We start from the raw sequence: 109,991 nt of genomic DNA, 5'->3' as shown, positions 1-109,991 counted from the left end.
CCAAGGGGTATGAGAGATTATGTAATTTTACAATCTGGATCCACTCTTAGATTGGGTAATCACACTTTTGCAAATCTTTCCTCCCATCTCCCTGCACCTATCCCCTTAAATGTTTATTTTATGCCCAGATTGAATTTTTCATAGTTTGCACGAAGAAATCAGTTTGCACTAAGTGTTCCCTTATTAGTATTGCTCTTAGCAGAGGTGTCCCAAAAAGCTGGACAGTGTAGTTAATGAGTTTTTCGCACAAAAAAGTTGGATTTTTTTTGAAAAATAAAAAGTTGGAAAATTTAATTGTCCGGTCACTAGGCTTCAAATCCAGGCCCCAAAGCATGTCTCATCAGGAAAGTTCCTTTTCAACTAACCATGGTACAAGACTCCAACTGGCAATGGTTTGCAAATGCTATTAAGCAAACACTACCCAATCTCTGTTGTTTAATGGAGCTGGAGTTTTCTCATATGAGGACAGCATATCATAGGAGCCATGATATATAAGCAAGTATACTAATTTCTACAGACGACAAAATGATGCAAAATTTCCCACTCACTGTTCTTAAGATATTTAAGATTAATCAGCAGATTCCACATAATTCCTCTTCTGCTTTAAAAAACAGAAACATCAAGTGCAGGGGGTTGACTGTGTATTATGATAAGCGGGCCCGTCAACTAAAGCATTTATTGACAGCTAGCTTCTTCGCCCCCCCCCCCCCCCCCCCCCCCCCCCCCCGCTGGAGGGAAGAAGTCTCGAGCATTAAAAACTCAGGCGACGCCGCGGGCCGATCGGATGGAAGCTGCGGTGAAGGCGACGCATCTTCCGCGTGCCGCATTACGCTCGGCGGTAGTCCCAAGATTTGTGCCGCGCAAAGGCGTGGTTCCGGCTCCAGGGTGCTCGGCGCGGCCAAAGCTCTCGGCTCTTCGCCTTTCTTCGGTGGAGTCGCCCAACGGCCCAAGATCAAGGTTCCGGTGGGGTGGAGCGCACACCTGCTACCTTCAAGGCACCAAAAGGTACGAAAGATGAAGGATTTTATGCGGTATGGTTCTTGTGTTCCACCGAATTTGTTGTGGGAATTGAGGATTGCGACTTGCGAGTGTACTGTTGCAGTATGAGCATGGTAGCATTGAGCTGGTCCAAGAGATATGGACTTTGATGCTATCTTGTTTTATGCTGGGGCCCGCCCAACTTTTTGTTGGAACTTGGAAATGAGGATTCTGAGTGCAATGTGTCATATTTAGCATCCAGGAGGGAGCAGGAGCAATCCATGTGCATTGACGATTCATGCTGTTTGGGTTATTTGGGCCACTTTGCTGTGTGGGAGCCCTAGTGGTACTGGTTAGGCAGGATCATGCAAGTGGTTGGTTCATCGAAAGGAAGGGATGGCCTTCAGGATGTTAGATTCAGGAAGCGTCCGTCTTGAGACATGCTATTAATATACCAGTGGTGTTTCAGTACATTGCTAAATAATTCATCGTACATCATAACACAGAAAACTAAGTGCTTATGACTTATGAGGACAAAACAATTATGATGTACTTGCTTCTATTTGGATGTCGAAAATCTGATGACAATTTAAGATCTGATCAAACCAACCCGCACGAAGGACCATTCACCTTTTCCTTTCTTCTGTACATCTATTTACCTTAAATTGCTCTTTTTTTTCATGTCTCCAGCAAGTTGTGACTTGGAAAACGTTGTTTTATGTCTTTTGGACATGAGTCGTTGTAGAGATCCCAAGTGATAATATTTATATAGCTTGGTCATTACATTACAGATACCTCATAAACCTTTATGTGCATGCTTGGTTCTCAATGATGGTGAACAGCAAGAGGGGACACCTTTTTCATTTTTCTAACATAACAATGCTTGGTTCTTTGCAGAGAAAGTATTTGAACACTTCCTAGTGAGTTATGATGGAGATGGTTCTATCTGAGTTCACAAGACAAGTTATCGTCTCACTCGGCAATTTAGCCAGTAATGAAATCGCCAAAGTTTTGTGCGTCAGAAATGAGATCGGTAGATTGTCGAGAAAACTTGACAGTATGACAGCTATCATCAGGGATGCTGAGCAGACAATTGTGCAAAATGAAACTACTAGGGATTGGCTGAAGAGGTCACGGGAAATTATTTATGAGGCTGAAAACATAATTGACCGATGTAGGATTGAAAGGGAGAGGCTCCAAACATTACAACCACAGGTCAGGAAATGTCTTGATCCTTCATTGATTTTCGTTTTGTATCTTCAGGGTTGGATATTTGCATTATAGTTTTGTTTTTGGTATTCACTGGGAAGTCCTGAGATAGAAATTTTTGCTGAAGTTCAATGCTTATCCAAATAATTGTGCTTGTATACATTGTAACTGAATCTCCTAAGCTTTTAGAGTTCACCTAAGTGGTCACTGCTATCTTCTTTCCCCTTACATGTTCACAAGTGTGTAAAGCCTCAGCTCAGAGATATGGTTGAGGTAAGGGATATTGTTCAAAAAGATGTCAATCCTTATAGGAATTTTCCAACCGGCCACTACAACTTGTGGAAATTTGAAACAACTTTGATCAACACTTTGTCAAATTATAAGTATGTTTACTGTAAAACAATTATACAACAAGATTTATATTTAAAAGATCACATATATTAGTTCTTTTAGTAATAAGTGATCCATTCTATGAAGACCAAAACACGCCTTCTTGGAGGAGGGAGTATTTGGCTTTACTGCAGACAAGTAAATAAGAATCATATGCCATATACAAAGACAATATTTGACTAATCCTAGACTAATATCACTGTTCCACTGTTGCCACCTATTTGTCAATACACCAGCAAGTTAGCAAACCTTATTATCTATATAACTACAAGCCAGTGGCATACGAACTATTGTTAGAAGTTAATTATATTCTTGAGCAAGTGAAAGTCATATTGAATTTGACTACCTTGCAGAGCATACATGATCATTATAGTTGGATCATGATGTCTCTAGATTTCTAGGTGTTGCTTAGTTGTAAAGTTGAGGTTGTACAAGTAAATTAGGATTTTACTACTAGCTAGTAGTGTTTAGCTAACGGTAAGTTGTCATTGTGTATGAAGGTTTGTAAATCCTATAAAAGGACATGTACCCCCATAGTCTATGTAACCTATGTGAGTGAATAAAGAGCATATTTTCAGCTCCATCGGTTCCTCTCCATTGCATCATTCTTCCTTCCCAAACTAGTTAGTCAGGTCTAACAACTATGAGAATCGTTTGTACCTTTACTTTGTTTTTTCACAAATAGTATGTATTGCTGATATACGGCTAAATGAGTAATTTTTTTAGAGCTACATTTTTTTGAATTCATCCGCACATTTCATATTAATTTGGCAGTTCCAGTACAGAATTAATATCTTTTCCTTTCTGTATAGGAATGTAATCCTTCATCAGTTTTCAAGTGCTGCAGAGATGTTGGCATTGACTACATAATTGCAAGTGCTATACATGAACTAAATCAGAAACTCGAGAGCATTTATCAAGAGGGTGAGAGGCTCCATCTAAAGCCAGCGCTGGAAGATCAAATAAGATTATACCAAATAAGATTAGATCTTGACGTTGCTCCACATATAGAACCTGATATTGTGGGCAGAGAGGTGGAAAATGACTGTGACAGTCTCATCGAACTACTAAGGAGAGAAGACATTCCTAGTCGTCCTAATCGTCCTTTGTTTGCTATTATAGGAACAAATGGTGTTGGCAAGACTACTCTTGCTAGAAAGGTGTCGGTGTCCTGACCCGGCGGTCCGGATCCCAACTAGTAATGCTGCGTGTTTCCTCGTCCTAGATGTTGATGCAAGAGGCAACACAGTAACGCACGGGTTTATCCTGGTTCCGGCCGCGGGGCCGTACGTCCAGCAAGGGGGTGTGCGAGGGCACTGTATTATCTTGCACCGGAGGTGCCTGTAGTAGGGGGAACAGGCGAGGCGAGAGAGGGAGGGAAGCTCCCAAGTCTCTGCTAGAGGAGGAGTTGATTGAGGCGAGTGCCAATATCGGGTTCTCAGTGGTGCTGAGTGTTGCGTTCTATCGAGTGGTCTGGTTGCACGACGATGATCGTGAACGTCCAAGGTGACGATCCCTCTTAAAGGAAGCCCGCCTCCTCCTTTTATAGTCACAAGGAGGGACGGTGTACATGCGCAGGGGAACGTGGAAGTCGTCGTTTTCCCCCGAATCGCGGGGGTGCAGTGGTCGAGCACTGTGGAAAGTACACTGTGGGGCATGGTGTCGGGCGTGGCAGTCGTACTGGGTATCGTACTTGGTCTTGCGGAGATCGCGCCGGCGTCCTGCCAGCCCCAGCAGTCAGCGTGGTCGTCGCTGTAGGGTGTACAGTCTTCCAGATGCGGCGTGGTGTCGCTCCGTGGTCCTGCAGGTCAGGGTCTCGCATATATATGTGCGCCAGTGGTGATGGGGCGCGTGGCGGTCCCGGACCCCCCTGGATGGAGTGCCGGTGTGTGCACTAAGGAGATCCGGGAGTCACGTGGAGATCCCGAACCCCTCGAGGGGGGAGGTCCGGGCCTCCGGCTGCTAGTGCTGAGCGTCCCTCCTTGAGGGGCACGTGGCGACGCCGGACCCCTTCCCGAGCAGGGGGCGGGTCCGGGGCCATACGTGTGGTGAGGTGGAGTCCGGACAGCCGGAGTTGGCAGAATAGTAACGGGAGCTATGCCGAGCACGTCTCGTCCCGCGTCGCAGGTCCCACAGTGCTCCCACAACGTCCGGGATGGCGGAGCAGTGACCGGAGTTGGCGGACGGGACTCCGGTCACAGCCACTGTGGGGAATGACGGCCTGACGCCGTCTGTCCTGGGCGCTGTGGAAGAGTGGTTGGCATTTAATGCCTTCGTACGACGGGCGGTTGAGCGGAAGGGTCGTTTGTCCCTTAGGTCGCGTTACGAACGGCGAACGCCGCCACTCAGCTGCGTCCACCGCCGGCAGCACTGTCGGCGCCAAGCGTGCTGCGCCTCCGCCGTCGCGCCACCCCCGGGCGGCCGGCCCCGGCAGAACCACCGCCTCCAATCTTTGGCCGGCACTGCCATGGACGAGAATCCGCAGATAAAGAACACTGATTGGTTCGGCGGTGGTCTGACCATCACCGTGGCCACCCTTCTCTGCTCCACTTAGATAGCCCGTCCTCACCCCCATGGTGCCGACACTGTACCCATTGCTGAAGCTTGGCAATTAAACTGGGCTTGGATGAAATCCGCCGGGTAGAATCAGCCCGGAGAGGCGGAGAGGGCATCATCTTCCTGATCCATCTTTTGCCTCGCCTTAGGCTCTCATCAAATCAATCAGTCCGTGTTCTTCTTGATCCTGGTTTGGACCCTTTTGTCAGTGAACTGAAGAAAGCAATTTAACGCTGCACATTTGCATGTTCCTGTTAACAAAGGTTCTTGCTCAAGATCCTATTCTATCTTCATTGATACATACTGCTATACTAGATCTACTTGCAACATCATACTCATAGGTGACCCTATACTCTGCAAATCCCATTGTGTCAGTGTAAAACTACCAAACTATTCATGTAGAAGTACACAGCCTGCGACATTTTGCAACCAGAGGGCAAACTTATTCATTGCTATACACTACTTGACACCTCTAAATACCTGCTCGAATTAATAACTCCTACTTCCTTCCAACACCATTTCAAGGTTTCAAAATTGACTTGAAGAGGTGGGAAGATCAGCTAACATTAAGAGTAGGCCCAGCCAGCATGCCTTGAGCTGTTGCCGCAATCATCTCCTCGGAACCATTTGTCCGGAATCATCCTTCTCAAATATCCTTGAGATCCACTCGTCCCAGGCCCTGCGCCTACCGCTGTCTGATAGCAGCGGGGAGGCCTCATCAGCTTTGGAAGTAGGATTTTCGTCAAACGTACCATATGTCGATGGTACATTAACGTCAGCGACCCCCAGCGCAACCGCACGCCTCAGTGCTGCCTGCTGCTCCTCATCATGAGCCCTTGTCACGGTGATCTCATTACCCATCCTTTGAACTTCAGGTGCTTCCATGGTTTTCTCATTCTCCAGCAACAACTGAAATTGACAGAACTGTTAATTTGCATGCCGATTGCTTTTGTAATCTTTCATGCATATTTATCAAAAGAGCTGTGTGCGGTGCCACAGGCAACAAAATTGAAATATCCTCTCCTTTTGAGATTGCCAAAAGAAGTCGCCTTGAAACCTTTAGCTCAACTTATAGTGAAATAGTAATGGGCATCTGACAAAACTTACATCTAGTGCCCTTTGAGCTTCTCTTTCTATCCATATAATAGCATGGTCGGATGTTGCGTTGCAAGATAGAACAATGTGCTCAAATCTGCCATCCACTGGAACTGCTGTTCTTACAACAGGGGGGATTCTTCCACAGCTGCAGCAATCAGCAATTGCATCAAGAAAGATTCTTAACTAGCTGTATTGAACTACAAAACAAAAGAGGAGAAACTTGGACCTTTACTGTAGGTATACCTTGCTAATTAGACTATCTTTTTAGGAGAATACAGCTAATTGCACTATTTTAGCTAGGCAAGCTAATGAATCCTCCCTTTTTTGGCATTATTAGCATGAAAATTCAGGTAAAGAAAATTGACTAAAAATCAAATTGGAACATTTGACATTTTGAAGATGACATATGGGCATATAACGAAAAATATTAGAATCACAAGGCAAGTGAATACCTGAAAGGTTTCCTTTCAACAATGTGGTAAAGCCGGCCTGGTGCATAGAGGCGCCTTGGATCTCTCAACATCACACTTTCAGGTATACATGTGTCTATTAGACACCTTCCACATAAAAGACATGGCAAGCTGTACAAAGAGGACTACATCAGGTACCCTGAAAAGATGCGTGAATCATAAACCACCATAAAATGAGTTAACATGTTGATAATATACTAGAACTGAATCTTATTACCAGAAGAGTGACTTGAAGATGTCTTCCAAAGGGATGTCTGTGCGAGGCAAAAAATCATCCTGTTTCATCAGATAAGAATAATCAGATAAAATCTCTGATTTCAGCTGGGCTTCTGAATATAAGAATTAAAACACCATAGCAGAAATTGTCAATCACACCGAGGAACAGTTTCAGTATAAGCTTTGATATACAGCATCATTCGTTGTGGATTGAAGATGTACAATGAAAGGACAGAGGAGAATTTCTTTTAGATTTGAACTTTTTAATCAATGCCCAAACACTTCCAAAACAAGGTATATGTGTACGTGAGTACAATACTGTGGTAAATCTACCTGAAGAATAACTGCGTTAATGATATCTGCATAACGGACTGCCAAATTGAGGGACATGCACCGGGCAGGTGCCATTGCGAAACATCTTATCCTCTTCCTTTCTATGCCACCCAGCCGCTCCTTGTTGTGCACTGCCACCAAAGCCAGCATCGCCACGACACCAGAACCAAGAGAATGCCCAGCGAATGTGAGTGTGTAACCAGGATTCTTCTCCAAAAGGTCCCTCAGAACATCACATTCAGCATCAAACACCCATTCGGCAGCCTTGAGCAAGCCATTGTGCACATATCCACCATCAAACCTCCTCTGGCCAAGCTTATTATCCAGTAGCACAGCATAGTCACTCTCTTTAGCCATATTCATCCCCCGAACAGCAAGCACAACATCTGAATGCCGGTGATCAATGTACAGCAGGTACGTCGGGGCAGGGCCATGAGTGTGCTCATATGTCCTCCGGTGAACCACCCAGCGCGGCTCCATGCCGTAACCCCCTGGGGGAGCCCACTGGGGGTTCTCGAGGTCATCCTCATAGACCGAGAGGATTAGCCGACACAACCGTGGCACGGGCTCAAACTCTGCAGCTGATGCAACACCCCAGGTCTCACTGTCATAGCCTCCAGAGTGAAGGCAGCGCTGCCACGCCCACCGTGCACACGCAAGGCAATACACGCACTCGACGACCGGCAAGCAGCACGCTATTGACATCACATTAGTCGATCTTCAGAATCCTCTGATGCGATGCTGAATAATGGGCAGGCTGCAAAAAGGAGAAGAGGAAGAGGTTGGGTTATTCAGACACCGCAATAAATGCTTTGATGGTGTTGGGGCGGTGATAAACTGATAATATTGGGTTTCGGAAATTAGTAGTTGAGGCAACATTTTCACCACAAAAACGAAAGGGAAAAGCTGCATCTTTTAGGTGTTCCCAAGCGGAGATTCCAGAAACAAGTAAAGGGCGAATTCGCGACGAGCCGCCTCGAAGATCAAACATTATAAACTGTCTGGACAAACCTTTAGGCAGAAATGTCTCAGGAATTAAGCTATGCGTTTGATCGATTGAGCCAACTGCACAGGAGAGCGGAGGGCAAAGCAGGCAGCTAGCTGAAGGGGAAATAAAAACAAAAACCAGTACTGCTTGACCAGCCGACGCCCCGACTTTTCCCCTATTGCCAGAATCAAGAATAAATTTCCGGACTAACTTCACCCGGATTTCTAAGTCCAGGATCTTGGGCCATCAACGCAGTTAATTTATGGAACTGAAGATAGTAATTAACCGCAAGTGAAGCAGGGTATAGCGAGGCGAAGAAGATTCTCATCTCACCCTGAAGTTGAAGAAGCAGGGAGGGAGGCATCTGAAATGAAAGGGCGGAGCCGAGCGGCGAGGCAGGGGGTAGCGGCGGCGGCAATCAGCTTCTCCCAGCTACTTTTCTTCGCGTTCAGGTAAAGATGTGGGAGCTTGGAGGACCTGCGAGTCTGCGGCGGCAACAATACAAGTCGATCGGGAGAGAGAGAGGGAGAGAGGTCGGGTGGGTGCGAGAAGACCGAGGCACGTGGCTAGCAACCTCTTCTCTTGTTTTACCTACTACTACCTTTGATCTTTGAACTACACGTGTGGTTTTCAGTAACTACAGACATAAACGGATTGGATATGAACGGATACTATTAATATTATATTTATTTTTTATTTTTGTTCAAATATAGAGTCAGATACGAATAATATTAGTTTTGCCGTATGGATATTGACATCATAAAATGTAACTTTTGAGTATTCGGATATAGATCGATTACGAATATTAAATACTCATAATCGGATACAAATAGATAAAAACACTTCCAGACCGGACTGAATTCGAATACCCCAACTAAACTTTGCTCATTTCCGCCAATTGAATATTTGATGATCTTAAGAAAGGTCGACAGATGTCGAAACTCGAAAGCCAGACTGCGTGGATGTGCAGCATGGCTAGTCACAGCCGGGCCAAGAATACAGTGGGCCGGATCTCGCAGCTCGTGCTGGGCCGCCAAGAACGTTTCCCGTCCATTTTAGTTGGGCTGAGGTTCAGATGCATCGAAACAAAGACCAACATCCATTATTTGCTTATGGGAAAAGGCATGTAGCCTAGTGATTACAAAAAATCTCGGTAGCACCTCATGTTCTGGGTTCGACTCCCATGAAAGCAAATATTTATTTCAAGATTTAACGGTATTATGCATTAAGTGATAGGCGACATTCTCCTTAACAGCGAGGCGCATGTGGTAACTTCCCCAACCTCGAGGATTCCTTGACAGCGAGGCGCATGTGGTAACTTTCTCAATCTCGAGGATTTGACAGCTTTATTTTTGAAGATGCTCATAGGAGTAGAGTCTGCGTGCGTGTGTTGTGAATGTCTGAGCTGTACTATGTAATCTAAAGAAAATCTATTATTTGCTCTCCTCTCTCATCTCTCAAAAAAAAATCTATTATTTGCCCAGAGAGACTCCGTGTCTAATGGACTAAGTGGAGGCATTTTGTTATGGAGTTGTAAAGTTAGAGGTTTAGAGCTGAAGTACATGGAGTAGTTGTAGTTTTTTATAAAAATAAAGTCAAGCCCTAGCCCTTTTATTCTACCTGGGTTCCAGACAGATCACGAACTACAAGTTTGGTTAGAAACTACTCACAAAAATTGTACTATCTTGTTTTTTGTAGTTATTAGGTGCAAATAGTTTTAGTGAGCGTAAGATCTCACTGTGGATTATCCAGTGTACATGGCCCATCGGAAGGCCCAATTGGAGTGCTACTTCAACGGGTTAGTTGCCTCATACTAACAGACCACTTCCTTATTATTCTATTTATTCTCCAAGGTCCTAGCCTGGTGTAACATGATAAACATTTCCTAGCCCAAACTTTGAAGAAGAAGAAAAAATTCAAGGTAGACGATCATGGCAGGCACGAAGCTACATATACTATATCTCGCTTTGCTTAGAAGCTTGAGCTAATGGAGTGCATGTCTGCGTAGCTCCTTTCCCTTCCCAAACATGCTTGACAAGACTGTTCAGCCGGATAATATCCAACTGATCTACGCATTAGGTACATAATGATGATATGTACAACTGGATAGAAAAAGATTGGAATCGACCACTCAACTATCTTTTTGAGTGTACAATAACTAGTGGAATGCAGAAAATTAAAGGAAAACGCCTACACACAATACATGTGTAGTTGCTGATGAATGGTAGGCCCAGCCCTCACTGAGCTGGAAAAAGGAGAAGGGAAGAGGAGTGTCATTTATGCAAGAGGAAACAATGATCACATTGCTTACAAAATTAGCTATTGGTACCTAGTAGGAATGAATGCATTCAACATGACCCATGCTGCCCCTCCCTGCCCTAATTCAAACTCCCAAACGTACAATGTCCACTAGCGCTATGTGATGATAATTAACCCCGTGCATTTAAGCAGCCACTCTGTCATTACATATTTTTCTCTAGCCACACAACCTATGTTGTTCTTGAGAAATGGTAATTGATATTCTAAAAAGGAGAAAAAAAGATGAAAACAAATGCTATGTTTACATTCATATATTTACCTGAGAAGTGAGAAGAACAGAAGCAGAGAGAATGTATACTCTTGTGTTCAAGATCGAAACGACATGTCAGTGAGTCATGGTGTAAAGTTGCAACTGCAATTTCGGTTGAAATGCAACGTAACCAGTGCTAGTTTTTACCATTTTCGCGTACCTTCCTGAGTGTTTACGACGACAGTCATGAACTCGCACGACCTCACTCCAACCAACAACGCAATTAAAATGTCCTGATTGTGGGGGCAAATGGCTCACATGCCATACAATTAACATCTTTTAAACGCCCTATGGTCAGGCACGCCAGACTAAGCCTTGTTGTTGTTGCTGTCCAGTCTCCATAGAGCTGTAACAATCCTCATCCAAATCATCAAAAGGAAAACAAAGCCTTCTCCTCTTGGCGCTCGTCGCCATTCTTGTGCAACTCATCTCTCCTGCAGGTCGTCTGAACTAGGCTTTGGACGGGCAGCGCGACCAAGAACAGCGAGCGATGGGCGACGGTTCAGGGTTCCCCGGCTTCCACAGCCAGAGCTACGACCGGGAGTACTCGCGTCCGCTGTTCCGCGTCGCCTCGTTCTCCGGCAGCGGCGATGAGCAGGAGCGCCACGCGCCGTCACCTCGGGGGCGCAGCCAGAGCATGAGCCGGACAGCGTCGTCCAAGGTGGCAGCACCATCGCGCCTCTCGTCGTCGTCAGGGAGCAAGATGAGCATGAAGAAGCTGCAGCAAGTTGTCGATGAGAAGTCAATGGAGGATGAAGGCAATGGATCACTACCTGTTCTTCCTGATGTGAGGTTGAGGTGTTTTTCTTATAAAGCTTGATGGCTTCTGTTCAGAGATGGAGCTGATGAAGGAGAAGTACACCAAGCTGCTCCTTGGGGAGGACATGTCAGGGAGCGGCAAAGGTGTCTGCACTGCTGTAGCCATCTCCAATGCCATCACAAACCTCTATGGTATCTATCTGTAAAAATTCCAGATGGATTCATCCTTTAAACTCATGTTGATGCAGAATACAGTGTTCTAACTTCTTTGGATGTTCTTGGCTGCAGCAACTGTGTTCGGAACCTGCCACAGGTTGGAGCCACTGCCACCTGAGAAGAGATCAATGTGGAACAGGGAGATGGATTGCCTCCTCTCCATCTGCGAATACATTGTCGAATTCTCGCCGACTGTCCAGGCCATGCCAGATGGTAGCACCCACGACGTAAGCCATCAGATCATCCATCATCTCTAACCTTCTTGAAAAGCTTCATCTTAATTCTCATGGCTATGTCTGCTGAGATTCACGTTTCAATTCCAACAGGTTATGGCAACCTCACCAAGATCAGACATTCTGATGAACCTTCCCGCACTTGAGAAGCTAGAAACCATGCTCCTGGTTAGTCTCGATTCACATGATCCTGGAAGCTCCAAGCAATCGATTTCGGAATCAAAATATATGACTGAATTTCTTTCTTTTTTTTGCAGGGTATATTGGACAGCTTTGACAAGCGAGAGTTCTGGTATGCAGATCAGAGGAACCAATCCTTCAACGAAAGCAAGAAGTCATTCCAGCGCAGCGAGGACAAATGGTGGCTACCTGAGCCATGTGTGCCAGACTCTGGCCTGTCTGATCGCATGCACCGTGAACTGCAGCAGAAGAGAGACCAAGCGAGCCAGATCCACAAGATGGCCATGGAGATCAACAGCAGTATCCTATCTGAAATGCAAGTTCCATCGTCATACTTGGAGACTCTTCCAAAGGTACTATGTCAATTGCATAATCTGATCATCACAGACAGTGTCTCCAAACTCTCTCATTCTGCCAAGAAGCTCCATTTGCTCCCCCTTTTTTTTTTAACAGAAGCAGGCAGGTTAAACTGCTGGTCTGTACATTGATAGAGAAGATGAAATACAGAGAAAAAAAACTCACAAATACAACAGATCACCACCACACCAACCACCCATTTGCTCCCTTTTGATAGATGTTATGTTACTCCACAGAGTGGAAGGGTGGGCGTAGGCGATGCCATCTACCGGTATATGTCTACAGGGGATCAGTTCTCCCCAGAGCATCTCCTCAACTTCCTCAATTTGAGCTCAGAACATGAGGCGCTTGAGATTGCAGACCGCGTCGAAGCCGCTATGTATGTGTGGCGAAGAAAAGCAAGCACGACACACGTGGTGTCCAAATGGGAGAATGTTACCGAGCTGAATGCTGATGGAGACAAGAATCTGGTCCTTGCAAGTAGGGCGAGGAGCCTGCTCCTGTGCTTGAAGCAGAGGTTCCCAGGCCTGTCACAGACTACCCTGGATACAAGCAAGATTCAGTACAACAAGGTAATGGTTAATATAAGAAACATGCAAATTTCAGGTCGTTCAATGTTCATCTACATTTTTCTTCTTACCAGAAAAGCTCATTCACCACGAAATATACAAGTATACTAATTGATTCTTATGCAAAAAAAAACTACATGTACTAACTGTTTTGGTAACTACATGTGCTCCAGAACAGGGGAAAAAAAAACAGCACCATAAGTAACGTTCTTGTGTATTCATTTTACCTGCTTACAGGATATTGGACAGGCAATACTCGAGAGCTACTCAAGGGTGCTGGAAAGTTTGGCACATAATATAGTCTCATGGATAGATGATATTCTAATTGCCGATGAAAATGCAAAAAAAGGGCACAAAATCAGGATGCAGAAGCAGGTGTTCACCCAGATTTCCCCACAACGCTGAACATGCAAACTAACATACAAATACATACATATTATGTTGAATAGCTTCTTTGTGGTTTGCCTCATTACTTTTCCTGGAGTGGCGTGTGCAGATTTATCGTTTGAGATAAGGTGGTGTGGTAGATATAATGATGTATTGACAGCTTCATTACATATGTAGATCATAATGGAGATGAGAAAGGGTTGCAACCACAAAGTTGCAGTTTCATTCTGTTGTTGTTTCATGGTACAACGTATTCCCCATAGTCTACAGAATAATCATTTTTCTTCCCTTGCAAATGACACGCCCTGGTAGAGTTAAGAGTAAAGAGTATCAATAAATTATTCTTTATGAATTCAAGTCAGTTCTTTACAATCTATGTCCACCAGATTGATGCTAGCAACAAAAGTAAATAGTTGAGCAGCTCCACCATAAGAAAGCATTAATGGCACCTTCCAATTGTTCAGCAACAATATTTCAAGAATCAATTGATTTGAATATACAATTGCAGGATCTGATATATTCTCCAAGGGGTTCAAACAGAGTAGATTTCCTCCTAGTATGGGCTGGTACACATGCGATTCCTAGCTCTTCCAATGTTCCTCACCATTCGTGACTCCCACCTTCTCGAATCCCATGTTCCAACATAAATCAAAATTCAAATCCCCATTCCATCATCTCTCAAAAAAGGAAACCTCCCATCTTTTAGTCACCGAGTGTCCTTGCTAACCCCAACACAAGCAGTTTTTGTATTCTTATATACTGGCACAACTAAGGGGTAATTCCATCCATGTAAAATTTATTATATTTCATGGCACCCTTGTCTTCGTCGGAAAGTTACAATTTCATTTCTCCAAATTAATCTCTGAATATTTTCTTGTGACAGTGACAATTTTACATCCCAAAAACAAAGCAATTTGAATAGCATGGTAGGTATAGTGCACTGTTATCCGCTGCAATTGGTTGCCTGAAAGGATTTACCTGGATCTGGAAAAGAGATGATATATTGTGAAGCATTGTTTGATTGCTCAATAGCCACAATTGGAAATAAATGACAATGTAAAGGCATAACACATACTGGAATTTTGAGGGGTTGACCAGTTATGGAGCTTATGCAGCACGAAGCTAAATACGCAGCTTCTTCACAGAAGTCCGTAAAAATTGCAGGAATCCCAGTCTGCCTTATTATTTCCTTATGTGAAATGAAACACAAATGATAACGAGCACCAGTAAGTAGGCAAAACAATGCATGATATTATCTGACAAGCTTCTGTAGCATAATGAATTCTAAATATACTGTCAACGTATGATAATATATTGACATCACATGCTTTCATAAAGTACAAGTAATATGGGCGATGAAATTGCTGGATTGCAGATGCAAAATATATTAATCAATTGCGTAAAATAGCATTAGTAAAGTAGGAGAAAACTTTGTCACATGGAATCTCACAGCCAGTAACATTTAACCAAAAAGGATGTTGTCCTCAAGGAAAAAACACGAGGTCGCTACTTAAGATTTAAGAACAAGATACTTACAATAGTTGGCATCCAACTAGAATATGCAGCCACACCAGCGTTTGGGGCAACAATAAGATGAGGTTTTGAGTCCTACGAAGAGGGAAAGTATTAGCAAGTAGTCATTTCTGCATGAAGGGGAAAATATATTTCATCAGTAGGCGCCAATTGAATTACTCCGTATCTGGTAATCAAATCACTTTTGATCAGGCAGCGAGAGCAGGCTCATGGGTGGGTGGTGCTCTTTTCTTTTGTTCCTAGGGGCGTTAGTTTATCACTTCTATTTCATGATGAACAGATCTTTTATCTCTAAAATATCAACTGTGATTATAAATTATTGGATTTTATAGCAGAAATACAGCTGTTTTTTTTTGCAAGGAGAAGTACAACTGCTAGCAAATGAGTTCTACACATTCCAGTGATTATTGGAGAATTTAAGATACCAACACAATGCATAAGACATTCAAGCCATAACATAAGCAGAAAATTTTAAAGAACTTAGCACTTGTAGAACTAGCTTGGATCTAAAACTATGTGTAGCACCAGTCAATACAGATATGTGTATGATGCATATTGAAGTTTGTCTTGTTAGCAAGGTTTCTAGACTTACTTAACTAAGTACATGCTTTACTCTATAATATGATGGGGGAACTTATGTTTTCTTGTAACCCAAGCCTATACGGCCTATATAATGAAGGTCACAACCCCTCCTAGGGTGTGTGGTGACCTTCATTATATAGGCCGTATAGGCTTTGGGTTACAAGAAAACATAATACGAGCACATATACAACTCTATTTATCTAACAAACTTAACATTTTTTTTAGCAATAGGAGTAATTCTAGAGAGAACCTTCATTATATCACTGCATCTCTCATGATAGAAACCTTTCCACAGTTTGAGTCTCACAGCAGTGCAACTCGAGTCTTCAGAACCAACAGAAGATTTACAACAGCAGCTCTCATCAGAACAACGTGCATATCTGGAAATATTTACAACCTCACCATCCCTGTCAACAGGTATCATACCAGAACCAGGAAAAAGAACATGAACTCAAAATCAAATCATATTTATCGAACATATAGTAGTTAAATTAAAATGTGAATCTTAGCGGATAAAGCACAAAATAATCAAATAAAAAGATGATAGGGGAAAAGATACTGCAGCTGCATTAGCAACAACCAAACCACTTTTTTTAATATTTTAATTGAAAAATATAAAATGGTATAGATGTTGACAAAGTGGAAACGGTAGTGACAGAAAATTGTCAGGCAAACAACAAACAATGGATGCCAGGCAAACACCAAACTATGTATTAAGTTTCTCCTATAACATTGGACCATTGTATTGCTTACCTAGATTTTGGAACTTCTGGCCCCACAAGTTCAATGTGAATCTGCACACCTGGAAATAATGCACGTAGTTCCCCAAACGTTGCAAGCTGTAGTAGTTCCTTCTCAGGCCCTTTAGAGTTCAAGGTTGCAAGAGGGCATGAAGATAACAAAAATCAGTAGCTGCTATCATAATGAATTAGCTATGATGTGTTGTTAAGTGCATACATATCAGCCTCGTTCCTAACTCCTAAGCAATACAAATACAAGCTTCATCACCATGTATGTCCCAAGTTTCTAAGACAACATAACAACCTAAATTAACTTCCTCTTGTTTTACAGAAGAGAGGATAACAATAAGATTTATCTCATTGAACAGCCTCTAGAGTTTCAAATGTCTGCTGCAATATGCATAATAACAGTCTAAGAAGTTGTTCAAGAGAAACAGTCTAAGGAAGCTCAAACCAACCAATCAGTAAATTGTGACGTCCCAGCCCAGGACGAATTTGAGCCCATTAGTAGCACATGTGTGAGTGGCATGGCATGCCCAGTTGTCCCACCTTGCTAGTTGAGGGTGAGGTTTGTTAAGGGTATTATAGTCATAGCACCTAGTCTAGGGTTTGGGGGCATCCTCTTGTACTCTATATATGCCCAAAGGGCCTCTCTCAATACATCATACAGTTCACTCTCTTCTTCCTTTCTCCAATCGTAACATGGTATCACAGCCTTAGTTCGATCCGGTCCTCCACTCTCCGTCTCCGCTGCGCTGCCCCTGGGAGCATCGATCTGCTCCTAGGGGCAGCATCTCCTTCGACCCCCAAACCCAAATCGTAGATCGAGTCGAAGCAGCAGCAGACGTACCCATTTTTTTTCCCATGACGGGATCCGTCGCCTCCCGTCCGCTCCCGTCGCCGTCGGCATCATCTTCCATCCGCGCCGGATCAGCAGGTCGCGGATCCGGCTGCCGCACCGTCGTCCCGTCGCCGCTCCGCCTCCTTCGCCGGCGCATCGTCTCCGCCCCGTTGCGGCCCGTCCTGTCGCCGCTCCGTCTCCTCCGCCGGCCGTCCGTCTCAGATCCGCGGCGGCCCGTCGTCACCGTCTTCGCCGACTCCTCTCCGTCCCCGGCAACGGCGCGGCCCGTCGCGGCCATCGTCCGCTCCGTACCTCCTCCTCGTCCGCCCGTCGCGGCCCATCCTTGCCGCCGTCGTGGCTCCTTCTGCGCCGCGCATCGGCGCGCCGCCCGTCACGGTGTCCTGCTCTGCCCGTTGCAGAGCAGCAGGCCCCGCTTCGGCTCATCCCCGACCCACTCATCCTTGCGCACTGGAAGGGGGGGTGAGCGGCTGTCCGCCTCTGCTCTGCCATGCTGCTCTTCGCCGTTTGTCCGTTGCAGGGGGAGGAGCTCAGCCTGTACTCTGTTTCAGTAGCCAGAGGGAGCAGCCCGTGCCTGGTTCCTTTATTGCTGCTGAGGTCTGCTCATCTTCAGTGCCTTCGCATGGCCTCTGCACTTGCCCATCGCTGTCCACTTGCATCTCAGTCCACCTGAAATTCATCTTTTGCTTGTTGCTTGCTGCTGCTGGTACCTTCTATTCAAGTTTCATGTTTCGCTTGTTCATCCAAGTTCATCCATATGTTTTTCAGTTTGCCGTGTTGTGCCAGTATATCATCTCCATATTTTGTCGCTGCTGCTATCTGTCTGCTGCTACTAGTATCTACTGCTATATCAAGTGTTCTTGTCTCGTGTCCAGTTAGCATCTCAGTCATGCCAGTTCTAGTACTATCAATCCAAGTCCAATTTCATGCTCAAAATTCATAGAAGCTGTGCCAGTCCACATAATCTTTGTCAATCGACCAATTATCCTTCATATTATGGTTGGCTAAGTCACGTCGATTTAGCTAATCTTATCGTTCTTGATGCGACCTTGCCTCTTGGTCTCTTTCGTAGCCGTCTTGCTACACGTCATGACCAAAGGCCATATTTGTCGTCATCATGACATCGTCTCACTGCCTGCCGTTTTGCAGCAGTGCACTGCTTGCCGTCTTGCAGCAGTGGCTTATGCATCATCCATTTGGTTCGATTTGACGCATCTCACACATTGTCAAGTTGAAAGTCTCCAAAGCACGCTTCCCGTCGAAGAGTCGATGTACTGGTTTGTGAAGACTTGGTTGGTTCACCACTTGTGGAGGAGATCGTTCTACAAGACATGTTCAGGAGCTGCACGCTTCAACGACATCCTTGTTGTTTTAGGACTTTGGATGTATTAGTCATGTATTAGTGTTTTTCTTATTCTCTTTCAACTCATGTACTTAGTACCACTCTTCAAATGCAACGCCATTGTATTCACGTTGCATTTGAGGGGGGGTGTTAAGGGTATTATAGTCATAGCACCTAGTCTAGGGTTTGGGGGCATCCTCTTGTACTCTATATATGCCCAAAGGGCCTCTCTCAATACATCATACAGTTCACTCTCTTCTTCCTTTCTCCAATCGTAACAAGGTTCACCAACATATAAACCCAAGTGCCAAATGCATTCCAACCCCTGGGTTAACCTTTTTACGCGAAGCGAGAATGAAAGCGTAAGCGGAGTTAGTGCGAGTGCGTGTTTTACTCAACGTGCAAGTAGGACTGAGGCATAAATATAAGTGCATTCAGGCACGTTCATGTCTTGAATTGAATAACGCACTGTTTACTAGTCCGTGTTCAGTATTGTGGCCACTAATAGCAACCATGAACCAGCCAAAATATGCAGTGAGGATATGTAGTTCATTCAACAGAGACTTGCTTTTCCAGTGAAATTCTGTAGGAATGAAGAAGTTTGACTTTTCTAAAGGTTCTCTCAACAAATGCAGTAAAAATGATGTGTTTAACCGCACTTCAAAACTCTGCAAGTAATCATCCATAACCAGTCCTAGCATTAACATCCTAAGAGTTCACATGAAACAGGCTACTGCTGGGTTTACACATCCCTCTTTGGTTAGATACCATTCCATTAAATACTAATGCTTCTAAGTTCTAACTATTATCCTCCAGGTCAGTTTGAGAGTTTTGTTTTTCCTGACACTGATAGCATTCAACAAAAAAGGAGAAGAATCATCTACTGTTTCTGCTGCACATGCACACGAGTACTCCAACATAAAAGAAAAAATGACATTACCTAAATAGTGAATGCACAGGGTGTCCTGGCCATCATATTTTGAGGTTTGGAGGCGATAGAGTTGAAGGCAATGATATAGAGTAAGTGGCTGCAAAATTGAACCTCAGGCAATGATACAGAATTCAAGCAACGTCCATAACATGTTGCAATGTACATACCCAATGAAGTAAAACAGCAACAGGTGAATGCAAGGGAAGGGATCTCCACTGATAATAGTCTTCCCAGCTTGCCAGGACCGCAGGCACAGGATTTTCAGGCTCTGGTATTTAAAAAGCATGCAATAGTACAATGAGATAAAAATACTGCTAGCCAACAGTACAGATAGAGCCTAGAGATGCACCTGTACATGGGCAGAGGGAGCTTTGCAAGTTCCATTCAGCTGCTATGCTGTGTAATAGCAGAAACAGCATCAGAAATTGCAATAGTTGCTGAGTCTAACTGTTGTGGACTCATTTGTGGGCCGCACATATGAGAGAAGGAGGAAGAAAAATGTGTGAGAAGTGTTATGGGCCGATCTAGGCCCACGAGTACTGTAGCGCGTGCGTGAACAGTGCCGAATCCTATTTGATTAGGTTAATTTGGTTTATTAGGAAAGAGATAAGATAGATTGATTCGGTTAGGATATTGCTTAGGGGTCAAGTCAGTCGTCTCTATAAAAGAGACTATCTTGTATCAATGAAGGACAAGCAAGATTAGAACCAAATACTTCCCAGAGCCTCCAACGTGAGGGCAGGTAGCCTCTAATCCTGTTATCTACCATATCACTAACATAAGAGAAAAGATAAACTAAAATGATGAAATAATTTGTTTCATAACAATCAAACATGGAGATATTGACATACACGCGATAAATTTCTAAGACCGCAAGTCCTGATGAAGTGAAAAAGAGAGCAACATGCAGCCACAAATCAAGAATACTCAGATTCGATACATATGAAGATAAAACTGACAAAGTGATTAAACAAAAAAAATTGAGGTGGAAAGCAAGCATGTGCCCTGTGTTTTTGGCGTCAAAGCAAGATGAACAATGCATCATGTTTCTGGTTCAGAATTGATCACATAAAAAGCAGTTAAGCTGTGCATGTGAAAAATGAATTTAAGATATCTACAGAAAACTTCTAAACATATAAGGAGGAAAAGCTCCACAATCGCATTGAAAATTGTTGCTTTTAAACACTTGAAACAAGTACATAGATCATGGTAGTTCCCTCCTACTCAGACTATAATGATAGATACCACATTTTGTTTAAGTTGGCCATGGTGAAATGCAAAGGATATTATCAAAATAGGATGAATATCAAAATGCCTCCACCACAAAAAGAAAAATAAAATGGAAAAAAAGAAAACTAAAGCTGTCAAGTGCCTCAATTTGATTTTTGTAATAGATTTAAGAGGAAAGTAACCTTAAGTCTTTCGCAGAAGCAACATCTGAGCCACATATACATTCTGATTTCCAGAGCCCTTTCTCGTGAAGTTTGATCGTTTGCAAAAAGAAGAACCTTGTACTTGGTAATTCATGGTTCTAAAAAGGGTGCAACTTGTGAGAGAAGTTGAAACTCATCAAGCAAACATAAGTTTTTTAATCTGCATCAAATATCTGATTCATATTGTATACAATTAGCTTACATTAAAACAAAGTAGGAAAAAAAATATATAGCACATGCTGGTAAGTGCAGTTTAAGATGTGGTGCAATGAAATTTATAGTAAGTGTCACCATGTCATTTCCAGGGAGCTAAACTATCAATGCTTGAGAAAAGATCTTAATTGAAAGGAAAAAAGTAGACTACAGAGAGAGAAGTACCAGGGTAGGAGGTTCTAAGAATGTGAACGGAAACTGGCTCAGCAGATTGACACGCCTCATTTGCTCTGCAAATCTTTCACATTCTTCTTTGTGAACTCTCCAATGTATAATCTGAAAGGATTTGAATAGTACATACCAGTAAGACAGACCAATGTGAAAGACTAATAACAATATAGCATGAGTGCTTGACAAATAACATTTCAATTTTTTCCCTCAAGCGCTAATACTTTTCTGGATCCAGTCAGTGGAGTCCTCATCACAGGGACTTTTATGTGGATTAGAACTTCATTAAAAATTAGAGTTGACCCCAATCAATTAACTTATGCGACAATTAACATTTTTTATTGTTGTTGTTGGCAATTACCATCAAATCGTCTATGAATAAAAAAACAGATAAATTAATTCATGTCCCTTCTACTTGTCAGACTATATCTTGATTCAACATTTTTGAGAAAAAGACATATTTCAGGTTATGTACCCAGAGTTACTATATGCCATACGAATAGCCTGCAGAACCTTTATAAGATGCAAAGTTACCAACACCCCACCCTCCATGAAACTTCAGTAAAATGCAAAGTGAACTAAAAAACTTCACACATCCAATCTGCTTGGAATTCAAAACGAAGATATTCATAATTCAGAGTGGCGCCCGTGAGCATAAGAATCAAGGGCTACTCGTCCAATGTTTGCTTCTCGTGGGTTGAAACATTAAATGACGCATAGTTACACTAAGCAGAATCCATTCAATTCCAACAGTCGTCTGCAGGATTCCAAGCTTCAAAGGAGGAATTCCAAGACTCCGACAGCAACCCCCGCTCCGCATATCGTCCTTCTATCAGGTTCCCAGCGACACGTTTGCCACCATCGTTGGAGCTCCAGCCGTCCCATTCCAACTTCCTTCGGGCCCCCAAAACCCACGCTAGAATCTCAAACGGGAGAGTAGAGTAAAGGGAATTAAGTACCTGGTGGGCGCGGGAGCAGTAGGCGACGGCCCCACAGCTGCCGCACCGCCGGTCGGCGACGCCGCCGGCGCACGGCTCCGCGGCCAGCCCCTTCGCCGCGCACTCCATCGCCGCAACCGGCAGTCCAGTCCCCGTGTGGACACACGCGAGGTCCTTTCTTTTCTGCGGAGTGGGGAAGGCAGCCCGGCCCAGACAGGCCCAATAAAGGCGAGCTCTGCCGAGATCGACCCAAACGGAGACCCCGCGGCCCATAAAGCCCAATCGGGCGGTTGGCACTTGGCAGTGCCCTCTCTCTCTCTCTCTCTCCGCCCGCCGCCTCGAATTCCGCCGTTGCCGCCGCAAATCCTTCCTGCGCCGGGCGCCGGATCTGCTTCCGGTCGCATCGCGGCGCACGATCTGCCCGGAGATGGCCGCCCAGGGTGCGTGCGGCGAGTGCCGCAGATGGCAGTTGGACTCGACTTGCTGCCGCGTGGGGCTCCTCCGTCGCGGCACCCGGCTCCGGCGCCGCGCCGACGACGAGGACCACATCAGCGCCCTTCCCGACGACCTACTGCTCCATATCCTCGCCCGTCTCGGCTGCGCCCGCGCCGCCGCCAACACGAGCCTCCTCTCTCGCCGGTGGCGCGGCCTCTGGACCCGCTCCCCCGAGCTCAACTTCCACATGATCACGCCTGACCAGCTCCACGCGGCGCTCGGCCGGATCGTCCGCCCGGCGGGCTCTCCCCGCATCTTTCTCCCCAGCCACCACAGTCTCTCAACGGATCGCATTTCCTCGTTGCTCGCCACCACGGCGCCGCTTGCGCCGACAGAGCTTGCAGTCGAGATCCACTCGGGCAAGAGAGGCAGCCGCGATGCAGATGCCGTCGAGCTTCCTTGCTTCGACCGCACCGCCTCTCTAAGACTGGATTTTGATCAACGCTTGAGGCTGCCTCCGGCGGGGAATTTCGCGGCGCTCGAGAGCCTCTCCGTTGGTTCCGGCCACGTGGCCCTGGGTGGCCTGCTGCCACGTTGCCCCTGCCTGCGCAAGCTTCGTTTTTCCATTTGGCAGTTCGACTCTGTCACAATCCACTCGCCGTCACTGCAGGAGCTAGATGTCTTTGCCCCTGTGCAGCTTCAGCGTGTCGACATCGTGGCCCCTATGCTTAAGAAACTGAAGTTTAGTGCCATTAACGATATCAGCAATGCATTCAGCTTATCACTGTCAGCACCATTGGTGGATGATCTCTCATGGCGGTGGAATGCTCGGTCCACAAGTGATAGGTTTGGTGTCTTATGGTGCATGTGGAGCCTGAAACTAAAGACGCCAGAGCACCTTGAACACACACTGGTCACCAACAGCAGGGAAAATACACATTTGCAGCCACAGCACTGCCCTCATGGCCACATCCTCTCGCTGAACATAGGGGTTACTGTGCGTTTCCTGCTTAATTCCTTTCTGTTCTGACTACAAATAGTTTCATTTTTTATAAGGAAAATAGTTTTATGCTTTATAAGGCATAGTTTCATTTTTTTTATAAGGAATAGTTTCATTTTTTTTAAGGAATAAGTTTCATATTTGAAGGATTGCTTTGCAGGATAATTTGGGTGATGTTGCCTGGACCTTTGAGCAAGAGATTTCCCGAATTCCAGCGAGAAACCTTTCTGTTTTAGAGCTGAAATTTCGACAAGAGGGCATTTTTATGGAGCAATGGTGCTGGATCTACTTCGACTTTGCACCTCTATACAAAAACTTAAGGTGGAATTAAATCGACATGAGGTACTTGTGTATTTTTGTTGACATATTGAATTTAAACTGGTTGCTCTGGCATATGCTTGAGATTGCAACCCAGTGTGAAACATCATTACATCAGTTAACACATTGTACTTCAACTTTTATCTTAGGAGAGAAAAGAATGCTCCATAAATTGTCATTGTGATCAGCCTAATAACTGGAAAGATCAAATTATATCCCTGACTGGTCTTAAAGAAGTAGAAATTGATGGCTGCAAAGGAGAAGAACATGAAGTTGAATTATTGAAAGTATTGTTGATATGTGCTGAAATACTTGAAAGAGTGACCATCAACTTGTCTAGAAACGTCCCACGAAGTTGCAGTGCATACTTGGAACTCCCTAGCGTTTTAAAGGCACATCCTTCAGTGAAATTCAATATTTATCGCTGGTGTGGTGACCAGGTCTTCTTTGAATGATAAGAGTGCTCCTAAACGTAAAGGTATGCTTAATCTCGTTGGAACTGTAATGTGTGCTTTAATCGTAGTTTGATGTTTACCCTGTATGTTCCTGCCCGAATTAGATTCGTATTAGCTCTACAAGGGTTGTGTGTACTGATTTCACATTATAGTGATAGTTGTTTTGCATGATATGTTGTGGTGATCTAGCCTAATGAAGTGGATCATGCTTGTGTCCATCCCTTCTCTATATCAAAATCAGCTGCATTTTTCCTTTCTAAATATGAGCAGCTTCCAGTAATTGTGCCTTCTACTTATGGAGGAATCAGTTTAGCTCGTCCATTCGAGTTTTCATAATCTTCCCTAGTTCGTTTTTAATTATCTTTGTCCTGATCGGGAAGATAGGCAACTGCCATTTTTTTATGAATAGAATATTTGTTTCGAGACATTAAGCACAATGGGCTAAATATGACAAGAATTTATATATGGATATCTGGAACTGCCCATTTTCTGATCCTTAACTTGAACTCCGTAACATCTCAACATGATGTAACCTAAATATCTGAATTTGCAAAAAATGACATGTGCAACTCGGACCAACTTTACTTGTTGGTGTGTGACCTAAGCGTGCATCTTACTATTCTGCTGCATTCAAACATGTCCCTCTCTGTGACCCATGATTATCCATAGGAAGTTTTAGAATATGCATTCATTTATTTGCTCTAGATTTCTTTATGGTAGAGTATTCTTCCACTTGTGTTGTTGCAGAGGCTTCTTTTTTTTGGAACAGAGCACGGCATGTTGAAGCAATCTTTAAATTTAGTATGCTGCTGTAATAGTGCTATGCTATTATAGTATAATGTTCCATTAACCTAATATGCTTATAAGGAATTAGTAACAACATTTTGCTAACTAGGTTACAGTTGATTTCTAGGTATCCTTGTATTGACTCATCTTTTTGTTGAAAAAAATTGAAATGGACCTTGGAAGTCCCTGTGTTTTTAGAGTTGCCATCAAATGAAAATTGCACATGATTCAGTTCTTTGATAATCTTTCCTGCTAATTTCTCTTTCAGTCATGATATAGATATTCCAATATATGTTTCTGATGATTTTGTTGAGTAGATTCCTCTTTTTTGAGGCGTTGTTGAATAGATATTGTGCTGCTTTTATTTGCCCAGTTGTTCTTTGGGTCAGTGTCCATCCTTGCCCTGCAACAGTGATATAAAACACAAGAATTATGATTCTTTTCTTATAAGCATGTTTCCACCTTTGCTCACACAAGACTTTTCAGGTCTGCCACTGGGCGCCAAGTTTCATCTCGTGACCATGAGTATGCTTCTTCGGTTGCGACTCGTGGAGAGTAATCTAATTCTCTGCAATATACTCATACACCGGTGGAATCCTATTTCGTACGGTTTGTTATCCTGTTTACCGTATCCAGTAGCTATTTTTGTACTGGTATATGCTAGTATCTCAGATGGTTCACCTATGGAAGTTGGCCTGAGCTGAAGAAAAATCCGGAAAGTGAGTTGCATATCTGCAAATTGTCTCCTCAGTTATATGATGTGCTTCCTTTTCATGTTATGCTTTCAGCTTGAGCTGTTCTTGGCTTGCATTATTTAACAGATCATCTGTATCTACAAGTAGAAACGTAGCTGCTACCAATGTATTAATACTCTTTGGTAACATCCTTTAAGTACGATGATATATCTGAATTCAGTGTCACTGGTGGAAAAGTATTTCTGCGCATGATTCTGTGATTGGTTGGACGTGACAGTTCCATTAGATACTATGTTATATTATGTCTCTTATTTGTGGTTCAGAGGCAGTGCTCTTGTATCTTTGGAGATGATCGTTGTTGTTGTTGACCGAGGCTAGCTTTGTTGTTTTGTTAGTTGATCGATGCAATAAGTATTAGGCGCTAATGCTCCCAAACACGCCTACAGAGATTTTTTTTTTGGTTGATCGTCATATTTCCTATATCCAATACGAGCATCAAATTTTTCTTTTTTTTCAACGAACTTGTGAACTATGATGGGAACTGTGAACTTTGGTTGTGCGGTTGCCAAGGCAAATTGCATGCATGCTGAGTCCAGGTGTGGTTGCCTCGGCAATTCCATGCTGCTAAGTCCAATGAACCCATGAACGTGAGTATTGTGTTTTGTTGCTGCTCTGCAGCTTTCTTGTCATTAGTTGAAACTGTGCATTCATTGACTAACATTTTTTTTCTAATGGTTCTAGTGGACGACGCCCATGCAATGACCGCATCCAACATGAAATGCTAATACTTACATTGGATGTACTTTTCCCAGATATTTAAATAAACTCTACCATACTGATCAACATTTGTTTGAAACTCAGTTATTGATCCTTGCCAAATTGACCGTAGGATAATGCAGAATAAATTAATGTTGGGAAATATGATGTATATGAGAGCTTTAGGCCCAGCCCATGTATTATGTATATGTATGTATTGACTCTTGAGGAAGCAGCTGTGAAAGCACTTCCAGAGTATTCCACATACTCCATGGTATCAGGGCCAAGCAACTAGCGAGGGAGAGGCGATCGAAGATACTGTAGCGGCAGAGCTACTGTAGCACCGGAAAATGAAACCTGCTTCTTGAATCGGAACCTGGTGGTGCTCAGATTCGGAGCTGGGCTGGTCGAAGGTGCTGGAGAGTGGAAGAGCAGAGGTGCCAAGGAGACGTACTTGGGGAGGAGAACTGCAGATCTGAGAGGAGCTGCTGCTGTGTGTGTAGCAGCAAGAGCTCGGGTGGAAAGGAGGTTGCGTAGTTGTTGTGGTGGAGCAAAGACAGCAAGGAGCTTGAAGGTGGACTGCTATGTGGGAAGAGCAGTGACCAGTGAGGAAGGAGATCTCTGTTGTGCTCTCCTGGGAAGAAGAGAAGGTGAGTTTGGCTGCTTACAATTGGTTGAATTGTTGGTTGGATCGAAGGGGAGTTTATTGGCTTGTTGGTCAGTAAGGGGACAAGCTGATAGGCAAAATTGTGATCTTCTCTTTGCCTGAACTATGGGGGAAAATCAGGGGATTGAGCAAGTTCTTGGGAAATTGGTGGAATTGCTTGCTGCAAACAGAAATGAGGCTCAATCTTCAAGCAAGGAAATTGTTGTTCACACTGAACCAGTTCAAACGATAGAGTTGATGCCAAATGATGTGAAATTGGAGGGCATAAAAAATTATTTGGCTTGGTCTAGAAGAGCGCTTCGGTTGTTGAAGGCAAAGAAACTTGAAGGCTTTGTCAATGGGGAATCATCTGAGCCAGCAGATAAATCAAGCTTGGAATGGAGTACATGGGATGCTACCAATTCTCTGGTAGCCGCATGGATGTTGAGCTCTATGACTCCAGCTGTTGCTAGCACTGTTGATACAATTGTAAGTGCTGCTGAGATATGGAAAACCTTGGAAAAGATGTACTCCGGGGTCGGCAATGTGATGTTGATGGTGGAAATAGAAGATCGCCTGCATAATCTTAAACAGGGGGAGCGGTCTGTGATGCATTATGTTGCTGAGTTAAAGAGCTTGTGGGCTGATGCAGATCACCATAAACCTATCCAGTTGCCGCATTCAAATTGTGTTGCTTGGGTGAAGAAGTGGATAGAAGAAAAAAGAGTTATCCAATTTTTGAGAGGTTTAAACAAAGAGTTTGAGGCAAGGCGTTCCTCTATGTTTCATCAACCCACTCTCCCTAGCCTAGAGGAAGCCATAGCTGCTATTTCTCAGGAGGAGTTTAGGCTAAAGGTGATGAACGAGACTACTTCATCTCCACCTCTTCCCATGTTTGCAGCAACAGGAGTTGAGGACAGGAAGTGTTTCAATTGTGGTGAATTTGGACACTTGATTTGTGGATGTCCTAAGCCACTCAAGCCTTATAGTGGAAGAGGAAGAGGCACTAGCAGGGGTGCTCTAAGGGGTGGCAGAGGTCGTGGAGGTAGAGGTGTCTATAGGGCTAATGTAGTCAGCACACAAGAGCATTTTTCTAAAGGAAGTGAGGTTTCTTTAGTGGAACTTGAAGAATCAAAGCATGAGAAAGAAAAATGTGACTCTTGGGATCAAAATCAGGAGATTTATAGTGGTGATTTCATCAACTTTGCCTACACTGATGAAGGTAATTACGCCCATGCATCTATACCAACTCAGATATCAAAATTAAATTGGATTCTAGACTCAGGGGCATCAAAGCATGTCACAGGCACATCAAGTGAGTTTGTTTCATATATACTATATCCCCCGCACGTAAAGAAACCATACAAACTGCTGATGGTAGATCACAACCTATTAAAGGTGTTGGCACGATACAGTGCACTCCATCTATTAAATTATCACCAGTTTTGCATGTACCAGCTTTTCCAGTGAACCTCATATCTTTAAGTGCTTTAGTTGATCAATTGGATTGTCGAGTTATTCTTGATCGGGAAAACTGTTTAATTCAGGAGAGACGAACAGGGAGACATCTTGGGAGTGCAACCAGGCATAGTGGGTTGTGGTATATGGACCATGATGGAGCAAATGATAACTTGTGTCCTGTCTTAGCAGCAACAATGGAAGAGAAGGAATCTATGGTAATACTTTTACATTGTAGAATGGGACACCTATCTTTTGATAAAATATGCAAAGTCTTTCCTGATGTAATGTGTGGGGTGGATAAAACCAAGCTTTTTTGTGATGCCTGTGAGTTTGCAAAACACACAAGGACATCGTATGTGAGTAAGGGTATTAGGAGTGTGTCTCCTTTTGGGCTAATTCATTCGGATGTTTGGACATGTCCTTTTGGTTTCTGTTAGTGGAATGAAATATTTTGTAACTTTTATTGATTGTTTTTCTCGAATGACATGGATATATCTTATGAAGCACAAAGATGAGGTACTGAAATGCTTTCAAGATTTCTGTGCTCTTGTGAAGACTCAGTTTCATACACATGTTAAAGTGATAAGAACAGACAATGGTACTGAGTATGTGAACAAGGAATTTGGTGTATTTCTGTCTGAAAATGGTATACTGCATCAGACTACATGCCTAAATATACCTCCACAAAATGGTGTGGCTGAAAGGAAAAATCGGCATATTTTGGAAGTTGCCCGATCATTAATGTTTACTGTGAATGTACCCAAATATCTAGGGCTGGAAACGAGCCGAGCCAGGCTCGGCTCGGCTCGCCACGGCTCGGTCATCCAGCGAGTCGAGCCTGGCTCGGCTTGGTAATTTCATGAGCCGTTGAAAGAGGCTCAGCTCGGCTCGTTATCGGCTCGCGAGCCACAGTTAGTTATTGCATATTTGCATCACAGTTCACAAGATTCACAGATCACATACAAGAGTGCAACCACATCAAGATTTTAACAGTACCACATAAAGATTTTAATAGTACCATAGCCACAACAAGGTAAAATGAAGAGAAAATATTTTAAATTACATGACAATTGACAAGTGGTCCATAGGTGGCTCAGCTTGCGAGCCGGCTCGCGAGCCAGAGCGAGCTGGCTCGGCTCGGTATTTTAGCGAGCCAAGAAAAGAGGCTCGGCTCGGCTCGTTCCAGGCTCGCGAGCTGCTCCGAGCCGAGCCGAGCCGCTCCGAGCCCGAGCCGGCTCGCGAGCCGCGAGCTTTTTTTCCAGCCCTACAAATATCTATGGAGTGAAGCTGTGTTAACAGCTACATATCTTATCAACCGTACTCCATCAAGAGTACTTGGGATGAAAACCCCTTGTGAGATTTTGTTGGGCGAAAATAAGTTTGTGGTTCCACCTAAAGTTTTTGGGTGTACATGCTTTGTGAGAGATCATAGGCCCTCGGTGGGAAAATTAGATCCACGTGCTATAAAATACATCTTTGTGGGATATTCTTTAGGGAAGAAAGGCTATAGATGTTGGAGTCCTAGTGAGAGACGTCTATTTGTAAGCATGGATGTAACATTTAGGGAATCAGTGACCTTCTATGGAGAAAAGACTGATTTAAGTTTTATGTTTAAATTTGGTTCTACAGAATCAGACAAGGCAAGTGGAGAGGGGGAGAATATTGATACAACAAGTGGTCCCATTGAGCAAAATCTAGGGAGAATGGAAGCGGTGATTGGTAACTCGAGTTATCAACCAAGAACCGAGGTAGTCACTAGTGACATTAACCCGACCTCCTGTCATGATGACAATTCGTTAGGTGATCCACGGTATAAGGGTCCCTTGAAAGTGTATATGAGGAGGAAATATAAACCTCATGTAGAGGCTCCAGTAGAAATTTCCGAACATTCTTCACCAGCTTCTCAAGGTATGGTTGATGTGTCGTCTACTTCTGAGATTGAGAATGGGGACTCTACCTCAGATGACTTACCTATAGAATTACGGAAAGGAGCTCGAGGCAATGCTGGTGTACCACCATCGAGGTATGGATTTGATCATGACATTAGTAACTATGTATCTTATGCCTCCTTGTCTCCTACATACAGAGCATTTGTTGCATCATTACAATCTGTGGCAATCCCTAGAGATTGGAAACAAGCATTGCAGGACCCAAAGTGGCGTGAGGCCATGCTAGAGGAATTGAGGGCTCTTGAGAAGAACAAAACTTGGGAGATTGTGGAACAAACTATTGGAAAGAAGGCCATTAGTTGCAAATGGGTTTTCACGGTCAAGCAAAACCCTGAAGGTAAGGTGGAAAGATATAAAGCCCGACTTGTTGCAAGAGGGTATAGTCAAACATATGGCATTGATTATGATGAAACATTTGCACCAGTGGCAAAGATGAGTACAGTGAGAACACTAATCTCTTATGCTGCAAACTTTGGTTGGCCTTTGCATCAATTGGATGTTAAGAATGCATTTTTGCATGGTTATCTTCAAGAGGAAGTGTATATGGAAATTCCACCTGGGTTTTCTAAATCTGATGTTGTTGGAAAGGTGTGTAGGTTAAGAAAGTCTTTGTATGGCCTGAAGCAGTCTCCACGAGCATGGTTTGATAGATTCAGACGTGCATTATGCGGTATGAATTATAAGTAATGCAATGGTGATCACACTATATTTTATCGACACTCGGGGTGCAAGATTGTGATCTTGGCTGTCTATGTAGATGATATTATCATCACAGGAGATGATGATGTAGAGATTAAATGCCTGAAAGAAAATTTGAGTAAGGAATTTGAGGTAAAGGATCTTGGCCAGCTTAAGTACTTCCTTGGTATTAAGGTTGCTCGATCTCTAAAGGGTATATTTCTCTCGCAAAGAAAGTATACACTAGACTTACTTAGTGAGACTGGTATGTTGGGATGTCGTCCTGCATCAACCCCTATTGATCCAAACCACAGATTATGTGCTGAATCAGGTGATCCAGTAAATAAAGAAAGATATCAGAGGCTTGTTGGGAGGCTTATCTACTTATATCATACAAGACCTGACATTTCTTATGCGGTTAGTGTTGTAAGCAGGTATATGCATGATCCCAGGAGCGGGCACTTGGATGTTGTTTATCGAATACTGCGATATTTGAAGAGTAGTCCAGGAAAGGGACTCATGTTCAAGAGTTGTGGTCATATAAATGTAGAAGGCTATTGTGATGCAGATTGGGCAAGTTGTCTTGATGATAGAAGATCGACCTCCGGTTATTGTGTTTTTGTTGGAGGAAACTTAGTATCATGGAGCCTACCCCAACTTGCTTGGGAAAAAAGGCTATGTTGTTGTTGTAAACTTATCATGGAGGAGCAAAAAGCAATCAGTTGTATCCCGCTCAACTGCTGAAGCAGAGTATAGAGCTATGTCACTTACGTTGAGTGAAATGTTGTGGGTGAGGAGTCTCCTATCAGACTTAAATGTGCTGAGAAAAGGCCCTTTGAAGCTTTGGTGTGATAACAAGTCAACTATTAACATAGCTAATAATCCGGTTCAGCATGATCGGACAAAACATGTGAAGATCGATCGTTTCTTTATTAAAGAGAAGATAGATGATGGTATACTACAATTGAGTCATGTAAATTCCGGAGGTCAACTAGCGGACTATCTAACTAAAGGTTTAGGAGTAAAAGACTGTAATATAGCATGTACCAAGATAGGAATGATAGATATCTATCATCCATCTTGAGGGGGAGTGTTGGGCCATACGCATGTATATGAGAGCTTTAGGCCCAGCCCATGTATTATGTATATGTATGTATTGACTCTTGAGGAAGCAGCTGTGAAAGTACTTCCAGAGTATTCCACATACTCCTTCACTTAACCTTCCAGTTTAATTTGGTGGCAAACATTTTTGTTACTGTCTGTCGTCCGCTACATGCTGCCTACTTATCTGCTCATCCATAAACGGCTTGATTTTCGGCGATAGTGAATCAATTGAATGCGCTTCAAAGATTTGTTCTACTTTTGGAATACCTTGCGTTATATCACTAGATCTTTATTTTTTTATATGAGAACAGAAACGGCTTGAATTCTTTAACCTCGAAAATATTGATAGAATACAAATTATTTTATCGTTTTCCAGTTTCCACCATCATGATCATGCACAATCAAGAACTCTGTAATCAAGATCCGCACATGCCACATCAAAATGCTTTACAATAGCTGCTGGATCCACACATCAAGCATCAATTAGTATTTAGTAGTTAGTAATTGTCATAATCTGATGCATGTAATCATACGAGGTTGTGTTAACATCTTAACTTCTCAAGTATTGAATTCTTGTGTTAACATCTTAACTTCTCAAGTATTGAATTCTTTGGGTTAGAAGGTTGCATGGTCATTTTCATGACCTCACTTTTGCAAAAACTTGCTCTCTTCTCTTCTCTTCTAGATCTTCCTGATCATCCTCGATACCCTCATCGACAGTTTGTTGCTGCAAAATATATAAATGGTTTACTTACAGATAAACTAACAAAATTCACAGTAATCACTAACCATAAATTAGCAAAAAACTTTTTGGGTTATAAGGTCAATCATGTTGAACTTTATGATAAACATATTGTTGTGGACACCTTCTTTGGCAAGAAGTACCAGCGCAAGAAGAAGGAAGGTGTCTCTCCAGCTGCGGCATAGTTAGTTTTGATTTAGTTTCCTTTTTATTTGGCTGTAATTTAGGAAGTCTTGGATACTCTAGAGACTCTATATATTGTAAGAGCTGCGGCTCCAAAAAGGTTATGCAGAAAAGTTAATCCTTGTGCTCAGAGCCTCAAGCGAGGGCGAGCTAGGGCATTATCAATCTGCTACTCGTGCCAATCTCCACAAGCCATAACAACTCTGGTATCAGCGACGCGAGCGGTCACGGCCCTGGTCGACTCCGGTTCCACCCACTCGTTCATCGACGAAGCTCTGGCGCAACGCCTCGGTCTAACACCAGTCCCTCGTCCCGGTCTCTCCGTGGGCGTGGCTAATGGCGATCGCGTGGCCTCGGCTGGACTGTGCAAGGCGGTGCATCTCGTCATCGGCAAGGAGGAGTTCACAGTCGACCTCTTTGTTATTCCACTGGGCGGCTTTGGGATCGTCCTTGGCTGCGATTGGCTTCGTACTCTTGGCCCTATTCTCTGGGATTTCACCAATCTCACCATGTTATTTTGGCGCCATGATCACCGTGTCCAGTGGAGCGGCAACCGCACCCAGATCAACCCACGGGTGACAGCAACTGCGACGGTCGATTTTCTGACTGCTCTCCTGGACGAGTTTGCAGATTTGTTTGCTGAACCCAAGGGACTTCCGCCGCAGCGCACGTTCGACCACAGGATTCACCTGCTTCCGGGGACACCGCCGATTGCCGTGCGTCCATACCGTTACGCTCAGCTGCTCAAAGATGAAATTGAAGCTCAATGCCAAGCAATGTTGGCGCAAGGCATCATCCGTCAGAGTACATCGGCTTTCTCATCGCCGGTGCTACTGGTGCGCAAAAGAGATGGCTCGTGGCGGTTCTGTGTGGACTATCGTGCTTTGAACAGCAAGACAGTGCGTGACAAGTTTCCTATCCCCATTGTTGAAGAATTGCTTGACGAGCTCAAGGGTGCAGTATTTTTCACCAAGTTGGACCTGCGCAGTGGGTATCATCAGGTCCGCATGCACCCCGACGACATCGCCAAGACGGCGTTCCGGACGCATCACGGGCACTTCGAGTTCCTCGTGATGCCGTTCGGCCTCACCAATGCGCCGTCCACCTTCCAAGCGTTGATGAACGCGGTGCTGCAGCCATTCCTCCGGCGGTGCGTACTTGTTTTCTTTGACGATATTCTCATTTTCAGCAGGACATGGTCGGAGCATTTGCAGCACATCCGTGCGGTTTTCCTTGCTCTGCGTGAGCATGGCCTCGTCCTCAAGCGCTCCAAGTGCTCTTTTGGGGAGCAGCGGATCCACTACTTGGGTCATGTCATCTCCGACGGCGTGGTGGCGATGGACACTGACAAGGTCAGTGCAGTTCAAGCGTGGCCTCTCCCCCGCTCCGTCAAGGCGCTACGTGGCTTCCTCGGGCTCACGGGATATTATCGTCGCTTCATCCACAACTACGGCGTCATCGCGGCGCCGCTCACAGCCCTCCTAAAACGGGAGGCGTTCCTGTGGTCCACGGCGGCGACGGAGGCTTTCGACGCGCTGAAACATGCGCTCACCACGGCGCCGGTCCTTCAGCTGCCGGACTTCGACGAGCCGTTCATCGTCGACTGCGACGCCTCCGGCACGGGCTTTGGCGCGGTGCTTCATCAGGGAACCGGACCGATCGCTTTCTTCAGTCGTTCGGTCGCACCTCAGCACGCCAAGCTAGCTGCGTATGAGCGCGAACTCATCGGCCTCGTGCAGGCCGTTCGCCATTGGAGGCCATACCTCTGGACGCGGGAATTCATCGTCCGGACAGACCACTGCAGTCTCAAGCACCTCTTGGACCAACGGCTTGCCACCATCCCGCAGCACACATGGGTAAGCAAGTTGTTTGGTTATAGCTTTCAGGTGGAGTACAAGCCGGGCAAATTGAATGCAGCGGCCGACGCCCTGTCACGGCGTGATGAGCAAGGGCCGTGCACGTCGACTTGTGCAATTTCTAGGCCGGAGTTTGAGCTGTTCGACGACTTCAGGCAGGAGTCTCTTTCTCTTCCGGAGGTGGTGTCCAAACGCCAAGAGATCATGGCCGGTACTGCAGGCAAGGAGTGGTCTGTGGTTGACGATTTTGTGCTTCATCAGGGCAAAATTTTTGTTCCGGATTCATCCACGTTCTGGCCACAGTTACTGGAACACGCGCATGGCGTTGGACACGAGGGCGTCCAGAAGTCCCTTGTTCGTCTGCGCTCATCGTTCTACAACCCTCGGGCTTCCAAGCACGTCCGTGAGTTCATCCGTGGGTGTTTGGTCTGTCAACGCAATAAGACCGAGCACCTGCATCCCGGGGGCTTGCTGCAACCACTCGACGTTCCGTCCATGGTGTGGAGTGATATAGCCATGGATTTTGTAGAAGGGTTTCCCAAAGTTGGAGGCAAATCAGTGGTGCTGACAGTCGTCGACCGTTTCTCCAAGATGGTTCACTTTGTTCCCCTTGGGCATCCCTACACTGCCCTCACGGTGGCTCAAGCTTTCTTCGACAACATCGTCAAGCTCCATGGTTTTCCGACGTCCATTGTCAGTGATAGAGACCCTGTGTTCACCAGTGGCCTCTGGACGGAGCTCTTCAAGTTGGCCGGTGTCAAACTCCGCCTGAGTTCGGCTTTCAGACCCCAAACTGATGGCCAATCAGAGGTGGCCAATCGGGTGCTCGGCGTGTATCTGCGCTGCCTCGCTGGTGACCGGCCGCGCAGCTGGCTTCGTTGGCTACCGTGGGCGGAATTCTGCTTCAACACATCCTACCAGTCCGCGCTGCGCACGACGCCATTCCAAGTGGTGTATGGACGTGCACCTCCGGCCTTAGCATCGTATCAGCCAGGCTTGGCCCGTGTGCTTGCGGTGGACAAGCAGCTTCAGCATCGTGATGTTTTCCTGTCCGAGATCAAGGAGCGCCTCCTTCAGGCGCAGGATTACATGAAGTCTTCCCATGACAAATCGCATCGAGAAGTCATTTTTGAGGTTGATGATTGGGTATGGCTCCGTCTACATCAGCGTTTCGCGGCAGGGATCACGGACGGTTCTAAAGGGAAGCTGGCACCACGATTCTACGGTCCATTTCAGGTGTTGGAGAGGATTGGTTCTGTGGCATACCGACTGCGTCTTCCCCCTAAGGCACGCATTCATGATGTTTTCCACGTGGTGTTCTTGAAGAGGTACCATGGTGATCCTCCTTCCTCAATCGCCACTCTTCCTCCCATTGCTAATGGTCGAGTGTTACCAGTCCCAGCCAAGGTAATTCGAGTCAAACCAGCTCGCAATTCATGGGATTTGCTGGTCCAGTGGGAGGGACGCAGCCCTGCAGAAGCAACGTGGGAGCCCTTGCTGGAGTTCAAGGAGAAGTATCCTTCTTTCAAGCTCGAGGACGAGCTTTTCGGTCAGGAGGGGGGAAGTGTTGTGGACACCTTCTTTGGCAAGAAGTACCAGCGCAAGAAGAAGGAAGGTGTCTCTCCAGCTGCGGCATAGTTAGTTTTGATTTAGTTTCCTTTTTATTTGGCTGTAATTTAGGAAGTCTTGGATACTCTAGAGACTCTATATATTGTAAGAGCTGCGGCTCCAAAAAGGTTATGCAGAAAAGTTAATCCTTGTGCTCAGAGCCTCAAGCGAGGGCGAGCTAGGGCATTATCAATCTGCTACTCGTGCCAATCTCCACAAGCCATAACACATATGAATCAAATTTTTACCAGGCGTTTGGTAAGTTTATTTCCTAGGATATTCATAGATCCAGAAAACTAATAAGAGCTTCTTAGAAGCCATTCCTAACCTTTTTTTTACTGTTTATGATTTACAGAATTTGAACAGGCAAACAAATACAAGGGCAAAACACCTACCTGTCCTGGAACACTGCTCTTTGAATCTTTCTTTATCCTCTGAGCTGCTAGAACTGGAAGCAGTGAGGCAGTCTCAGCTCCTAGTGCCGCAAGAACCTTGTCAACCTCCTCTTCAATTTCGTATTCTATATCCTCAAAATCTAAAGCTGAATCAACTGTTTCATTGACCACATGTTCCATCACCTCCGCCTACATGATACCAAATTAATTAATTAAGCATGGTTAGAATATAATTCAAGGTCTAAAGTTCAATCTGGCAACTATCTCATGAAAGCAAAGATTTCATCAATGCAGAATTCATGGACTTCAAACTAAACATGCAAATAAAAGTGTTGGCTGCAGATGTTGAAGCACCGCAAATATCACTACACTAACCTTCAACATTTCTTTGCTTAATTTCTGCATTGTATGAGCCAGTTCTGGAGCTTTCATTAGATCGTTAACAATTTTCATAACTTCAGCACTCTTTGACAGACAATTAGCAGTTCTTTCAATTCCTGAAATTCACAGTAACATAATTTTGAGTTCATACAAACTGTAAGAGAAAATTACTTTTGAGTTCAGAGATGTCAAGCTTCAGTAATAGGTGAAAGAAATTTAAGAATCAATCCACTTGGAAAGATTCTGATAAACCACAAAAATATTTTGACCCACCCCGAACATTTAAATACTAATGGAGACATGAAGTGCCATGGTATTAGATTGACTGATGGATTGAAGTTTAATAATTTACTGGTAATTTAATTCTAGCAATAATTTTTTTTCGAAATGGAAGCAGGAGCACTGCTATGTCATATAAGAAGAAGAAGCAAGCCAGTTTAGTGCAACGTTGTTATTACAAAAAGAAGTAGGAACTCGAGACTCTGAGACCCTTAAACAAGCACTAAGAAAGCAATAAAAATTTTGTATAATCCAACAATCTTGCACTCACTTAAAACACCAAAACTGATTGGAACTATGCACTCATAGTCAAATAGTAATGTAGAAGTTTCTATGATGAAGTAAACACATGATTCTCAAAGCAGATCCTGTATCACAGCCATTCACTCATTCCATTCAGAAGCTTATGACAGTAGACTCAAGCTTGTAAAAGTAAACCTCAAGCAAAATCCAAAATACTGATGAGGCAAACTAGATTCATGGAACATACTTAATTAGTTATAGTGGGGAGCAGTCATATTTATTGACAACTTAAGTACTTGTTGATAACTGGGAAATTCATCCAATTAGATATTATCTATAGAAATCAGTTGATACATTCAGGTACTTAACCTTCCAGAAGCTCATAAAAAAACAATAACTCATACCAATAATTTCTCCAAGCCGCATGGACACTGAACTTATTTGAGCCTTGTTTTCATAAAGGCGGTTCACAGTACGTCTTGATCTCACCAATTCCTTAGCAAGAATCTGGCACATGCAAGGTAAGAAATCAACATTGGGCTCTATCTATTTAAACTTACTGTCAAGATCTAAAGTGCTGACATATTATAGAGTTGGTCTATAAGAAAATATGTATATTTTCTTTCGTAGTATCACAGATTCCTATGTACCTAAATAGAAACTTGTCATCTTTCGATGCAGCCATCTTAGGTATTGCCAAATCTAAGCATGGTCCTAAAAATCGGACCATCAGTAAAACACCGCAGAAACCAGTTCACTGATAAGTACTAGGCTCAACAACGTATATTACAACATTACTTCCTAGAGCCAGTAGCCAAACAGAAAAGGTGTCCGTGTAATATACAATGAAAAATTCCCATGAGAACGCATTACTTCCTAGTGGCATCGTGCAGAAACAATATAAATGCAATGCAGAGCGCCAGGAAGCATGGATTCCCATGAGAACAGAGGAGTGGACGCGAGGAACTTGATTGTACCGATCAGTTCAAGCTAAAAAGGTTCACCAATCACCAGTACAGTGTTTGCTTGAACAAGAAGAACGAAGATGAGACTCAGCGCACCTTGGCAGAGACCATGTCGTTGCGCTTCGCGGCCTCCCTGATGGCCTTCTCCACCTTCTTCTCCTCCCTCCGCACCTCTGCGGAAACACAAGCAGCGCGTGCTCAGAACAATCGTTGCGGCCTGCGGGCGGCGAGAGTGAGCCGAACTACCCCCGATCGACGATCATCGACTCCCAACCGCAGATCCGATCCCGGCCGAGCGCGCGCACGAGATCGAAGGGGGAATAATACACGAAAAAAAAGGAAGAGGCCAGGAGAGGATCGGAGGACCTTGGACGCGGCGGTCGAGGCCGAGGCGCTCGTTGCTGAGGCGGCCCTGCCACTTGCGCAGCTGCTGCCGCGGCGTCGGCCGAGGCTGCAGCAGGCCCTTGAGCATCTCCATCTGCGAACTCGATTCCCCGCCGGCGGCCGGCCGCTCTTAAACCCGACGCCGGCCCGAGCTTAAACCCGGGTCGCTTGTCGTTGCGCTCTCATGCAAGTTCCTTGCTTCCAGCGACCCCTCAAGTTCGATGGGAGGTAAGGTTGCGGAGAGCTGGAATTGGATTTAGCACCAACCAATGCAACCCCGGCCCAATCTTTTATTAAAAAAACTGGCCCAATCGAGCCATATCACGGGCTGGGCTCAAAAAATAGGCCCAGCCAAGCGATCGATTTGTTCCAATTCCAACCGCCCCCTTGCTCTCTCTTCCGAATTTAAATCCCCCAACCCCAACCAATTCCATTCCAAGACGGCAACGGCCCAGCAGCACCAGCACGTCGGCATGGACGACGGCGACCTCGACTCCGCCGCGCTCTGGGCCGCCGTCGACTCCGCCGCCGCCCAGGCCTCCCGCGTCCGCGGCGCCTCCGGCGACGACGACCACCGCGGCGAGGTGCTGCAGCCCGCCCGCCCGTTCAAGTCTCCGCGGCTCGCCTCCGCCTCCGCCTCCTACGCCACGCCGCCGCCGCCGCCCCTGCCTCTACACCCTCCCCCGACTCATGTCTCTCCCTACGCCACACACGACGCCGCGGCGGAGGCCAGGAGCCGGCTTGTGGTCGTCGAGAGCCCGCCTCCTGCGCCCTGGGGAGTTCCCAAGGGGAGTCCCATCGCCGCCGACGGGTGCTTGCTGCCCTCCCTCTCCGTGGCCAACTTCAGAAAGTACCAGGAGGTAGCCCTCTCGGTGCGTCTCCCTCCCACCCTCACTCAATCCCTCCCTCTCACACACGCGCGCGCGCGCGAGCGCACGCACAATCCCATTTCTGCACCGTGCGCCCGTGCCTGCGTGATTGGTTCATGGTTAAATTAACCCGTTAAATCGCACTACTTCTCTCGTTTACTTACAACTTGCAAGCCGTAGAGTCTACTTTTGAGATTTAGTTACGGATTAAGCTTTATCAGATCCATACTTTTGAGATTTAGTAAACAGCAAATCTTAATTTCGTAACTTCTGAGATCGGAGCCGGCAATTTGCATCACTACCATTGCATCGGCGTATGGATCGAAATGAGCAGTGTGGTTATTAATGATCACACACAATCCACAAGTTAATGGTCAAGCTTGAGTTGTTTCTGCATCTTGCCCTATCGAAACATCATCCAGTTAATCAATTGACTACCACAAAACAGGAGTGGCTCCCTCCCGCTAGTTTTGTGGTTATGTTAGCTATTTTTTTATTACGGTAGACATAGTTAGATGTGATTGTGTGGATGGTCTAGCCTATTTGTTGACCCATTAGGAAAAAACATATGTCAAACTTACGTATCCCGACACAATATCTTTGTCAAGTTCAGTAACATTAAATTTGTCTTGCTTTTGCTTCATTGTCTCAAAATTAAACAAAAGTATGCTCTCATTCTCTCCTTGGTATGAGTATGTGATTTTTGCACCAATTTTTGCATTGCTGTGTCATCTAAGATTTGTTGTGTTTAACACCTTGGTATGATGCAATATGGAAAAGGAGCAAGAAACTTGCTTGTAACCTTTCTATGAAATTGTTCCTCGATGGATACAAATCTTGATTGTGTATGTTGGAACCCTGAGTCCTTGCTACTTTTAAAAATTACAGCATACAATTCCCATCTTCGATATTATGGTATTCTATAAACTAGTATTATCAGTAAGGAAAATCATTTCATCGAATTAATGCTCTGTCGGGGGGGGGGGGGGGGGGGGGGGGGGAGGGGCATCCCTGGTTGGGTACAAGTGGCAAGTGGAATATAGATTATACTTGTGTAGCAGAAATATTCTGGTCACGTTTATGTTCTGGAAAATTGTTTTCTCAATTACACACGCTAGTTTAGCCGCTTCAACTTTTTGTCTGAATGTATAGCAACAAATATCAGGATCTTCTCTTCATAATTTCCCTGCTCGTATACAGATTTTGGAGAAAAGCGACTACACCTCTATCAGTGGGAATCCATACATAAAGAAATCAGGTCCTTAACTTTACACTACTGTGGCTATGAGTTGCAATTTGTTCATGGAATCGTCATGGTGCGCACTTCTCTAACCCTTTTCAGGGTGGAGAAAAATATCTTGCTTCTTCAATGTCTCATTTGAAATCAAGGATCGCTCCATCGAGTTTGATGAAGACCGCAATGTCAAGCGTGCTGAATTTCTTGTTCGAGCCTCAATGATGTATGTTTTCTAAATGAAATCAATAATTATTTTCTATGAAGTTTGCCTGCTCTTGGTGCATCTGTTAGTGTGTTAATTTTTAAGCTCTAATAACTCTTCTTTCTTTTTGTATTTAAAGAGGTGGCAGGTTCTCAGATGGTTGGGGCTCATGTGATCGACGAGAGAAAAGGTTTAACAAACCTAACCATGATATCCCGAGCACAGCTGAAACCAGAGCTAAGAACAAGGCTTGCCAGGTATGGAAGACTTCAGCACTTCTCCATCTTTTGTCACATCTAAATGTTGCAAAACTACTGATCCTAAGATGTAACAAATTACAAAGGGTGAGAAGATGGTCTATTTCCAATCGTCCTAGAAATTTATGAGCGCTCAATCTTATGTCATGGATAAATATTGTGTTTAAATATATGGGTTTGATGTGTGTTTACAACCAAATCATCATTATGAGATAATTCCACATTTTGGAAGGCCTGGTAATGTTTTGTCTATAGATCTTTGCTAGAATCATTATCGCCTGAGTCACTGAAATCTTGCAGAAAGGTACATTGTGTGTGATCTCTAACTTTGTCTGTTGACAGAATGGATTAATATGAACTCTTACTGGTTAAATTTTGACTTTACGAGTGTGTGCATGTACTACATTGTTTCACTGTATCCTCTCTAGATTTTTCAATTTACATGTAAAGAAACATGATGTCTGTGGTCACAAAAAATCTTGGAAGTAGGTTTAAACCATGCCCATCATATTCTAAGTTCAAAAATGAAATGCACAGTTTATGTTTTATTTTTTTGAAAAAACACTTTATGTTTTATTATATGAAATCAAGCGATGTGTGAATGTTTAATCATTCTTGCTGTAAATATGTTCCCTAGGATCTTCTAGGCATTGGAAATAACCATCCTGGATGAGAGACATGGAAGAACAGTGACAAAAGTTTTTGTTCAGATAGGACCTCTACCATAAATCAAAGACTAAAACAGCGTGCCAAAGATATTATTGGAAGCTAAACTGAAGGCTGCATTTCCTTCGCAGTATTGAACACTAAACTTGCGCCGATGCAAGCAAATGGATTGTACTGATAGTAGAGTAATATGTAAATGATTTGGGCTGTCTGCTGGTACATTTCTATGTTTGATCATCTGTATGGCATATAGACTGCAACTGCATTTTACCAGCAATCTGGCATTGCCTAGAGAAGTTGGTATGTACTATATAGAGGCACTTTTGGGCATTCTGTCTTGCATGTTGCAGGAGTTGATTCAAGTTTCTTGAATACTAGCGGCAGAATATGGTGTACTGAGATATTTTGAGAGTAGAAGAGATGTATGTGTCCGTATGATGACAATTTGGCGTGCAGTCAATGTTTTTGTGTGTTGTATCCAGAAATCAGCCACGGGAGATACCAAGGGACCTATGGGGCATAAGGGTTGATGAAATAATACAATCGGCCAAAATAGATAATAAGGATCATCTCCATAGCATTTTACATTTCTCAACAAATATAATCTGTTTGTCTATTCCAAGTGGTTCTCTTTTTTTTGGGTAAAGAAGAACTTGTCATGTTGAATTCTTGGGTTCAGGAATTTTTCTATAACTTAAATGACTCAATAAAAGCTTTTTTTATTCTTTTAGTTACTGATTTTTCGGTTGGGAACTACTAAGTCGTTGGGTCTACAACAAGTTTGGATGAGCTCCTAACGTGCTAATTTTCACTATTTTTGTTTGTAGTTTCCCTGTTATTCTAGACACGTGTTTGAAATTTTGGGTCTTTTTTTGTTTAAACCGTCTATCTCCTTCACTTGTAGTCATTTATCATTCAATTAGTGAAGTATAAACTCACTCATTTGATTTCCTAATATTAATCAATAAAATTAGCATATTTCTTACTTTAGAAAGAAAGCCTTTTCCTTTTTAGCAAAATTCTTTGTATTTCTACCTGCTCAAGGTATTATCATTCCAGTACAACTGTTGCAGTAGAATGACAACAGACTCGTGTATAGAGAACTAGATTAGCTTAGCTACCTATCTAATTTATTGTAGAAATTCCGGGATCCGCGATTGGACATGGAAAATAGAAATATTTTTTTGGTTAAAGGAACAGATGATTCGATCGATTTCTGTATCAATCATGATATACGTAATAACTCGCACATCTATTTCAAATGCATATCCCATTTTTGCGCAGGGTTATGAAAACCGCAGTTTGGTGAACAGAAGATGCAGAGAAGATTGGAATTTGGGATTAGTTAGGATTCATCTAATTTGTCTGCTTCAACTCCACAAAGACACAGAATATGTACTTCTATGTCATCTCTTGACACCTGAATATACGATCACTACAAATTCTTGAAAAAGATGCATCCTTCTTTTTTTCCTTGAAATGGCATCAGGAAGGTTTTACTATCTGCTTAAGTAAAACATGCTGCGCAAATCACCTTTCCCAGTGAGTACATATCAGTAGGAGAGTAAAACACCATCAACTAACTCGTATCAATATCAGGGGCAGCGAGAGGAGGCTGCTACGAGCAGGGTAGAATCTCCCCCCGGAGCCGGTTTTTTTTTTTTTTGAAAACTTCGGAGCACCGGCTTAGGGGAGACGGAGACGCTGCGTCGCCCACAGCAGGTAGGAAAGAGCCGTTGCTGTAGGAAGACAAAAACACTATCCGTTCAAATTCAATGGTCCAAAATGAAAAACAAGAAAAGGTCCGAAGCCGGGTGCTCAGTACACAGTCCAAAACGAAAAACAAGAAAAGAATTGAATTTTCCTTGAACAGGAAAAGTCTGCTGCTCATGGCTTCAATGCTGATCGATGATCACTTCGTATAAGGCTATCCACAGCGGATGGAGCAAATGGAGGAGCATTTGTACTGTAGATGCACTGTTTGACACTGTAGGCGCACTGTAGACAGTAAATATGTGAGGGGGTGTGGGAATCGAGGAGGGAGAGGAGCAAATTTGCTCTTGCTGTTGTGGACAGTCTAATGATCCTGTCTTTGCTGCTTGCACAGTTCTACAGTACTCCATACATGATTGCCTGGATGACTCGGTCAAACACCTCTCTTTGGCCATCTCCTCTTGTCCTGTTGCCCAGCGCTGCAAAACCCACACTCCCACTGTCCCACACCCACAGTGCCTCTCCCACTCCGCCCGGCCGCTCCCACCCGAGCCGAGCGGAGCTCGCCGGGACCCTCATCGTCATTCCGCGCGCGCGGCCGCCGCAACCTTCCGCCGCGTCGATTTCTGGTATTTCCCCCGCGCCTCCCTCCTGCTCTAACGCATGCTGCTTGGTGCTTGGCCCCCATCGCCGGCAATGCAGTTCTTGCTTGCTGCCATGTTGCATCGACGCGTGCGGTGGCATTGCCAGTGCACGCGAGGTGCTCGACGCATCGCCCCAGCGCGCGTCGCACCGTATCGCTCCCGGTCTCTTTAGATCCGGACGCGTGATGTAGCGCTAACGCTCGCGTGCTGTTCTTCTGGTGCGTCTTTCTCTGCCCCTCGCAAGGTTCGGCTCGGCGGGCGCACGATGGCGGACGCGACGCCGCGCTCCAGGCATCCGCCGTCGTGGGCCGACCTCCCGCGGGACCTGGCCGGCATGGTGCTCCGCCTCCTCCCGGCCTACGCGGACCGCGCCCGCTTCGCCGCCGTGTGCCCGCAGTGGCGCGCCGCCGCGCGGGAGCTGCCCCTGCTCGCGCTCCCGGACGGCACCTTCTACAGCCTCCCCCACGGCAAGCCCTTCCGCTTCCCTGGCTTCGGCTGCGCCGGCTACAAGAGCGCCTGCGGTGGCAGATGGCTTGTCTTCTCGCGCGACGACGGCTGCTTCTTGGTTGACCCCTTCGCCGGGGCCACCGTGGCGCTGCCTCCTCTGTCTCACGTCCGGCTCCGACCCCCTAATGCGGTGCCGAAGTATGTTCGGCTTCCGGGGTTTAGTATGTTCCACCCTTACGCTACTTGGATGCATATCCAGGACCCTGAGAAGATGCCCGTGATAAATAAGATGATCTTGTGCTCGCCAAACCTTGTCGCTGCATTTGCCGGCTCTACACTCCTCAATGCTGGAAACAACAGTCAGATTATAGTGTGCCAGCCAGGGGCTTCCTCATGGTCGGTACGCGCTAATGACAAATGCGAGTTGTTTGAAGACATGACATTCTACCAGGGAAAGCTCTACGCCGTTGCTAGTGATGAGAACCTCCTTGTCGTCAACATCAGCCAAGACCCAACCACCGGCGATCCACAGATCTCACGAATTGGACAGGTCATCAAGGGTGATCTGGCGCATTCGACCGATACGACAGACGATGCCAAAGGGAAAAAGAAGCTCTACCTAGTCGAATTGGGTGGTGCGTTGCTGATGGTACGCAGGAAGGTTTGCTGCAGAATGGCAGGTGAGACACTTGTGGCCGGACAGAGTGAGTTTGAGGTGTTCAAGGCTGACTTGGAGCACTCACAGTGGGTGAATGTGACAACGCTGGGCGGCGACCACATGCTTTTCCTTGGACGACCATGCTCTAGGGCTATGTCCGCATCTCAGTACGGAATGCCAGGCGACCAAATCTTCTTCTTGGATGATGTTATGGAGAACTGCAAGCAGTACTCGTATGATGAGGAGACCACTTCTGTCGGTGTCTATAACATGAGAAGTGGTGAGGTCTCTTCCCCTCTGTCAATGATCTGGAAACACGAGATGATTCATGCGACGTGGCTGTTCCCTTGGGACTAAGGTGAAGGTGTTGTCTCTGACCGTTGTACGGTGATAATTGCTCCTGCACTAGATGTTAGCTTCATCAGTATTGGTGTGGCCTTGTATTTCTGTGTTGGCTACTTCTCTTTTGGGGATATTTGGTGGTCACTAGTTCTGTGCCTATGCAACCTGTGAAATACATTGAACACACTATTGTCTTATCTTAGTTTGATCCATGACTGGTACTTGTAAGAACATTGGAGTTGACCGTGCAATGCTCATGTAGTGAACTTAATTGTGATGTGCTACCAGTTGGGCTTTGGATTCGTTTTGATGCTCTACCATCTTCTGATGAGAACATTTTTCTTTGAAAGACCAGCTGATGAAAACATAATGGTAGGCACCCACTCTATTGAATAACACGAACAACCTTTTTTACAAAATGAGAATGAAATGTCACCAGGTTTATTTGCTAGGGAAGAATTTCTCCTTGTGTACCAAAAGTTACAGGCACCCTATATATTTGCTTTGTAAGACAATGGCTCTTTCTCTGTTGCATAGAGATCTAGCATGTTAAAGAAAGGTGAAGTTTATATAGGACATAAACTACAATGTTATCATGGGCTGCTAAAAAGCTTTCTTAGGTTACACATAAGTTTGGGGGTAAATCTAATGTCGCAGTGATGTTGGTGATCCTCCTGTGACTGCATTTAGTAACCTTGGTAATGGTGGCATGTCGAGCTCAGAAAGGCCCTCAAGAAACTGCACCACCTCGGCCATGGTCGGCCGGGCAAGCTCATTTTCTTGAATGCACCAGCATGCTACTTTGCAGATTCTTTCGACCTCCTTGAGGTTCACATCACCATGCAATTTTGCATCCAACAGACTTGCAATCTCTCCACTGAGAAGCTTGCGTGCAGCTTGCATAGGGAAAAAGTTTGAATAATCACCATCCTTGAAGTACTCCGGACATGAATTCCTCCTTCCTGATATGATCTCAAACAAAACCATGCCATAGCTGTAAACATCAACTTTAGATGTAACAACAGTTCCGCCAATCCATTCAGGCGCTAGGTATCCAATAGTTCCTCTCATAGTAGTCATGGCATGGCTGAATTCCCTCCCCAAAACCTTTGCCATTCCAAAATCTGCAATCTTAGGTACAAAAGACGCGTCGAGAAGTATGTTCTCTGGCTTGATATCACAATGTATAATGCAGTCCCGACAACTAGTGTGCAAGTAGGCTAGGCCTCTGGCAACTCCAATAGCTATTTGGTATCTGACATTCCAATCCAAAACTGTATCATCAGCCTTAAACAAGTGCACATCAAGGGAGTGATTGGGCATGTATTCATACACAAGCATCCTCTTGTCGCCCTCGCAGCAGAATCCAATCAGTTTGACCAAATTGATGTGTTGGATGATTCCAACTGAATTCACTTCTGCTCTAAACTGCTTCTCCCCTTGATGGGCACCATCCAGCCTTTTCACCGCCAAAGTAACAGAGTCGTTCAGGCACCCCTTGAATACAGAACCGAAGCTGCCTCCCCCCAACTTCTCCGAGAAGTTCTTAGTTGCGCGCTGCAAATCAACATACCGAAACGCGATGATCCCAATGCCACCCTGAGCATCCTCTAGTTTGCTACCAAACCACTTCCCTTTTCTCCTCCAAATCACCAGACCAAGGATGATCACCAGGATTGCAGCGGCAGCGCTAGCGCCAACGGCAACACCAATGACAGCACCAGTGCTAATCCCACTCTTCTTCGTCTCCACACTGGCCATCTCCGCTGCGGCGAGGCGGATGTAAAGGGCCACCCCATTTCTATCAGAAGCAGCACCCGATTGCTGTTTCACATTGTACAATTTGCCATGCCAGATAGAGCAGCTTCCTCCCCCGTAGGAATATGCAGTGCAAGAGCAGTTACCCAGGCACGCCTGCTCGCAATCATCTTCACCTGCAGCAGCCTGAACTTTCTCCGCGCCGTAGGGCAAGCTGACACTTTGCACAGGGTAGAACCTGTCACTTGCACAGCCCAGTGGAGTGTTCCTCATGCACCCATCCGTTCGGTCCCCAAGATCCCAATCCCCGGGCGATCTCACGGAGAAACCCTTCATGCAGCTGCAGGTTTCGTGCGCCGCTTCGTTGCAGACCGTGAAAGGCCCGCAGGTCGCGTGGACATCGCACTGAGCCACCGGCTGCCTGTAATTCACCAGCCAGTCCTGGAGGCTGTCCAGCCATATGCCCACGAGGCCCCGGCCGGAGAAGTCGATCGCCGTGTGCACGATGGCCGTGTCGTTGTGCAGGTAGTAGATGAAGTAGGCCTCTTCGCTATTGTTGACGAACTTGAAGCTCGGCATGACGGCGCCGATCATCTCCGGCGCCAGGCCGAAGTATTTGCCGTTCCAGCTCCCGGTGGACCAGTACTCGACGGTGGAGTTCCAGACGAGATGGCCAACCCCGCTGAAGTCGAACTCCAGGGAGTAGAGGCCGGGGGCCTGGTCGACCGAATTCTTCCTGGAAACCAGGCGGCGGTTGACGCCGGTGCGCTTGTCCCAGCCGATCTTGGCGCCGGCGAAGAGGGTGTCCGTCGGGTGGTCGAAGCTCTGCCAGAAGACGTCGGACGCGTTGGCGGCGCTGCGCAGGACGAGGTTGCCGTCGTCGAGGAGCACGGCGACGGTGCGGGTGGTGGTGGTGTTGGCGCGGGTGGACCAGACGACGGAGCCGGCGGCCGTGGCCCGGTCGCGGATGACCAGGTTCCCGTCGCCGGAGATGGCGAGCTCCGGCGAGGCGGGGTCGACGACGGGGCTGTCGCCGTTGGCGCTCCAGAGCGGGGTGAGCTTGGGGACCTTGTTGAACCATATGCCGAGGTAGGTGTTGGGGGACCTGCTGTCGGCCTTGAAGAAGCCGAGCGCGAACTTGCTGTTGTTGGAGACGAGCCTGGCGCCGGTGCCGGCGAGCCCGTTGCCGGGGGACACCGTGTCCGTGTCCGCGTCCGCGGCGGCGGCGGGGCGCGGCGGCGCGCGCAGGCAGAGGAGGAGGAGGAGTCCGAGGAGAAGGTGATGAGGAGGACGCATGATAGTGAGCCGAGGAATGAGCAGGGGGAAGCGTGGTGGTGGAGGAATGATCGAAGGGGTCCAGCTGTTTAGAGATGGCGCCACTGAGTGAGAGATGAGGTGAGCCCAGGTCGCAGGTCAACGCGGCTCTCCGGTGGGCCGTGGCATGTGGGGTTGGCGCGCGTCCCGATGGGCCAGTGTCAACACGTGATGTGTTCGGCTGACGCTGGAACAAGTTGGAGAAATATATTGTAGCTTATCTGAATATATATACACACACACATATTGTCCTCATGAGGCAGACATGAGCTCTTGGGGAGCAAGAAAGGCTGGCTGTTCTTCTTGTTCTCTTGCATCGTTTTTTAGAGATGGAGAGAAGACATCCATCCAGTGACACTGACTGACACTGTCGCTGCATGCCAAGTCTTAACCCGTACTTTCAAAGAACACGCAGCAAGGGCCGCAGGCTTGGATCACTCTCTTAGTCAGCTTAGGGCCAGCCAGGCAGCGTCGCCGCAATCGGAGACTCACTCCCTTTCACACGGTACGGCACAGTGACACGATCTCGGTAGGTCAAGGAAAGAGGAGTCCGAAAAGGACGCGGGGAGGATGGGGCGAATCGCAAATGGTAGCGCGCGGGAGTGCGGAAAGGGTTGCGAGGGAGTCAAAAGAATCACAGGAGCACATGCACCAAGTTGGCCGCCCTCGGAGTCGTCGTCCCGGCCTGTCCAAGTCGTCGCCCTCCTCTCTCCAGGGTTAACCGAACCGTCGGTACCAAACCGGAGCACATACACAGGAGCACATGCACCAAGTTGTCCGGTTCCGGTTTGAATCGGTACCGGCCAAAATTCAAAATTTAAATTTGAATTCTAAAAAATGAAAAATTCCCAAAAAATTCCTAAAAATACTTCAAGGTGCAACGAATCTAATGGTGTCAAATTTTCTCAAAAATTCATTCGTTTAACATACTTTTCGGGCATTTAAAGTTAAAACAAAAAAAGAAAAAATGAGACGGCCCATTAAGGCCCACTTGATAAACCGGTCAAACCGGCCGGTAAACCGGTATAACCGGCCGGTATACCGGTTACACATGCGATTTTAAATTTGGATTTGAATTCAAACCGGTCAAATCGGCCGGTAAACTGGTCAAACCGACCGGTAAACCGGTCTAACCGGTCGGTATACCGGTACGAACCGGTTGAACTAAGTTTTTTGAATTTAAATTTGAATTTGACCGGTTTCTATCGGTAACCGGTGCAACCGGTCCGGTAAACCGGAACCGGAGCCCGGCGGTTACCGGAGACCGGTCGGTTAGATGAACCCTGCCTCTCTCCAGGGATCCGAGGAGCTAGCTTGGCTTCCGTACGGGAGGCAGCTGGCAGCGCCGCCGCGAAGGCCACGCGGTGGCCGGCAGCCTGGCGGTAGAGGAATTAAAACATTAACTAGTTCGCCAATAATAAGACATCATAAAAAACATGTTTTTTTGCGGTATAAAAAAAAAGAAGGTTTAATTATGAGATTTCCGTAGCTGCTCCAGAAATCTTTGTAGTATATTCGAAAATTATTGAAGTACTCAACGCACACGGTCAGTGGAGCCGGAACCGACTGTCTGTCCGTCTCCCCTTGATCAGTGGTCATCCACGTCCACGATTGTCGCTATCGTGCCGTGTGTTAGAAGCACAATAATAGTATTCTAGTAGAAAAGATTTGGCCAACTGTTCATCGCTCTAGTCTAGCCCACTTGGGGCATTTGGGGTGATTGCTTGGTTGTCCGCGACAGGCCTCAGCCAGGTCGTTGGCCGGCCAACTGGTTATCGCTCTAGGCCTCTAGCAGTCTAGCTGATGGTGGAGGCGACAGGCTAGGTGACGCCGCCACCGCGCGCGGTCGTGGTCGATGTCGAGCGACCTTCTTCTTGGACGATGAGATGGAGAATACTGACCTTAGCACTGATCTGTCGGTGTCGAGAACGGCGAGGTCGGCAACTTCTCGCCGCCGATGGTCTGGAAGCACAAGGTGCTTCTTGCGACATGCATGGCCGTTCCCTTGAGGCTCAAGTGAAGGCATTGCTCTGCCCGCGGTCCGGCAGTTGATTGCTAGTCGTCGGCAACATGTTAGCTGAATCAGCATACATCTCAAGTCTGAACTTTCAGCCCGTTCGGATGGCTGCTGAGAGCAGCCGCGCCTGGGCTGATCAGCCGTTGATCGGGCTTCGTTTGGCCTCTCTCTCTCTCTCGTTCCCGCTTCCCGCTCGCCGAGCCGACTCCCGCTCCAGCCCAGCTACCAGCTGGTTATTTACTCTGTTCTGCTGGCTGCGGCTGGTGCTGGTTGGTTGTGAGAAAAAATTACTGGTGGCTGGTGCTGGTTTAGTGTGAGAGAAAAATACTGTTGGTTGGCTGGAAAAGCAGCCAGCAGAACAGAGTGATTGTCATCCGAACAAGGGTTTTGTTCGTTTGCTAGTGCGACCTGTGTTCTTTGAGGGGGGACTGTGAAATGCTCATGGTATCAGTAGATACACTTAGCCATCTAACCGTAGCTCGCCATACTGTGATCCTGATTCTGATAAACCCGGGACGCCTGGCCTGAGCTCCCAGCTTCAACCAGCTGACCTATTCGAGCCATAAATTTGCCCACACGGCACCATCTTCGCTCGTGATCTGAACCAGCTTTGTTTCGGAGAAAAAAAATGCAAACGTGCTTTCGAATGCTGCAACGCCCATGCGCTGAGCCCGTCCAAATGGTGCACGGCCCGCTAGCCATTGTTGCTTGCGAGAGAAGCCCAAGAATGCGCGGTCTGAGCCCATTTTTCAATTACACGGCCTGCCATTTTGCTAAGGCGGGCTTGGGCCACGCCGCCCGCTCGTCGCAGAAAACATATCCATCTTCCGTAAGATTTTTTCCAACTTACCTTCCAGTGTTTAAGATTCGTGAAAATAATAACAACCCTTGGATCTACCTCAAACCCTAATCTCTTCTCTCTCCCAACCTTCTCTCCCCACCGCCCGCATCGACGCCGCCCCGTGCGGTGCCCCGCGCCCGCACCCCGCTCCGCTGCCGCCCACACCCGCCACGCCGCCACGCGCAGGAAGCGCCGCCGCCGCCGCCTCCCGCGCGCTGCGCCGCCGCCCGCACCCGCTCCGCGCGCTGCTTCCTGCGCCGCCGCCGCCTCCCGCGCGCTGCGCCGCCGCCGCCGCCTGCCTCCGCGTGCTGCGCCACTGCTGCTCGCGCCGCCGCCGCCGCCGATGAAGAAGCTCCATGATGTTCGCCGTTCAACATTCCAAATTCAACATTTTGTGCTTCTAGCTTCAACATTTTATCTGTACAATTTCAACATTTTGATGGTCAAATGTTGAACTAGTTTAATAACATGTTGAATTAATTCTATTAAAATATTGAATATATTTATAGTAGATAATTGAGTCTAAATGAACTTTAAAGATGAATGTCTTATTTATCTTCCAGAAAATACATAGGAGCACCCCGCTCGTCGGGCGGTATTTGACTTTTTTGCTTCCGGCGGCGAGGGCACGCCGGCATCGGGCGAGGACCAGCGATCTCACCTGGTATATTCTTCTTCTTTTTTTTGATAGTATCTCACCTGGTATATTCTGTAACGAGAGAGCGTAATCCTTGACCGTTCTCTAGTATTTTTTTTCAATTGGGTTTCCTCCACTTTCCTGTGCGATTTTGTTTGGGTTCGTGATCAACTCTTTGGAATTTTTTGCAGCAGGGGGTCCCAGCCGGCTGCCGGCTCGGCCGGCCAGCAAATCATGCAGCTTCACGCGGCCGACGGCGACGCGGACTCGCGACTGGGTTCTTGGATCAAGTCGACGACCCACTGGGTAGAGCTGGGACTTGGCCGTGTAGTGTCGGCCCGGCCCGGTCCTTTCGTGCCTCGTGCCGTGTCGGATCTAGATTTCTAGGCACAGTCGGCACATTGTGTCGTGCCGTGCTGACACGATAAGTCTATTATCAAGCTCAAATATGGCCCATGGCACGCCGGCACGTTTTCGTACTGTGCCGGCCCAAGCACGGCCCTCCAGATACTTGCAATTGAATTTATATACATCGATGCAGAAATATTACTATTGCAATTAGAAAGCACATAAACTATCGATGATAGAAAAATTATATGATTTTTTTGAATGAATAATATTTTCTTCCATGGTTGTTGTTAATTAGAAATGAAGATTAACTATCGTAGTAGAACAATAGGCTATGTACCGGCTGATGGGCCGTTTTTGTGCCATGCCGTCCCGAGCACGGCCCAAAATGCGGGTCGTGCCATACAACCCGTCGTGCTGAGATCCTAGACACGGCACGGCCCTCGTATTCGTGTCGTGTTGGCACGACCCAAAATATTTTGGGTCGTGCCGTGCTTTAAGTCGTGCCAAATAATCGTGCCGCAGTCCGTCCAAAAATGACAGCCCAAGTCTCAGCTCTACCACTGGGTAGTCTAGCCCTGGAGGCACTTAGGCGGCACGCATGGTGTTGCGCTTGCGCAAAAGAATCACTGCGTTCGGCTGGTGGAGAGCCCTCCAACCCTACAGTAACTCCTTCTCCCATCCTCCAGCTGTAGCCTCCAGCCACCAGCCAGGTAACAGTATTTTTCTCTCACACAACTCCAGCTCCAGCCTGCCGAACACAGTGAATGGAGGCTTCCGCGGGAGTCAACACAGCCATGGCGCCGACGAGCACCGGCGCCGGGGAGCACCGCGTCCTCCAGATGCCGGCGGCCGCTGACGGCGCGGGACAGGGCCAGGTCGTCGTCGTCGTAGGCACGCCGGAGAAGCCGCTCAACTGCTTCGTTCGCTCGGTGGCCGTGATGGAGAGGGTCGGCAACGCGCTCGGCACGCTGGCCTTCACGTGGGCGACCGTCGTCCTGCTGGGCGGCTGCCCCACGGTGCTCCGCGCAGTCCACGACTTTTGGTTTGCGACGACCATAGTTTTCCTTGAAGCCGCAAGGTATGCCGCCGTGACAAACTTTATCCTACCTCGATCGATTTACACAATTGCACTACCGATCGATTTGTTGCGACAATTATAAATAATGAATTTTCATCAACTGTGCTGCATTGTTATTATTATTATTGTTTCTATTTTTTCTAGGAAAACATTTGATATTAATTATTATAGTTGAACCCAAAACTAGCCTCAAGCATGATACCGTTTGAAAATAAGGAACGGTCCAATTTACATCCTCGAACAATGACAAAATTTTGATTTTCAACCATCAGCTATAAAATCGGATAACGAGGATCATCCAACTATTAAAAATAGATAAATTCCACCCATTGGGTGGTTTCAAAATAGTTTTTAATTTTGTGAAACCTAAAAATATTCCAAGTTTTGACTAAAAACTTATAAGTATTCATTGTAAATAAAAATGTAATGGGTGCCAATATATTTTTTTAAAATGTGGCCCATCTACTAGCACCATACTTACCAGCTACTCGGATCCAATTTTTATCATATTTCTAGTATTTATTTTCTTGTAGTTATACCTATTATATTTTAATACATAATATTATAACACATATATATATTATATTTTTAAAAAAATTGGTATCAGTTTCATAATTATTTGATTTAAATTAAAGGACGAGTTTTTTCTACACTCGCGTGTAGCTACTCTCATCATCATTATACCATCGTGTGTATGTCCGCATACTTATTTATCACTTTGAGTATGTTCATATACTTATTCTAAGATACTTCAAAGGTATATACATGATAAATTTCAAAAGCAGTCATATTTTTTAAATATACTATGATTACATCTGAGTATTAGTATATAAAATAAGTATGTCAATATACTCTATGTGTGGTCACATACCCAACATATATATCATCATAAATATTCTAGTATCAACCCATACTCCGTGTACATATTTTTTGTTGGATTAGATACGTCATGTATCATAAGATACACATGTGGGAGTAACTACAAGCGAGTGTAGAAATGAATTTTCCTTAAAATAAATTAGTTTTATAATTCTTTATATATAAACAGATTTTTATAATTTTTTTAAAAAATACAAAACCACCTTTAAAGCCATCTAAAAGGCCAAATTTGATCGATAGTTGGACGGCCACCATTATTTAATTTTGTATTCAATATTAAAAATTATAGTTTTTATAATAGTCGAGAGTATAAACTAAACTTTTTATTTGAAAATAATACTGATGATAAGATGTTCTCTTTCTTTTCCGGCCATTTGCTGCCTTGATCTGCATTTCTTCTTCTCGATCATCCCTTAGATACACGAGCTAGTGTCCATCTGTGGACTGCAATACTGCCTTTATTTGACTGCACTCTAGGCACTACTTCAGGATGTTCAGCCGCAACAACAAAGTGGATTACCGACTGTTCTTCCATACCAGAGGTGCTCTTAGACCTCTTGGCTGGAATGGCCTTGTCATCATCGTACTCGTTTCCGATATTCTGAACTACCTGCTCGTGATGATCCGGAAGAAACCGCCCATCCCTATAGGGTTGTACTACTTGATTATTATTGTTAGCATGCTAATACTAACTGCCGCGATCAGTCAGCTTCTCTCTTCACGAGCTCTAAAACTGGTGTTAGCGAAGACACCGCTGCACCGCGCCGCATCTCTATGCGTCCCCTTAGTGGCTGTCCTCCTGTTGGCTCCCTCTGTACGCCGAGAACGCTACCACAATACGACCAAGGTCACCATGAGGAACACAATGTCCAGGTGGACATGGTTTCATCTACTATTTCTATCAGTGCTTCTACTCACCATCAGCCGCCTACGCTTCCAGAAAATCACCAGGCTGTTGGACCGTGCTCTGGGCAGTAAGCAAGTGTTTTGGCGTCGACTGATGCTGAACCTGTGCATGGTCGCTGCCCTGGTGCTGACGGCGACCGTGCATGATCACCAATACTACCGGAGCTTCGTCATCGCGTACCAAGCATCAGCGGTATTTGTCGTGTCATTTGGCAACCTGCAAATTCCAGCTGCAGCCATACGTATCACGCTCTCACTGCTGCGCCTGGTACAGCATGACTACGGCGATGAAGATGATCCAAACAATCCAGCCAATGCAAACCTCGCGCCATCTCTGAACATCTTCTACGTGATGGTGCTCGGCCAAGGGACACTTTATGTCATCGCCTGCACGCTCGAGATCTTCTCGTTTATCTCCCGGAGATCCCTCATCCGTCGCGGTGGATTCAGAGGTCAGTGGGCAGTGGAATCCATCGACCTGTACTACAGCTATGCCTTGGAAAAGTGCATGGAAAGGGATGTGCTTGCTCCAAAGAAGACCAGCCTCGTCAGGTTTGCCATGGATTCCCTAAACTCAGACTCGCCCAAGATGCAGCTCCATGGGATCAGGATAATGCACAGCCTCCTGCAGAGGGAGCCGGCCAGGACACGTCTCCTTTCGAAGCTTACCACTTGTGCCAAGACGATGGCCACATTGATCAACATGCTGGACTGGACAAGCCTGGAGGACACAACCGTCAGGTTATCTGTGGCAGTGATCACCGCTGAGATTGCAAAGAGCCTCAGAGTCGTGACAATCCCCGGGACAATTCAGGTAGTGTCTACTCTTTTGGATGATGGGAACCAACAGAAAATTGGAAACCCACTTTTGACTCCCATCGACAGCCAAGAGGAAAAACAAGACACAGTTTCAGACAATGGGAACCGACTGGAAACACGAGACCACTCAACCTCAAACGTTATCATTGGCACACAAAACACCTGGGTATCCAGATGCTGGGAGCGGATTTATGAATTTTGGCCGGTGCCTCAGGAGGAACCATTGACGGAGCAGGACCTTCTGCCTGCAGTCGGCATGTCAATTCTTCACAACCTTGCAAGCTGTGATCCGGACAACTGTGTGGAAATAATTAAAGCAAGTGGCCTCGTTGTGAAAATCATAGGATTTACTAACTACTGCAGAAGTAACACCATGTATTCTGACACCCAGCGGAAGGTCTTGGTGAGCTCATCTCTGAAGGTTCTGTACAGGCTCATAAGCGTTGAAGGGGAAGTCGGCATAACGCTGCGGCACAATGTTTGTAAAAATCCCTTCCTACTGAGAAACCTTGCAGAAATCCTCGGAGACAGCATGAGGAGCCAAGAATTGAGGATACTGGTGGCAGGAATCCTGAGAAACCTTGCCATTGATGTGAAAACAAGGCAAGCGATTGGGCACATCAAATTGATCATTACAAGGTTGATGACAGCATTTGTCACTCCGGATGGACCCTCAAGTACTGAATCTGATTGGTTGCTACGGAAGGTCTCCGGGCAAGCACTAGCAATACTGGCAATGGACAGTGTCAAAAACTGCTTGGTTATGTTAAGGGAAACAAGGCATGTATTTGTGAAGGAGCTCACAGCTATAATCCATGTTTATAGGTACAGGTTTGTGGCAGCTAGTTTGTTGCGGAGTATGTGCCTGCACGCTCGACCTGAGCTTAAAGAGTCAGACCTGAAGGAATTATCTTGGGAAAAGTCTATTTTTCAACCTCCAACAGTCACGTTAGTCCGGATTTCAACATCGAATTACGAAATCGGACACTCTGGGTCCTCGTACTGTCAAAACCGTCCAAATTACCCCATTGAGTACTGTAGCAAGCGGTTTCAGGAGCGGTTTTGCCGACGTGGCACGCGGGGCCCACATGTCAGTCCACGTCACTGCTCATTCCCTCAATGACATGTGGGGCCCACTTGTCACCTCTCTCAACTCCTGCCTGCGCGCCGCATTCCTCCGCGGCGACGCCGGCCTCCCACCCCGTGCGGTCGTCGTCGTCCTTGCCGGCCTCCCGCCGCTCCGCTCCGGACGGCGGCGCCTCGTCCCCATGGCCGCTCCACCTCCTGACGGCGCGCCTCAACCCCGCGGCCGGCCGCTCTGCCTCCCGCCGGCTGCGCCTTGACCCCGCCGCTCCGCTCCGGACGGCGGCGCCTCGTCCCCATGGACCCCGCCGCTCCGCTCCGGACGGACGGACGGTAGGCGTCCTCGCTCCCACGCCCTCTCCGCCTCCGTCCGGCGGCGCCTCGTCCCCGCAACCGCTCCGCCTCCCGACGGCCGATGGTAGCCGCACGAGCGAGCTTGCGGGCGCGGGGACCCACTTGTCATCTCGCTCCATGGACACCGGCAGAGCTCGCGCGCGCCTTCGTCACCGCGGAGCTCATGCGCCGCGTCCACAGCCGAGCTGAGCCTCGGGCCGCCGCGCCTGTGCGCGCCTCTGGCCACCGCGTCGCGTGCGCCTCCGGCTGCCGCGGAGCTCATGCGTGCCTCCGGCGGCCGCATCCTTTCATCGCCGTGGAGCTCGCGAGCCGTGTCCGCCGCCGAGCCGAGCCTTGGGCCGCCCGTCTGCGCACGCCTCTGGCTGCGAGCCGGGGCCGGGGCCGGGGCTGACGAGGAGGAGGATGGGCCCGACGCCAGCGCGGGAGGCCGTAGCGGCCGGCGCGAGGCGGAAATGGGGAGGGGCGTCGACAGCCAGGCGGGCCAGCGTGAGGCATTAGGCGGTGGCGGCGGTGGGAGAGGAGGCGGCGGCGGTGGGAGAGTAGAAGTGGGGCCCACCTATCATTGAGAGGGAAGAAAAGGTTGAGGTGCTGACGTGGACTGACTTGTAGGCCCCCTGTGCCACGTATGCAAAACCACCCTCAAAACCACTTGCTACAGTGCTCGAGGGGGTGATTCGGACGGTTTTGCCAGTTCGAGGGCCTAGGTTACCCGATTTCGTAGTAGGAGGTTGAAAAACAGACTTCTTGACTAGTTCGAGGTTGTAAAATAGACTTATCCCAATATCTTACATCTTGAGAGAGGTGAGCTCTACTGATTCAGTATTCAAAAGTTGATAATGTAATTTACCATTGGTCTATATGTGAACTTGAAATGAATTCTTTAATTTTTTTTTAACTTATAAGCTGTACTGTGAGATGTTCTTGCAGCTGGATACTTGGTTTTGTTTTGGCCGGCCTAGTTGCTCTTGACAATTGTTTCTTTTATTATGGCTGAGGTGTTCTACTCTAGGTGATGGTTAGGCAAGCATAGAGTTAGCACTTTGTTTTCTTAGAAAAATAGACTTAGACTTGGCTTCGTCCAGTGATTCCAAAGTACCACAATACATAATGTTAACTACAATGTGTAAAAGTGTACAGTAGCGAAACTAACAAAATGAATCTGAACATTTTAGATTAGGAATTTACTAAATTGTTATAACTATAGTTTCTAAAATTTTGTTGGCTTGTCATTCTAAGGGGAAAATTTTTTAACTGATCGCTGACTTACAACAAGCTGCTGCTCTCATTGCAGGTGTTGGAAAGAGTAATGGTAGTAGACGGCGCAGAATTAGATATCCTGATTTGCCTTAGTTCACAGATATGCAAAGCCATTCCCGAAGACTTCACCCGAGAGATGGAAGATGGTCGCATCAAGGACAGATTCGTGAAGCGGCTCGTCGATGCGCTGAACGCAAGCGTAGAACCAAGCCCTTGTTGCCCCGGGATCAGGAGGGCGATACTGGAGCAGGCAGTAATCATGATGGAGTATGACTCCCGTTATGCAAGCTGCTTCAGTGATCACGGCATGGCGGAAGCAGTGTCGTTGGTGGAAGAGACAGCCCTGGATGCTGAAAACTACACCCTCTTCCTCGGTGATGTAGGGCTCACCGAGGGTGGTGAACCTCTTTCCTCGGTTGTGGCAAGAGCCAAAGAGCTGTTGGCTGTCCATTGAACAGAGAAAATTGTGTTTTTGGAACTCGAAACGTTGTGCTTCGCTATTTTAGGTCGACTTCGCTAAAACGATCTTTGAAACATTGGCTCTTTGCTAAACATGACATTTGCTCCTTTTAATCAATTTGGTAAATTGAAATACATGTATTTGCACCCGAGCCTTTTGCCCTTATGCCTGAACCCTACAGACTACAATCGATCGCTGGCCTTGGCGACGGCGGCCGCAGCGCGCCGCCCGCTGGCCTTGCTGCGACGGCGGTTGGCCTTGCCGCGCGGGTCGACACTAGCCGCAGCGCGCCGGCCGCTGGCCTTGCCGCAGCGCTTCAGCATCTCCCGCCTCGATGGCGAGCGACGCGGAGCCAAGGGGCTGCTGCCCTAACTGCAGCGCGCCGACCTGCAGAAGCACGAACGCCCCTCGTCGCCTACGACTGTGAGCATGCTGGACGATGCTGGCGCGTGGTGGCGCATGGTTCCGGCGAGACGCTGAAACTGGACGATGCTGCTAGCGTGCTGCTGCCGCCGGACAAGATAACAAATTCCCGGAACCAAAGTAGGGTTTAGGCATAAGGGCAAAGGGCCCTAGAGGGTGAAAATACATGTATTTCAATTTACCAAATTAATTAAAAGGAGCAAATATCATATATATAGCAAAGAGCCAATGTTTCAAAGGTCGTTAAGCGAAATCGATGTTTGAAGTCCTAAAATAGCGAAACACAACCTCTCAAGTCCCAAAAATGCAATTTTCTCCACTGGAACATGACTGAGTGCCATCATGTGCAGTGCAGCGTTCGGCCTACCATTTTCAGTGAAAATTTTGTTTTTTTGAGATTTTCACTGAAATTTGGAAATTTGAAGAAGATTCATCTGAATGATCAGAAACCAGTCGAAGGAACGAGGTTGCGCTGGTCCTTTTTTTCTCCCGTGGGCTGAGTGCATATTGGGCCGAGCTGCAGCTCCCCTGCTCGGGCCCACCTTGGCCCGGGCCTGCCCTGTGTGCATGACGAGGCTAGAGTCCTTTTCCTTAAAAAAAAAAACTAGAGCCCTATTGCCTTGTCTAGTTGCGCAGTGCTCACCCCACCTTCCCCTTTCGTTCCTCACTCCCACCCGAGCTGCAGCAGGCAGCACCTCACCTCTCCAGCGGTCCAGCCGCGTGACCGCCGCCGCGGCAACCTCTGGTACACTGACTACCTAACTTCACCTCGCCTCATTCTCTCTAGCGCATGCTGACTGTTCCCCTCACGGTCTCACCACCATGACCGCATCAATGCCGCTCTAGCCGTGTGCAGCGGCGGTGCACGCGAGGTGTTCGACGTATTGCCTCCGCGCGCACCGGCACCGGACGTGATGTGCCGCTTCTGGTTTCTTGGATCCTGACGCGTTCTTACCGTGATGATGGATCACTGGCGCATTCTTATTTTACGTCTTGCTGGCTCCTCTTTGCCAGATCTGCTCGGATGGCCGAGGCCACGCCGCCCGCCGGGCAGCCGCCGTCGTGGTCGGAGATCCCTTGGGACCTGGCCGGCATGGTGCTGCGCCTCCTCCCGGCCTACGCGGACCGCGCCCGCTTCGCCGCCGTGTGCCCGCAGTGGCGCGCCGCCGCGCGGCAGCTCCACCTGCCCCCGCCGCTGCCTCTGCTCGCGCTCCCGGACGGCACCTTCTACAGCCTCCCCTACGGCAAGCCCTTCCGCTTCCCTGGCTTCGGCTGCGTCGGCTACAAGGGCGCTGCCTTTGGCGGCAGCTCATGGTCTTCCCGCGGGACAACGGCTGCTTCTTGGTCGACCCTTTCGCCGGGGCCACCGTGAAGCTCCCCGCTCTGTCTTGCATCCGGCTCCGCCCACCAAATGCAGCTGATAAGTATGTGAAGTATCAGGACCATGTGACACCAAATGGGAAACACTACGTTACATGGCTGGACATCAGGGACTTCAAGCATGTGCCCACATTAAACAAACTGATCGTGTGCTCACCAAACCTCGTCGCTGCATTCGTTGGCACTGGACAGATAAGTCAGATTCTGATGTGCCAGCCAGGGGCTTCCTCATGGTCTGTACGTGCGTATGATCCATGCGACGGGTTTGAAGACATGGTGTTCTATCACGGAAAGCTCTACGCCCTTGCTGATGATGAAAACCTCCTTGCTATCAACATCAGCCAAGATCCGAGCACCGGTGACCCACAGGTCTCTCGAATTGGACTGGTCATCAAGGGTGATCCTGACCCTCTGTTTGAAGCTTGGTTCCCGGACGACTCTACAGCCAGAAAGAAGCTCAACCTAGTTGAATCACGTGGTGCACTGCTGATGGTACGCAGGAAGGTTTGCTGCAGAATGGTAGGTGACACGATTGTTGCTGGACGGATCAGCGAGTTTGAGGTGTTGGAGGCTGACTTCGGGCACTCACGGTGGGTGAATGTGACAACTCTTGGGGATGATCAGATGCTTTTCCTCGGACGACCATGCTCCAAGGTTATGTCTGCGTCTCAGTATGGGATGTCCAGCGACCAAATCTTCTTCTTAGATGATGTAACGGAGAATGCCGTCCGCTATGCCTTTGATGAGGAGAACACTTCTGTCAATGTCTATGACATGAGAGATGGCGAGGTTTCCTCTCCTTTGCCAATGTCCTGGAAGCACGAGATTCTTGCGACATGGCTGTTCCCTCGGGACTAAAGATGTTGTCTCTGCCCATTCTATGCTTCTTAATTACCCCTATGCTGTCTTTTAATTTCATCAGTTTGTCTGTGGCCTTAGTGTGTTGGCTACTTCTCCTCGGGGAAAATATGGTGGTTACTAATCATTTGCCTATGCACTATGAACTTCTTAAGTACCCATCAAACACTGAATTATCTGACCATAGCATGGTCCATGCTTGGTACCTGTATGAGCATTCCTCTGGATCGCACAGTGCTCGTGTTGTAAGCTTTGTTGTGACGAACCTTGTGCTACCAACTGGGCTTGTTTGACTTATGGATGTATGCATCACTGCTTCATTGTGCTGGTTGATTGTGTGTTTTTAGATGTATACATGCATGCATGAATTACAGAATTATAGTACTTAGATCCCGTTGAGGCAAGCTCCAAGTTGATTACTGTGTATCAGTTGTAACCTTGCATGTGACGGTGTGGCTGATTGGCCTGATGTGTTTATATGACATGTTAATCATTGATGGTATCCATATGATATTCCAGGATGCTACTGAAAAAAAGGACTCAGTGGAGGTGTTCTCTGATTGTCTCTGACCATATTGTACGGTGATAATTACACCTGCGGTAGATGTTAACTTCATCAGTTTTTTTTTTTTTTTGGTGTAGCCTTACTCTGGTGGCTAGTCTCATTTGAGGCAACACGGTGGTTGCTGTGCCTATGGCCCAATGCAACCTGTGAACACTGATCTAACCCACTACTGTATCTGGTATCTTTGAGAATGCATGATTATCGTGTTGTGAACTTTTGAATGTGTGACGAACCTTGTGCTACCAGTTTTCGCCCCCATTGGGTGGCCATGTCGAATATGGAACCCCAGTGCTCTCTGTCACTGCGTTCAGGAGGCTGGAGCTGGAATGGTGTGAGAGAAAAATACTGGCTGTTGAGTTCGGCAGCCAGCTCCAGCCCAATAGTATTTTTCTCTTACACCACTCCAGCCACCAGCTCCAGTCAGCCTAACAGTATTTTTCTCTCACACGATTCCAGCTCCAGCCTCTAACTCCAACCTGCCGAACCCAGTGATGACAGAGAGCACGTCGTCATTCCTGATGCATTCACACAATTGGGCTTCTGGATCCTGACTAGTTTATGGACTTTTACAGAATAATTGGGCTTTCGGACCCAGCCGGCCCAAGGGCTCCCTTGGGTTATCCTCGGCGGGACCACAGGGGTGCGATTATACATCACCGAGGCGACGAAAACAAGAACCATCACCTGAAGAATATTTCCACGCGGTGATTAAATGGGCCGGTAGCCCAACAACAAATAGATCTATGCTCTATTTAATTCACCCGCTCCACAAACTTTACAGGAAATTTAGGATCTGTTTTACATGGCTCCGGCTCCTCCAAAAATAGCTCCGGCTCTGGCTCCTCTGGTGGAGCGGCTTTTCTAATGGAGTTGAAGCTATTTTAAAAAACATTTGGCAAAACAGCTCCACCAGATTGTTTAAAATACATTAAAAAAATAAAATATCCATAATGCCCTTCCTTTTTTATTTTTTTATTTTTTTCTTTCCTTCTTTCTCTTTTCTCCTTATCCCTTCTCCTCCCTATCCCTTAGCTTCTTCCTCCCGAGCGTCGGTGGCCGCGCGCGGCGCGCCTAGGCCCCATCGTCTCCACGCAGCCTCGGGCCCGCTCCCCTGCAAGTGGTCGCCGCCGGCCACATCCTCTCCGCGGCCCCTGCCCGTGGCGTCGGCCGGCCGCCTGCTCCCCGTGGCCCCTGCTCGTGGCCGCCACCGGCCACCTCCTCCCCGGCCCCGCAGGTTGCGCCCCCCTAGACCGTCGCCGCCGGGCACCTCCTCCCCATGAGCCGCGCGCCCCGACGCCCGGCGCCCGGCGCCGGTCGGCCACTCCTCCCCACGGGCCACGCGCTCCGGCGACCGCCGGCGGCCGACCAGCTCCTCCCCGCGGACCACACCCCGACAGGCCCCACCCGGGGGCAGGGCCGGCAAAGGGCACAGAGGAGCCGGACGGAGCCACGTTTTGCTGGCTCCGCCTCGCCCAATCCGCTCTAGTGAGCATGATTCCAGGGACTCCAAAGTGCTCCAAGGTTGGAGCCGTGGCCAAAAACATTGTTTGGGAGGGCTCCGGCAGAAACCGGTGTTGGAGCCGGAGCCGAAGGCCTCCCAAACAGAGCCTTAGCTGGATGAGTAGTACTTCCACGGGAGGAAAGAGAACGAGAGATGCTTGCATGCAAATAAAGACAAAAAATGATAACATCAGCCACATCCAAAGGTTTTCAAACTAAAAATATCTATAAAACTAAAAATATATATCCAAATTAAATTCCGATTACACCATTATCTTTCTTGTGATAAGATCTTCAAAACGAGATCACACTTGCCTATCTATGCACAATATTTTTAAAAAATATTTTTTCTACTAATAATATCTTTATTTACTGGGAACAAATATTTTAACAACACGAACAAATAGTTATTTCTACAAATAAAAAACTAAATATGATAAACAAATAATATTATATTACGAACAAAATATTAAACATCATGAACATTTAATTGTATAGAATAAATAATAAATATCACGAACAAATAATTCAATATAGCTGAACAATTTAATCAACAAAGCGAACAAATAAATTATACACCTAGAACAACTATATTATGAACACAGAACAAAGTATTACTATCTATAAAAAGTTAGCTTATACAATGAACAACAAGGAGTAACAGAAAAATAAAATAGAAATAAAAAGATGAGAGAGGGGGATAAAAAATAAAGAAAAAAGAGAAAAAAGGACTATCACCAAAACGTCAAGTCGTCGAGTTCCAAGATGAGTTCCATGGTTATATGCGTAGGTCAACTAGAAAATCAATACGTCTGCACGGTTGCACAGTGAAGCAATTAATGCGAACCTATTCTACGCGCGCATGGGGAAGGAAAATATTTTTGGACCGGAACGGATGGTTGGGCTTAGCAAGTGTTTAGTTCTCCTTAAAATTCCAAAAAAATTTCAGCGCTACAGTAATTTTAACATTTGACCACTAGTTAGAAGTCTTAAGTATGGATAACTGACAAAACTCATTCCATAATCCTCGGGTGTAATTTCGAGACGAATTTTTAAAGTTTAATTAGATCATAATTGGACAACGTCGTGCTACCGTAAATAATCTTTAATGATTAATTAATTAATTAAGCTCGTTAGATTCGGCTCGCGATTTAGAACCCATTCGTGTAAAAGATTTTATAAATAAATTTCATTTAATACTTTTAAATGTCAAGATTCCGTTTCCAAAATTTTTGGAAAATGGAACTTTATTCGTGTAAAAAATTTTATAAATAGATTTTATTTAATACTTTTAAATGTCAAGATTTCGTTTCCAAAATTTTTTAGAAAATGGAACTAAACACAGGCTTAATTGGAGCCAAGTCACTGCAATAATTTACTTATAGCTGATTTGCAGCCGGCGCGATATATATCCACTGCGCCACAGTACTACTACAGAGGCAGCCGATTATGTGGCCAAGAATTTTGGATCCAGCAAACGAACACATTCATCATCAGTACAAATGTACAATAAACAGCTACAGTTCATTCCAAGATCATCGCGAGGCACATGCCTCCACGTATCGGCATCCTGTTATTTCATCTGTATACTATATCACACACACTGCCACGTACTCCGCGACATCTTGCCACGTCAGGACTCCCCCGTTTTCCTCGCACACGCCGGCGGCAGGGGCGGCGGCCGTGGTGGGTAGTCGATAGGAATTCACGGCGGCGGCGGCGCGACGGCGACGGCGGAGACCATGCTGTCGACGCCGCAGACGTTGCCGCCGCGGCAGAGGCGGTAGTACCCTCGCTCCCCCCACTGCTCCCCCCACGAGTTCTTGATGACCCAGTAGGGGCGGTAGCCCAGCCGCAGCGCCGCGAAGCCGCGCGCGCCGTAGCCGACGAGGAGCGCGCCGTGGTTGACCCACGCCAGCGGGCACACGAGCGGGCACGACACCCCGCCCGCGTACGTCTGCATGAACGCCGCGTTCAGCCCCACCGCCAGCGGGCCGCGGCGGACGAGCGCCGCCCGGGTCTGGCGCTCGTCGCCGGCGGGGACGGCGGTGAAGTTGGCGACGCGCACGGCGGCGCGGTCCGGGTCGAAGCGGTAGGCCCCCGCCGCGCCCGTGTACGGGTACGCGCGCTGCTCCATCAGCCCGCCCGACTCCATCAGGTACGCGTACGCGTTCGTCATCAGCCCGCCGGCGCAGCCGTTGTTGCACTCGTTCCGCGCCACCGCGCTGCACTGGACACACACACAGTTCCTTCAGTTTCATTGAGAGAGAGAGAGAGAGAGAGAGAGAGAGAGAGAGAGAGAGAGAGAGAGAGAGAGAGAGAGATGATCAGGCACGCGCCGTGTGGTCGCAGTCGACGAGCTGCTGCTCGCTGAGGTTGAGGAGCTTCCCGGTGGCGAGGAAGTTGGCGCCCTCGACGGCGCCCGTCGTGCTGAAGGCCCAGCACGACCCGCACGCGCCCTGCGTCTTGACGCCGGTGACGGCGCCCATGTTGCGCCAGTCGAAGCTGGCCGGCAGCCGCGCCACCTCCTCCTCCGTGGCCGGGGCGGCGGCGGGCATGCTCCCCCGCACGAGCCTCTCGCCGCCGGCGCGGACGTCCGTGAGGCCGAGGCGCGACTCGAACTCCTCCCGCGTGAGGTCGGAGAAGGGCGTGACCCCGTGCCGCGCCGAGGGGTCCAGCGCCTGGTGCGCCGCGGCGCGGGCCAGGTTGGCCGCGAACACGCGCAGCCGCCGCGCGTACTCCTCGGGCCCGGAGTACCGCCGCCCGTGCCGCCGCACGAACGCCGCGAACTGCGCCTCCGGGAGCAGCCCGGGCCAGGCTCGGGAGCCGCCGTCGGTGACCTGCCGGATGAAGCCGCCGTCGTGGCCGGACGCGCCGGCGAGCTGCAGGAGCAGGACGAGGGCGGCGACAAGCTGGGCCGCCATGGTGGCACGAGATTCTTGGGCGGTGCCTTTCTGAGTAGGCAGTAGGCACGCGTCGTCAATAAGAAGAGGGAGGACGAGGCGGCCATGCAGGCGGGAGGGTAGGGGGGGACGCCTGTCTCGTTCAACGGCGGCGCGCGACACGTGCGTTTGCGTTGTCCTTTGTCTCTTTTACATTTTTTTTTGATACAGTCTCTTTTACGCGGGAAATTCATGGCACATGCAATTTCCGGGTGATCCATTGCAGAATCCCGTGAAAGTACTGTTCATCATCTTCCACCTCTAGCCAGGGCTGCAAGCGAGGGGTTGCGAGCTGAGGTAGGTAGGGGAGGGGGAGAGGGTGGGCGGCGAGAGGTCGCCGGCGGCCGGGGTGGTGGAGGGCGGCGGCGACCTTAGGATCTGGGGTTGCTGGGGGTGGGGCGGCTCCATGGCCACTGGACCTAGAAGAGAAGGTGGTGGGGGAGGAATCGACCGGCGGTGGGCGGTGGTGTGTGGGCGGGCAGCGAGGCAGCGCGGCGGAGCGCCGCCGGAGAAGCTAGGGAAGGGCGGGGATGCGCCGGCGGTGGTTGGTGGGCGGACGGCGTGGCGGCGAGAGCCGCCGGCCGGGGCGGAGGACGAAGGGGTGGGGGTGGAGGACGCGGGGCGGGGGTGAAGAAGTTGAACGGCGGTCTTCTGCGATAGAATTTGAGGAAATCGCTTAAAGCGATAAATAGACACTCTCTTTTACGTACAACTTACCGAGTAGTAGTGTCGATCGGGAGCATTCATACATGTTTTGCATACTGGAACTGATTGTCAAATGCGGTTATCCGTGAGAGTACCGTATCTTTCTCTACAAACCAGAATTATAACCGGCTAAAAGTTGAGGAATGTTTTTTTATCCATACTATTTACTGGTCCACACTCTGTTCTGCTGGCTGCTTCCAGCCAACCAACAGGATTTTTCTCTCACACTAAACCAGCCACCAGCCACCAGTCAGTTAGCAATAATTTTCTCTCGGAATAAACCAGCACCCGTCGCCGACCGCAGCCAGCAGAACAGTCTTCGCGCTGAATAGCCAGCGACAGAGAGCAAAAGCCAACCCAAGAACATCCGGCAAAAATGGCACATTCGAACCACCCAGTAAACCCCATATGCCATGGAAAAACACCATCATAACTGTTTAAGTTTGTCAGCATAATATTAGTGTCGGAACAAGGTTAACGATGACAAACTCCAAGTTTCAGGTTTTCGACGATTCCACAGAATAAAAGGTTAACGATGGTAGCAAATCTTGCTGCAGCTAGTAGGATCATGCTAATCATGCGTCCAGAACCCTGCCGACCTACAAACAGACAGTGCAGTTCACACCAGGGTGCTCCTCGAAGGTGTCGAGGACTGTGTTGTACCAGTCGGCATCTGGAATGATTGCAGAGCACAGCTTCACGGTCACTCTCTCAAGCAGCGGCGCGCTTCTGAAGATGAGCCGGAGGAAATCGACCTCATTGTAGTCTCCTCTGAGCCCCTTGATTTCCACTTCCGTGAGGCTCATCAGGGCGACAGTTTCATCTCTCCAGACACTGTTAGGCTTCTCGCAGTAGCACCACCTACTTCTGAAGCAAGTGTCTTCCACGTTGGGCTAGATAGGGAAAAAAATGTAGCAGTACAATGGATTTATTGTTTGCACTGAAATACAGCATAAATCCTTAAAAAAAAGAAATACAGCATGCACTAGACTGTCGAACAAGAAAGAGATTGTCAGAGAAAGGGGAAAAAAAATACCCGGGGTTCTAGTAGAATGATGTCGAGCTTTTGCACTGCAGGATAAATCCGAAGCAAGTGCAGCAGCAGTGGTCCAAAGGCATGGCCCCGTGATCCGATCTTCAGCTCTAGAACAGAGACGACGGGAACAGGAATCTTCTCCATTTCTTCAGCAAATGTCCTCTCCGAAAAACTAGTGCTCTGCAGAACGATTGGGCAGCATCAGTAGGATTCAGAAACCCATTTATTCACGTCCTGTTTAGATTTTTACCCGTAAATCACGCAAAAAAAACATCACATCGAATATTGGGACATATGTATGGAGTACTAAATGAAGTCTATTTACAAAATTTTTTGCATGGATGAACTGTAAATCGCGAGACGAATCTAATGAGCCTACGTAATCTATGTTTGCAATAGTGTTGCTACAGTAACCATCCATTAATTATGGATTAATCATAGATTAATTAGCATCATTAGATTCGTCTCGTGATTTACAACCCATCTATGCAAAATTTTTTGTAAATAGACTTCATTTAATACTTCAAATTAGCAAGATTCTAACACAAAATTTTTACCTAAACACGGCCTCAGACCAGAGATGTACCGTACCATAATGATTTGCAGCGACATGACGTGGGCGCGAGGGCGCACGAGTGCTGGTGCGTCGCCGCCGCCCTCCACCGCCCGTATGCCGAGGAAGACGACGCGCCACATGTCGCTGTAGAGATCAACGTCCATGGAGAAGTACCAGCACTTGATGGAGATCTCCTCCACCATCGGTGCCACGACCGACAAGCTGCCGTCCGTGCCCATGTTGCAGGCCACCGTCAGTTTCTTCAGCGCGGGGGCCGCGATGTCGATGGCGAACTGCTGCTTCGTCCTCCCGACGAACTCTTCCAGCGACGCCGAGCGGAACTCGATCTTGCTTGCGGAGGACGGCGCCTTGGTCACCCTGAGGACGCGCAGCTTGGGGCAGCGCGGGACCATGGCGGCGAGGTCCATGGCGCAGGCCGAGAGGGACAGCGTCTCCAGCTTCGGAAACTCTAGCCCCGGCGGCGAGACGAAGACGACCCCCCGCACGGCGAGACCGAGCGATTCGACCGCGTCGAGGCGGGGCAGGGGCACGGCGACGTCCCCGTCGAGCGAGAGCCCCGGGAAGGTGAGGTCGAGCTTGCTCGGCGACAGGCCCGCGGCGGCGGCGAGCAGGGAGTCCATGTCGGCCGCTCGGAGCCCCCGCGGCGGCACGGAGACTTCGATGTCCAGGGCCGCCACCACGGGGCGGGCGAGCCGGGCGAGCGCGGCGCGGATCGCGTCGGGCGCGAGGTCGCGGACGGTGACCGTCTCGAGGCCGGTCCAGAGCCCGCGCCACCGGCCGGAGAGGATGCTGGTGCGCGCGGCGGCGCGGAAGCAGCCGACGCCGCCGAGGATCCGGTGCAGCACGTCGTCCGGGAGGGCGCTGATGCGATCCACCACGAGGCTCTCGTCCATCTCCGCGCGCCCGTCCTAGCTGCATCCGCCGCAATTCCCACGATCAGAGGCCTGTTTGCTTTCGACGAACCGAAGGTGCGCCACGATCTCGACAACTCACCTCGGGGCCTGAAGAGCAAGGGACGGAGGCGACGGCGTCCGGCGGCCGGAGGGTGATCGGTGGCGGCGGCGACCTGGATCGCTGACTGAATTAGAGCATACTTGTAGATCAGTACAATAGGAGGTACTAGTAAATGCGTGCAGCTGGACTCTGAAACAAAATTCACGACATGATGCGTGTTGCAATCCAAAATTTCCATGGCCGAAACAGGCTGCGGCACGCAAGAAACGAAGGCTGGACTGGGGCGCTGGCAGCCAGTGCTCATGTGAAGCTCGGCTGCTCGGCATAAAGCTCCACGACACAGCTGCCACTAGCCATGAAACAAAATCCGGTTGCAAAAGATGCCGGAAATGTGTTCATCTCGTTCTGCTGACACAAATTTATCATCGTGCTAACCGGTCTACCGATCTTCATCACACGTGCAACGCCAATGGCAGCAGCTAGCAAAGCTTTGAGCAGCGGAGGAAGCCAACGCCGTCATATCCACAACAAGAGGCAGCTGGTGTTTGTCCAAGGCCAGCAGCGAACAGTGTGAAACGGCAGTACGGCAAAGGAGGGAAAGGCAGAGACGGAAGGATGCAATGGAGAAGACAACGGGCGTGAAATGGTAAATTTTAAAAGGCGCGATCTTTCAATGAAATTAAAATATTATCATGTTGCGTCGGTATCACATAATCATTTTTTCCAAAAAAAAATACAGTATACCTTCCATCTTGGTAATTTACTCTTCCACACATTCAAAATTTGGACCTCAAAATTTCGAGAAAAAAGACAGTGTACCTCACAATTGGTATTTTACTCTTCTGCACACTCAAAATTTCTACCTTTTGATAAGAATATACAATCATAATCTTTTTTTTTGAAAGCTGCCAAGAGCGCTGGCCCATCATCTGAGAGAGAAGGTGAGGTGCTCATGCCAGACAGCGCTCAAACGCAAGTGGCCTGCCCAGACCCAGTTAGGCATGCCAACCGAGCCCCAGCTCGGTCCTCTGGCCGTGATCTTCTCTTCCTCCCTGTTTTGACTTCCTCCAAATTGAGACACCCGCCTGACCTTTGTAAATACCCACCCTCACTATCTCATCGCCATCCAATCCGGCTCCAGCGTTACCCCCGGTGCTGGGTGATTGCGTGAAAATCCACCATGATGATGGACACCAGTGCGGATTCACTACTCACCCCACAGACAGTGCCCCAACTGCCCCCCCCCCCTCCGCCATCTCTCCCACTAGCACCACTTGCTACCTTACAATCCTAGAACTCCCTCTCAATCTACCACACACCCATAAGACCGCCTTCGAAACTATCAATCATAAAAGCTCACCGGAAATAGAAAAAGGATGATGAGATCTAAAGAGGAAAATCAGATGCAAGGGATACTCAAAATCATACTTAGTTCCCTTTCTTCTCCAAATCTGATGACCTTTTGGGCGGCTTGGGGTCAGGATCGACCAACATTCAAAACGAAGAAAAGCTCCTAGTGGTAGATCGGCCCATCGTTGATTCCAATGAAGGTAGGTCACATGGATCCAGATCTGATTGTCTCGCGCCACTAAAAATGAGCAAAAAAGACATGTATGGACCAAAGTGTTGCGAAAGAATACCAAAGATGAGGAGGGGCCCTACCTCGCCGAAGATGTCTAGCTGGGTGCTGGAATTTGGCGGCGGCGGTTTTTCTGGCGGCGGCGGCGGATCTGTTTAAGAGAAAGGGGGAATCCGAAGGTAGAAGATAACTATGGTTATATATGGATGTGGTAGGTATGATGGGCTAGAGTTATATATGGATGTAGTTGATATTATACTAATAAAATTTTTGAGTGTGATCTGGGCCTAACACCCAATTGCTTCCTAGATGGGCCAAAAGATATGATTGGGTGAATAAGGACAACTGGTCTCCAATGAGTAGGTTGAAAAAGGTCTAGAAACTGAGTGGGATTGGGCTTGTCGTGGTGCTACAAACCACAGCCGGGTGGCGGAAGGCACCCGCCCTAACCCAGAGGGTGTGTACTCAGGGGGTAGCTAGTCTTGGATCGATCTCACTCAAGAACACGAGGAACACAGCAGGATTTAGAGTGGTTCGGGCCGCCAGAGCGTAATACCCTACGTCCACTGTGTGTTGTATTGCCTTCCCACGAGAGTGAGAAGGTTGCCAGAGCTTGAGTCAGTCTGGATGTCCTGTGCACAGCGAGCGCCTCCCTTTTATATCTCAAGGGGATGCGTACACAGCCGTTGGATCCCCGACAGGTGGGTCCAACGATGCAGTATAAAATATCGTACTGTTCATACATTATGGCGTCGCAGGCAAAGGAGATCTCTCTCTTGGATTCCCTCGCCTGCTCCCGGAGCCCTTCGTCCATCATGTCCTTGCGTTGTCTTGTCAGGTTGGCCTGTCGTAGCTAGTGGCACCGCCCGCCACATTGTTTAAGCGGGTGGTGTAGCTTGCGGCGTAGGCGGCATGATGGAAAAGTGCCGTGCTGTCGTATCCATTTAATGCTGCAGGCGGGCTCTGCGCGGGTGCGGCACAGGCGGCTGCACTGTGCTCCTTGGTAATACGCGGTGCTCAGCGAGGCCTGACAAAGGCTGTCTCGCGTACCGCAGCGGCAGAGCACGCCTTGTCCACCACATTAAATGCGGTGGGTGGGCGAGTCCCCCTGCGGAAGACTCGCGCACGATCCCGCGCCCTCGGGACACGTGGCGGTTCCGGACCCCTACACGGTGAGGGTAGTCCGGACGGGCGCAGGAGGTCCCGGACCCCTACGGGGGTCCGGGCCTCGGCGGTCAGCTCGGAGCTTCCCTTCTTTAGAGACACGTGGCGTCTCCGGACCCATCCCCAGGCGGGGAGCGGGTCCGGGGCCGTTGGCCTAGTGAGGGAAGAGCCTGACCTGTGGGGCCTGGCTACTCCGCCTTTCCCGCGCAGCTACGGACAACTACGCGGGTCCTGCCTTGCTGCAGTAAGAGTGGGTATCCCTGTTACAGGGTACCGACAGTGGCCCCCGGGCCCACCTTGGGGAAGGTACGAACCCACAGGTGGGGCTACTTCTGCGATTTGGCTCTGTATGGCTTGAAGTTCCTTTCTGCAGGGGTCTTGACCGGCTTTGACCACCCGTCGGGTTGGTTGCTGCCTCATCACGTCGCAACGGATTACTGACTATGGGCCCCACGATCAGTGGTTCACCTAGTCACACGCGCGACGTTCGGCATTGTTGCGGCCGGAGTAAATGGATCATTTACCACCGGCGCAGCTCCCGAAAAGCTCGGCCACGCCTGCGATTAATGCGCGCACGTCAGCTCTGCTTCCGCCTTGCTCCACGCGCGCGGGCGACGGTTCAGATCCCGCCTTTTCACACCTCCGTTGATTACCCGCTCTCCCTGACAGGTGGGCCTGGGCCCCCACGTCATGGACTGGGTGGTTAACTCTAGGCGCGGGCGTCGCTTGAGTTTCAGCGACGGTTCCGGGGCGCACTGGTTGAGTCAGGCTTTATAACGGGGTGCACCGCATCCCGCGGTTGCTTTCCCGCATTCGTCTTCTTCCTCCAGCCTTTGCGCCCCTTTGCCTTCTCTCCCCCCTACACAGGCTCCCTTCTTACTCCACCAAGAGATGGCATCCCTTGTTCATCCCCGTCGCTTTCAGATCGAGGGAGAGCTTAACACAGTGCGCCGCCTGCTTGGGTGGAGCGCTCAGGAGACCGGCTGGGGGGTGCGAGCAGGCTCGGTTCCCCTTGGCAACCTCCGCGCCGGGGAGTTCGTGCTATTCACCTCGCACGTCTCCGCCGGCGTGGGGCTGCCGATTTCTTCATTCCTGCTGCTGCTGCTGGAAGACTTCGGCCTCCAGCTTCAGCATCTGACGCCCCACTCCCTCCTCCTGGCGTCCATCTTTGTGCATTTATGCGAGATGTTCGTGGGAGTGCGTCCCTGCGTCATCCTCTTCCGCTACTTCTTCATCCTGGTGAGGTCCGGAAGGAGCAGGGACGAAGTGGGAGGGTACTACTTCCAGATAAGGAGCGACCTGCCGACTCCTTACATTCCCGGCCTTGCTGGCGGAAGGTGGGAGGAGTGGCGCAGGGATTGGGTGATCGCCACCACCGAAGCCAACGAGCGCCTTGTCCTGCCGACCGCGGGGCCCGCCTCCAACAAAGCATCCTGGAGGGCCAAGCCGTCGCTGCAGCCGGAGTTCGACTCCGTGCTGGATAAGATCAGGTCGCTGGTAGGGAGCGGCCTCACCTCGTGGCACGTGCTCGGCGACTTCGTGAAGCGCCGGATCGCCCCCCTGAAGCAGCGGCCGCGACCGGCGTGGAGCTTCACCGGCCTCAACGATTGCAGCAGGACCCACCGCGGGGAGGGAAGCGACCTGACCCAGGAGGCCTTGGAGGTCCTGGTGCGGAACGTGACGGGAGACACCTTTATCCCGGAGAATCTGATCCTTCCGCAGAGCATAGTCCCCCTCTGCGAGGACCCGGCGAGGATGGCGGTGCTGGCTACCCTGCCAACCCTGGACGACGGGGGACTGGCCCCACGGCAGACCGGAGGTGACCCGAACCGTGGGCTCCGGATCCCTGGCACGTCCGGGGATCAGGCTACGCTGAGCGCTGCGGGGTCCGGTGCCACCACGAAGGGGAAGCAGGCCGCGGCTGGCAGCGCGGTCGCGGCCGGCTCCAGCCGGGCTCAGAGCAGCTCCGGTGCATCGTCGGGGGACGCAGGCCGGCGGAGGCTACTCCGGGGCGATGGGACCCTGGTCTCGGAGCCCGCCGCGAAGCGCCAGAGGTCTTCTGAGGGCGCTGGCCAGGGTAGCTCCCGAGCTGCTGGCCCCCATGGGTCTTCTGGCGCAACTGGACCACCACCATCGCCGCCAAGGAGTTCTTCCCGCCGGCAGCAAGAGCAGCAGCAGCAAGAGCAGCCGCAAGAGCAGCGGCAGCAGGCACGCGGGCGGCAACAGCAGCAACAGGTGCGACCACGGGTTGCGCCCATGCCACAGCCACAGGGACAGCAGCAGCGGGAGCAAGCCCGGGTCGCGCCTGCATCGCAGCTGCAGGGGCAGCAGCAGCAACCGGAGCAGTCGCAGGAGAAGAGGCCCGGGCTCCGGGGACGCTGGGTACCCGATACTTCTGGGTTAGTGTCATTCTTCTCTCCTCCTTTGTGCCGGTGCTCTGTTTTTTTATGGCTTTTCTACTTTGCTACCAGGGCTCCCCGCCCCAGCGGTTCTTCTACCATCGCTGGCACATCGGCAGGTGCCCAGGCGGCGGCGGCCTTGGCGTCGACAGCGACGACGACAGCAGGTGCGGGACCCTCAGGTACGGCGACCTGTGCTAGCCCCGTGGTGCATGACGTGATGCTGACTGGCGTGTCATTTTTAGACTCTGCAGTGCTCAGCGCGGCGGCACCGGTGCTGGGTGCAGCCACGCCCGACGCGGCGACGGTGAAGGCGCCGATACTGAACGCAGCCGCACCCGACACAACGGCGGCGGAAACGCCGGTGCTGGGTGCAGCCGCACCCGATGTCGTGGTGGCTGAAAAGCCGGCTCTGGACGCCGCGGCCCCCGACGCTGCAGCGGCGGAGGCGCCAGTGCTGGGCGCAGCTGCACCCGACACGGTGGTGGAGGTGCCGGTGCAGGGCGCAGCCGCACATGACGTATCGGTGGCGGGGGCACCGGTACTAGGCACAGCCGCACCCGACGCGGCGGCCGCAACCGCACCTGACGCGGCCGCGTCCGCCACGGCGGCAGCGGGGGGCGCCGGAGCTGGGTTCGACCGCGCCCGACTCGGCGGCAGCGGGGGCGCCGGAGCTGGGCTCGGCCGCGCCCGACTCGGCGGCAGCGGGGGCACCGGAGCTGGGCCCGGCCGCGCCCGACTCGGCGGCAGCGGGGGCGCCGGAGCTGGGCCCGGCCGCGCCCGACTCGGCTGCAGTGGGGGCACCGGAGCTGGGCACAGCCGCACCCGACGTGGTGGCAGTGGAGGTGCCGGAGACAAGTGCCGCAGCGGAAGCCCCTACCTCCAGCTCCGGTCCTGTTGCAGAGGAGGAGTTGGAGGTGGTCTTTGGCAGGCGGCTCCTGCAGCTTCAACTCCCGGAGGAGGATGCGACTCCGCTTCCTCAGGTGCTGTTGCAAGTTCGGCGGTCGATCGAGGAGGCAACCTCCTCCACCGAGGCGGCCTTCCGGCGGGAGTGGTCTGCTCTGGAGAGCGAGCGTCAGCGCCTCTCCGACTGGCACACCCGCCTGGAAGCGCACACGAAGGCTGAAGCCTCCCGCGCCGCAGAAACCCGGTCAAAGCTCAAGGCGGACCAAGAGGCCTACCGAGCCAACCTTAGGAAGGTGTTTGACCGAGAGTTCACGGTGTCAAACCGAGAGAAATCCTTGGCGCAGCGGGAGCGGGACTTCACCCTGGAGGTTGTTGGCTTCGCTGCTCAGCGGTCCGACCTCAAGGCTCACCTCGCAGCCCAACAGTCCGAGCTGGAGACTCGCAGCGAGGACCTCGAGGTCCGGAGGCAGGAGCTCGACGTCTTCTCTGCGACCCTGCAGGGATGGCGTGAACAACTGCAGGAGAGAGCCCACCAGCTGACTGCCGACGAGGCGGATTTGGAGGAGGGCCGGAAGTCCCTCGCCAAGCGGGAGGCTCATGCCACCGGCATAGAGAAGGAACTTGGGCGCCAGCGAGACTCGCTCAAGAAGCGGAAGGCATATGCGGAGCAGAAGGAGACCAAGCTGGAGGAGCGGTCCCGCAAACTCGAGGAGAGATCCCGTGAGCTCGAGGAGAGGTCCCGCGAGGTGGAGGTGGCCAAGGCGGCTCTGGACACCCAGGTGCAAGAGGCGGTCCGGGAGGTGGTCCGGAAGCACCAGGAAGACCAGCGCGTTGAGGCCCAGCGGATCGCTGACTGGGCAACCGAAGTGAGCCTGGCGCTGGTGCCACTTGGTTTGAGCCCGATCCAGGTGGCGGAGCTGCCAGCTTCAATAGCTGACGCCCTCCCGGTGCTGAGTTCTACTTCGGATAGGCTCCAGCGCCTGGGGCCAGTCCTTGCTGGACAGCTTGAAACCGAGGGCCGCGAGTTGATCCGGCTGGTGGCGGAGCACATCCTGACCTGCCTCCGGAGCCACGACCCGACCATCTCGCTGGCGCCCGTGGTCGATGGCCCTGTAGCGGAGACGGAGGCCGCCGCTCGGGACAGCGTGCAGGAGGTCGTTGACTTCGTCGCCTCCTACTTCAAGCGAGAGCCTGCAGACCCTTGAGCTGGGCATTGTATCTTTTTCCTTTTGCATTATGTAACAAACTTTGTACTAGCTGAAATTTTTGAAGCAGAAAAAACTTCAACTTAGCTGTTTGTCAGTTGTTGCTTTGCAATATGCAGCACCCCGGCGCCCTGGCCCCCTGGCAGATAGGTTCAGTTGCTTCGACCTGTCTGCCATCTGAGCCGTAGAAGATACTCCAGACCTCCTTGGCATAGGGCTGCATAGCCTACAAGACGATCAAGCGCCTTGTTCCCTGTGTAGTATACAGGAGTACAGATAGAAGAATAAAGTTTGCTTATATAGTAGCAACGATACTGCAACTTAGCTATTTGACGCATGCAGGATTCATCCATGATGTCTGGGACAAGGCGGATGCCCTGGGCCCCCTGGGAGAGAGACTCAGTTGCTATGAGTCTGTCTACCATCGAGACTGGCTCTTATCCTGCAGGAAAGCTTTGAAGCAGATACTCGGACCCCCTGGTAGGTAGGCTCAATGGTTTGAGACTGACTACCACTAGCCAGGTTTTAACCTGTGTACCACTTCAAAGTTATAGCTTAGTAGCAGACCCGCGGGGCTCATCCCTGACTAATCCCAGGCTGGTACCAGGTCCAAGACTCTAGATGCGCAGGCCCAGGTAGCTCTGTGCTTGTTACAGAGTGGGGGAGTGCGTAGGCTTAGGGTCGGAACCAGGCTAAGGCACTACGCTGGGCTCCGAACCATTCCAGGAAACAGCACGATCTTTCCGGACCTGGCTTCATCGTCCTAGACCTTTCGCAGCAGTGGGTGAGGTCACCTTGCTGTGCTCGATCCTTTGAGATATAGTGCTGGACATGCCGTGTTGGACTTAGGAAGCCAGCTCTTGAGCTGGGGCAAGGTCCGAGCCCCCGATTACCCGACTCCAGGTACTAGGGCACTCGTTACAGGGTGGTGGAGTGTGCAGGCTTTTGGGTACGGAACCAGCTAAGCGGCTACACTGGGCTCCGAACCTCCCCAGGAAACAAGTATCCACTCCCCAGAGTAGGTCCCTAGGGGCCCAGACCCCTCTCCAGCAGCAAGAGGGTCCGGATCTGTACGGCAGTCCAGCAGCTCAATGCAGATCTTAGTTGCAGCAACAAGAGTAGAGGTCCCGCAGGGGTTAGAAAAAGCAAAGATTCCGAGAATCGAAATGCGTAATTTAACCTTGACAGAAAGATAGAACTAGGAGAAAATCTTTCCTTTGCAATCTCGATGTTCATGGCTTGCGCGATGGATGCCAGAGGCCGGGTTTACGAGGTCGGACCTCTACCGCTCTGAGCCGCGCGTTAGCTGCTAGTGCGATGGATGCCAGAGGTCGGGTTTACGAGGGTAGCCCCCAACCGCTCTGGGCCGCACGCTAACTCTATCTTATTACAAAGGAAAAGTTATTTCCCTGCTCTGCCTAGGTGTAAAACTTACGCAGATGCTCTATGTTCCATGGGTTGGGCAGCGGCACTCCGTCTTCTGTGGCGAGGCGAACGCATCCGGGCCGGCATACCTCTGTAACCTTGAAGGGCCCCTCCCAGCTGGGGGAGAGTTTGTGGAGCCCCGCTCGGTTCAGGATCCGTCTGAGGACGAGGTCGCCAGCCCGGAGCTCCCTACTGTACACGAACCGTTGATGATAGCGCCGGAGCGCCTGGTTGTAGCGTGCATTTCGGATTGCTGCTCGCCACCTTCGCTCGTCAACGAAGTCCACGTCGTCGCACCGCAGCTGCTCCTGCATGGATTCGTCAAAGGCCTGGACCCGTGGTGAGCCCAGGTGAATTTCTGGGGGAAGGCATGCTTCAGCCCCGTAGACCAGGAAGAACGGAGTCTCCCCGGTGGCTCGGCTGGGTGTGGTCCGGTTGCCCCATAGTACACACGGAAGCTCGTCAACCCATTTGGCACCATGCTTCTTCAGGCAGTTGTAGGTGCGGGTCTTGAGTCCCCTGAGGATCTCTGCATTCGCTCTCTCAACCTGTCCATTGCTGCGGGGATGTGCTACGGACGCAAAGCATAGCTGGATGCCGATGTCCTCACAGTACTCTTGGAAGAGTCTGCTTTTGAATTGGGTCCCGTTGTCCGCGATGATGCGGTTTGGGACGCCAAATCTGCACACAATGGACCTGAGGAATGCGACTGCTGATTTCTTAGTAATATTCACCACAGGAGTAACTTCCGGCCACTTGGTGAACTTGTCGATGGCGACATAGAGGAACCGGTATCCGCCGACAGCCCGGGGGAAAGGCCCCAGGATATCCACACCCCACACAGCGAATGGCCATGAGGGTGGAATCATCTGCAGAGCTTGAGCTGGGGTGTCTATTTGTTTTGCATGGAACTGGCATGCTTTGCAGGACCTTACCAGCTCAGCCGCATCCTGGAGCGCTGTTGGCCAGTAGAAGCCATGCCGAAAGGCCTTGCCAACAAGCGTGCGAGAGGAGGAATGACTTCCGCACTCGCCTCCATGGATCTCTGCGAGCAATTCGCGGCCCTCTCCCTGGGAAATGCATCGCATGAGGACACCGTTGGCGCCACGGCGGTAGAGGTCCCCTTCTACCACCACGTAACGTTTAGCCAATCGGACTATGCGCTCAGCGGACACATCGTCATCAGGGAGGATGTTAACCTTCAGGTAGTCCCGGATCTCGGAGATCCATGCATCGGGAGCTCCCAGAGCAGGTGGGGGTGGCTCTGTGAGGTCACCAGGTTCCTCAACAGAACACACAGCCCCGGCTGGGCACCATAGGTGGAATGCTGCCGGGACCGCTAGCTTCGAGGTGCCAGCTTGATCCCCTTCACCCGGCTCGGCAGGCTGGGCGGTAGGTTTCAGCAGCCGTCTTTCAAAGACACCCTCGGGCACAGATGCCCAGGTAGATGCTCTCGCAGAGAGATCATCTGCTGCTGAGTTGTGTTCGCGGGGAACGTGTTGCAGTTCCAAGGCGTCGAAGTCCTTCTCGAGCTTCCTCACGTGTATGAGGTATGCCGCGAGCTGGGGATTGTTGCAGTTGCAATCCCCTCGGACCTGCTTGATGATTAGCTGGGAGTCCCCCTTCACCAGAAGCTGCCGGACCCCCAATGAGAGGGCTTGCGTCAGGCCGAAGATCAGAGCTTCGTATTCCGCCATGTTGTTGGTGGCCTTGAACTCAAGGTGCATCATGTACTTCAGCTAATCTCCGTTTGGGTCGATGAGGACCACACCAGCCCCGGCCCACTTCTCGCGGGCGGACCCATCAAAGAAGAGTGTCCAGTGAGGCTCGGTGAAGACTGGTGTCCTGATTTCCGGCTCCGGGGGTCCAGCATTTATGACCGGACCCCCAGGGTTGCTTGGGGAAGGAGTCCACTCCGCTATGAAATCAGCCAGGATCTGGCTTTTGACCGCATGGCGTGGCTGGAAATCCAGTTGGAACTCTGTCAGCTCTGCTGCCCACTTGGCGATATTGCCTGTGGCGTTGGAGTTCTGTAGGATCGCTCTTAATGGGTAAGAGGTCACTACAACAACCCGGTGTGCTTGAAAGTAGTGGCGCAGTTTCCTGGACGCAATAAGTATTGCATAGATAAGCTTATGCGTCTCAAGATACCTGGCCTTTGCCTCGTGGAGGACTTCACTGACGTAGTAGACTGGCTTTTGGACGGTCCGGACCCTAGTTCCCGGGTCCGGCTCGCCCTTGTCCACCACATCTGTCCCTTGGGCCCCCAGTGGTTCCGGGTTCCCACTAGGATGAGGCTCCTCCGGACCTGCCTGTGCAGGATCCGGACCTTCAAGCTGGGGTGAGGCTGACGGGCCCCCGTGTCCGGGGTCCGGCTCACCATCCTTGGCCAAGAGGACCTTGGTGCTCCCCTGGCAAGTTTGCTCCATCCTTTCGGCGACCAGCACCATGCTGACCGCCTCCGCAGATGCAGCAAGATACAGAAACAACGGCTCACCGGGTTCTGGAGCCACCAATACTGGCAGCGAGGTGAGGTGCTGCTTCAGCTCCTGGAAGGCCTGTTCAGCCTCTTCGGTCCATGAAAATGGACCGGACCTCCTCAATAGCTTGAAGAAGGGAAGGGCCCTCTCAGCCAGCCTCGATATGAAGCGGCTAAGAGCAGCGAGTGATCCAGTAAGCTTCTGGACGTCCTTGATGCGGCCAGGAGGCCTCATTGCTTCGATCGCCTTGATCTTGGCTGGATTTGCCTCGATGCCTCGATGCGAGACCAGGAAACCCAGCAGCTTCCCTGCTGAGACGCCGAAGATGCACTTCTCTGGGTTCAGCATCGTGCGCGTGGCGCGAAGACGGTCGAAGACGAGGGACAGGTCCTCCACTAGTGTTGACCCTACCTTAGTCTTGACCACAATGTCATCGACATAAACCTCAACAATATCTCTAATTAGATTACAGAAGGTTTTGTTCATAGCTCGTACAAACGTGGGTAAGGCATTCCTTAGACCATACGGCATGACAATGTAGCAATAAAGCCCATCTACTGTTACAAAGGCAGTATGCTTCCTATCCTCTCTAGACATCTGAATCTGGTGGAAACCAGAGTATGCATCTAGGAAAGACAAAAGGTCACACCCGGAGGTGGAGTCCACGATCTGATCGATACGCGGAAGAGGATAGGGGTCTCTTGGACATGCCTTGTTGAGGCTGGTGTAGTCGATGCACATCCGAAGCTTCCCGTTGGCCTTTGGAACGACGACCGGATTGGCCAACCACTCGGGGTGGTGGACCTCCTCGATGAAGCCGGCGTGTAGGAGCTTGCGGACTTCTTCGCGGATGAAGTTCTGCCGCTCCACGGACTGCTTCCGAGGCTTCTGGCGCACCGGCGTGGCGTCGGGGTAGATCCTCAGATTGTGCTCGATCACTTCCCTGGGGATCCCGGGCATCTGTGACGGTTCCCAGGCGAACACGTCGACATTTGCCCGGAGGAAAGCGATGAGCGCGTCTTCCTATTTCTCCTCCAGGTTCCCCGCGATGCGGGTGGTCCTGGTGGAGTCTGCTCCAATCTGTACCGTCTTCACGGGAACTTGGTCCGGATCAGATGGTTGGACCTTGGGAGCCTTTGCAGGCGCCCTGGGTTGTGAGGTGGACGGATCCTCCTCGGAGCGTGCAGCCTCTGCCACCAGAGTATGCAGTCTCTCAACTGCAGCGACGGCAGCGGTGCGGTCGCCCTGCACGGTGAGGACTCCGGCAGGGGAAGGCATCTTCAAGACCAAATACCCATAGTGGGCAATGGCCATGAAGCGGTAGAGTGCCGGTCGGCCAATGATGGCGTTGAATGGGAGGTTCACCTCGGCAACATCGAACATGACGCTCTCTGTGCGGAAGTTCTCCTCGGTCCCGAACGTGACCGGCAATGTGATGCTCCCCAGAGGGAACACCGGGTGTGGGCCCACTCCGGAGAATGAGCGAGAGGGAGTCAGCTTGGACTCTGGGATCTGCAGCTGCTTAAACGCTGCATAACTGATGACGTTGAGGCCAGCCCCACCGTCAATCAGCACGTGGTAGAGCCTCACGTTGGATATGACAGGAGCGGTGACTAAAGGTAGCACACCAGCTCCGGCCATATTCTCCGGGCAGTCGGATGGCTCGAAAGAGATGGTGGTGTTCATCCACCTCTGGTGCGGCGCCGCCCTCGGGACCCCCGGCTTCACCGAAAGGACCTCCCGGCGAAGGGTCTTCACGTCCCGCCGGGAGACGAGCTCCCAGCTCCCGCCATACATTATGTACAGCTTCTTGCGGCGGTCGCCGTTGTCGGAATCGGAGTCGTCGTCGTGATAGACGCCCTTCAGCTCTCGAGCGGGGGATTGGTACCCCAGCTCCTTCTCCCCGGCCGCGGCCCCGCTGTCAGAGGCCTTCTCCTTGCCGGCCCGCTGGCGAGGAGGGGGTGAGCCATCCTTAGAGGACTGCTCATGCCGCCCACTGACCCGCTTCGCGAGCTTTTGGATCTCGCGGCAGTCAGCGGCGCTATGGCGAGCGGTGGGGTGCACTGGGCATGAACCTCCGCTTCCACCTTGTGGGCGAGGGCGTTTGCCGTGTGCATTCTGGCCTCCAGCCGCTGCCGCCGCAGCTGGCGCCGCTGCTGCAACGATCCTTGGTGTCTCCGTCTTGGGGGGCTGAGTGCCATGCATGGCCCTCAGCGGCCCTGGCACACTTGTCTGCCAGGGAGAAAAGCGTAGTGACGCTTTCCACCTCGTGCGTCGCCAGCTTCTCAAGCATCTTCTCATCACGTACCCCCTGGCGGAAAGCAGTAATAATAGATGCATCTGAGATACGAGGAATGGTCCCCCGTACCTTGGTGAAGCGCGAGATGAAGGCCCGGAGCGTTTCCCCGGGTTTTTGCCTTACGGCGTGAAGGTGTGCCTCCACACCATGCTGCTGGTAGGCGCTGGCGAAGTTCGCTGTGAACCTCGCACAGAGCTCTTCCCAGGACTGGATCGTCCCAGGTGTGAGATTCATGAGCCAGGTCCGGGCTGGCCCAGACAAGGCTACATGAAAGTAGCTTGCCATTACGGCGCCGTTACCACCAGCCGCTGTGATGGCGGTAACATACACCTGCAGGAATTCTGACGGGTTAGTAGTACCGTCGTACTTTTCCGGCAGGTGGGGTTGGAACTTGGGTGGCCACGCCACGGCGCGGAGGTGCTCCGCAAGTGCAGCACAGCCCACCCCGGCCACCGGTGCGCCTGACTGTATCCGGGCGTTCACCGGAGGCCTGGGTGCCGCCGCGTCCAGATCAACATTGAGGTTGCGTCCCTCAATGTTGAGACGGCGCTCTCGCGCCCTCTCGACAGCGATGCGGGCATCCTCCCCCGCGCGCCGGCGGTTGAGCTCCGCCCGCAAGTCTTCTGTTCGTGCACCCCTCACGGTAGGGGAGCGCACAGATGCCGACGCACCGCCCCGACGCTGGTGGTAAGGTACCACCGCGTTGCCAGGCGGAGGTCGTTGCCCCGTCTTTGCAGAACTGGGGGAGGCCTGAGCCAGGTGGAGGAGACGGTCGACGTCGTCCCGCCACTGCTTCAGGGCGTCTGGCGAGGCTGCCTCAGCCGGGGGGTTGCGAAGCAACTCCCTAGCCGCTGCCAGCGCTCCGCCACTCGCAGCCTGTGAGGGGGCCCTTGATGGGCGCCCTGACTCCTGCCGGCGAGCGGCGCGTGCCGCCGCCAGTGGTGGCTGCTCCACAGGCACAGTTGCCCCGGGAGCAGGAACGCGAGAGGCATGTGGCGTGGAGGATGCCACACCCTCCGTCATCTCCACGTCGTCCACGCGAACCATGGGGACAAAGAAAAGATGAACTGCGACCAGCTAGCGGCCCCTACCTGGCGCGCCAAATGTCGTGGTGCTGCAAACCACAGCCGGGTGGCGGAAGGCACCCGCCCTAACCCAGAGGGTGTGTACTCAGGGGGTAGCTAGTCTTGGATCGATCTCACTCAAGAACACGAGGAACACAGCAGGATTTAGAGTGGTTCGGGCTGCCGGAGCGTAATACCCTACGTCCACTGTGTGTTGTATTGCCTTCCCACGAGAGTGAGAAGGTTGCAAGAGCTTGAGTCAGTCTGGATGTCCTGTGCACAGCGAGCGCCTCCCTTTTATATCTCAAGGGGATGCGTACACAGCCGTTGGATCCCCGACAGGTGGGTCCAACGATGCAGTATAAAATATCGTACTGTTCATACATTATGGCGTCGCAGGCAAAGGAGATCTCTCTCTTGGATTCCCTCGCCTGCTCCCGGAGCCCTTCGTCCATCATGTCCTTGCGTTGTCTTGTCAGGTTGGCCTGTCGTAGCTAGTGGCACCGCCCGCCACATTGCTTAAGCGGGTGGTGTAGCTTGCGGCGTAGGCGGCATGATGGAAAAGTGCCGTGCTGTCGTATCCATTTAATGCTGCAGGCGGGCTCTGCGCGGGTGCGGCACAGGCGGCTGCACTGTGCTCCTTGGTAATACGCGGTGCTCAGCGAGGCCTGACAAAGGCTGTCTCGCGTACCGCGGCGGCAGAGCACGCCTTGTCCATCACATTAAATGCGGTGGGTGGGCGAGTCCCCCTGCGGAAGACTCGCGCACGATCCCGCGCCCTCGGGACACGTGGCGGTTCCGGACCCCTACACGGTGAGGGTAGTCCGGACGGGCGCAGGAGGTCCCAGACCCCTACGGGGGTCCGGGCCTCGGCGGTCAGCTCGGAGCTTCCCTTCTTTAGAGACACGTGGCGTCTCCGGACCCATCCCCAGGCGGGGAGCGGGTCCGGGGCTGTTGGCCTAGTGAGGGAAGAGCCTGACCTGTGGGGCCTGGCTACTCCGCCTTTCCCGCGCAGCTACGGACAACTACGCGGGTCCTGCCTTGCTGCAGTAAGAGTGGGTATCCCTGTTACAGGGTACCGACAGTGGCCCCCGGGCCCACCTTGGGGAAGGTACGAACCCACAGGTGGGGCCACTTCTGCGATTTGGCTCTGTATGGCTTGAAGTTCCTTTCTGCAGGGGTCTTGACCGGCTTTGACCACCCGTCGGGTTGGTTGCTGCATCATCACGTCGCAACGGATTACTGACTATGGTCCCCACGATCAGTGGTTCACCTAGTCACACGCGCGACGTTCGGCATTGTTGCGGCCGGAGTAAACGGATCATTTACCACCGGCGCAGCTCCCGAAAAGCTCGGCCACGCCTGCGATTAATGCGCGCACGTCAGCTCTGCTTCCGCCTTGCTCCACGCGCGCGGGCGACGGTTCGGATCCCGCCTTTTCACACCTCCGTTGATTACCCGCTCTCCCTGACAGGTGGGCCTGGGCCCCCACGTCATGGACTGGGTGGTTAACTCTAGGCGCGGGCGTCGCTTGAGTTTCAGCGACGGTTCCGGGGCGCACTGGTTGAGTCAGGCTTTATAACGGGGTGCACCGCATCCCGCGGTTGCTTTCCCGCATTCGTCTTCTTCCTCCAGCCTTTGCGCCCCTTTGCCTTCTCTCCCCCCTACACAGGCTCCCTTCTTACTCCACCAAGAGATGGCATCCCTTGTTCATCCCCGTCGCTTTCAGATCGAGGGAGAGCTTAACACAGTGCGCCGCCTGCTTGGGTGGAGCGCTCAGGAGACCGGCTGGGGGGTGCGAGCAGGCTCGGTTCCCCTTGGCAACCTCCGCGCCGGGGAGTTCGTGCTATTCACCTCGCACGTCTCCGCCGGCGTGGGGCTGCCGATTTCTTCATTCCTGCTGCTGCTGCTGGAAGACTTCGGCCTCCAGCTTCAGCATCTGACGCCCCACTCCCTCCTCCTGGCGTCCATCTTTGTGCATTTATGCGAGATGTTCGTGGGAGTGCGTCCCTGCGTCATCCTCTTCCGCTACTTCTTCATCCTGGTGAGGTCCGGAAGGAGCAGGGACGAAGTGGGAGGGTACTACTTCCAGATAAGGAGCGACCTGCCGACTCCTTACATTCCCGGCCTTGCTGGCGGAAGGTGGGAGGAGTGGCGCAGGGATTGGGTGATCGCCACCACCGAAGCCAACGAGCGCCTTGTCCTGCCGACCGCGGGGCCCGCCTCCAACAAAGCATCCTGGAGGGCCAAGCCGTCGCTGCAGCCGGAGTTCGACTCCATGCTGGATAAGATCAGGTCGCTGGTAGGGAGCGGCCTCACCTCGTGGCACGTGCTCGGCGACTTCGTGAAGCGCCGGATCGCCCCCCTGAAGCAGCGGCCGCGACCGGCGTGGAGCTTCACCGGCCTCAACGATTGCAGCAGGACCCACCGCGGGGAGGGAAGCGACCTGACCCAGGAGGCCTTGGAGGTCCTGGTGCGGAACGTGACGGGAGACACCTTTATCCCGGAGAATCTGATCCTTCCGCAGAGCATAGTCCCCCTCTGCAAGGACCCGGCGAGGATGGCGGTGCTGGCTACCCTGCTAAAAATAAAAATGCAAGATAGAAGTATGAAAAAAAATTGTTCACTTAGCGGCAATGTTTGTTTGGTGGTAGCGTTTCTCATTAGGAGGAAGGGAATGGAAAGTAGAAGCTAACTAAAGTTATATTTGAATGAAGTAGATATTATGTATTTTTTATCCAACTAATGTTGAGTGCCATATGTGCCTAAAATACCCAAGTGGTGCTCCTTAGGTGAGCCCATATAGCAAGGGTACGCGTTACTATAAAGGTACAAAACCCAAGTAGGTGTACCATGTAGCACCACTGCTCCATAAACTGTAACAGAACCGTCCAAATTAAATCGGATTAAGTGCACTAATTATCATCTTAATGGTTAATCAAGTTGCCACGCACTTAAAACGATGTAATCCGGTCGTCTGTCGGGTTAAGGATCGAAAAACACTGGAAGTCTCGCACGAAGACGAGCACAAATGATTATAAGCAAACAAAAGTTCTCAAAGTTAATTTACAATGCGGAGTTTCTCCAACAAGTTTACGTAGAATATCAGAGTTCAAAAGTGCAGCGGAATTCAAATAGAAGTTTAGTTTAGAAAAACAACAGAAACTACGATGCCGTGAGGACGTCACATCGAGCCCACCGATGTGAATCATGGTTAGCTCCAACCAGCAGCAGTTGCCTGAAAATAGGGTAACAACAAACTCTGAGTATACTAATACTCAGCAAGACTTACCCGACATGGGTATACTTAGCCCACTACCTAGACATGCAAAGCTTTTTGGCTCTGAAATTTATTTTGCTAAAAAGCTACTAATACTGGATCCTTACTTTCAATATTTTAGCTCATGTTTAGTATATTGAATACCAACTAGGTTTGCTTGAGTATCTAGAGCACACATGGTAGATCAGATTAATTTTCCAAGAGTACAATAAACATATATTCCATCTTCGCCTTTCAACTCTTATTCCACTTCTTTACTACGATGTGACGCAGTGACCAAGGCTCTAATATCCGCGAGTCACGGCGAATCGATCCGATTTAACCTTGCATGGTGGACCTAACTCACACGACACACGCAAACCACACCGGGCCACACGCGTCAGCTGTTCCCATCATTACCACGACATCTGAACCACGCCTGCTAAAACCCTGGTGAAGGGCCCCTCATAGTGAACTCCCGGAGAACCCGAAGGCGACATCCAATCCAACACCCGCCATCATCCCACGCCCAGCATAGCAGGACAGAATTCAAAGTATCGTCGTAAAGCGGTACACAGTTTACCGGTTTCGACTACCTCCTACTTCCGGTATGTGGTTAGTACTGTTCAATCCTCGGTCATCAGGGCCAACAACGGTACGGTCCTCAATCGACACATGCGGAGGTCCACTTTCCACACATTCCATATCCAAAACCAAAACCATCTCCGCCCGGTCTCCATTTATGTTTCCTCATTGATTCATTCTCAAGCCACGTTGCCATAACTAACAGAAACCTATAGCTCGCGAGTGACCGCAATCACTCGATTCTACCGGATCCTAGTTAAGCATGGCAAGGGAAAATCAGATGCAAGGGAGACTCAAAATCATACTTAGTTCCCTTCTTCTCCAAATCCGGTGACCTTTTGGGCAGCTTGGGGTCGGGATCGACCAACATTCAAAACGAAGAAAATCTCCTTGTGGTAAATCAGCTTGTCGATGATTCCTATGAATGTGGGTCACATTGATCTAGATCTGATTGTCTTGCGCCACTAAAAACGAGCAAAAAGGACATGTATGGACCAAGGTGTTACAAAAGAATATCAGAGATGAGGAAGGGGGCCTACCTCGTCGAAGATGTCTTGTCGTTCATGCCGGAATGAGCAATGAGTCTTTGGCGGCGGCGGATCTGTTTAAGAGAAAGGGAATCCAAAGATTGAAGATGACTAAGGTTATATATGGATGTAGTAGGTATGATGGGCTAGGGTTATATATGGATGTAGTAGATATGATACTAAAGAAAGTTTTGGGTGTGATATGGGCCTAACACCCAATTGCTTCCTAGACGGGGCAAAAGAGATGACTGTGTAAATAAGGACAACTGCTCTCCAATGAGTAGGTAGAAAAAGGTCTAGAAACTGAGTGGACTTGGGCGGAGAATGAAATTACGAGATAAAAGTATGAAAAAAAAATAGGTTCACATAGCGGCAATGTTTCTTTGGTGGTGGCGTTTCTCATTAGGAGGAAGGAAGGGAATGGAATGTAGAAGTTGCCTAAAGTTATATTTGGATGGAGTAGACATTATGTATTTCTTTTTTGATCGAACTAACAAAAATGTTGAGTGTCATATGTGCCTAAAACACCCAAGTGGTGCTCCTTATGATTAGATGAGCCCATACAGCTAGGGTACGTGTTTCCATCCTTTAGGAACATCAGGCATCCATGGTTACCGCTCATGAGCGCTACTACGTTTTGCATAATAAAGGTACGAAGGCTTTTATAAAGGTACAAAGCCCAAGCAGGTGTAGCACCACTTCTGCATAATAAACGTGTCCAAATGTCAAGATGCTTATCTCCAGAATTTGAAAGTCGGTGATAGGGGTGATTAGGCACATCTCTCCTGCCCGAGTTCATGTTTCATAGGTTCATACTGCGAAAAAAGTTAGAGGGATGTTATCCAAATATGGAGAGAAAAAAGGAAAAAATATATGTATACCATTAAAAGATCAGAAAGTTAGATATATATCATCATGATCCACATGTCATTGACTCATATAGGCCCCGCACGTCAATGTGATAATGATGGTACATATCTAACTTTGGGATCTTTTAATGGTATAAATTCAAATTTCCAAAAAAAAAATGTATGAAGGACACGGATATGACACAAACATTATCATTAAACCCCAGTCGTGTTCCTCCACCGCTGTTTTCTCTCATGTGTCCAAATTGGGCTGTGTTTAGATCCATTTTTCAAAATTCCAAAAAAAATTGTAAATCGTCTGCATGGTGTATTAAATGTAGTCGAAAAAATCGCATTACACAAATATACTGTAAATCTCGAGACGAATCTAATGAACATAACTAGGCCATGATTAGACACTAAATTGCTACAGTAAAGCTGCAGTAAACATTCTCTAATGATGGATTAGTTAGACTCATTAGATTCGTCTCATAGTTTACAAACGAGTTATGTAATTAGTTTTGCGATTAGTCTATGTTTAATATTTTAAATATGAAAAGATGCTCTTTCAAAATTCAAACTAAATGGATCTAAACACAGCCTTGATAGTGAGTAGAATCGAAGCTATCTTCCTATATATGGATTATGGAGGTTGGAACTTATAATCTTCAACATGATGTGATGGCCTATGCTTCTATACTGTTTTCGTTACCATACATTGCTCTGGTCCTGTTTCTGAATATCCGTATGTTATGTTTTGCAGTTTTTTTCATCTAGGCAGTGGCGCGATCTCCACGGGCGTGCAGCTAGTCGCGGTGGCGCGCCACCATCCGCATCTCGGCAGCGCCGTCTGCGGCGTCAGAGGCAATGGATGGCGGCGTGTGGGGGCAGGTTTTGTGGACGCTGAGGAGGGACGTCGGCGAGGTGCGCGGGCGGAGCAGCTCGTCCCGTCCCGGGCGAGCGCGGCGTCGATCGGGTCGGCGGATTCGGCGCGGAGGGCGAGCTCGGGAAGGCGGGTCCGGAGGCCGCGCGCGCCAGCGGCGCCCGAGCAGGCTGGTCCGGGCCGGGCGGCGGCGCTGGGCGCTGGCGCAGCAGAGGCGGACGAGGACCTCGAGGAGCAGGTCGTCTGGTAGGGCGCACTGACGGCACTCGGACCCTGCCATGCATCTGGCGGAGGGCGGCAAGGTAGGAGCTGATTGGTTACCTGCATGCGGACGGATCAGGCTCTCGCCATGCAAATCATTCACCGCGGCCAGGCTCTGCAGAGACGTGGGAATTGGCCGTTTCTGGAAATCATTCTGTTTATTTACCTTTCATTTGTAGATTCAGACTTCTGCTAGTGTTGTCCCTCTATGCATTCAGATCAACATACAGGTTTTAATCTTAAATGCATTATGTTGTCAGCAGAAAACAAGTCGTTTCTTGGATTCCATTAATTCATGGTGGGATGTTGGTGGTCGATCTGATGCATCTTCAGAGAAAGGGCAAAAAAACCAAAGAAGAGTTGCTTAGAAGTCGTTATCACATTTTACTTTATTATCTGACGGCTGCATTTGTACACAACAAGGATATGGATATGCATGCAATTCATCGTTTCGACGTCAGTCAGGCCAGTAACCTGGGTATCAATCCAACAAAAATGGTCTTGTAAACTTCTTCCTTAGCCCGTTAGGTTGCTTCTCTTGTATGGCTAGTTGTAGCCAAGAGAAGCATCGTTGACATAGCAGAAGATAGAAGGAGAAAAGGATTGTAGTTAGCCTTTTTCCAGTCCCAGTCAAGTTTGAACTGGGATCGTTCTTCTAAGGACGATCTCACATAAAGCATAACTGAAGCAAGAGGCTGAGGAACACAGTAGAGGCCGAGAGTAAGATACAAAGAGCATCGCCTCTGACCAAAGCACAGAAAAAAAAAATCATCAAAGCCAAGCAGTCGGAGGATCAAGCACACAAATACCTTATGGTTTTCAGCCCATGGCAGTAAAACGCAGATATAAATATTTGCCAGATAAGTCCACAATTTCTACTAATAAGAGCATGATCCACCAGCAGGGCTACTATATCATATGTTTCCCCTAACATAATGCTCCGGGGATACATTGCCAAAGATATTACATTAATACTTTTCATTAGATAAGTTCATCCCAAATGCACGTTAACAGCAGCATCTCTTCCCCTTGATACATAACCTCCCCTTGGAACTCTAATGTGATGCCACTTGAGACACTTGGAATTTAGGAAATGGATGAGGATGCTGGCAAAACTCCAGCCACCTTAATAGCCTGGACACATCATATCACGTGCATTGTTAGATACTGCAATCTGAAAAGGTGGAAGCTGGACACGAGAAAGAAGCAAAACCTACGACTAGGAAGAGGAAATTGCTACTCACTTCAGGCTGTTTAGGCTCCATCAAAATTAACTGCAGTGGAACCTGGTAAATTTAGAACAAACTACATGAGATAATTGAAATGTATCTTTTCGAACAAGTATCGCAAGTCACAATGAAGAATTATCATCAAGAAAACATGATTATTATAGGACGAAATTCAGCAGCACACTTGGAAAGTGCAGTAGTATGAGCAAAGTAAAAACCATGTTTTAAGAAAAATATCACAGTTCTTGCATCATAAAACTGAAATAGGACCAAGGGCTGAACTTAAAAGAGCCGAGCAAATAAAAGCAGCAGAAGCACAAGTTCAATAAAACAATTGAAAACTATGTTGTAATTATAAAATAGCATACAAACCCTGACAGAGAAATAGGCAGAAAACTGTGTCAGAACATTGCAACGGTGCTACACTAAATATCTCACAACAAAATTGCAATTGCAAGTAGTCAAATACACAACAACAGACCTCATCCTGATTTTGATCGACAACTACAGCAGTAGACAGACTTCCTACCAACATTTTTCAGCAGACAGCAGAATCAGTAAGAGCATAAATGACTGGTCAACTCTCACCTACTAGTCCTTTATAAGCAAATTAAGTTAGCCAAACATAATGGCTACATGATCATAGCATCCAGGGAATGTCTTCCACTTCACTCTACTACATGCCTAAGTGACGGAATAGCTAGTTACAAGGAAACCTAAGAAACTAACACCAGTCCATCCAAAAGTTGTCACACTAGCCAGTATACCACACCTCGTTTCAACGTATAAAAGCAAAACTATAAGGGAATGGCAGAATAGTGATTAATAAAGCATGGCTTCTAATTTCAACAAGGTTGGGACAAAAAGCATATCATACCTTTTCACATCTACAAGTAAGCTAGTCATGCAAACAACACCTGCTCACCAGAACAGCGATAAATTCCGCACTTCACTGACAGATGTGCCTTCAAGATGCTTTGCATTCTACTGGAAAAGCGGCGAATGTGTTGTTTAGACTTCGTCTTGAATGTGATGGTCAATCTTTCAAGCCTCGCTGCACTTCTTAATATCACTTTCAATATATCAATTTCATGATCCTCCCCTCTAACGCCTTTAATTTCCATTTCATTCTGTCGGTACCTCTGGACTAGGGTACCCCCTCTTGTTGTGTCAAGACTCGCGTAGTTATCCGTAACTACGCCCTAAAGAGCTGAACAGCCGGACCCCTGGGGTCCGACTCCATCTCACCGGACCAACGGACCCGGACCCGCTTTCCGCTCGGGGACGGGTTCGGTATCACCATGTGTCCCGGAGAACGGAGCGCTCAGCCAAAACAGCCGGGGCCCCGGACCCCCAAATACTATCCGGACCCCTCAGCGTGGAGGGAACAGACACCCCGCCTGGGGGGTCCGGAGCCGCCACGTGTCCGCAGGCGCAGGCACGTGCGCGGCCGCGAAGCTTCCCCGGGAAGATTCGCCCACCTACCGCATTCAATGCGGGAGACGTGAGTGCGCTCTGCCACAACAGAGCCCGAGGTGACTTTTGCCAGGCTGTACTATTGACCGCGCGTTACCAAGGCGCACAATGCAGCCTCTGGCGCCGCCCACGCCACGCGCATCAGTCTGCAACGCCAATTAGACACGACAGCTCGGCGACGGAGTATAATAACGCCTACGCGGTAGACCCAACAGTCTACGCCGCAACCTACACCGCCTCAACAGGCGCCTCACCGATGGGACAGGTGAAGACCCCCCTCGGTCAGAGAGTCTACAGGGCGATGAAGCGTATCCGGAAGTTGATTCACAAAGCACTGTTAATGTCTTTCTCATGGTAAACTATACATCCTTATTGTGCCCACCTGTCGGGGTCCAACACCTGTGTACGCGTCCTCCTTGCGCTATAAAAGGGGGACGCCCGCTAGAGAAGGACTCAGGTCTCAAAAGGGACTTAGAGGCAGAGGATAGACTCATCCACGGACACAAGAGCAATAGAACTCTCAGTGGACGTAGGGTATTACGCTCCAGCGGCTCGAACCACTCTAAATCCCCGTGTGTTCTTGTGTTCTTGCTTCATAAGTAGATCTGTCGAATCGCTTGCACTTCCCCGAATAACAACCCTCTGGGATTAGGCGGGTGCACTACGACACCCGGCTGTGGCCCTCCTCCTTGAGCCACGACACATTCAGATGAGTCAAGGAGACAGTCTGATTTCTCCAGTTATTCAACTGAATACAGGGGCAGTTCGCACTGCATTCTCTTCCCGCCTAAAGGAAAATTGAAGTGTGAATGTGTGATTAGTCATTGATGCTTCATACTAAAGACCCCATCTCCAGCATGACCGACGAAAGTTCAAAATGTACATCAGGCAGAAAGACAGACAAATTACCTGAAACTTACACAGGTCCACCTTAAGCCTCTTTATCAAGGTATAAACCTCCAGCAGGTGCAGGACCAGTGCTCCGCAGACATGTCCGCTGGAGGTGATGCACAGCTCTAAAGTAGAAATGTTGGCAATAGGACAGCGGGATGATATGTACTGCTCAAAGTCAAAGCTCAGGGCTGCACCTTCTTCCTGATCAAACTGCACAGCAATTTGGCAGCGTGAGGTACCAACATGATGTAAACTTAAGTCATCACAACAGAGAAATTAAGCCGGAGAGGAGACTCACCAGCAGCCATTCACATATGTTGAGCGACAAGGCGTTGGAGGGAGGGCTGTGCGGCAGCTGCCCTTGAGGCTCCGATGTCTTCATGGTCACGGACATCAGGTTCCAAATATCACCAAAGTGAACATGTGATGCTCCGCTAGCGCATTGCCATGAGAGATGCTCCACCTCTGGTGCCATGTAGCACAGGGAGAAATCATCCAGGACACCCTCTATGGCCCGAAACGTCAGCTTCTTAAGCCTAGGGGCTTTGATGACAACTCACCGGAGCCGCGCCCTGGCCGACACAAAAAGCTCCTCGAGCAAGGGCAGGCTGATCGTGATGTAGTCAAGGTGCAGATTGGAGATGGAAAGGCTACGCAGGGCGGAGCAGCGGTGGAGCAGGCTAGCTAGGAGGACGTCGTAGCGACGAAGCGACAGGCTCTCGAGGTCGGGCATGTCCCCTAACTGGGGCGTGATCAGACTGACGCCATGCACATCCAGCGTGATGGACCTGGTGCCGTCGAGGCGGGGCAGCATCACCAAGCCGGGGACGGGCCCAACAACTTTGGCGGCGACGGTGACGGCGAGGTTCTCCGGCTGCAGCGTCGCGGCGGCGTTGAGCAGCGAGGCGATCTGGGCGGGTTGAGGATCTGGAGCAGCAGGTCGTCGGGCAGGGCGCTGATGCGGTCGGCGCCGCCGGGGTCGCGGCCGCGGCCGAGCCGGGCGGATCGACGGGCGTGCCCGCGCCCGCCGCGGCCGCAGGAGCAGCCCGGGAGGTCCCGGTGGCAACGCGCGCAGGACCTCTGGTTCCGATTCGCCCGAGCCATCTTAGCACTGCATTGATCCAAGAGCCGAAGCCACCACTGGTTTGAGTGTTACCGCAATTTGACTAGAATTTCGCACGTATGGTGTGGGATATTAAACGAGCGAGCAGAAATAATAGAAACTAACCGTCGATGAAGAAGCTAGTAGAAGACTAGAAGCACGTGGATGGATGCACGGCAGGAGCAAGGTGCAGGGACGCTTGCTTTGCTTGGTGTGGGCTGTATCTAGGCGCCGGCCATTGAAGTTGAGTTCCGTCAGGCGCCTGAATCTATCGTCGGAGGTGGGGGGAGGGTGCGTGCAGTGCAGAGACGAATGGAAGCATTTGGATAGGGTTGGGGGGAGTGGGACTGTGGCCTCTGGAGGGAGGAGGAAGAAGGCGTCGCGCGCGTGGCGTGCAAGAGAAGGACGCGCTGGTGCCCGGATCACTCTGTGGGCAGTTCCAGCGACCTCTATCCCAACATTATTTTTCTCTTACATTATTTTAGCATCAGTTTTCAGTCACCAATCAATTAATAATATTTTTCTCTCACACCACTCCAGCCACCAATTTTAACTACAGCTCCAGCCCAGCGAACAGAGCCCAGCCAATAGTCAACGAGCCCAGCCTGCAGGTCCAGCTGCCGTGCTGCGGTCCTCGGTGCCACGGTCAATGCAGTCAGCTGTAACCTGGCCGACGTGACCCTTGATGAGACCTCTCCGCTCAAGCCCCGTTTAGTTCCCAAAATTTTTTCTACAGTACCCGTCACATCGAATTTTTCGACACATGCATGAAATATTAAATATAGTTGAAAAAATAACTAATTACACAGTCTAACTGATTAGTACAAAATGAATCTTTTAAGCCTAATTAGTTCATGATTGGACATTATTTGTCAAATAACAACAAAACGTGCTACAGTAACTTTTCCCCAACTTTTTGCAAACTAAACGCGGCCTCAGCTGCCGTATCCGCACCGCACAGCCGCACGGCATGCATGCATTTTTTTTTGAAAAGTAAACAGGCAGCATTTCATTAAGCTGTCATATCATTACATAGAGTAGACCAGAGAAACTCTGGTGGTACATGAAGCCATACAGATTCTGAAAAACGATCTGCCGATCTAGCAAGAACATGTGCTGGCTTATTACAACATCTGTTTACATGAATAAAGGAAAAAGCCACAGTAGAAGTACAGACCACTTTTTTTATGTCTTCGATGATAATTCCAATATTGGAGCGGTCCGTGACTCTCGACTGGAGCTTCTTAATCAACGACTCACAGTCAGAAGCAATTATAATATGGTCATGAGGGAGCTGGGAAGCAAAGTTAACTGCTCTCCTAAAAGCAATGGTCTCCGCCAATTCTGGGTCTGTAATTTTGTCAATTCCCTGCTTGCAAGCAGCCAGAAAAACACCTCTCTCATCTCTAATGACAATACCCAAGCCCATGCGATTATCTTTGTGGAAAATTGCTGCATCAACATTGACCATAATCCACCCTTGGGGCGGTGGTTCCCATCTCTTCCGATTAAAGACATCAGACTTTCTAGGATGGGCTGGAGTACACCAATGCACAAGCACCATGTCAACATATGCTAAAATCTTCTCAGCTATACAGTGGGGGTGCATTTTACTTTCTCCATTTCGCACAGCATTCCTAGCCTCCCAGATATGCCAAAAGGCTATGACAAGGATAGTAGCCTCCCTATCTGTGCAAGCAGCCAACATTTCAAAAATCCATTGCTTAGGTGAAACAAACATTTTGACCATTAACTTGAAGCCGCCTTTTCTCTTTAGTTCTCTCCATATTTCAGCCACATATTGACACAAGATAAAAGCATGTTGTGTGGATTCATCTATGCCACAATAACAACAAAGATCATAAGCCGGGATCTGTCTAATTCTTAGTTGTTGTCCAGTTGGGAGGCAGTCATGTGCAAATCGCCACAGCATGATTTTCATCTTGGGAGGAGCATTGATATTCCACAAACTCTTCCACTTTTTGCTGTGCATACTTGATTTGATGATTCCCCTTTTCCCTTGGCACTAGCATTTAGATGTACGGCCTCACATTTAGCCATATTATATGCTGATTTCACCGTGTAAATACCTGTCTTTGTAAATGGCCATGCAACATGATCACAGACCCTGTTTTGGCTGAGAGGAATATTTAGAATGCTTTCAGCATCAGCAGGCCTGAAACATATGCGCACTAGCTCCTCGTTCTATTGTCTTGAAGATTCATCAATTAGAGAGCACACCTTGAGATCATCAGGCATTTGGACAACAGGCTGGATAGGATGACAGGGAGCATCAGGAACCCACTTATCTTTTGTAATTCTAATATCTTCTCCGTTGCCAACTCGCCAAAGGATACCACGTTCCAACAGGCTTTTCCCGTGCATCAAGCTTCGCCATGTAAAAGAGCATGATTTTGTAGGGCCAGAGTCAAGAAATGAGCTTTTTGATAGTACCTTCCTTTGAGCACCTTTGCACACAAAGAATCAGGCTTTGTTATTAATCGCCAACATTGGCGCCCTAGCATTGCTTGATTAAAAATCTTCATATCTCTAAAACTCATTACTCCTAAAAATTTTGGAGTTGACATCCAGGCCCAGGAACGCCAATGCATCTTCTTTTTTCCTCCCTCGAAACCCCACCAATAATTTGACACTGTAGCTCTCATTCTTTCACGTATACCATCAGGGAGCTGAAAGCAACTCATAATATAAGTGGGAATGGCTTGAGCTACAGATTTGATCATAACTTCCTTCCCGGCTCTAGATAAAGGCCTATCACTCCAACCTTGGACACGTTTCCACACCTTTTCTGTAATAAAATTAAAAGCATTCATTTTTGATTGACCCACATATGTTGGCATGCCAAGGTAAGAGGAGTGGATAGATTCATTGTGCACATTTAAGGAGTCCATTACCTTCTGTTTGATCTCGGTAGGACAATGAGAGCCAAAGAATAATGATGATTTCTGTAGATTAATCTTTTGGCCCGACCCCTGACTGTAAATCTGCAAAACTGATTTTAAAGCATTAACACATGTATCATCAGCACGTGTAAAAAAAATGCTATCATCCGCAAATAAAAGGTGTGATATAGCTGGGCCAGTGCGACCATTTCTCACCCCCTTTAGACGAGCAGCATGTTCCTCCTTCTTCAATAAGCAAGAGAGGCCTTCAGCACATAACAGAAATAAATAAGGGCTGATAGGATCCCCCTGCCTCAGTCCTCTAGTTGGGGTAAAGGATTCAGAAAGTTCTCCATTCACTCTAACTGAGTACCGGACTGAAGAGACACAACGCATAACACTATTAATCCAACACTGTGCAAAGCCCATTTTTTGAAGAACTCCTTGCAGATAGTTCCACTCAACCCGGTCATATGCTTTCATCATGTCGATCTTGAGGGCAAAAAAGGGAACTTTAGCACGTTGTCTTCTAATGGAATGCATGCATTCATAGGCTATAAGCACATTATCTGTGATCAGCCTCCCTGGAACAAAAGCACTCTGTTCTTCTGTAATTATTTTTGGCAGTAGCCTCTTTAGCCTATTGGCCAAGACTTTGGATGCAATTTTGTACAGCACATTGCATAGACTAATAGGTCGAAAGTTTGTTAGAAGTTCTGGTTTTGCCACTTTTGGGATAAGAACAATTGTTGTATCACAAAAACCTGCTGGTATATCATCTCCATCTAGAAAATTTCTCACAGCTTGGCATATATCATCCTGTAAGATAGCCCAATGCTTTTGATAAAACAAGGCCGGGAAACCATCGGGTCCTGGAGCTTTTGTCGGTCCCATCTGAAAGAGTGCATCTTCTATTTCTTCATTTGAATAAGGCATGCACAATGCTTCATTTGTGGCTTGATCAATTTGAGAAGGAACAGCCTCCAAATTTTGATTCACATGGGTACGTGGCTCTGATGTAAATAAATCAGTATAAAAATCCTGAACCATCACTCTTATCTCATCTTGCTCCTCACATTTGCTCTCATCCTGTCTTAGAAGATATTTTATCCTATTAGTCCTCCTCCTACCTGTAGCTCTTGCCTGAAAAAAAAGAAGTATTTCGATCTCCCGCCTTTAACCAGTCAACTCTAGAGCGTTGCCGAGCCATAATTTCCTCTCTCTCTCAAACAACTCACAGAGCCTTCTTTCAATATCTCTCTCCTCTTGAGAATAAATCCTTGTGGTGATATTAGCTCTTAGCCTCGCCAACTGTTTTTCAAGTTTATTTATCTCTTTACGGGGAAATCCAAAAGATTCTCGATTCCATTTAGCTAGTTGTCTAGCCATCTTGTTCAGTTTGGCCCAGGTGGTTTGCAAACTTCTTGGCCTAGGTAAACCTTCTTTCCAGCATTTTTCCACCTTTTCCACATAATCTGGTGCTCTACACCATGCGGCTTCATATCTGAAATTATAGCGGTTTATACCCCTGTACTTTCTCACATCAGGCATGCATGCATTTGCTCCGCCTTCTTCCATGCATGAATGGATGCATCGCAAGCCACGGCTCCCTCCTGCTGAGCCTCCGCTAGCCAGGGTCTTAATTTTGTTTCCCTAAACCGATGGTCCAGATTACTAGCAACGGCAAAGAAAAACCATATTCCTTCGCTCGTCCACTTATTTTGCGCAAAAACTACTGTAAGTGACTCCAGCCTAGCCCAACCCATAATAGCAATTTTCTCCCGCTCATCGATGTTTCAACAGTCCAGCCCATTTCGGGGTCTCGCCCGGTTGATAATGCTCGGGGTTTAGGCACCCTAACCCTACACCGCAGGATCGGAGAGGCGGCGCCGGTCTGCGACCTGCAGGATCCTTGACGGCGGGCGACCAGCCGACCACAACTGCGGCGGCGCGACTGGGGGAGTCGGGGAGGCAACGCCGGCAGGAGAGACATGCTAGCAGTAGCTGGTACTGGTAGGCCATTCATTTGCGTCCGTTATTACTCCTCGGTGAACTGATCTCTAATTAATTGTCCTGATGATCTGGGGTTAGGGAATTCTTCCCACGCCATGCCGCCGGAAGGAAGCCGCCGGCGCACAGACGACGGCGACGCCGGTGGCGCCGATGATGATGCGGACCGGCTCAGCGACCTCCCCGAGGAGCTGCGCCTCGGGATACTCGCCTGTCTCGGCAGCGCCCGCCAGGCTGCCTGCACCAGCCTCCTCTCTCGCCTGTGGCGCGGCCTCTGGACCAGGCTTCCGATGCTGATCTTCCGCGACATCGGCACGGACTCGGTCGAGGCCGCGCTCGCACGGCTCGCCGGCCCCGCGCTGGACCTCCTCGACGTGCGCGTGGAAGCACCGGTGGCCCCCGAACGCGTCTCCTCGCTGCTCCGTGCCGCCGCGCGGATGGCGCCCAAGGCGCTCACCATCGTTGTCGCTGGTGGGAACAAGGGGAATGCTGGCACTATCAACCTGCCCTGCGGACCACACCGCCTCCTTTGCGATTGCCGTGTTTAGTTCTTTACGTGTAAAAATTTTGTGTTGAAATTTTGCTAATTTGAAGTACTAAATGGAGTTTATTTATAAAACTTTGGGTTGTAAATCGCGAGACGAATCTAATAATGCTAATTAATTTATGATTAATCCATAATTAACGGATGGTTACTGTAGCATAGCTGTTGCAAATCATAGATTAAGTAGGCTCATTAGATTCGTCTCGCGATTTACAGCCCATTTATGCAAAAAGTTTTGTAAATAGACTTCATTTAGTACTCCATGCATATATTCCAACATTCGATATGATATTTTTTTTGTATTTACGGAGTTTACGGGTAAAGATTTAAATAGGGCCTAACATGATTAACATGTGGGATATGTCCTTGGCGCCGCCCCCAGCCGGCGAGTTCGCCGCACTGACGAGCCTCTCCGTCGCCAACTGTCTGATTGACCTAGAGGCTCTGCTCCCCCTATGCCCGCGCCTGAGCGTCCTGGTCTTGGATAGTTGCATCAGGGGGGCTGACGCGATTATTCACTTGCCGTTGCTCGAGGAGCTCGATCTGGAAGGACTCTACTTCCATTATATTGACATTGAGGCGCCGGAGCTTAAGAAGGTGAGGCTGCAGGTACACGCGTACGAGGGGTTCAGGGTATCGTTCTCTGCGCCAATGGTGGAACAAATGGAATGGTGCATCCTATACGACCCCATTGATGCTGCTTTTGCTCCGCTATGGCATCTGCTTACTGTCCGTCAGCTCCGGGTACCGGGGCAGCTACCGTGCGTCGACATCGACTTGCACGTAGATGTGTGTCCATCTGCGACCTGCTCTACTTGGCTATCATTCATGAATAAATTGTTCTGCATGTGTTAATTGATATGATGTTAATTAATTCGTTTTCATGTGCAAGGAGATCTGTATGAAGACCTTCGCGCAAGTGATAGCACAGCTTCCATATGCAAACTTTTCTTTTTTGGACCTGAATATTTATGCAAGGGGGCATGCTTTTGGACCTGTGGTATTTCATCTGCTTCGAATTCGACCGGTTATACAAAGGCTTAGGATATTCATGGAAGATCAAGAGCGCACGGTAAACACTCACCAAATTCTTTCTGTGTAGGAGTATGTTGTTTAGATGGCCGTTGAACACCTATCATTAATGATACATTTTGCTCCAAAATTCCTTTCAGGTGGAAACAACATGCTCAAAAAGTTGTCCTTGTAAAGAGCCAAAAAACTGGAGAAGTGAAATTGTCGCTATGACTGATCTTGTAGAGGTAGAAATTGTGGGCTTCAAAGCAGAAGATCGTGAAATTGATTTTTTGGAGCAACTATTGCGATGTGCATAGTGCTTAAGAAAGTGTCTATCAAATTGCCTGAGTTGGTTTCACTTTCACAAAGTAAAAGCGAATGGAAGAAAGTGGCGCGCATTGTGATGGAATATCCTAATGTGGATTATCTTTTCTACTGCAATGATTGTAAGTGATTTTCATATCCATATTAGCATGTGTCTAGATATAACAAGAAGCATTGTCCGTATGCTTGGACCTATTGGACAACATCATCAATGTTTTATGTTGCTAATTATGCGTTACTGAAAATATTCTAGAATTTTTTAGCGAGCCTCATGGCCCGCAAACTTGGCAGGATTCTGGTAGTAGCAGCTGGAATGTGTGATCACTAAATATTACTAGATCAGATATGCAGAACAGATCAGTATACATGTCATACACATAGTCCAAGGGTCCTCTTATTTTTCTCAATGCTGATTGCTGAATCATTCTTTTCCAACCGGTTCCTCTTGCTAGATTTACTTGGGAAGTTACGAGAGTTTCTATTTTTTTATCTGCAGTTCAGAGTTTCAAAGTCGTGCCAAATATGTTGTTAATGATTGGGATTCTGCATTTCTGTGAGCTATTTAAGATACCCAAATTGGTGCCTTTTTGTCATAAAGTGCCGATTCTTGTGATCATGTATGTCTGTTTCTCTGTTTTCTCATCGGTTAACCACCAACTGGTGAATTCTGCAGTCGAAGAAGCAGAACCTGCCGGAGGTAGTGCAGTGGAGAGCGAAGTTGCAGGTGGTGGCGGCTGATGTGTTGGGTGCCAGCAAGGGATGACAGTCAACCTACTGTTTTCTGGATGTCGGGTGCCACAATTAGGGACACCCTAATTGAGGTGTTAAGACCGCTTTTTAAAACATAAACACCTGATAAGACGGCTAAGCCCACGAAGGCACACGGCCTGCTTCTCATTCAGAGGAAAGTGAAGGACTCGAAGAAGCCCAGCATGCGGCCCATTCGCATCCCCCTCGAACCCGCGGAACGATCTCCGCCTCGCTCGAGGGTACCTCTCAGGCCCGCTGGGCAATCTCTGCCTCGCTCGAGGGTAGCGGATCTACCCTCGGGCAGGCGACCGATCTCCGCCTCGCTCGAGGGTAGCGGATCTTCCCTCGAGCAGGCGACCGATCTCCGCCTCGCTCGAGGGTAGCGGATCTTCCCTCGAGCAGGCGACCGATCTCCGCCTCGCTCGAGGCCACCCCTCGGCACAAGGGACAAACAGCCCCGCCGCCCAACCGCTCACCGTACGAAGGCATTAAAAGCCAGCCACTCCACCACGGCTCAAAGGACGGGCGGCGTCAGGCCGCCACTCCCACAGTAGATGTGACCGGGGTCCCATCCGCTGACTCTGGTCACCACTCCGCCATCCCGAACGCTGTAGCAGCGCCTTGGGACCTGCGACGCGGGACAAGACAGGCTCGGTACTGCTCCCGCCGACCTTCCGGACCCGCCTCCCACTGAGGAAGGGGTCCGGCGACGTCACGTGTCCCCCGGACCTTCTAGTATGCCCACCCGCACTCCGACCAGGGGGTCCGGGGCCGACTCGCGCCATTACTACCGCCGGGGCACTGCAGGACGACCGGCGCCATCCCCGCGGGGCCAAGGACGAAATCCAGGACAACAGCAACGCGCGCCGCCTTCCTACAGTGTACTTCCTACAGTGTCCGACCACTGTACCCCCGCGATTTAGGGGAAAACGACGACTTACATGCCCCCACTCATGTGCGCCGCCCTTCCTTATGACTATAAAAGGAGGAGGTGGGCTGGCCGAACGGGAGATCTCGGCTTTTTTGCGCTGGCTGGTCTCGCTCGCTCTCGCTCTCTCACTCTCTGACTTCTCTCTTCAAGAGGATGTTCAGGGACTACTGAGCACTGATCTCAACCGACTCCACTCCTAGCTGAGACTTGGGAGCTTTCCTCCCTCTCTCGCCTTGCTTGTAACTCCTACTACAAGCACTTCGGGTGCAAGATAATACAGTGCCCTCGCACACCCCCTTTGCTGGACGTACGGCCCCGCGGCCGGAACCAGGATAAACCGTGCGTTACTGTGTTGCCTCTTGCATCATCATCTGGGACGAGGAAACACGCAGCATTTACTTGTTGGGATCCGGGCCCCCGGGTCGGGACACCGACAGTTGGCGCGCCAGGTAGGGGTGGCTGCGTGACATTTTCTCTTTCTTACCCATTTGATCTCCAGGAATGGCGGGCTGATCCAACCCATACCCCATGGGTGTTTCGGACCGCTTCCACCAGGACGCGTAATCTCGTTCGGGAGTCTCGAGTTCAGAGCAACCGGCGACGGTTACCTCATGCAGCTCCTCTCCCCCGGATGCGACCCCGTCACTCCTACTTCACCAGCCCGGCGCAACAGGCGCTCGGGCCAACGTTCGCGACAAGCGCGCGCGGAGCGGCGTCACGCGGCACGCCACAACTCCCCCATGTGGGTTGAGGCTGGCATATCGCAACTCAGCATCACGGCCAACGAGGCCATCGCATCGTCATCACGTGCCCCGGCATCGCCTGCGTCGCCGCCGTCTTCTGCGGCGGCACCAGTGCTCCCTAGGGGGGGTTCGACCTCGCCGTCACCCTTCCCTTTCGGGATGCGCAACGCTGTCGCCTTCGTCTCTTCGGTCAGCACTAACTTCACCAAGCGTGAGGATCTGCCGGGTCATCATCTTCTGTCGATCCGCAACCTCGTCGTGTCGTCTCCTGACGAACCCTACCCCGAGGCGGCAAGCTCGATCGCCGACGATGTCAACTTCTTCATGAACAACTTCGCGGCCGACGAGGCCGAGGACTACTTCGGGGTCTACGACCCCGACGCTCTTCGCTCGTTCCAGCTGGCGACGGGTTACTGCCTCACCTGCTCCGAAGGCTCCAGCGAGGGGGATTTCGATCCTTCTCAGGAGTGCTTCATGGTGGACCTGGCGGACGAGCAGAACGACAACGCCCCAAGCAACGACGGGGACACCGGGGCGGACGCGCGGGCAAAGCAACCGGTGAATCCGCCTGCAGCACCTTCCTCATCAAGTTCAGCGGCGCGACAAGCTCAACTGGCGCAGCTCAACGAGCTTCAAGCCAAGCTCGACGAGCAGCGTCAACAAACTCAGGAGCTACGTGCCGCACTCGAGCAGCAGCGTACCGCGCGTGGTGCACACGCCCAGGCGGCGGGACGTGTTGCCCGGGAGCGCATCCTGGCCGACGACCACGTCGACAAATCTCCGGAACTGCAAACAACCGGCAAGAAACTCGTCGCTGCGGCCTATCTACTTCAAGATATGCTTGAGCCATCGACACCTTCGGGCCGCAACCTGCGCCGCGAGGCACAGGAGCTCCTCGAGCAAACTGCCGTGCAGCAGACCGAGAGTTCTGCGTCTCGTATGCGCTCGAGGGCCCCGGAGCAGCCTAGAGGGACTGCGCACCAGGACCGCGAGGTTTCTGTGCACACACCACCAGCAGGGAAGGGCAAAGTAGCCGTAGTGCCCGGTGCGAGGGCACCCTCGGTGCACGAGCGCATCGGGAGAGTTCCCGTAAGGGAGCGAATCCGTGACACTCGCGGGCACGCTGGCGACGGCGACGCCTGCAACGTCATCGACGGCAGGAGGTACACCCCTCGACGGGGTGGATGCTTCGACCCCGAGCACGACAGGGGTGAGTCACCGGAGCCTCCGGGCACTCGGGTATTCAGCCGGGAGATCCGAACTGCATCATTTCCTCCGCGCTTTCGACAACCCAACACCCTCGTCAAGTACTCGGGCGAGACTAATCCTGCAGTCTGGCTCAATGACTACCGCCTAGCATGCCAGCTGGGCAGCACGACGGAGGACGCGGTCATCATCCGCAACCTTCCTCTTCATCTTGCTGACACCACACGAACGTGGCTCGAGCACCTGCCTGCGGATCAGATCCACAACTGGGCCGACTTGGTCCATATCTTCGTGGGCAACTTCCAGGGCACGTACGTGCGCCCTGGGAACTCCTGGGACCTCAAGGGGTGTCGCCAGAAGCCTCGCGAGTCCCTGCGTGACTACGTGCGACGCTTCTCCAAGCAGTGCACCGAGCTCCCCAGCGTCACCCACGTCGAGGTCAACATCGCTTTCCTCGAGGGTACGACGTGCCGGAACCTGGTGCTTGAGCTTGCCAGAAGCCGACCCGTCAATACCAATGAGTTGTTCGACGCCGCCACCAACTACGCCACCGGCGAGGAGGCTGTTGGTGCCATCTTCGACGACAAATCGAGCAAGCGCAAGGACGATGCGCCCGCGGAGGGCGGCAACGTCAAGCCCAACGCCCCCACCAAGAAACAGAAGCGGGGGAGGAAGGGAAAGAAGCCGGTCCCACCGAACCAGCGCGGGTCGGGGCAGGCAGAGGACTCCGAGGAGGCCTTCGCAGCCGCCCCAGACCGCAAGGGACCTCGAGGCCCCCCTCGAGGCGGTGGTGGCCAGTTCGACGACATGCTTAAGAAGCCGAGCCCTTACCACAAGGGCCTGGTCAATCATACCCTCGAGCAGTGCGAGATGCTCAAGAAGTACTACAACCGCATCGCGCATCGCGACGAAGACAAGAAGAAGGATGCGGGCGACAAAGGTGGAGATGACGAGTTCCCCCCAGTGGAGAACGCCTTCTTCATCTTTGGAGGAGCACCGATGTAACACCCGGTTTATAAAAGAACATAAACCGAGCAGTCATATACGTGCCAGGATCAAGTCACACGTATATACAACAGAATGAACAGTATATCATAGCACATATCACGTAAAAAGGTATAATAAAGCGAATACAAATGTTATTTATTACATTAATGACAAAAATGTCTGATACAGCGGAAGCGAAGTACAAATACGAAAAAGAACTCTCCAAAGCTGAGCAGGGCGCCACAGGGACGTCGACTGGGAGACGAACGCCTAGAAGTCCTCGAAGTCCTGGAAGCGCTGAGCAAACTCCCTCGCGTCGGCAGGAACTGAGCAGCAGTAGAGTATCCAAGAGGAAAAAAAAGAGTAGAGTAGACAAGAGTGAGTACACAACTTGTACTCAACAAGTATAACACAAACTATGAGGCTCTAAGGTTGGCTGACTGACTGCATTAGCTTTTAAGTCTTGGCAAAATTTTATTAAAACTATTTACTACCAGTTGATGAATTACCATAAACCCAGTTACATAGTAATTAATCAAAATTAAACATATTATTACTGAGAACCAAACCAAACCAAGCCACCAAGGTAACCCCGAGAGGCACCCCCTCGTCGGAAGGAGCTAACCCCACTAATCAAAAGGAGGATCTGGGCCGCTCATAACCGTGAGCACGGCTAGTATACCAGTTTTACACTCTGCAGAGGTTGCACATCTTTACCCACAAGTCGTGAGCTACGCCAGTTATTCATCACACTTCCTTAGGTGAGATGACTAGCGACTCACTACGAGGACGTTACAAAGGACACGTTGGTAAGGTGTAACCACTAAGGATTCAGGCAATGCATCGATGGTACCCACCTCGAGGGGTACGCACACCAAGCCTCGTAGCCTGGGCACCATTGAGGCTCGACTCCCCTCTTGCCCCGTCGGTAAGTTACTCCCGAACCAAAATGGCCTAATTAGTAAGCCAAGACCGTCCCATTCCAGTCTTGTGGTAGCGCTGTTGTCCCAGGTTGTCGCTCTATGAACCGGTCCTTATGGAGAGTGGCCAACCAGGCAGTAAGCACCGTGCTGGCCCCCTAAACCATGTTTCTAACAAAACCAATTTTAAACGAGACGTGAGCCCCTCCAACGGGCCACTCTCAGAATTAAGTTGCATATACCATTAATCAAATTAATTAAAAGGATCATAATGTGTTATAGCGCGGCACCTAGCACAACTAACCAAAATGCAACCCAAAGGATATATATAAGGGATATAATGTGGCTAGGAAATCCTTATAGGCATACAATATTAGATGCAGTATGAAAATGTATTTAAATGATAGGTGGTGTTCATGTTATACTTGCCTTCCTCAAAAGTTCTCCGGCTGCTCAAACTACTCAGAAGATGGCTCCTGGTACTGGTACTGATGCTCCTCCGGTAGCTCAACGTCTACTCACGCACACGTGGCCAAAAACAAGTCCAGCACAATACATACAAGCAAACAAAAGCAAACACTAAGAAATAGTACAACAATACATGAAAACAGCATACAAAACTAGGCTAGAACTACTCTACGCGTTACAACGATCGCGTGGATATAAAGAACGCCTAAAACGGAGCTAAAACGCAAAATCTAAGCCTAAAACAAGTTCTAGGGTCTTATCTGCGAGAAAAACTAAGTTCCAGGGGGTTTTCTGCAAAAACCGAGGGCCAC

The 109,991-nt window shown here is 49.5% G+C and overlaps 12 protein-coding genes and 1 pseudogene across 20 annotated transcripts; 6 read left to right on the top strand and 7 right to left on the bottom strand.

The window, feature by feature from the left end:
- The first annotated feature begins 733 nt into the window (after positions 1-733).
- Positions 734-3,842, top strand: LOC120688094 (putative disease resistance protein RGA3). Its single transcript, XM_039970261.1, has 3 exons — positions 734-1,005; positions 1,876-2,193; positions 3,390-3,842. Exons 2-3 carry the CDS (start codon positions 1,906-1,908, stop codon positions 3,750-3,752), a joined length of 651 nt encoding a protein of 216 aa, XP_039826195.1. The 5' UTR covers positions 734-1,005; positions 1,876-1,905; the 3' UTR covers positions 3,753-3,842.
- A 1,505-nt stretch (positions 3,843-5,347) lies between these two features.
- LOC120688090 lies at positions 5,348-8,797 on the bottom strand. Its single transcript, XM_039970250.1, has 6 exons — positions 8,572-8,797; positions 7,251-8,007; positions 6,919-6,977; positions 6,684-6,812; positions 6,241-6,376; positions 5,348-6,042 (listed from the first exon to the last, which is right to left on the bottom strand). The coding sequence occupies exons 2-6, from the start codon at positions 7,953-7,955 to the stop codon at positions 5,743-5,745; spliced, it is 1,329 nt and encodes a 442-aa protein (XP_039826184.1). The 5' UTR covers positions 7,956-8,007; positions 8,572-8,797; the 3' UTR covers positions 5,348-5,742.
- A 2,124-nt stretch (positions 8,798-10,921) lies between these two features.
- LOC120688067 (zinc finger MYND domain-containing protein 15-like) lies at positions 10,922-22,432 on the bottom strand. Of its 4 annotated transcripts, XM_039970221.1 has the most exons (12): positions 22,269-22,430; positions 21,307-21,417; positions 20,908-21,026; positions 19,845-19,891; positions 19,663-19,763; positions 19,505-19,592; positions 16,377-16,485; positions 15,874-16,030; positions 15,045-15,116; positions 14,584-14,697; positions 14,487-14,492; positions 13,405-13,813 (listed from the first exon to the last, which is right to left on the bottom strand). In XM_039970221.1, exons 1-12 carry the CDS (start codon positions 22,374-22,376, stop codon positions 13,784-13,786), a joined length of 1,062 nt encoding a protein of 353 aa, XP_039826155.1. In that variant the 5' UTR covers positions 22,377-22,430; the 3' UTR covers positions 13,405-13,783. The 4 variants fall into 4 exon arrangements, with proteins under 4 accessions (XP_039826163.1, XP_039826155.1, XP_039826148.1 ...); XM_039970229.1 differs by lacking the exons at positions 13,405-13,813; positions 14,487-14,492 and adding an exon at positions 10,922-13,100; XM_039970214.1 differs by lacking the exon at positions 13,405-13,813 and having other exon boundaries at positions 13,830-14,492; positions 22,269-22,428.
- Positions 11,210-13,736, top strand: LOC120688056 (rop guanine nucleotide exchange factor 3-like). Of its 2 annotated transcripts, XM_039970193.1 has the most exons (7): positions 11,210-11,565; positions 11,642-11,758; positions 11,855-12,009; positions 12,109-12,183; positions 12,273-12,548; positions 12,789-13,124; positions 13,359-13,736. In XM_039970193.1, exons 1-7 carry the CDS (start codon positions 11,298-11,300, stop codon positions 13,524-13,526), a joined length of 1,395 nt encoding a protein of 464 aa, XP_039826127.1. In that variant the 5' UTR covers positions 11,210-11,297; the 3' UTR covers positions 13,527-13,736. The 2 variants fall into 2 exon arrangements, with proteins under 2 accessions (XP_039826127.1, XP_039826135.1); XM_039970201.1 differs by lacking the exons at positions 11,210-11,565; positions 11,642-11,758 and having other exon boundaries at positions 11,815-12,009.
- A 10,514-nt stretch (positions 22,433-32,946) lies between the features above and the next one.
- Positions 32,947-39,734, bottom strand: LOC120688023 (vacuolar protein sorting-associated protein 24 homolog 1-like). The gene is made up of 6 exons (XM_039970149.1): positions 39,549-39,734; positions 39,279-39,355; positions 38,622-38,724; positions 37,690-37,811; positions 37,315-37,503; positions 32,947-33,257 (listed from the first exon to the last, which is right to left on the bottom strand). Exons 1-6 carry the CDS (start codon positions 39,658-39,660, stop codon positions 33,168-33,170), a joined length of 693 nt encoding a protein of 230 aa, XP_039826083.1. The 5' UTR covers positions 39,661-39,734; the 3' UTR covers positions 32,947-33,167.
- Positions 39,735-40,005: 271 nt separating this feature from the next.
- LOC120687995 (formin BNI1-like) lies at positions 40,006-43,257 on the top strand. Of its 3 annotated transcripts, none has more exons than XM_039970123.1 (5): positions 40,006-40,426; positions 41,636-41,693; positions 41,778-41,895; positions 42,014-42,131; positions 42,779-43,257. In XM_039970123.1, the coding sequence occupies exons 1-5, from the start codon at positions 40,040-40,042 to the stop codon at positions 42,857-42,859; spliced, it is 762 nt and encodes a 253-aa protein (XP_039826057.1). In that variant the 5' UTR covers positions 40,006-40,039; the 3' UTR covers positions 42,860-43,257. The 3 variants fall into 3 exon arrangements, with proteins under 3 accessions (XP_039826057.1, XP_039826051.1, XP_039826064.1); XM_039970117.1 differs by having other exon boundaries at positions 40,006-40,438; XM_039970130.1 differs by having other exon boundaries at positions 40,006-40,438; positions 42,769-43,257.
- A 1,744-nt stretch (positions 43,258-45,001) lies between these two features.
- LOC120687986 lies at positions 45,002-46,903 on the top strand. The gene is made up of 2 exons (XM_039970106.1): positions 45,002-45,139; positions 45,399-46,903. Exon 2 carries the CDS (start codon positions 45,420-45,422, stop codon positions 46,614-46,616), a length of 1,197 nt encoding a protein of 398 aa, XP_039826040.1. The 5' UTR covers positions 45,002-45,139; positions 45,399-45,419; the 3' UTR covers positions 46,617-46,903.
- A 57-nt stretch (positions 46,904-46,960) lies between these two features.
- LOC120687976 (G-type lectin S-receptor-like serine/threonine-protein kinase At2g19130) lies at positions 46,961-49,815 on the bottom strand. The gene has a single exon (XM_039970095.1). It carries the CDS (start codon positions 49,653-49,655, stop codon positions 47,247-47,249), a length of 2,409 nt encoding a protein of 802 aa, XP_039826029.1. The 5' UTR covers positions 49,656-49,815; the 3' UTR covers positions 46,961-47,246.
- Positions 49,816-54,313: 4,498 nt separating this feature from the next.
- LOC120695488 lies at positions 54,314-60,349 on the top strand. Its single transcript, XM_039978723.1, has 4 exons — positions 54,314-54,597; positions 55,954-56,018; positions 56,382-58,153; positions 59,930-60,349. Exons 1-4 carry the CDS (start codon positions 54,314-54,316, stop codon positions 60,347-60,349), a joined length of 2,541 nt encoding a protein of 846 aa, XP_039834657.1.
- Positions 60,350-61,399: 1,050 nt separating this feature from the next.
- On the top strand, positions 61,400-63,347 carry LOC120687967 (annotated as a pseudogene).
- A 3,239-nt stretch (positions 63,348-66,586) lies between these two features.
- Positions 66,587-68,032, bottom strand: LOC120687961 (probable cysteine protease RD19D). Its single transcript, XM_039970076.1, has 2 exons — positions 67,421-68,032; positions 66,587-67,311 (listed from the first exon to the last, which is right to left on the bottom strand). Exons 1-2 carry the CDS (start codon positions 68,003-68,005, stop codon positions 66,787-66,789), a joined length of 1,110 nt encoding a protein of 369 aa, XP_039826010.1. The 5' UTR covers positions 68,006-68,032; the 3' UTR covers positions 66,587-66,786.
- Positions 68,033-69,197: 1,165 nt separating this feature from the next.
- LOC120687955 lies at positions 69,198-70,741 on the bottom strand. The gene is made up of 3 exons (XM_039970066.1): positions 70,356-70,741; positions 69,765-69,944; positions 69,198-69,621 (listed from the first exon to the last, which is right to left on the bottom strand). Exons 1-3 carry the CDS (start codon positions 70,731-70,733, stop codon positions 69,328-69,330), a joined length of 852 nt encoding a protein of 283 aa, XP_039826000.1. The 5' UTR covers positions 70,734-70,741; the 3' UTR covers positions 69,198-69,327.
- Positions 70,742-93,006: 22,265 nt separating this feature from the next.
- LOC120687945 lies at positions 93,007-97,295 on the bottom strand. 3 transcript variants are annotated; one of them, XR_005680917.1, is made up of 6 exons: positions 97,007-97,295; positions 96,077-96,889; positions 95,794-95,988; positions 94,286-95,671; positions 93,424-93,465; positions 93,007-93,313 (listed from the first exon to the last, which is right to left on the bottom strand). XR_005680917.1 is itself a non-coding variant. In XM_039970044.1 (4 exons), exons 2-4 carry the CDS (start codon positions 96,251-96,253, stop codon positions 95,546-95,548), a joined length of 498 nt encoding a protein of 165 aa, XP_039825978.1. In that variant the 5' UTR covers positions 96,254-96,889; positions 97,007-97,295; the 3' UTR covers positions 93,331-95,545. The 3 variants fall into 3 exon arrangements, 1 of the variants encoding a protein (XP_039825978.1); XR_005680916.1 differs by having other exon boundaries at positions 93,424-95,671; XM_039970044.1 differs by lacking the exon at positions 93,007-93,313 and having other exon boundaries at positions 93,331-95,671.
- Between the last annotated feature and the right edge of the window lie 12,696 nt (positions 97,296-109,991).

This window comes from Panicum virgatum, chromosome 2K (assembly GCF_016808335.1).
Source record: "Panicum virgatum strain AP13 chromosome 2K, P.virgatum_v5, whole genome shotgun sequence".
In the NCBI taxonomy this organism is placed as follows: Eukaryota; Viridiplantae; Streptophyta; class Magnoliopsida; order Poales; family Poaceae; genus Panicum; species Panicum virgatum.
This window is presented reverse-complemented; position numbering and strand designations above follow the sequence as displayed.

Bases quoted from the DNA above. Each gene is read 5' to 3' on its own strand.
- LOC120688094 (XM_039970261.1), top strand. From the start codon at position 1,906: ATGATGGAGATGGTTCTATCTGAGTTCACAAGACAAGTTATCGTCTCA. The intron at 2,194-3,389 runs GTCAGGAAATGT...CTTTCTGTATAG, and splicing joins TCCAAACATTACAACCACAG to GAATGTAATCCTTCATCAGT.
- LOC120688090 (XM_039970250.1), bottom strand. From the start codon at position 7,955: ATGTCAATAGCGTGCTGCTTGCCGGTCGTCGAGTGCGTGTATTGCCTT. The intron at 6,813-6,918 runs GTAATAAGATTC...CTCTTTGTACAG, and splicing joins ATCTTCAAGTCACTCTTCTG to CTTGCCATGTCTTTTATGTG. The intron at 6,043-6,240 runs GTAAGTTTTGTC...TGTCAATTTCAG, and splicing joins AAGCTCAAAGGGCACTAGAT to TTGTTGCTGGAGAATGAGAA.
- LOC120688056 (XM_039970193.1), top strand. From the start codon at position 11,298: ATGGGCGACGGTTCAGGGTTCCCCGGCTTCCACAGCCAGAGCTACGAC. The intron at 12,010-12,108 runs GTAAGCCATCAG...CAATTCCAACAG, and splicing joins CAGATGGTAGCACCCACGAC to GTTATGGCAACCTCACCAAG. The intron at 12,184-12,272 runs GTTAGTCTCGAT...TTTTTTTTGCAG, and splicing joins AGCTAGAAACCATGCTCCTG to GGTATATTGGACAGCTTTGA.
- LOC120688067 (XM_039970214.1), bottom strand. From the start codon at position 22,376: ATGGAGTGCGCGGCGAAGGGGCTGGCCGCGGAGCCGTGCGCCGGCGGC. The intron at 21,418-22,268 runs GTACTTAATTCC...AAATCCTTTCAG, and splicing joins ACTGCTCCCGCGCCCACCAG to ATTATACATTGGAGAGTTCA. The intron at 19,593-19,662 runs GTATGTACATTG...TCAATTTTGCAG, and splicing joins TTGCTGTTTTACTTCATTGG to CCACTTACTCTATATCATTG.
- LOC120688023 (XM_039970149.1), bottom strand. From the start codon at position 39,660: ATGGAGATGCTCAAGGGCCTGCTGCAGCCTCGGCCGACGCCGCGGCAG. The intron at 38,725-39,278 runs GTGCGCTGAGTC...TGCATGTGCCAG, and splicing joins ACGACATGGTCTCTGCCAAG to ATTCTTGCTAAGGAATTGGT. The intron at 33,258-37,314 runs GTAGGTGTTTTG...TATATTTTGCAG, and splicing joins AGAGCAGTGTTCCAGGACAG to CAACAAACTGTCGATGAGGG.
- LOC120687995 (XM_039970117.1), top strand. From the start codon at position 40,040: ATGGACGACGGCGACCTCGACTCCGCCGCGCTCTGGGCCGCCGTCGAC. The intron at 41,694-41,777 runs GTCCTTAACTTT...AACCCTTTTCAG, and splicing joins TCCATACATAAAGAAATCAG to GGTGGAGAAAAATATCTTGC. The intron at 41,896-42,013 runs GTATGTTTTCTA...TTGTATTTAAAG, and splicing joins CTTGTTCGAGCCTCAATGAT to AGGTGGCAGGTTCTCAGATG.
- LOC120687986 (XM_039970106.1), top strand. From the start codon at position 45,420: ATGGCGGACGCGACGCCGCGCTCCAGGCATCCGCCGTCGTGGGCCGAC.
- LOC120687976 (XM_039970095.1), bottom strand. From the start codon at position 49,655: ATGCGTCCTCCTCATCACCTTCTCCTCGGACTCCTCCTCCTCCTCTGC.
- LOC120695488 (XM_039978723.1), top strand. From the start codon at position 54,314: ATGGCGCCGACGAGCACCGGCGCCGGGGAGCACCGCGTCCTCCAGATG. The intron at 56,019-56,381 runs GTGCTCTTAGAC...TATTTCTATCAG, and splicing joins ACTGTTCTTCCATACCAGAG to TGCTTCTACTCACCATCAGC. The intron at 58,154-59,929 runs GTCCGGATTTCA...CTCTCATTGCAG, and splicing joins AACCTCCAACAGTCACGTTA to GTGTTGGAAAGAGTAATGGT.
- LOC120687961 (XM_039970076.1), bottom strand. From the start codon at position 68,005: ATGGCGGCCCAGCTTGTCGCCGCCCTCGTCCTGCTCCTGCAGCTCGCC. The intron at 67,312-67,420 runs GCGCGTGCCTGA...GTGTGTGTCCAG, and splicing joins TCGTCGACTGCGACCACACG to TGCAGCGCGGTGGCGCGGAA.
- LOC120687955 (XM_039970066.1), bottom strand. From the start codon at position 70,733: ATGGTCCCGCGCTGCCCCAAGCTGCGCGTCCTCAGGGTGACCAAGGCG. The intron at 69,945-70,355 runs GTACGGTACATC...ATCGTTCTGCAG, and splicing joins TGTCGCTGCAAATCATTATG to AGCACTAGTTTTTCGGAGAG. The intron at 69,622-69,764 runs GTATTTTTTTTC...TTCCCTATCTAG, and splicing joins TCATTCTACTAGAACCCCGG to CCCAACGTGGAAGACACTTG.
- LOC120687945 (XM_039970044.1), bottom strand. From the start codon at position 96,253: ATGGCACCAGAGGTGGAGCATCTCTCATGGCAATGCGCTAGCGGAGCA. The intron at 95,989-96,076 runs GTGAGTCTCCTC...ATTGCTGTGCAG, and splicing joins ACATATGTGAATGGCTGCTG to TTTGATCAGGAAGAAGGTGC. The intron at 95,672-95,793 runs GTAATTTGTCTG...ATTTTCCTTTAG, and splicing joins TGGACCTGTGTAAGTTTCAG to GCGGGAAGAGAATGCAGTGC.